The sequence below is a fragment of the Pagrus pagrus genome, assembly GCF_965226575.1.
Source record: "Pagrus pagrus genome assembly, contig: HAP1_SCAFFOLD_65, whole genome shotgun sequence".
Classification (NCBI taxonomy): domain Eukaryota; kingdom Metazoa; phylum Chordata; class Actinopteri; order Spariformes; family Sparidae; genus Pagrus; species Pagrus pagrus.
Window position 1 is genome coordinate 132,210 of NW_028175398.1, and position 144,179 is coordinate 276,388.

Below are 144,179 nucleotides of genomic sequence, written 5' to 3' on the forward strand. Positions count from 1 at the left end.
CAGGCCAGGAAACTTGCTTGAAAAACCTTTTTTTCAGTCAAATACAGCTTATGCTACTGTACAGTGCAAAAAGAGACTTCTCTTGCTCTGAAACGCTCAAAATTGACATAAGCCAGTTTTCACCCTTAATGAATTAAAGGACAGGTAAAACCTTGCTTGTTATGAAATTGATCCAAATTCAACATTCAGGCCAGGAAACTTGCTTGAAAAACCTTTTTTCAGTCAAATGCAGCTTATGCTACTGTACAGTGCAAAAAGAGACTTCTCTTGCTCTGAAACGCTCAAAATTGACATAAGCCAGTTTTCACCCTTAATGAATTAAAGGACAGGTAAAACCTTGCTTGTTATGAAATTGATCCAAATTCAACATTCAGGCCAGGAAACTTGCTTGAAAAACCTTTTTTCAGTCAAATGCAGCTTATGCTACTGTACAGTGCAAAAAGAGACTTCTCTTGCTCTGAAACGCTCAAAATTGACATAAGCCAGTTTTCACCCTTAATGAATTAAAGGACAGGTAAAATCTTGTTTGCAATGAAAGATCCAAATTCAACCAGTTCATGCCAGGAAACTTGCTTGAAAAACCTTTTTTCAGTCCAATGCAGCTTATGCTACTGAACAGTGGAAAAAGACTTCTCTCGCTCTGAAACACTCAAAATTGACATAAGCCAGTTTTCACCCTTAATGAATTAAAGGACAGGTAAAGCCTTGTTTGCAATGAAAGATCCAAATTCAACCAGTTCATGCCAGGAAACTTGCTTGAAAAACCTTTTTTCAGTCAAATACAGCTTATGCTACTGTACAGTGCAAAAAGAGACTTCTCACTCAAAATTGACATAAGCCAGTTTTCACCCTTAATGAATTAAAGGACAGGTAAAACCTTGTTTGTCATGAAATTGATCCAAATTCAACATTCAGGCCAGGAAACTTGCTTGAAAAACCTTTTTTTCAGTCAAATACAGCTTATGCTACTGTACAGTGCAAAAAGAGACTTCTCTTGCTCTGAAACGCTCAAAATTGACATAAGCCAGTTTTCACCCTTAATGAATTAAAGGACAGGTAAAACCTTGCTTGTTATGAAATTGATCCAAATTCAACATTCAGGCCAGGAAACTTGCTTGAAAAACCTTTTTTCAGTCAAATGCAGCTTATGCTACTGTACAGTGCAAAAAGAGACTTCTCTTGCTCTGAAACGCTCAAAATTGACATAAGCCAGTTTTCACCCTTAATGAATTAAAGGACAGGTAAAACCTTGCTTGTTATGAAATTGATCCAAATTCAACATTCAGGCCAGGAAACTTGCTTGAAAAACCTTTTTTCAGTCAAATGCAGCTTATGCTACTGTACAGTGCAAAAAGAGACTTCTCTTGCTCTGAAACGCTCAAAATTGACATAAGCCAGTTTTCACCCTTAATGAATTAAAGGACAGGTAAAATCTTGTTTGCAATGAAAGATCCAAATTCAACCAGTTCATGCCAGGAAACTTGCTTGAAAAACCTTTTTTCAGTCCAATGCAGCTTATGCTACTGAACAGTGGAAAAAGACTTCTCTCGCTCTGAAACACTCAAAATTGACATAAGCCAGTTTTCACCCTTAATGAATTAAAGGACAGGTAAAATCTTGTTTGCAATGAAAGATCCAAATTCAACCAGTTCATGCCAGGAAACTTGCTTGAAAAACCTTTTTTCAGTCCAATGCAGCTTATGCTACTGAACAGTGGAAAAAGACTTCTCTCGCTCTGAAACACTCAAAATTGACATAAGCCAGTTTTCACCCTTAATGAATTAAAGGACAGGTAAAACCTTGTTTGCAATGAAAGATCCAAATTCAACCAGTTCATGCCAGGAAACTTGCTTGAAAAACCTTTTTTCAGTCAAATACAGCTTATGCTACTGTACAGTGCAAAAAGAGACTTCTCACTCAAAATTGACATGAGCCAGTTTTCACCCTTAATGAATTAAAGGACAGGTAAAACCTTGTTTGTCATGAAATTGATCCAAATTCAACATTCAGGCCAGGAAACTTGCTTGAAAAACCTTTTTTTCAGTCAAATACAGCTTATGCTACTGTACAGTGCAAAAAGACTTCTCTTGCTCTGAAACGCTCAAAATTGACATAAGCCAGTTTTCACCCTTAATGAATTAAAGGACAGGTAAAACCTTGTTTGTCATGAAATGGATCCAAATTCAACCAGTTCAGGCCAGTTCAGGCCACTTGCTTGAAAAACCTTTTTTCAGTCAAATGCAGCTTATGCTACTGTACAGTGCAAAAAGAGGCTTCTCTTGCTCTGAAACGCTCAAAATAAGCCAGTTTTCACCCTGAAATGCCAGATTGTAGTGCAGCTGAGTTACTTACAACTGGTTTACGTCACAAACAAAACACTGGTCAAACCAGACACTGGTCCATGTTGGAAGTGGAAGATTGGTGGAAAGGGAGATTGCAGTAAGCCGGTGGTTTAAAAAGGGCTGCTCTCCTCCCTCTGACCAATCCAATGTCAGCAATCAAGCTGAGCAAGCCAATCAACAGGTCCAACCTGCTCTCAATCAGAAACACACACAATCACACAGAGACTGCTCACACACAACACTGAGGAGGAGATTAAGATCAGCAGCAAATGAAAAAAAAAAAAAACACAATCATGACTCAGGGTCACAACAGTAGGCCTAAACTATATTCACTATATATTTAATCACATAAATGTCTGAACTGATTACACTTAAATTGCAGACACGTGTTTGCTTTTATCACTATTGTCACTACTATTTGATCACAGGTAGGCCATATCCATGGACACCGCAGGAAATCGGTGTTGGGCTGTCGAGGTCATAAAACAGCCGTCATCAGAAACGGACATTGCTTCACGTGACGCTGCAGATGAAAGGACGTCTCACTTGTATTCAAACAGATTTCTTTGGTCCTCTCTCCTCCTGTGGTTTCCTCGGGTCTCTCCCTGAATCCTTGGGGGCTGGACTAAGACACAAGGAAAGGACGCAAGAAAGGACGCAAGTGAGTGAAACGTGGATGCAATTTACTGGCCAAATTGGGGCCCTAAGCAGAATTTTATTTTGAGGCCCCCCCTCCCCATTACAAAATGACTCTTTCAACAATGGAACAAGCCTTTTACAGATGCACACGTCTGCATTTTCTGGATGCAAAGTCATCAATGAGGTCATCATATGACAGCTGCTGTGCCACTTCTGAGTTGATGCTTATGATAGCCAGGCCACTCAAGCGTTCTTGCGCCATTGATGAGCTTCAGTTTTTGCTCAGCAAAGGCAACTGTAACAGGGAGAGTTACTGCAATGGTGCTAGCCAAATGCAATTAATGCAAATACGACTACAACTAATAATAATATGCATTATGATTTGATTTGATGATATTTCTATATTTAAATATTTTTATGTACTTATTTATACATTTAGTAATTAGGTTCTATATTCACACTGCTGTTTGCTGCTGTAACGCTTTAAATTTCTCCATTGTGGGTCAAATAAAGGATTATCTTAATTTATCTTATTTTATCTAATCTTATACTGTTATGAATTAAATTCACCAAGAGATGGCGACATTTTACCTCCATAAAAACAGCCCAAAACTTCTACTGATAGCATAGATTGATAGGCTATAAACCTGAGCCAACATATGACCACCAACTGGTCAATTAACCGCTCCTTTTTCAACAGAGGTGAATGTAGATGCAGTTAACAAGACATTCAATAAATGATAATCAGGGCCGCTGGAAAATTTAATCTCCAGTCCACATCTAGACAGAATTATCCTCTCTTCTGTCTCATGATTAGCATGCTAGCAGCTGGGGTGTTTATGCCACAAAGTTTTCTTTTTTATTTCAACAACATACCCACCTTCAAGTGAAGCACGAGCCTCCTCTTGTTTAGACTTTGTCTTTCTTTTGCTTGCTCCCGATTCATATTGCCATTTGGAGGCCATCTCTCCACCTGCATACAACTGCCTGTTGGCGCATCTGACCGCTGATTGGTAAGATGCTGCGTGCTGTCAATCGTTGCGGCAACGTGCGCCATGTCAGATTACTCGTCTCTTTTTTTTTCTCTCCTGCCTCGGGCTGACTCGGTGCTCTATGTGCCTCATGGCAGCGATGCGCATCCTTTGCACATTTGCAGAGAATGCGCCCCTTGTGCAAAATGGGGCCCCCCACGGATCATGGGGCCCTACGCACAGCGCGTGTTCTGCGTTTAGGGAGGGGCGGCGCTGGCAATTTAGGTGAAATGGGATGCACTTCTGCTGTGAACGGTTGTTAAGCTGTCTAGGGAGGGAACTCAGAACTGCATTGTAGGTGGGTGATAGGTAATGTCGTAGACCACCTCCTCTGTTCAAAGATGGTTGTTCCAGTTTGACATAGATGGACTCTTTTACTCCTCTTTCAAAACATCTGTCTTCTCTGGACAGGATGTTTACATTGTTGTCCTCAAAGGAATGATTTTTCTCCTTCAGATGTAAGTGGACAGCAGAGTCTGGACCTGAGGAGTTGGCCCTCCTGTGTTGTGCCATTCTTCTATGGAAAGGTTGTTTTGTTTCCCCAAACAGTATTATTTAGTTGTAAAGCCTGAAGCTGCTCCTCTGTCACTAACATAGTTTATAACTCCATGGTATCATAAACTGTTTGATATAAATAATCTAAATTCAAATATACTGTTATATCCCACATTGTTATTTATTCAACTGAACATCACCCTGAAAGTTTTAGTGTAGCACAGAGTGTAGAAGATCAATTGACTACTGTGTTGTTGTTTTTCTTTACTTTTTCTACAAGTGGAGTTTTGTAGTGTATTCCTGTTAGTCATTATATTTCATATGACTTTGTGCTCAGAATGCCGAAAGGCCTTGAAATTGTAATTTCCTAGAGAAAGATATCTGTATACAGTAATTGATAAAATAAAATAATAATAAGTATAACCAGTATAATAATACTGGACCAGTACTGAGTGATAAACCTACACTTGAACCACAGATAATGATGATGGAATTAGTAAAGCTCATACCAACAATTGGAAAGTGTGTATGTTGCAGCTGCAGGTGTGCCACTGGAAGCACAATGACATCATGACTTGTAACCAGGCCACTCTTGTCCAGGTTCCCAAGCCTCCTCTGTACACCTCACAGCTCAACCGAGAGAGGCGTCACCATCAGAAGCAACGCTTAGCACAAGAAGCTCAGGTGTGATCCACATTAAATATTGATCGTTTATATTTTTTGCCTTGATGACAGGATGAGATATACGGTGTTTTGTAGGCTAATGCTCACTGAAAATGGACCTTAAATCTAGGCAAGCAGAAGTTCAAGTTTGTTATTGCTCAACACCTGTCATTGTTCACAGAGGGGATTTTGTTTCTGAGTCACTTTCTCTGTCAGGATGTAATTGGAATTCCAACTGATGGCCCTCTAAATTGATTAATTTGACTAAAGTTTAACAAACTTTTCTCCCAGCACATTTGTTTCACATGTCAAACAAAGAAGAAAACAAATGAGTGACATGAGTTTGTTTGTCTTGCTGTTATTATTGTAAAGTCTGTCCACTTTGTCCATGCAGATGGTCCAGACTTAAATAGCCCAGTTTGAGATGAACAGGAAGAAACTGGTTACTTATGGCTTTGCTTCCTCATCAAGGCGAAGGAGAAAAAAAAAACATTTCCATGTTAACATTTAAGTAGAATTATGTATTTTTTTAATTTAGTTTAAGGAGTTTTATAGCAATATTTACAATCATACATTAGAAACATGACATTATGTTTGATTAGAATCTTTTTTATTCCAGTGGTCAGCCCTTGCCTGGAGACTTTGCTCTTCCTGGCAGCAGTCAGGGCTGTGACGCCTGTTCAGAAAGCAGCTGTACCAGGAGCGGAGAGAGAAGGATTTTCAGGAAGCTCTGGAGAGAGAGGTGGTGAGATAGGATGAATAAGGAGGAAAAGAAATCCTCTCTATTGTCACTTCGTATTAAGCATATTAAGCACAGGCTTGACTTTGTTAGTTTGTGCAGTATCATCAACAGGGTGTTAGGTATTATGAAGAGAGAGAGAGGGGCAGGAGGCGTAGTAAGACTATATGACCCATTACATGAACAATTATATGTTTATGCTATGTTTATGTTTAACAGCAATAACAAATTTAGTTAAGAATGCACAGATACTTGCATAAACACTGTTGGGACCCACAGATGAAGTCATTCATTGTGGATTTCAAAATGGACTCTGAACTGAACTCAGTGTCCCAGAATTCCCCATTCTTCACACCTAGGTGCAAAATTCAGCTTTGAGCTACTATTGGTCAGGGTGACAGACCCCCCTCTGATCAGAGAGTCAAAACTCCAGCGCCTTCCTTTGTTCTCTCTCTTCTCCACAAGCTCTCTTCTCCTCGCGCCTCTCTTCTCCTCCAACTTCTTATCCTCAAGGGCTCCTCTCCATCTCCCCCCCCCCCACGGGGCTGCCTGCCCTCAAGATCTCTTCTGGGCCTAACAGCTGCGGAGAGCTGCAAGCTTCATTTGCAGCAGGCCCAAAGAACTTCTCCTCACTGCAGCGACACGAGGTCCTGCCAGTATTCCTGATCAGTTAGCACCAGCAGCTGCGACGCAAAGCTTGCCAGCTAACTTCACAATCTGAGGAACATCAAGCAAGTTAGCACTGAGCCGCTATCCCTGCAAAGGAAAGGAGCGAACCGTTTCCTCCTCTGCCGACTTTCATCAGTCCTTGCACAGCAAGAACAACATTCAACAATGGAATCTCAACGTTCTCCTGCAACCACCAGCACCTTTTCTTCAAAGACTGGTAACGTTGAACTGGGCTTAGATAGCATAGCATAGCACGGCTAAGCACAGGACTTTAAACTCTGGTTGATGTAATGCAAATGTGTTCAATTTATGTGTGTCCACTGTTTGAGTGTTATTGTGATCTCAGGTCAGGTTATTGGTAGTTTGCTTTCCTAGACGGCTAATTTGACATTAGTCGAATGATGCTTCACACAGACTCAGGGTCTTTGCATGCAACAAACCATCTTCTATAACCTGGCATCACGTCACACACACACACACACACACACACACACACACACACACACACACACACACACACATTCCTTAAGCCTGGAGCATATCACACCCACATGTGATATCAGTGACCACCATTGTTTCTTTGTTCTGCCAGACACACACTCACACACACACATACACATACACACACACACACCTGTATATAGTACATGTTAGTTAGTGTGTTTTCATCTTTGTGTTGAATAAAAGACTTTTTAACCCACATGTTGTCTATTTAATATTGTACAAGAGTGAATGTTGCCAACCTCTACTCTGTCAAGAGCTCCAAAATCCTTCGAATATTACTAGCTGTTATGGTGATATTGGTTGTAGTTATTAAATTAATTATTAATCAGAGTTACAAACAGTTTAGTACCTTTCCTGAGACTGATTTGGTGAATTGGCTTTATTTTCCCTTCTTCAAGGGTGGTGCCCCAAGGTGATCTAATGTAAATTGGATCTTATTAGTAATCATAATTAATAATTGTCCCTGATAATCATTAATTATTATTGATAGCCAAATTTAACCCAAAACTCTTGCATGAAGCACTACATTATGGTGCCTCGTGTGATGTGAGCACAACAACACCAGGATGATGGCTACAGTTAAGCATGGTTTCAGTGTTAAATACACAGTATGCTTGTCTTCATTTGTCCAACAATCCTAGAGCAGATTGTCGAGCAATTAAGTGTCAGACTCTGCGGTTATTTAGATTTAGGGAGAAAATCACACAATCAAACGTACATCCATACTAGCAGTTTAATGAGTTATTAATTATGGTGTGTCCATTGACAAACTAGGGAGATGATAAAAATATTCCTTTCTTTTTACTGAAACCTTTAAAGGAAAAGTTCACTCTAAGTCCGGTGTAGTTTCTTATTCCTCAAAGTGCAGCTGGAGACCCGCGGGGGTACCCTCCGGCAGCAATAATCCATATAACGAGCGTTAATGGCGTCCGAAACGCCATTAACGCTCCTCCATACTGCTCTTCCGCTGCAATCCAAGTGTCCTGAAGTGGTGACATCCAGAGTTTACTCGAAACAACGTCATTTAGTAAATTTTTCTAGCCTAAAGAGTCACTATACTATATTTGTTTGGAGGCATGCTCCCGCGTTCACGCTAGTCTCCCTCACAGCGTTTGCACTACGGAAGCCGTGCCAAACAAAATCAACGAGACTCGCGATAGATACACACCTGTAGTTACATCCTCCATTAAACCTCAACTAGTGTTCACCCAAAGGCATGCGGGAGACTCCAAGGTCAACTGGAAGAAGTTTCTTTGGTCTGATGAGACCAAAATGAATCATACTAGATGCTATGTTTTGCAGACACCAAACACTGAACATCACCACAAACATACCATCCCCCCTGTGAAGCATGGTGGTGGCAGCATCATGCTGTGGGGAGAGGGTTTAATGAATGAAGCAAAATATAGGGAAATCCTGGAGGACATCCTGATGCAGTCTGCAACTACTACTTGGGAGAAGATTTATTTTCCAGAAGGACAATGACCTGAAGCAAACAGCTAATGCAACACAGAAATGGTTTAAAGACAACAAGGTGAATGTTCTGGAGTGGCCCAGTCAAAGCCTAGACCTCAGTCCAATAGAGAATTTGTGGCTGGACTTGAAAAGGGCTGTTCACACCCGACCCCCATTCAACCTCACAGAGCTTGAGCAGTTTTGCAAAGAAGAATGGAGTAAAATTGCAGTGTCCAGATGTGCAGGCCTGATTAAGATCTATCCACACACACACAGATTCAGTGATTGTATTGAGGGCAAAGGTGCATCTACTAAATACTGACTTTAAGGGGCAAATACTTATGCAGTCACTTATTTTACATTATATATATTCAGTTAATTTACATCAATTTGTAGAAATCTGTTTTCACTTTGACACTGAAGAGGTTTTTTTTGTTATATATTTTTGTTTTGTATATATTTTCTATATTGTCCATGATTCCATTTCTAAAAGCAATGAAAAGGGGAAAACAAATATATATTTATATATGTTAATGGGAGATATGAGATCTCAATATCTGCTCTTATGGCAAGCAAAATGATTTGTGACAAAGCCCCTGCAGACCAGACTAGGAAACCCGTTTAATTCGCTGAGTAGCACATTACCTTCCCTTCATTAAATCGCCATTACATTGTCACTTCCGCCGGTAGGCTTTTAATGTGAAATCTAACAGGAAGTGGACTATCATACAACCGCCGGCGTTACAGCGCCGTGCCACCGCTGAAGTCGATGAAACAGGGTATAACAAGCAGCGTGTTCAGTAAGTACTAAGTATTTCATTAAAATATACAGTAGCGTAACCATGACAAGCCATGACAGTTTGATGCGTTGTGTAGCCATTTTTTATTTACTAAAACTGTCGGCTTTCTTGTTTAAAGGTCGCTTGCCGAACACAGGTGTATCATAAATTAGCACTTGCTAACAGTCACAGTCAGCTTAAGACAGTTATCAGAGTTTTCGGTCACCAGGGTGGACTGACTCGTTAAAATTAAGGTCATTTGTATGTTCGGGTGTCAGTTATTTTATTTATTTTTTATATTTTATGTTTGCCACGGTAGGAATGTAGCGGCTATATTCACTGAGTCCATCACACCTGGTGTGGGGGGATGGGTGGTTGGTTTCGCAGCACAATGCACTTGACTTGATCACAATTTGACCGGAAGTCATGCTTATGTGGGCTACGATAATCCAACCATATTGAAGTGGGCAAAGTTTTTAGAGCCATGCTTTTCAGACGAGGCGCAGTTAATATCGAAGATTTAGTGTTGGTTGGTTATAGTCATTAAACAGTGTAGCAAGCCAGGTTTTGCTTAGAATATTAATTAAGAATGTAGTGGATGTGTAACCTAAATCATGCCAGTGGAAATCAAATTCAGAGAATATATGTGTATATATATATATCATAGAAGAAAATAATAAATGAACAATATGTTAAATGAAGGATTTGGGGGCCCCACTGTACTGATTGATTTCATTACACAATAAACTCAATATTTCACAACTAAATTCAAGCTGGATTTAACAGAAATTGAGCTGGAATAGCACAATAAAAAAAAAAAGAGATGGTAAAAATGGAATGTTTACGCTTGCTGTTTTTCAGTTTGCTAAGGGGAAGAGTCCATATGCTACTTGGGTAACATATTGTTTAAAACCCTGTAACCTTATTTTACTAGAACTGATGCCTAAGCTATCTCATTTTTTATTAATTTCTTTGCAGTTTGATCCCGATCTGAGTCATTTAATATTTAGTATCTGCCGATACCAAGTCCCGATCCGATACTTAGCCCAATATTTTCTTAGATAATACAGCTGCATTACGAAAAAAAACACCTGCATCCAAGCTGTTCTTAATAGCTTTTTTTTATTTTGTTGAAACAAAGTAAATACTTTCATATGGCTCTTTCTTATTCTGCATACCCTATTGCAACATTGGTTTTCATTAGTTTAACAAAAACAACAAGTAAACAAAGTCAGTAAGTAAACCCTGATCCTCTACCACAGAGGTGGGCTGGTTATCCGGAGCGATGAATTCAATGACCTCTGTAATATTTGTTGCCATGTCGCTGACTCGAGGATATTTCTTTTTCCTTTGGAAAGTATCCACGAGTGTTTGTTGCTTCGGTGCCTTTGCCTGTATTGCTTGAGTGAACTCATGTTTTTGTTTATGTGCTAAACAGATAATAAGAATTTTTTATCTATTATTATTTATTGTTTCTAGAGCAGCAACAGTAAAGCTAACAGCAGGAACATCACTATATAAACTAATATATCACTGGAAATGAGTCAAAATGTAGGTAAACATAAATACATATTCCTTAAAATCATAATATTGAGTGAAGTTTAGAAAGGATAAAGAATACAGACGTCAGTCAGTAACAGCCATTCACCCTGTCCTCCTCCCTCTGCTGAGGTGATGCACTGCCTGCATGTATCACCTCAGCAGCAGCTTCGTGGCTGAAAACATTTTTTTCTCATGTTGACCCTTTTCTTTAAGAGCCCCAGCATTTTCTTGAGTTTGACAGTATAAAGACAGGGCATGAGCACACCACTACCACTTTTTCATAAATTCAAATTAGTCATTATTCTCGCTCTTTATCTACAGTGTGTATTTTTTAATACATTAAGCAACAGATCAAAAAACAATTGTAGTGGACATAATTTTTTTTTTTGTCTTATTTTTTTCTTACAGGACGTGGTTTATTCACCCAAGGTTCATTCTGCAAAGGAGACTTTGTAGTTGAATACAGGGGAGATTTGATTGATGATGACAAAGCCCAGAGGAGAAGAAGCTCTTACCACTCCTCATGCTCTGCATTTTTGTTTGCATTCAAGTGGAGAGGGAAAACATGGTGGTAAGATTTTCAGTTACTATACTGCTTTATAGTTATATACATTGTTAAATTTGACATACAGGCTTGCACAATCAGTGATCGCCATTTTGCCATCTGCTAATATGATCCTGCAATGTAAATGAAATACATTTCGAAATGTATCAAAGTTAAAACAAATAATTGTATAGGACCTGTAGGAGACTATTTTCATTTCTGTAATATTTTCCCCCTCCCTTTACTTGTTTTTTTTATCCTTTTTAAGTATTGATGCCTCCAGAGAAGACGGTTTATTTGGGTGTTTAGTTAATGATGATGCTCTCATGGGTAACCACTTCTTCTTTTCTACTTTGTGTATGGACTTTTAACTTTGATGTGAAGCAAGACTTATTTTTTGTAAGATTTCTACATGTTTTATCCTGCCTTAGGACAACGGATAAAATTTAGCAACTGTGCTAACTCCGGCATATTTACATTGATGCTTTTCGCTGATATGTTGATTAATATGCATTGTCCTAATCAAATAGATAAATAAATAAATAAAAATGAACACAGACATCCAAATTGTAAGATGAAAAAAATTGATGTGGAAGGAAGACCACACTTATGTGACATAAAGGAAGGTGAGGAAATTACATATGACTATGGAGGAGATGACTGCCCATGGCGAATGCAAGTTTGTGTCACAACTGCACAGTGTTTAAGTGTGTAGGGTTTATTGTCTCAGAATAACATGGTGGTTGAATGTAGCGTCATTTGAAAAATAAATGAAATCTAATCAATCTGTGTATGAATACTTTCACGAATTTATGACATTTAGGACAGATCTGAACTTTAATAGACATGTTTTCCTTTGGCAGAAATATTACTCTAATCGGGGACATTCACAACGTCCCCACAGTGCACTTTTACTCTGGTGTACGAGTACAAACTTTTTTTGTTTCTGATGACCTGGAGACAACTGGTCCCCATAAATGATGACAACGTGGTGTGTGAAATGTCCCCACTAAGCTTCTTGTTTTCAAGATGTGTGACAGCACACAATAGCTGAAGTAATTGTAGGAAAAAATGCAGTAGAATTGGGTGTTTGTTTTCCTCTGAAGTCTGGTGTGTAGGCATGTCTTTATCTTTAGAGCTAAGTCCTTAAGGAAATGTATTACTCTAATTGAATATTATTAGTGTTAACATCAAATTGACCAATTGCTTAACATATTTTTTATTTTTTTTCTTCCATGAAATCATTGCAGACGACCACAACCACAAGGGATGTTCCTCCTGTCACAGGCTCCAACCATGCTGTCGTTACAGAGATGGAGATAACTGATGCTTCTTGTCCACAGGACACTTATCAACAGGTACGTTCATAGTTGATGTTAACTTCTGGAGTCTCTGAGTCTTCTTTTAGTGCTGTTATCTTTAAGCAAGTAAATGCAACAAGTAAGGTCAATATGAGGGAAATCTATTGTGAATCAGGTGAGCCATACAGTTTGATCTACTGCACCCATAAGGCAGATGATTTAAGGGACATTTAGGATAGATCTGAACTTTAGTAGACATTTTCCTTGGACAGAAATATTGCTCTAATCAGGGAAATTCATGACGTCCCCACAATGCACTTTTACTCTGGTGTACGAGTACAAACTTTGTGTGAGGTTTCTGATGACCTGGAGACAACTGGTCCCCATAAATGATGACAACGGGGTGTGTGAAATGTCCCCACTAAGCTTCTTGTTCTCAAGATGTGTGACAACTAGACTTTTAGTCAAGACTGCCTAAACCGAGACCAAGACACTACCAAGACCAGAGAGTATCGAGTACCAAGACCAAGGCAGACCAAGTCAAGACCAAGACTAGTTCAGCTCAAGACCGAGACCAAAAGAAAACTATTTTTTTTTGCCATTTTGCACGAGTTGTAGAACATAAGCACCATATTGGGTTCAGCTGCTTAGTATAAATATGAGATTGTATTATATCAACTACAGGCACAATAATACAGAGACAGTGCATGTATCATAATGCATCAAATATGTGTAGCAATTGCATGACCGCTATTTCTACACTATTTGAGGATTGACTTCTTGAGTGCTGTTAAGGACTGACATGACTATAGTCCCAAAGTCATCTAACAAAATAACAAGCCTCCAACACCACCCTGCACCTCAAAAAAAGTCTATGGGAAACATGTTATGATTTAAATTAAATATGATTTAAATTGTACTTAATTTGTAGATGAAACGTGAATTTTAAATATAAAAGATACACACAATTATCAACTTGAAATTGCATTATTTCCAATTATAGTAGCCAAATTACACCGTATAATATCAGCATCACTGAAATGGCATAGGCCTAATGCTTAATCAATCACAACGATATGCAAATATTATTCAAAGGCCAATGATGCCATATATTTATTCAAAGGCCATTATAAGCACAATGTTTCACAATGTTTCCATGGAGGGTTTCCACACTGTCCAGGCTGACAGGGACTGCACTATGAGCGGTAAGCGCAAAGGAGGGGGGCTTGCTGTTTATGTGAACAACAGGTGGTGCAATCCTGGTCACATTACTATCAAAGACCGCATCTGCAGCTCGGATATTGAACTGTTAGCTGTGGCTCTCCGTCCCTACTATGTACCCCATGAATTCTCACATGCTATTGTCGTGGCTGTGTATATTCCACCGTCCGCTAACCCGATGTCGGCATGTGACGTCATCCACTCGACAATAGCCGGACTACAGACTGCTCACCCGAGTGCTCTCATTATAATCTCGGGTGACTTCGACCATGTCTCCATTAAAAAAACACTCCCGAAATTCACCCAGTATGTGACCTGTAAAACCATAGAGGAGAAGACCCTGGACCTGCTGTATGCTAATGTAAAGGACGCATACACCTCCACGTCTCTCCCCCCACTGGGAAGATCAGATCACAACCTGGTGCTTCTCACCCCCTGCTATGTGCCTCTAGTGAAGAGGCTGCCTGTGACCACAAACACAGTGAGGACATGGTCAGAGGACTGCTATGAGGCACTGCAGGGCTGCTTTGAGGTGACTGACTGGAATGTACTCTGTGAGCCACACAGAGAGGACATTGATGGCCTTACTGAGTGCATTACGGACTACATTAATTTCTGTGTGGAGGGCATTGTCCCAGCAAGGACTGTGCGCTGTTACCCAAACAACAAGCCTTGACTTACAAAAGAGGAGGAGCTGAGGGACATTCAGAGGGACCTGAATGTCAAGATCAAAGAGGCTAAGGACGGCTACAGAAGGAAGCTGGAGTGGAAACTCCAGCAGAATAACATGAGGGAGGTCTGGAGTGGTATGAGGACCATTACCGGCTTCAGACCAACTAGCAGTGGAGCTGAGGGTAGTGTGGCTAGGGCCAATGAGTTAAATCTATTCTTCAATAGATTTGACACTGCAGCCCTGGCCCCTGCTGGCTCTCCTGTTGACTGTCTCCAGCCACCACAGCTTCAGACCCCCCCTCCTCCTCCTGCTAGCACCCCATCCAACTTCTTGAGCACCTCACACCCATCCCCCACTCCTCACACCTACTCTGGCTCCCATGCTACCTGGCCTCCTCTCATTGTGGACTCCAACTCTCCCCCTCCTCGACCTGCACTGTTTACACCGCTTCATGTCAGGAGACAGCTGAGCAAACTCCCCGCCGGTAAGGCTGCAGGCCCTGACGGTTTCAGCCCACGGTTTCTCAGAGCCTGCGCCGAACAGCTCTGTGGAGTGCTTCATCGTGTCTTCAACATGAGCCTTAGCCTCCAGAAGGTCCCTGTGATATGGAAGACGTCCTGCCTCGTTCCAGTGCCAAAGACGCCGCAGCCCAGTGGTTTCTCGGACCGGTGGCACTGACGTCACATATCATGAAGACCCTTGAGAGACTCGTCCTGGAGCAGCTCAGGCCTATGGTCAGGCCGCACCTGGATCCCCTCCAGTTCGCCTACCGGCCCCGGATTGGAGTCGGGGATGCCATTATCTTCCTGCTGAACCGTGTCCACGCCCACCTGGACATGCCGGGGAGCACTGTGAGGGTCACTTTCTTTGACTTCTCCAGTGCTTTCAATACCATCAGGCCTGCTCTACTGGGTGACAAGCTGACGGCGATGCTGGTGGATCCCCCCCTTGTGTCCTGGATTGTGGATTACCTCACTGGCCGACCACAGTACGTGCGCTTGCGGAACTGTGTGTCAGATGCTGTGGTCAGCAACACCGGGGCTCCACAAGGGACTGTCCTCTCTCCTTTCCTCGTCACACTTTATACCACGGACTTCAGCTACCAGACAGATGTCCCCATTATGGACATCTAAATCTACCCAGCTCAAACCAAACTGGGGACAAGTAGTGGCGGCTCCAGAGATTTATTACTGGGGGGTCCATGGGGGGGGGCCGGATTGTTTATAGGAGGTGCTAGTGAATTCTGACACAACAAACACCAAAAAAATAATCTTAATAATAAGATTTATTGATCCCAGATTAATATACTGTACATAAGGGTTTTGTGTTTTGCTTTACTTCAATTATCAAAACAATCATACAATCAACCCAGTATTTATGTCCCCTAACCAAATAACATGACGGCACAAAACAAAAACAGCAGCTGATCACCATCACTCCAAAACTAAATAGAAAGGGTTCCAGATCTTGTCCGACTTGTGTTTCAGGCTGTAACATGTAACATCATAAGCACTGTGAATTATTTTAACAAGCACCACAGAGAACATCTGTAGATTTACAAAATAGTGCAACTGTGAGCAGCAACAAATGTAGCACAGTATATAGTTAAATATACAAAGCCATCTAACAAAATAAACTGTTACAGGCTACATAACTTGTGTGTCACTCCTCTTGTGTGTCCTATAAACTCCTCTCCACTCCCATCCTCCTCTGTTCTCCCCTCCTTTTAGGGCTCCACTGAAACTAACAAACAATAAGTAGCATAATTCAGACCTGTCAAAAAAGAATTGTGTACTCACTAGTCATAAGAGAATGATCCGCCTGTTGTTGTGATTAGCTGCGAAGCGGTCAATGACTGCATCCACATCCAGTTCTTTGGTCCTTTTTGGAGCTGATTGCCAGCACACCCAGATTGCTGGTTCGGGCATATCCACTTCTGTTCCTGAGGTAGGTTTTTAAACGCCGTAAGCAGGAAAAACTCCTCTCACATGCAGCTGATGTGATGGGCAGTGTCATGGAGATGCACACAAGTTTGCACAGGTCGACAAAAGCATCCTTGTATGTCCTCAATAGCACCAGCACATCATGGGTGGTGCTGACAACGTCCCCACTTTGTTTTTTCCTCACAATAAGTCTTTTTACCTGGTGAAGTTCTGCTCCAAGGTTTTCCTCCAAGACTCTACAGTGTTTAGCCATGGGCAAAAGGGCATTTTTGTCCATGAATGTCTTGTGTTTGGGGTTAACAGCTGCTGCTCCTTTCAGAATGTGGCAGCTTTCAGAAGAAAATCGCCTGTTCAATTCACTGATTAATCTGTCGATTACTGGGGAAAAAGCAGTGCTTGCAATAGTCATCTGAAGTTTCCAGTGGCTCTTTTGATCCTGTTTGGCTGTTCACCACAAACTCCAGCAGGTGGCGGGGCTGTTTTTTTCTCCTCACTTGTGGGCGCTGCATGTCAATGCTAAGTGACTCACACATGTCACTGGCACAGTCCCAGATTTTTGTCCATGTTTCAGCATTGCGTTTGTCATTGAGGGCATCAACAACTGCAAAGACCAGGTCAATGGCAGATGCCAGCTCCAAATCTGTGGCCTGTAGATGATCAGATAAGGTTTTTGTGAGACTAAATATGCTCTCCAGCATATAGATGTGCAGAACAAACTGTGCATCAATAAGTCCAATCAGTGATTTCGCTTCAGTAGCTCTATGAGCATTCGTCTGGTTGCTCACATCCACAAGAGTTGCTAAGATATAAGGGATTGTTCTTTTTATTGCCCACAGTGTAGAATATTGGCAGGCCCATCTGGTATCTGATAGTCTTTTCAGTTCTGCTGTTCGTTTAGTGGGCTCGAGTTCTTGCTGTTTCTCCATGAACACCTTGTGTGTCACTGCCCCAGAAAAAAAGTTGTACAGCATCTGGACTGTTGCAAAGCATTCTGCAGCTGGTTTCACATTATGCACACAGTCAACTAAAACTAAGTTTAGTCTGTGCGCTTCGCAATGGATGTAAAGTGCATGTGGCACTTCTTGGCGAAATTTTTCCTGGACACCGTTGTTGCACCCGGACATGACAGATGCCCCGTCATAGCACTGTGCAATGCATGCATTTTTGTCTATGTTGCACTTAGCCAATGTCTGTTTAACTGACTTGAGTAAAGACTGTGCATCCAAGCCATCTGCAGGGATAAAGTCCAGAAACTCCTCATGAATGTTGTCATTATTTAGGCAACGCAGAACAACAGATATCTGCTCTTTCTTGCTCACATCTTTTGTTTCATCCACCATTAGAGCAAAGTGCTCTCCTAGCTTAACCTCGTTGCTTACTTGTTCTCTCACCATGCTGGACATAATATCAATCAGCTCATTTTGAATATCATGGTGCACATATTTAGCATTACCGGGTCCACTAGATAATTTCTTTGACACAGTACTGTCAAATTTCCCCAGCAGATTTAACAGTTCAAGGAAATTACCTCTGTTGGTGGACTGCTCATCCTCTCTGTGCCCCCTCTGTCCAATCGTTTGACAAGCTGTAAACTGCAGTGACTCCACCACTGCTTGCATGTACTGCCTGTTTTCTTGTACAATCTTGCTATGTCCAGTATCAAGGTGCGTCAAAATCCTCGACCCGCTTTTCTGTTTTTCCTTAAACTCACACCATCCTTCCATGGCTAGTCTGTGAGAAGCACTTGCATTGTGCTGAGCCAGTTTCTCTGCTCCTTTTCTCCAGTTTGTGAACCCGGCATGGGTGAAGCTCTTTTCTGTGTGACTCGGCCCATGGCCAAGGTGGTGGAAAAAATGCCTACAGGCATGGCAAATGGCCTCATCAATTGACAGCGAGTATTGCAGCCACGAATACTGTTTGAACCACAAGTAGTTAAAACTCCTTAAAGTTGGCTGGGAATAGGATCCAAATCTCTGACGCATGTATGACTGGAGTTGAGGCCGCCTCGGTCCCTCTGCTGGGTCTTGGCTCAAATCCACAGGGCCACCAAGATTCCTGCCGCCCGTGACCACAGTTTCACCGCTCGTTGAAGCACGCCCTTCCATCTCGGCACCGTTCTCATTTTCGTGTCTGTTAGCATTACCTCTGGTCTCAGAGTCAGAGTCTGTTGTTGTTGGAAATAAACCCTCTGCGGATGCAGCAGTCGCCGCTGATTCCGCTGACGCCGTTCCAGTTAATGCCTCTTCCTTGTCTTCATCCTCCCCTTCATTCTCATTCTCCACGTTTGGCACCATCACTCTATCCTCCATGCTGGCGCTGGAATGTGTGTGTGAATCGCCGCAACCGCCATCGTCCACTCTCACTCATTTTTTTGGGATAACGAAAGTAAATCGGTCCATGATGCTAACTCGCAAGCTAGCGGTTAATAGCCTACGCCAAGCAACGTCAAAAGGTCAAATGTAACGTGCCGTCTGCGTGCGAAACCAGCCAATCAAATCACGTGACACAATAGCAGCAAGGGTCATCATCATTTAAAAAAGTTATGCCGGTGGCGGCAAGGAAGTAGATCCGATGATTAAATGGCTCCTCGGGATCCCCCTGCTCCATGTTGATCCATCTGAAGATCCCTGAGAACCTCTTCTCTAAAGACTTTTTTAGTGCTCTAACTATTGTCACAATCTGCGGCAGCTGCACTTCCATCTTGTTGAGGTAAGTTCCAGGACGGTGGGGACCAACATGCTGATGGTAACCACAATATCTCCTTCTGTGAGGTCTGTTGCCTCAGAAAAAGGCTCAAGCACAGTACAAAGGTCTTTCAGCTTGGGCCCATTCTCGGACTGAAAACGCAATATTTTCTGTATCACATTCGCTGCACATTTCTGTGACAGCCCTGTGGTATTGCTAGCTGCCGGGATAGATTTATTAGCCCCAAAGTGGGTCTCAAACATGTCTCTGACCTTAGAACTGCTGTGAAGCAGGGTTGTGAACTTGGTGGCCTTAGCAATGGCTCTTGCAATTACCTTCACTTCTTTCATGCCATCACTGACGACCAGTTGGAGCGAGTGTGCGAAGCAAGACAAGCGTTCACCTGATGACCACGGCTGTTCAAAGTCTTCTACGTCCTCCCACATCATTTCATCATCAAGGTCATCACTGTCACTTTCAGGTTGCTCTGAGTCTGGCAATCTCACTTTAAGGGCCCGCTTCATGTTGGATATGTTATCCGTCAGAATGAAGCTTATTTTGTTGCTAATGCCATACTCCTCAACAATTTCATCAAATTCTGAGGTGATTCGTGTCTTGTACTTATTTGTACCTCGTAATACAACAAACGGACCAGAGACCAAGACGTGTAGTTGACTCTTTACTGAAGCATCACTTCCTATCTGAACACTTGCGCATGCGCGCTCATTACATATCCAAACCTGCTCACTACATCTCCCCCTTTAAACTGAGACTTTCCACTTCTTTATAGAAAACTGAAATCATATGCTATTAAAGCCTAATGCAGATTTTACCTTCTACGCAGGGGAACAGATGACATGTTAACCATCACTGTAAACATGAGCATATATGTAAACTGGTTAGATTAACTGGTTGATTTCAATGTTACATCACTTATCACATCTCATTTTCTCTCTTTTTTTTTTTTTTTTTTTTGAACATTAAGGTAAGTACATAACCTAACTGAGAGGTAGGGTAGACTGCCTGATCCTCTCTGTTGTGGTATGGAGTTTATTCTGCTCCATGTATACACACAACACTAAACTACAAATTCAGTCTTTTCACAGGCTTGACTTCCCTGCCAGCCCTGGTGTGTTGTGCAGAGTCTGGCTGGTCCTTAGACGATGAAGGCACCACTCTCAGGTGAGAACGGTTTCTCCGGAGACTGCCGGTGGAGGTTTGAACCACATAAGAGCGTGGTGTCCCTGCTGAGCCAGAGACGACTCCTGTGTGTGTTGTGTTCCGTATCCAAACCTTCTGACCTGGCTTGAGAGGTGGTGTCTCCCGTGCTCTGTGTCGTCTGTTGTATCCCTCAGCCTGTTGTCTTTTCAGCTCCTGGTCTTTCAACTCAAAAGCCCTTAAGTCCGGCCAGGCTGGTGTGAGGGTGTTTGGACTCACCGGAAGGGGTGTTTGAATGTTTCGCCCCATCAGGAGCTGTGCAGGTGATACTCCATGAGCAAGAGGAGTTGCTCTGTACGTCATGAGTGCTTTGTGAGGGTCCTCACTCTTCTGCAGCAAGGCTTTGACAGTTTTTACTGCCCGTTCAGCTTCCCCGTTGCTTTGTGGGTAACGGGGGCTACTGGTTACGTGTTGAAAGTTGTAATCCTTAGCAAAATCTGCAAACTCAGTGGCAGCAAACTGTGGTCCGTTGTCTGTGACGAGTGTATCCGGCACTCCGTGGCGGCTAAAGATGGCTTTCATCTTCTCGATCACAGCTGTTGCTGAAGTGCGTGTAAGATTGACAACTTCAATGTAACGTGAATAATAATCAATGACAACTAAGTACTGACCCTTCTTCCACTCAAATAAGTCAGCTGCTAGCCGCTCCCAAGGGCGTGAAGGCAAGGGTGTGGTTATCAGAGGTTCTGTGGCATTTTGACACTCTTTAGCGCAAATTTCACACTGACGTACTTTCTCTCTGATTTGTGTGGTCAGCCCTGGCCACCACACTGATTCATGCGCCCTGGCCATGCATTTCACCATGCCTTGATGACCCTGGTGTAGTTTGTCCAAGATGTCGTTTTGCATGCTTAATGGGATCAGTATCCTGTTTCCTTTCATTAGCAGGCCATCTACCATCAGCAGGTCATTTCTGTATTGCCAGAAGGGCTTTAACTGTGGTGCCGAACTGTTTCTTTCCCACCCTGTGTGGATCAGGGAGGACAGCTGCTTACACACGGGGTCTTCCTCCTGAGCTCTCCTTATTTGTAGCAACTTCTCAGGTGAGGCTGGGAGCTGCTGAATGACCTCCTGGATATGAGCGTTCACGTCATTCTGAAGCACAAGGTCATCCTCTGTTGCTGTCGACTGTAGTGGCGCTCTTGATAAAGCGTCGGCTGCCACTAGGTTTTTTCCTGGTACGTGTAGGAAAAACGCATAAGTCGTAACCTAAATCGCATGATGCGAGGTGGGACGTCATCAAGCGGCCTTGAGCTGAGGAGACTGATCAACGGTTTGTGATCTGTTCGCATCACAAAGTGCAGACCCAGGAGGTAAGTCTGAAATCTTTCGCAAGCCCAGGTGACTGCAAGGGCCTCCTTCTCAATTTGGGCATATCTGCGCTCTGTCTCAGTCATACTGCGGGATATGAAAGCCACTGACCTCCAATCTCCTGAGTCTTGAAGCTGAGACAGCACCCCTCCTAACCCATACGAAGAGGCGTCTGCTGACACTCTTGTCGGTTTGTCTGGGCTGTACTGGGCAAGGACAGCAGATGAACTGAGCTCGTCTTTCACTCTATCAAATGCACTCTGCTGCGCTGCTCCCCACATCCACATGTTTTCTTTTCACATGCTTTTTTGAGTACAAGCGTGCTGGGATAGCTGTCACTGCGGCGCCCGTGTCCAACTTGAACACCATCTGCTGGCCATTCACTGCAACTGACTTCTGCCAACATGTGTCGGATTTTGTACAATTCACTGTGCCCAGGAACAATGACTCAACTCTCTCATCCAAGTCACTTTCTTTAATTTCCTCCATTCTCATTTTAGTTTTACAGACAGCGGCGAAATGTCCCTTTTTCTTACATTTCTTGCACTCAGCAGTGCGGGCGGAACATGCATTGAATGAGTTTTCATGTATCCTTCCACATCTGCCACATTTATCATTTGCATAATTTTGCACTGTTCTTTCCTTCGGCTTAAAGCCACTCTTCCCATGTGGGGAGAATTTCTGTTTGAACTTGAATCCAACTGCATCCATGTTTGCCTCAGTGGCATCAGTGCTACTTCTTAATACAGGCTGTTGCTTTTTAATTTCCTCACTTTGTCGGATTTTCGTCGTAGCTTTCACAAGAGTTAGCTCAGAATCTAGCTGTAATTTCTCTGAAAGTGCGTGGTCTTTGATACCTACGACAAGGCGGTCTCTGATCATCTCATCTTTGAGAACTCCATACTGGCAATGCTCAGCCATTTTATGCACAGCTGTAGTAAACGCTTCTGCCGTTTCTCCGGGCTCCTGGCGACGTTTGTTGAATTTAGCTCTCTCGTAGATAACGTTATGCTTGCAAATGAAATGCTTGTCAAACGCTTCTTTTACTTTGTCATAGTTTTTCTTGTCCCCATCCGACAGTGCTAACGTGTTCAGAACATCATCCGCCATATCTCCCATAGTGTACACTAGGGAGTTCCCTTGATACTCTTGACTTTTTTGATTAAGTCCTGCTGCTATGCGGAATCTTTCAAAGCGTCGGCTCCAATGTGGCCAACTACCAAAGTCTCCGAAGTCAAATGCTTCTGGTGGACTAATCGAAAATAGAGAATCCATTCTGTTTTACTTTCCGAAGGCTCCCCTCTGTATCATTGACCGATGTTGTGTCAACGTAGCTTCACGTTAGCTCTGCTAGTTCACTCACTTCACTGGAGTTGGCGAAAAGTTCTCTTCCCGTCGGTAAACTGCAACGAACCTTCCGTTTACTTGCGTCGGGTAGTTGCTTTCTTATCAGAGGCGAGGACGGTCACTTCTGACACCATGTCTTGTACTTATTTGTACCTCGTAATACAACAAACGGACCAGAGACCAAGACGTGTAGTTGACTCTTTACTGAAGCATCACTTCCTATCTGAACACTCGCGCATGCGCGCTCATTACATATCCAAACCTGCTCACTACAATTCGTTCACCACAGTGCTTCCCTGTGAAATGCCGACAATCCAGCAGAAAGGATTTTTAACTGTAGGAGTCCTTGTCTTCGCAGGCAATATGCGCAGTAACCCCAAGGAAGGAGCGAAGCCTCCTGTCAGACCAGAGGTCGGTTGTAAGCGCAACACTTGCCTGAGCTTCCACCGCTTTGATGATGTCATCCTTAACCTTACTGACTAGATAAGGTATCTGCTTCTCTGTCAAGCTGGTCCTAGACACAGGAGTGTATTTGCAGTCTATGACAGAAAGAAAGTGTCTAAAATTTGGATTTTCTACTAGAGACAGGGGCAGAGAGCATCCAATGACATGGTCCTGGAGGATGGCTTGTGTAATGGCCTGTTGCCTGGATGAATGGGCATATAAGTGGATTCTTTGTGCAAAGGAAGGTATTGTCTGCTGTGTGGTGTCTGCCATTGCCAGTGATGCAGGTCCTGCTTTGTACTCCAAGTACCTGCAAAATAGGGAAAGAGACATCTGTAAGACATCTGTTCATATTCAACCACAACCAACTGTCTTGCAAGTGATATGAAAATTAAGTGTACAGTCTGTAAGGGAAATTCTCCGTGAGGTTGAGAGTTGCTAAATCTCAGAAGAATTGTAGACTCAGCGTGATGAATCGGATCTCTTTAATACATGCAGCATGGAGCGAAGACCTGAAGTGTTCTCTCCCGTCTTCCAAATGTTTCTGACTTAAACACAAAACAGAGTGGGGGGTTACAACATTTCTTCCCAGAACAATGACCCCTTGATGTTTGGTGGATCGTCTCTTTCCCAGGACAGTGACCCTTTTGATACTTCATTAGAATGTAAATTTCATCTACCATCTATCTTCCTGTAACACCCCAGACGAGAGGCAATTGTCTCTCGTCTGACTCTGACACTTACGGCAAAAGGGGTTTCTCCCCTTTTGCTCTCACATCCTGATATGGTGTTTACAGTATATTTCTTACTCAATGGAAAACTATTTAATTTCTCACAAGTCTAAACATCAGGTCTTTGCATTATGAAACCTAAATCCAATCCAGTATGACACATTAACAGATCATCTCTGTATTTGACTTCATCTTTTTGCATAACTGCAGCACTATGCCTGCTCCTCCTGTCAGCCAACTAACTCATGTGTATTGCTGCTGATAAGAAATGAAACCAATCTTAACAGAAAATACACTTCTGCTCTATAAGGTCTGATGTTGTTCTCTACAGAATCTGTAGCTTAAACCATTCTGCAGCTGTAGTGGCATGATAGGCTCATAGGGCCACACAGAAGTGGACTTAACCGTGTTAACCACATCACACATTATACATACATGTACCATAAGGCTGTGTGTGTGCGCGCGCTCTCACGGATTGACAGACTGTGTGCAGCGACACTGTGCCGTACCGTATCCACCCCCCCCCTTAAGACAGTGATGAAAGCCATGATCCCAAACAAAGAAAATACTTTCTTTATGTTTTACTGGATGACTGCGGTATGGAGAGTCCCACCATATGTGACGGCACAACACCTGACTTGGACATCAACTACATCGCATCTGTCACCACTATTGAAGAAGAACCCTGCTCAAGTCAGGACCCCAATGGCAGCGTAGTTGTTGGTGCTTTCCAAAAAAAAATGGCAAAAGAGTCTACAATAAGAGACACTTCTGTGTCTATTGCAGTAAGCCATATGCCAAAATTGCAAGGCATCTTGAAAGTGCACACCAAGATAAAATGGATGTGTCAAGAGCTCTTAGCTTTCCAAAGGGATCCAAAGAGAGAAAACAACAGCTAGAATATATTCATCACAGAGGCAACTATGTTCATAATGCTGCTGTCATGGAGTCAGGGAAGGGGCAACTTGTCCCATTGAAACAGCCACCAAAAGAAGTGCAGGCAACTGATATCATGAGCTGTGCGTACTGCCAAGGACTCTTTACAAGAGAGGTTCTGTGGCGACATGTGCAAATTTGTAAACTCAAGCCTGGGTCAATCAAACCAAAGCCCGGAAAGAACCGTGTTCAGGCTCTGTGTACATACACAGGTCTTGTGCTTTTGCATATGAACAGGCACTTGTGGGAAGTTTTCAGTGCTATGAATCCCAGTCCTTTCAAAGAAATTACAAAAAAATGGCCGCGTGAGTTTGGAGAGCACATGCTCAATAAAGGTGGGATGACAGCAAAAAATCAACAGTGCACTTGAGAAAAAATGTGTGAACTGGGACGACTGCTGGCTAATGCCAGGAAATTTACATATTTACATTACACAATTTACAATAACAAAGATGGAGGATTTTATTAATTATACCTAGAGTTGGTCAGAGCTGTCAAAGTGACATGCGGCTATGAGAGCAGCACAAACACTTTTGCCATTCCGTTACTTGCAACTAAACTTGGAAACTCTCTGGTAAAAGTCAGTAAGCTCATCAAAGCTCAGGCGCTAATATCCAATGATCAGGAACTTGTGAAGCATGCCACAGAATTCCAGCAAGTGCACAGTGAAAAGTGGAATGCAATGGTTTCTGCAACAGCACTGAGGAACATTGTTGAAGCCAAGTGGAATGCACCAACTGTAATTCCCTTTACTGAAGAAATTCAAAAAACGCATCGGTTTCTAAATGACTTCCAAGGTGAATGCAGTGGTGCGCTGTCCGAACGTCCTTCTACAAAGGCCTGGATAGATCTGGCAAAGGTCTGTTTAAAACAAACCCTGCTATTCAACAGATGCAGGGAAGGATGCATTTTTGTCAAGGGACACATCTGAGCCCCATGAGGATTTGAACTGGGCACTGTCTGCAGAGCTTTTTTCCACCTCAGACATTTCTCAACGATTATCATCAGAGGAAAGCGAGGCAGACCAGTTCCAATTCTTCTGACTTAAAAAATGCTCTGTGCATTAGACATCCTTGAGAGGCTTGAGGGGTTCTTAAAGACAATTGTTACATGTTTGCGAGACCTGCAGCTATGTCACACTTCCATGGTTCAGACTGCATTCGTGGCTTTGCAAATGCGTGTGGTGCAAAGTGTCCCAAGGCATTGACATCAACCAAACTGTGAAAGCATTCTGCGACCCTTTCAACAGTCCTGAACAAGACAGACACGGAGATGGACCAACTGGCCAACTTTCCACGACATCAGACTACATCGTGAGTTCTATCGACTCGCTGAGAAGACGCTGCAACTCGCGAAGATCAGCAAAGTTTTTATGGCACTTGAGCAGGAAAGATTGGTCGAGTTCCATGACAAGAATTTGAATGAAATCACAATTGATCCAAATAGTATGTTTGATTTCCATTCTCCTTTGTCTACCATTCTTTTTGTTTGACCAGATTTATAAGCTTGGTATGTCTCCTGCAGACAAAGTTCTGGGTAGTGTTGATAAAGATGGGTGCAGAGAGGAAGGAAACCATTCACCTTCTATTGATGGTATTTTTTATTTAGTTTTTAAGTAGGTTGTTGTACCATTTATTTTTGTCTCATATTCAAGATGACGTCTTTTATGGTACATTTCCTCACAACGTTCAAATACATTTGCAAATTAACACAAATATAGAATTTTAAAACTTTAATCTTTTATGGCACTGAAGTGTTTTGACACTTTATGGTCAGCATTGTTACAGCACAACTGAAGAACATATCTGACTAAATTATGTATTTCAGCAGAAAATAATGTTGCAGGTAATGAGGGGGATAACATCCCACTAACACGCAAGAGACGCAAACAACCATCAGCAGAGGATGGCGCATATTCTGGAGATGGTGCTGTAAGACCTTCTTGCAAAGGTGAATTTTTACACAAGATCAGTAGATGAAAAGCGTTTGAAAATAAACAAAAGATTCCTTCCATCTTTTCAACCCTGAGTTTGGGGGTGCAGAGGCATTGTTGCTGATCAGGTAGAATAAAACAGTCACAACCTGGTATAGTTTACTGCAACCATTACTTTTACTGAAAATATTTGAATTACATTATCCCAATTCTGCTTAAATTCTTCAGTAACATTTGCAGTGAAAGATATTTCCTTGTAAGTGTGATATTATTTATTTTACTTTAAGTATAGATAAAGTAAAAGATCAGAATACTACGCCCACCACTTCAACCAAAAATATAGAAATATAGACACTGCATTGGCTGCTGGATTGTACCTCAACGTCGCCGCCATATTTGACCTGGCAAAGACTCGCCTGTGCACGAATACAAATAAACAAGGGAACTGTGGTTTTTCTGGGTGAAAAGTGCTATAGCATTGTAATTTCTCAACTGGTTTTGAGAGTAGTAAAAAAATAGTAATAAACCATTGAATATAAAAATGGCTCATTGAAATTAGTTGAGAAATTCAAATGTTATAGTGCTTTTTAATCATAAAAAGCTCTGTAAGCTTTACTTATATACATTTACAGGCCAGTCTTGCCCAGTCTGATATGGTGGCGAAATTGATGTATTGCGGTAATAAACCAAAGTCAGTGCAGCATGTACATGTACATGCCTTTTGTAAGCAACATTAACACGTCAGACTAAATAAGAGCTTGAGTCCCTGTGAGCTTCAATAGATTAAACAGTGTTTAAAAGATTGGTTAATTGAGCCTTTTTTCAGGTAAATACTGGATGTAATTCAGTGACAGTGAAGAAGTTGATTGTAAATCAGTTCTACAACATTCAAATGCATTTGCAAATGATGAATGCAAATACAGAATTTTAAAACTTGAATCTTTCATAGCACTGAAATGTTTTGACACAATTTTTTTTTTATGGTCCGCATTGTTACAGCACAATTGAAGTATTGTCTTGTGACGAAGAGGACATCGTCACCTTGCTTTGCACACATGGCACCACGCACTTTGGACTGAGTGTGACTACAGTTTAATAATTGCACAGACACTTTAAGAGGAGCACCAGCACTTTATTGGAGATTTGCACAATACATTTTAACACTATTTTTTGCACATTTGTATGGATATGTTTATCGTATTTATTGAACGTTTATTGTCCTTGGTCGGGTCTTGGTATTGCAGGTGGGTGCTGTGTGTGCCACGCAGCTCCACCTAGAGCAGAGGGACAGAGGGTTAACAGTGCATAATAATTGTTAATTGCTTCAACAAGGAGCTAAGCTAAGAATTTGTATTGTGTTGCTCAATAAGTGCATGCAGTGAAGAAGTCAAGTGTGTTGTGTACTCACCAGTCTTGTCTTCAGGGTGTGCAGTCAAAAGGCTTCCCCCAGTAAAAAGGTAACCAAGCGTAAATTGGTGTGGGGGTGGTGGATGTGTGTATTGTATTTTAGTAAATGTAATATGAAGTGGGATGTGTATTTTTTTTGTTAGGGGAGGCAAATGAGGGTGTGTATATAGGTTACTGATTAGGTAGTGTAAATATAGGAATAAAAATGGTGGATTAAACATGTTGATAGGCAGTGGATCCCTGTGGATGGAATCTTCCAGGGTCATTAGCTGTCACACCAGCTGTCGTACTGATGTGTTTATGCTGTTTGCTGAGATGGAGGAATAAAGAACCACCTCTGTGACCCACCTTAAACCTGCCTGTAGATCATTTTTTGCTGCACCATCCAGCCGTAATTGTGGTCATTCTCACAAGTGGTGTCAGAAGCTGGGGCCCACGTTACAGCAAAGGATGCCAAGGCAGGGGAAGAAAAATGTCCAAGAAGAACCAGATGAGGGGCCCTGCGGAGCAGGTGCTCCAGACACCATGACGGATGCTAAAACAGAAGACAAGCTGGATGAATTAGCAGGTATGGTGAAATCACTCATGCGAGCACAAACGGAGAGAGACCAGCAAAGAGAGAAAGAGTCCTCACTTCAAGAACAGCGATGGAGACGCATGCAGTATCAAGTCTCCCAAATGCAGCAACAAGTTAACATGAGGAGAGAAGAACAAAGAACAGAGCCGGACACTATGGATGAGAGTCAGCGCCCACAAATAAATGATGAAAATTATGGTGATTTTGATGACCCAGATGAAATGATGAGCCAGGCAAGTTGGGTTGTCAGACAGAGGGAACTCAAGCTACTGCCATTATGTCCAGATGATGACATTGAGCATTTCTTAACAACATTTGAGAGAATGGCCCAGGTTTGTCACTGGCCTAAAGATGGATGGGCTGTGCGTCTGGTCCCTCTGCTCACCGGCAAAGCCCGCAGTGCTTGTGTTCTGATGGACATGAAAGAATCTGAAAGATATGAAAAAGCTCCCCAGACGAGAGGACATCTTCCAGACCCGCTGCATCCGGAAGGCTAAGAGAATTACCAGAGACAGCACACACCCTGGTCACTGCTTCTTTGCCCCGCTGCCCTCAGGAAGGCGCTACAGAACACTGAGCGCCCCCACAACAAGACTAAAAAACGCCTTTACCACAGAGCTGTTACACTACTGAACTCCACCCCCCTCCCACACTGAAACCCCCCCCCATCAACACACACTTACACACACACATTGCACTACTGGTCCCTTTAAGGCTTGGACTTCTTTGCACACATTTTAATTATTGTTATATTGTTGATTGTTTTCTTTATATTTTTATATTTATTTATATGTACAAGGCAGCTGGAAGGCTACTCCAACAAAATGTCATTGCCTCGACAATGACAATAAAGACTATTCTATTCTATTCAAAGTTAAAGCAGCAATTCTGGCAAAATATTAAATTACACCTGATACTTACTGCAGAAGATTCCGGTCCCTCAAGTTTGAGCCTGGTGAAACTCCAAGAGAGCTGTATGTGCATCTAAAAGACCTTTTTTGCAAATGGGTTAAGCCAGAGAAATCAACAGTTAAAGAACTAGTTGACACTATTATTCTTGAACAGTTCCTGAGGATGGTCCATGCAGAGCTGGAGATCTGGATCAGAGAGCATGACCCCAAGACAGCAGAGGAAGCTGCACGCCTGGCCGGCATCGTCACATCAGCCAGAAAAGGAAGCTGAGCTGCCACCTTTGGCTGGGAGAACCACCAGGTCCATTCAAGTAAGTCCTCTGGGGGTAAACAGGGGCTTGGTCAAGTCACGAGGTAGATGGTTTTCAAGTGATGGGCAGTTTACTCCCCAGGCCACAAGCTATGCTAAAAGTCGATGTCAGGTGTTACCACTGTAATGGTTTAGGGCATAGAAAACCATTTTGCCCAGCTTTGAGCCACACTAAACCATCTTTCCTTTATTCTGCTCCAAGGCCAGCTACAGTGGGTACAGTGAGGGACGCAGGCCATGCAGCCCCAGTTCTGATCAATTGAAAGCGTGAAATAGCATTACTTGACTCTGCAGGTTTTCAGACTGTAGTTTTGTCCGGTTTGGTCCCCAGAGATAAATGGAGTAAAGACAGATCACGGATAAGCTGTATTCATGGAGATGAGCATGTTTATCCTACAGCTGAAGTTTATCTGACTGTGGGGGGGGGCAGACTTTAATGTTGCCTGTGGCATTAGCTCCAACATTGCCATACACTCCAGGCCAGTGGTTCTCAACCTTTTTAAGTCGCGACCCCCAATTCAATATGCACTGCTGTCCGCAGTTGAATACATTGTGATCTCGTTGATCTGCTCTGTACATGCGACATCTATTGCACGTCTGTCCGTCCTGGGAGAGGGATCCCTCCTCTGTGGCTCTCCCTGAGGTTTCTTCCGCATTTTTTTTTCCCTGTTAAAAGGGCCTTTTTTTGGGGGCAAGTTTTTCCCCACTCGAATCGAGGGTCGAAGGACAGAGGGTGTCGTCTCTGTACAGATTGTAAAGCCCTCTGAGGCAAACTGTGATTTGTGAATTTGGGCTATACAAATAAAATTTGAATTGATTTGACCCCCCCCCACCCCACCCACACACAATCAATACACCGTAGGCTACGTCGAATTTACAAATCAGACAAGCACTTATGATCACACTTCAGCTATTAGTTTCTTTATCATTTTATTTTGAAACACTTTTGAATATTTTCAAACAAGAGTCTGACTTTTCACGTGAGTTACAGACCGACGATGGTCGCTACATCCCATCATATTGCTGGTAGTTGAGCCGGTTAAAATGTAAACAATTAACGCAAACTTTTTTTCTTTTTAATGAAATAAAATGATAACCAGCACATGCTAATTAGGAAGCCTTAACAAAACACACTGGGGAGAAAAACTGCCCATGTTTCATTTTAAACATCTATGTTGCTGAGAGCTTAAACATGAAAAAGAACGTCATAACATTGTGTCATAACAACAACTTAACAAGTTTTGTTAAAACAAACTCCTAACTCTATAAACGTTGTCTTCTTTTTTTTTTCTTCACAAAGCCAAATAGCTGCAACCACTATGTAATGTGATGGCTGGGCCTTTTGTTTGCCTCTTGTTTGAACAGAGCAGCTGCATTCTTGGCTTTATGTTAGACACGGCCACGCGAAGATCACTCTCAACTCTGAGGAGTCGTGATCTGTATTTGTTTTTCAGTATTCATCTGTATTTTGTTGTCATTCATCTGTATTTTGTTGTCAGTGCAGAAAAGGTCTTTTCACACAGATATGTGGATGCAAATGGAAATAGTACATCGGTTGCAGCTTTTGACAGTGCTGCGTACTTTGTTGCTACTGACAACCAGGACTCTTCCAGTGCGCATGCCGAGATAGCAGTCTGTAACGTGCGGTCAGAGGAGAGATCTAGCAGGGCGTCCTGCAGCTCTGATGGCAGGTGATGTGCGGTGGAGGTGGTGAAAGGCTGGCATATCCAGTCGTACTTTTCCGGCGTGTCATCATTTGGGAAGTACTTATTGAAACTTTCAAGCAGGCTTCTGAGGTGAGAGGCAATAATTCCTTTCATAGTTTGAATGGTTATGTCGTAACTCTCCATAAAGTCATCAAGCTCAGGGAACATTTCAACACTTCCCCCTTGCACTCGCACAGCCCACCACTTCAGCTTTCTCTTAAATGCCATGACCTTATCAGAGAGAATAAGGACATTTGTGTTTGGGCCTTGTAGGGACAAGTTTAAGCTGTTTAGTTTGTCAAAAATGCTGGCTAAATATGCGAGGCTCGTGACCCACTTTGGGTCAGTCAGATAGTCAGCAAGGGGAGAACTACAGTCTGATAAAAATATGCGGACCTCCTCACGCAGTTCAAAGAGCCTCGTTAAAACTTTGCTGTGAGAAAGCCACCTGACCTCTGTGTGAAAGAGAAGTCCTTCGTGGTCTGATCCCATTTCATGACAGAGTGTGGCAAAGAGTCTGCTTTGCAGTGGCCGTGATTTAATGAAATTGACAATCTTAACTGATGTTTGGAGGACACCTGCCAGCAAGTGCTTCCCTGTGGATCATACAGTGCAGAAATTTCACATGGGGGCTACCTCTAACACGCAGGCCCTCAAACCTTTTCTTGCCCCCTGCATAGCTCCAGCTCCATCTGTGCACACAGAGACACAGCTCTCCCATCTCAGTCTCTCTTTTTGTATGTTACTGTTGAGCTTGTTGAAAATGTCCCGTCCAGTGCATGTTCCCTCCATTGATGAGCAAAACAACATGTCCTCGTAGCTGTACCTCACAAAGGCCAGCAGCTGCGCATCTCCTGACACATCTGTGCATTCATCAATTTGCTCTTCCTCACTCTGTCAATGAGTTGCTCTTTAATGTCATTTGCTATGTCCTGAATGCGGCGCCCCACGGTGTCATTTGACAGGGGAATGGTTAAAGAGTGTTAGATATTTTCTCCCCATGCATTGCTCTTGTGATTGCTACAGCTGCGGGACGGATGAGACTCTCCGCAATCGTGTGAGCCTTTTTCGATTGAGCCACCAGATATGCGACCTCATATGAAGCTGCCAGGGCCTTAGCAGGGACTGTAGAATATTCACTCACCACTGTTTTTTGCCTTTTTAGTTCTTGCTCCCTGCGCTGAAAAAAATCAATTGGCTTATAAGTTAAGCTGCTGTGTTTTGTCTCTAAATGTCTTTTTAGTTTTGCTGGCTTCAAGCTCTCAGTGCCATATGTTTCTCAGGTGGTGGTTCTGGTGGCTGATCTTGGGACCCCTGCTGCTGCTGCTGACTGTCTTGTGCTGGAACACTTTTTCTTTTAAGCCATCGCTCCATTTTTCCAGCTAGCAAACTTGCTGCAGCTGTGGCTAAAACAACAACGCGCCTTTTTTCTCTCTTTTTCTTTTTTTATTTCCCCCCACGGTGAGAGGCGGGGTAGAGAGAGAGCCGTGTCTGTATGTGTGAATGAGAAGGGCAGACATGCAACTGGTTTTGAGTAATAAAATGCCTGTTTGAGACCAACCGCTCGTCGTCCTTGTAACATCCGGTTGGACGCTCATTATTTTGCGCATTTATATTTTTCCAAAATGATTTGGCGACCCCCAGAAATCATCTCGCGACCCCAATTGGGGTCAGGAATGGCTGCTCTAGGCGATGATGTACCCACACTCTATGACCTTATGACCCCGCCAATATGCAAACCTGACGGGAGCAGTGAGGAGGATCAGAGTTCAGTAGCCGATTTCAGTGAGCCATTGAGTGATTCAGTCACATTGCCTGTGTCACCACCAGAGTGCAGAGGGAGTCCTCAGAGAGCTGCCTTTCTTTGAGGTAGACTGGGAAGCAGGGCCAGTTAAACCTCACAAGTCACAAGCACAGTGAAGACGGGAGAAGCTAAAGGGTTCACTTAGACAAGGAGCACAAAGCTCTCCTTAACCACCAGAACTGCTTGATTTTGAGTTTCCCCCAGATTTGAGCTCACTGCAAAAACAAGATGTGACACTGAAGCAGTAGTTTGAAAAGGTGACAGATGTGGAGGGTGTTCAACAAAATAACCCAAGCTGTTTAGATGATGACACCTACATGGTGAAGGAGGGTCTTCTCTATCAGAAAAGGGGAAAAAAATGAGACTTTAGCACTGCCACAACAGTTCAGACAGAGAGTTATGGAGATGGGGCATTCAATTCTATGGGCAGGTCACCTGGCTTTCCAGAAAACTCTGAACAGGATTGGAAGCTGCTTTGTTTGGCCAGGGATGTACACTCAAGTCTCTCAGTGCTGTGCTTCCTGTGAAACCTGCCAACTAACCTCTGCTAGAGGAGTTACACGTACCCAATTACAGTCTTTGCCCATCATTGATACACCTTTTGAGAGGATAGGCATGGACATTGTAGGCCCATTTGAGAAAAGTTCCTCAGGCCACCTTTACATTTTGGTCATGTGCGACTATGCCACACGGCACCCTGAAGCCTTCCCTCTCAGGTCTTTCAAAGCTAGACAAGTAGCAGATTGCCTTTTACAACTTTTTTCTAGAGTAGGCATACCCAAGGAGATTTTAACAGACTGTGGGACGGATGGGCTGATGGAGCGCTATAACCAGACACTGAAAAACATGCTGCGCAAGTTTGTGTCTCACACAGGTTCGGATTGGGACTGCTGGCTGCCATACCTGCTGTTTGCGTACAGAGAGGTCCCATAAGCATCTACGGGCTTCTCTCCGTTTGAACTGTTGTATGGGCACCAGGTGAGAGGACCGCTGGACCTGCTGAAAGATTACTGGGAGAGTTCGAAGCCAGAAGGAGAAAATGTGGTAGCATATGTGGTAAAAATGAGGGAGAGACTGGAGAAGATGATGGCGCTTGTACATGAACACATGGAGTCGGCTCAACAAAACCAGAAGGTGTGGTATGATCAAAAGGCCAGAGAGCGGGTCTTTCATCCAGGCCAAAAAGTACTGTTGTTGTTGTTGCCAACCAGTGAAAGCAAGTTGCTGACTAAGTGGCATGGACCATATGAAATCAGCAAACGTGCGGGTAAGGTCACACATGAACTTTTTATGCCGGACAGGTTTAAAAGATACCAGACTTTTCATGTTAACCTGCTTGAGGAGGTCCAGGTGCGTTCAGAGCCTGTGCACCAGCAGCTTTTGGTCCGTGAGGTGCAGGAGGAGGATACTGTTGACAAGTTCTTCCCAGCTACCACCACAACAGCAGAGGGCCCAGAAGTGGACCTGTCACATCTGTCTCTCACCCAGCAGGCAGAGGCGAAGCCCCTGCTTGACCCAGAACTCTTCAGGGAGACACCAGCTTTCACCTGACTGGTGCAGCACAGGATTCGGCTGAAGGGAGATGCCCCAGTGCAGTAGAAAAGCTACAGGATTCCTGAGCGGTTGATTCCTCTGCTGCAAAAGGAAATTAGGCTGATGTTGGAGCTGGGAATAACAGTGAGTGGCAGGCCCATTGTATTGGTCCCAAAGAAAGATGGTACTCTCAGATTTTGTATTGATTTCAGATACCTGAATACAGTGTGCAGCTTTCGGTACATCACCACACTGGACCTCAGCAAGGGCTACTGGCAGGTTGCCTTAGCACCAGATGCCAAGGAGATGACAGCTTTCAGAACACCATTTGGTATGTATCTGTTTAAGGTCATGCCATTTGGTCTCCAGGGGGCGCCAGCCACGTTTTAAAGACTAATGGACCATGTTTTGAGGGATTTATCTGACTGTGTGGCTGCATATTTGGATGATGTAGTTATTTTCAGCCAATCATGGGAGGAGCATATGGTGCACCTGCAACAGGTGCTGCAGAAAATAGAGGCACCCCCATCTACCCCTCAGACACTGTCATTAAGTTTGCCGATGACACGACTGTAGTTGGCTTGATCTCAGAGGAGGATGAGACAGCTTACAGGCATGAGGTGGATCATCTCATACAGTGGTGCGGAGCAAACGACCTCATCCTCAACACCTCTAAAACCAAGGAGATGATCGCTGACTTCTGTAGGACTAAGGTGGAACCGTACGCACCCCTCCACATAAATGGGGAGACGGTGAAGGATGTAGAAAAGCTGAAGTTTCTGGGAGTCACACTGTCGAACCAGCTGGCATGGACGAACAACACCATGCAGCTGGTCAATAAAGCTCAACAGAGACTTTTTCCTGAGGAAACTGAAGCGGGCCAAACTACTCCTCAACTTCTACAGAAGCACCATCGAGTCCATCCTGACCACCAGCGCCACAGTGTGGTACGCCAGCTGTACAGCCGCGGAACGCTACAGTCTCTATCGTGTGGTGAAGGTGGCTCAGCGCGTCATCAGGTTGAAGCTCCCCGAACTGGACACCATTTACACAAAAAGGCTCAACAAGAAAGCCCTCAGCATCCTTAGAGACACCCCACACCCGGTCACTCCATGTTTGAGCTGTTACCATCTGGCAGAAGGTTCAGGACAATCAGAACCAAAACAAACAGACTAAGAAACAGCTTCTACCCCAGAGCTGTTGCCTACATCATCCCACTTCTATCATAACAGTCACTGTTATACACACGCATGTTATACATGCTGCTGCTATCACTTATTATTATTATTATTATTATTATTATCATTATTTGAAGCTGCACTGATACCTTTCTGCTGCACAGACATTGTATTTTATATATACTGCTGCTCTTGTCTTGTTCTGTTGATCTCCATGTGTGCCTTTTATGTTTTTTAATTTTTTTTAATATATGTTTTATATTGTCTAACTAATTGTCTTTTACCGAGAATAGTCTAACAAAGTTTCATTGTACACCCAGTATAATGACAATAAAAGATTCATTCATTCATTCATTCATTCATTCATTCATTCAGACGGACACTTTTGGAGTGGGCCTGGGAGCAGTGTTTCTGCAGGAGGTGGAAGGAGAGGAGGTGGTGGTGGAAGGAGAGTCGGAAGCTGCTGGACAGAGAGACAAAGGTACTCTACAGTGGAAAAGGAGTGCTTGGCGATGAAGTGGGCCATCGACACCCTCAGATATTATCTGCTGGGGCGGCACTTCTTCCTGGAAACTGATCATCGGTCTTTGCAGTGGCTTTATCGCATGAGGGATGCCAACATGCACATCGCTAGGTGGTACCTGGCCCTGCAGCCCTATGACTTCACGGTGCACTACAGGTCAGGGAAGTCAAATGTGGTGGCGGACTGTCTGTCCAGAATGTCAGAGGAATGAGGTACTGTTCTCTTTGGGGAGAGGGAGGAGGAAATCTGACGAAGAGCACATCGTCACCAGGCTTTGCACACATGGCACCACGCACTATGGACTGAGTGTGACTACATATGCAGAGGAGCAACAGCACTTTATTGGAGATTTGCACAATACATTTTAACACTGTTTTTTGCACATTTGTATGGATATGTTTATCGTATTTATTGAACGTTTATTGTCCTTGGTCGGGTCTTGGTTTTACAGGTGGGTGATGTGTGGGCCACGCAGCTCCACCTAGAGCAGCGGGACAGAGGGTTAAAGGTGCATATTAAATGTGTTAATTCCTTCAACAAGGAGCTAAGCTAAGAATGTGTATTGTGTTGCTCAATAAGTGCATGCAGTGAAGAAGTCAAGTGTATTGTTTACTCACCAGTGTTTGTCTTCAGGGTGTGCAGGCAAAAGGCTTCCCCCAGGAAAAAAGACAAAGTGGGATGTGTATTTTTGTTGTTAGGGGAGGCAAATGAGGGTGTGTATTTGTTACTGATAAGGTGGTGTAAATATAGGAATAAAAATGGTGGGTTAAACATGTTGATAGGCAGTGGATCCCTGTGGATGGAATCTTCCAGGGTCATTAGCTGTGACACCCTATAAATGGGGGCCATTTTAACAACCTGGGGGAGGTGGTACTGATGTGTTATGCTGTTTGCTGAGGTGGAGGAATAAAGAACCACCTCTGTGACCCACCTTAAACCTGCCTGTGGATAATTTTTTGCTGTACCATCCAGCCGTAATTGTGGTCATTCTCACATGTCTGACTGAATATTTTGTATTTCATAGAACCATCAGCAGAGTAAACTATTGCAGCTGATGAGGGGGATAACATCCCACCAACACACAAGAGACGCAAACAACCATCAGCAGAGGATGGAGCATCTGGAGTCGGTGCCAGGAAACCTTCTTCCAAAAGTGAATTTTGAAACATTTTCATTTATTTGGAGTAACATAAGTAGATCTGGGTGTGTAAAATAAATTTAAAAAACGCACGCCTCAGTCTGGTGGCACCCTAGTACATTTAGTCAAGTAATGTATTTAATTACAAATTTGAGATACTTGTACTTAAATTTAGCCTTTTCTTTTCATATTACTTTTAAAGTTCCACTTTACTACATCTTAGAAGCAAATATTGCACTTTTTACTCCACTACATTTATCTGACAGCTATAGTTATTACCAGTTACACTGGAAATTATTATTTTTTTGCACAAAAATGAAGGGCTTATACAATATGGTTTGTTATAAATTCAAGTATTCATCAGTTTTTACATATATTGCTTATATTTGATTAATCAGTTGATTGACAGAAAATTAATTGATAACAATTTTGATAGTGGTTTCAGTTATTTTTCCAGTAAAATCATGTGGTTGCCGCTTTACAGCTGGTATGACATTTGCTGCGTTTCCTTTAAATCATTTCATTGTATTTATAATGTTCAGGTTTGGACTGGACATTGTGAAGGTGTCACTTGGGCCTCTGGCTTACTGTGACCACAGTTCTCAATATTTTTACCGATCAAAGGATTAATGGAGAAAACAACCAGCATGAAAATAACCATCGGTTGCTGTCCTAAACAAAATATTACAAAATCCTACCTTTACGTTATTGTAATCATTCTTAATGCCGGTCATCGGGTCAGAATTTCTGTTATCTGGTTAGATTAGTCATAAAATGGAAACTATTTTTCATGGTGGAGTGCTGAGGATGAATCGAGTCTCACAGCCTGTGGAAAGAAGCTTCTTGTTAGTCTAGTGATGCAGCACTAAAACAAACAAGCTGGTCAGGCCTGGTATTATTTGTTGTGAGCGCCTGTTCATAAGTGGACAGCTCCAAGTACAGGTGTGAATGCCTTAGGATTTTATGACTCAGACCGCAGTCAGTGGTGGTCTTGGCCACACGTGACCACATTCTTTTAGCACTGTGTAAGCACATGTGTCCTGGACCAGATTGAAGCACCGCCTGTTCAACTGATATTTTCTGTAGAGTGCTGATCACACTAAGACTCATTATGGGCATAGCCCCTTCAGAAACGTCCATAATGCAAAATAATTAATAGAATAAATGTCTGAGGTAAAACACAGCCCTCTATGCACTCTCCCCTCTCCTCCTCTCCTCTCCTTAGCAGCGGCGGTTAAATTTCAACAGTGGGGGGGACCCCTGGTGGAACGAGGAAGATGTAAGACACGTTTCACAGAGGCTCTGCTGGAATGATATTTTTTTTTTTTTTTTTTACACTTTTATATTACACTTTTGTATTTTTTCTGCCAGCTTTAAGCCTTAATACTGCAGCCTTTTACTATAGGTAAACTTATTTTTTTACTTGCGGACACTCTATGATGGCAGGCCGAGGGAGAAATGATGCTTCTAAAACAGGCTGCGACAGGCCCCAGCCATCACCTGAGCAGCTAGATGCTAATGCTAATGCCACTGTGGCGAGAGCGGGTCTGAGTGTGTGTTTGTGTGAGCGTGTGTATGTGTAGTGTGTGTCGTCAACAACGCCACCTGGGATTTTAACCCAGGAAATAGCCATACAAGGCCAACACTAGGGCTGCAACTAACGATTATTTTGGTTGTCGACTAATCTAACGATTATTTTTTCGATTAGTCACAATTATTTTCGACTTTACCTCATATTCTCAGAGCAAATTAAAAACCCATGAAACATGTATTTGAAAACATAATATTTTGAAACAACTGCATTTTTAAATTGTTATTTTAATGAAACATAAATTGACAAAATAATACATTAAAGTGCAAGTTGTGATAACAAAAACATAATGTACAAATAACTTTACTATACTATAACTATACCTTTTTGAAATAGTGCTGCCAAGTCCAAAATTTCAAATAAAACTAGTAAATGTAAATAAAATTTAAAAAAATCCAGTACAAATGACTGTATAATTCACAAATTCTTCAAATTGCAATGCAGGAATGTGAGCATATCAACATACTCAGGTGTGAGGCTGGCTCTCTTCTTGGAGGTTATGTTCCCAGCAGCTGAGAACAGTCGCTCAGAAGGAGTAGAAGTGGCAGGAATGCACAAGAATGACCAGGCTAATGATGCAAGACTTGGATATTTTGCTTCATTTGACTTCCACCAAGATAGGGGATTAAAGTACATCAGTACCTGCAATGGGACAACAGATGAAAATTAGGCTTGTGAAAAAGTATGGCATGTTACAGTTGATGTTAAATGTTAATTAATAAGAACTGTTCTTATTTAAACACATAAATCTTGCCTCGTTGGTGATAGCTTGGTTGTGAGCATCCTGTTCAGCAGTCTCACTGTGTCAGTATCTGTTGAGGAGTCACATCCAAACAGTGAATCAAGAGACCCATTTGAAGTTCTCTTAGCACATGTAATGGCTTCCTCATTCTCACTGGCACACTGCCTCTTGGCAGTTTCTTCTTGCATGGACTGTAAGGCAAGAGATTGGACTTTACTTTGAAATTTCTGACACCAGGTTCAGTGTTCAGTTTCTGAAAACGCGGGTCCAGTGCAGCTGCAATGATCTGTGTGTTTGTGTTGTCATCTTTGACAGTGACTTCTCTGGACCAGCGTGCAGTTGTCTCCTGTGAAGCAGCTGCCTGGAATGCCAGAAACAGAAGCTGTATCATAGGTGGTCTGAGTGGACTTCTGAAGCCCTCTGACCAGAGGAGGCAGGGCAGAGGCGGTAGCATAGGTTTCACCACTCAGGTAGACAGTGGCACTTTCAAAGGCCTGAAGAGCTTTTGCCAGTTCCTCAAGCAAGGCCGACTGGTCTGGTTTCAGGTCGAGATGCTGTTTCCCTTTCTGTGTTACTGTTTGGGTTAGACAATGTTGCAGTCAGCGGCCATCTCTGTTCTAGCAGACGAGTCACCATGTAAAAGGTGCTATTCCACCTAGTAGAGACATCTTGGATAAATTTCTTCTCTGGGATTCCCATTTGTTTCTATTTGGTCTTCAGCTTGCTTGAGGCTAGTTCACTTCTTTTGAAGTGCTCTACAAGACACCTCGCTGCTCCTAGTGTTTTAGTGATCTGAGGATGTTTCAGAGCATGACCGATCACCTATTGTGGCCAAGTGTGGCCTGCACAGCGGACTGAATTCCACCCATGCTTTTCTTTCAAAATGTTTGCAGCCAGCACTGTGTCAACATTGGAGCCATTGTCATGGACAACAGCCACAATCTTGCTAGCAGGGACCTCAAACCTTGCCATGGCATACTCAATCCATGCAGCAATGTTAACTCCAGTGTGTCGTTCTTCCAGTGGCATGGTGGTGAGGCAGAAGCTAGTGAGTTCCCAGTCATCACTTAAAGTGACAAGTGATGCCAAAATATGCCTCTGTGGCAATACTGGTCCAGGCATCAGCTGTCAGGGCAATCTTGCTCTTAGTTGATTTAAGGACGTCTATAAGATAGATTAATGTTGAGTCGGTGTGTAGCTATGCCAAAACAATGTCGGACTCCGTAGTTTTCTCCGGGCCCCTGCCAAACCTAACCAGTGATGACATGTTCAGCCGCATGTCATCATTCAACCGCTGGCTGTCAAGGTGGTGTCCAGCAAACGATGTGGGCTTTGTTGATAATTGGCGGACTTTCTGGGGAAAACCTGGTCTCATTAGGAGTTTAACCCATTTCATTAGCCAACAACCAGCCTGACAACCCAGAGTTGAGACCAGGAGGCAGAGCTGCAGTCTTACACGCTTCTCTGAGCTTCCATTAGATCAGTTGCTCCATTGAGACTGTGTCTGCCCCCCGACCACCTAAATTAATTAAATTAATCAAATCAAAAGTCCACAGAAGAGGAGTTGTGCATGAAAATCTAATAAAAATTAACAGCAACTCTGCAATCTCAAAACAAGACAAGAGAATTAAATGCGGACTCCTAAATATCAGATCCCTGTCATCGAAAGCTGTACTAGTAAATGACTTAATTTCAGACTGTAATATTGATTTATTCTGTCTTACTGAAACTTGGCTGCATCCTGAAGAATATGTCAGCCTGAATGAATCCACTCCACCCAGTCACATTAATACTCACATTCCTCGAGGCTCCGGCCGAGGAGGTGGTGTTGCAGCTATTTATGACTTAAGTCTGTCAATCATTCCTAAACCTAAATTAAATTATAACTCATTTGAAAGCCTTGTTCTGAGTCTTTCACATCCAACGTGGAAAACTTTACAGCCAGTTCTATTTGTTGTAGTGTATCGAGCACCTGGTCCTTACTCAGAGTTTTTATCTGAATTCTCTGAGTTTTTATCAAGTATAGTCCTCAAATCAGATAAAGTAATTATTGTAGGTGATTTTAATATTCATGTGGATGCCGTTAATGATAGCCTTAGTACTGCATTTATCTCATTATTAGACTCCATTGGCTTCTCTCAGTGTGTACATAAACCAACTCACTGTTTTGACCACACCCTTGACCTTGTTCTAGCTTATGGTATCGAGATTGAAAATCTAACAGTTTCTCCACAGAATCCTCTTTTATCAGACCATCACTTAATAACTTTTGAAGTTCTATTACTGGACTACACACCATTAGGCAAAAACTCCTTCACTAGATGTCTATCTGATAGTGCTGTAGCTAAATTTAAGGAAATTATACCGCTGGCACTAAATTCAATGCCATGTCTTAATATAATAGAGGACTCCTCCGCTAACCTCAGTTCCTCACAAATCGATCATCTTGTTGATAGCACTGCAGGCTCATTGCGAATAACACTGGACTCTATTGCCCCCCTGAAAAGGAAACCTATAAAGCACAGGAGGTTAGCACCCTGGTATAACTCGGATACCCGCAAATTGAAGCAAACATCACGGAAATTTGAAAGGAAATGGCGTTCCACCAACTTGGAAGAATCCCGCTTAGCCTGGAAAGATAGCCTTAAAACATATAGGAAGGCCCTCCGCAATGCCAGAGCAAGCTATTACTCGTCATTAATAGAGGAAAACAAAAACAACACCAGGTTTCTTTTCAGCACTGTAGCCAGGCTGACAGAAAGTCACAGCTCTACTGAACCATGTATTCCTACAACGCTCAGTAGTAATGACTTCATGAGCTTCTTCAATGATAAAATTTTAACTATTAGAGACAAAATCCATCATCGCTTGCCCTCAACTGGCACTATTGTATCTTTAAACACAGGAACCTCAGAAACAGTTCTAAATTCTGACTTATATTTAGACTGCTTCTCTCCCATTGACCTCCACCAACTAACTTCGATGGTTTCTTCATCTAGACCAACAACTTGTCTCCTAGACCCCATCCCAACCAGGTTGCTGAAAGAAACTTTACCTTTAATTAGCACATCTTTACTAGAAATGATCAACCTGTCTCTATTAACAGGATACGTACCACAATCCTTTAAACTAGCTGTAATTAGACCGCTCCTTAAAAAGCCTAATCTTGATCCAGAAACTTTAGCCAACTATAGACCTATATCCAACCTCCCTTTCCTCTCCAAGATCCTTGAGAAAGCAGTCGCCAACCAGCTATGTGACTTTCTTCATAAAAATAGTTTATATGAGGATTTTCAATCAGGTTTTAGAGCACATCATAGCACAGAGACGGCACTGGTGAAAGTTACAAATGACCTCCTAATCGCTTCTGACAAAGGACTTGTCTCTGTCCTGGTCTTACTAGATCTTAGTGCTGCATTTGATACCATTGATCATCACATTCTACTACAGAGACTGGAACACTTAATTGGCATTAAAGGACCCGCATTAAACTGGTTTAAGTCCTATTTATCGGATCGATTTCAGTTTGTACATGTTAATGATGAGTCATCCCTGTATACCAAGGTTAGTCATGGTGTTCCTCAAGGCTCCGTGCTTGGACCCATACTATTCACCTTATATATGCTCCCTCTAGGAAATATAATTCGGAAACACTCCATAAACTTTCATTGTTATGCAGATGATACACAGTTATACCTATCAATAAAGCCAAATGAAACTAATCAGCTTATTAAACTCCATGCATGTCTCAAGGACATTAAGACCTGGATGACCTGCAATTTTCTGCTGTTAAACTCAGATAAAACCGAAGTTATAGTACTTGGTCCTAAACACCTTAGAGATGCATTATCTAATGATATAGCGAGTTTGGATGGCATTAACTTGGCCTCCAGCACCACCGTCAGGAATCTGGGAGTTATCTTTGATCAAGATATGTCCTTCAACTCCCACATAAAACAAATTTCAAGGTCTGCATTTTTTCATCTACGTAACATTGCAAAAATCAGGCCCATCCTGTCTCAAAAAGACGCAGAAAAGCTAGTCCATGCATTTGTTACTTCCAGACTGGACTATTGTAATTCTCTATTATCAGGCTGCCCTAACAAGTCTCTAAAGAGTCTCCAGCTGGTCCAGAATGCTGCAGCACGTGTACTGACAGGAACTAAGAAAAGAGATCATATTACTCCTGTACTGGCCTCTCTGCACTGGCTCCCTGTAAAATCAAGAATAGAGTTTAAAATCCTTCTCCTCACTTACAAAGCTGTTAATGGTCAGGCACCATCATATCTCCAGGAGCTCATATTACCCTATCACCCAACTAGAGCATTACGCTCCCAGAACGCAGGATTACTTGTAGTTCCTAAAGTCTCCAAAAGTAGAATGGGAGCCAGAGCCTTCAGTTATCAAGCTCCTCTTCTGTGGAACCATCTTCCTGTTTTGGTCCGGGAGGCGGACACCCTCTCTACCTTTAAGAGTAGACTTAAGACCTTCCTCTTCGATAGAGCTTATAGTTAGGGCTGGTCCAGGACAGGCCCAGGCCTGTCCTGGACGAGCTCTTAGTTATGCTGCTATAGGCCTAGTCCGGGGGACAATGACACACTGAGCTTCTCTCTCCTCCCCTGTCCTCTCCTCTCCATCTGTATACATTATGCCTGTATACATGCCCCATCTCTGCATGTCACTGACTTGCTTCTTCCCCGGAGTCCTTGTGCTTTCTAGTCCTACAGGCTCCCTTGGATCCTGGCCGTGCCCGGGTCGTGGATCGTGGATGCGCCCACTGCTATGGCCCTGCCTGATCGTGGATGCGCCCACTGCTATGGCCCTGCCTGATCGTGGATGCGCCTACTGCTATGGCCCTGCCTGATCGTGGATGCACCTACTGCCATGACCCTGCCTGACACCCACCACTACTGTCGCTAATATTAGTCACATCTCTGTTACATACGTTCCACTACTATTATCGTACTGCATTGCTACATACCATCCTTGCCATTGATCATTACTACTGTTATCACTAGTAATCACATTTCCATGTGCATTTCATCATTATTGCTGTAATACATCTTTGTGTACTTTCACTCCTGTCAACCATCGCTTATAATTGAATACATTGTGATCTCGTTGATCTGCTCTGTACATGCGACATCTATTGCACGTCTGTCCGTCCTGGGAGAGGGATCCCTCCTCTGTGGCTCTCCCTGAGGTTTCTTCCGCATTTTTTCCCTGTTAAAAGGGCCTTTTTTGGGGCAAGTTTTTCCTCACTCGAATCGAGGGTCGAAGGACAGAGGGTGTCGTCTCTGTACAGATTGTAAAGCCCTCTGAGGCAAACTGTGATTTGTGAATTTGGGCTATACAAATAAAATTTGATTTGATTTGATTTGCTTGAAGATGTAGGCACTGAGGAGGAGCTGGAAGGTGAGGGTTTTGAAGAAAGTGGGTTACACCCCACTGTAGAGCTGCTGGACGTGTCTGATCCAGCCCCTGTCACCACCAGCTCAGCTCACACTCCAACTCCCACCTAGGGGTGGGCGATATGACGATATTAGATTGTGAAGGATTAGAATGTGAAGACGATCTGCCAAAGTGCAGAGATCGTAGGGATCGTCTAGGGCACATTCTATAAATTGTAGTTCTATGCTGATGCACCGACGCACCAAACGTATAACGTCGTCAACCTGACCGACCAATCATAGCAAATTACGGGCAGTGACGCGCTTTCTTACCCGTGTCCTTGTTTATGTGTGTAGCGGTAGCCACATGGAGAGTCATGTCTGAAAGCCAGACGGAGGAGTTGGTCGCTTTTTAAAAAACAAAACAAAACAGCGTTTCACCATCTCTCATCTCTGCCGCCTCTCTTGGGTGCGGACACACGGACACACACTAACGGACACACACAGGTCGAAGAATAGAAGTTTTGGGCTATTTTTATGGGGGTAAAATGTCGCCATCTTTTGGTGAATTTAATTCATAACAGTATAAGATTAGATAAAATAAGATAAATTAAGATAATCCTTCATTTGACCCACAATGGAGAAATTCAAAGTGTTGCAGCAGCAAAGAGCAGTGTAGGAATATAGAACCTAAGTACTAAATGTAAAAATAAGTATCTAAAAATATTTAAATATAGAAATATCATCGAACCAAATCATAATGATTATAATTAGTTGTAGTCGTATTTGCATTAATTGCATTTTAATCTTTGTGAGGAGGCTAGTCCCATTACAGTTGCCTTTGCTGAGCAAGAACTGAAGCTCATCAATGGCGCAAGAAAGCTTGAGTGGCCTGGCTATCATAAGCATCAACTCAGAAGTGGCACAGCAGCTGTCATATGATGACCTCATTAATGACTTTGCATCCAGAAAATGCATACGTGTGCATCTGTAAAAGGCTTGTTCCATTGTTGAAAGAGTCATTTTGTAATGGGGAGGGGGGGCCTCAAAATAAAATTCTGCTAAGGGCCCCAATTTGGCCAGGGGCAGCCCTGAGGAGCATTCACAAAGCAACACACAGGTCTGTTACAAAGTGAAGACTCTATGTCTGAGAAGAAATGCATGGTATTTATCTGTCTCTGTGGGTGTGTTCTCACCCTGCCCTTCTGTACTTAAATTAATCACTCACACAGAAGGAAGTGATAATATTGAGTATACATTCAGTACCTTGAGTGATAGGTGGGGAGGGGAGGGGCCTAGTGAACCTGAGTGAGCGGTGTGAGAGAGGTGGAGAGGAGTGCTGCGCATAAGGACTGAGAGAGATGCTGCGCTCACACAAACTCTGTGAAGAAATACGAGTGATTTGCTGAACTCATAGAAGAGAAACTACAACAAAAATATCGATCTCATCACGCTAGTATCGATCCGATACCAATACTCACCTTGGTATCGATACTATCGATATTTGGAACGATCCTCCCACCCCTAGTGCGCACACTATTGCCTGGCGTTCATCGGGAGAGGGCTCTTTCTGGCGTGCTCCAGTTGTTTGCACCGAGCAGGGTATTTGTATGGTAGGTATGACTCCTGTTTTAGCTGTACAATCCGTCTGCCTGAGTGTCCCACCATAAGCTGTATTATAATTTTGATTCTTTCTTTTCCAGGACAAGAGCGGGTGTAGTGTGCGGCAGACTTCCCCCGGTGGTGGTTCCCCTCTCACTCCCCTGAATTTGGTGTGGCACGTGGTGGTTTGTAGTAGTTTTCTTTGGTTTGAGTTGTGTCCCCTCTGTTGTATTTGGAAGTCTGTCTCTCGTCCTCTTTAAATCTATTAGTGTAACGAATCTCTGTGATCTTCTATAGTAAGAGTGGCTATTGTATTTCCTGGGGTGCAATTCCCCAGGTGGCATTGTCTGGCAATTCTCGACTCTCCCCTCCATTTTTGGCCACGCTTATTTTTGACCTTTAAAGGAAATAGTTCACTCTAAAACAAAATTCAGTCATTATCGACTCACCCTCATGCTGATGATAAGTCTGATGTAGTTTCTTATTCCTCAAAGTTCAGCTGGAGACCCACGGAGGTACTATGCCGTTATATTTGAGTCAAAAGCAGTGAATTATTTCGTGTCACGCTCGCAGATTTCACCTGCCGCGCGCACTTGTTTGATCGTCGCGAACATATTCAGCAACAGAATGAAGCAGAGGCAGGTGCGAGCGAGTAAAAAACAACAGCGACACACACAGCAACACTGTGCAGCTGCTTTGCGCGTGCTGGCTCGTTCCCGTTTTCGCTCTCTCTCTCCCCTGTGCTCGCTCGCGGTGGAGCTCTGCTCGCTCGAAGCAAGACTTTTGACACTTTGGTGGCGGAGACCAAGGCTGACCCCGGCCCTCCTATGATTGGTCATTTTCTGGCCTTAAAACGGAGAGAAGACGAAGAGTAATAATAAGAAGAAGAAGATGACGATGACGAAGAGAAGACGAAGAACATTGAACAGTAACAATCCAGAAAAACTAATAGGATAAAGGGTTCAAATTGTGCGTGTCCAGTTATATAAACAACTATGAAGGTAAGTTAACACTTCACCAAACCGACTCTGATACATGCTAGCCCTTAACTAGCCAAAGTTAGCTCAGTAACAAAGCAACGTTTATTTACTATGTATAGCTAATGTTAGCATAGTGGTAGGTTAGCGTCATTAACTGTTTTTTTTTTTGTTTGTTTGTGCAATGTATTATCCTAACCCTAATGTTAATCTCAGTTTTAAACAAGGAGGCAGGAGAGGTCACAGTTAGGGCTGAGTGCTACAGGTCCATGAGGAAAAGCCAGAAGCCTCACTGTCTGAGTGTAAGGGTAAGTCATCCTGCAGGTTCAGTTCAAGCTAAGAAACAGGTTTCTGTTTGTCAAATCAAGTTTCTGTGAGTCATGTCATTGCTGCGAATAGCGTATAAAGACTATCATTGAACTATGTCATATGGTACCCGAGGTGTCATATTCAGAAAGAATGTAAAATTAATGGCTCTCACAGAAACAAGATTGTGCTCTGAGTTCTTATAATTTCCTATAACTTCAATTAAAGATTTATCTTGTATTTTTCTTTGAAATAAGTAAAGTGAGATTACACATATCTATTTTATATGGTAAACTACAAATAAATTGTGTTTTTATGACACTTTTTCCTGTTTCACTTTTAACAATTTTTAAGTTTACTAACAGAAGTTCACTAATTTAATGTTGTCTTTCTATTATTACACTTGCAGCCAGTACATTTTGTTCTCTAACTAACATTTGCTATTGTAAACAGATTGTGCTAAGGGAATCAAAACCAGTCGAGTTGCAGAGATGCCAGTGCACCTGTGTGGCAGGTACAGCCTTGTGCAGCCACGTGGCAGCTCTGCTGTACCAGACGGCCCGCTACTCCCAGCTGAGGCTTACATCTGTTCCCCCAGTGTTCAGCTGTACAGAGACTGAACAGAAGTGGCACAAACCAAGGACCATAGTAACCAACCTATTAATGACTTTTATCTTATGTATGGATATCGGTTCAATGTTTATTGAAATGTGTTTTTGTTTGGATGCAGGGCATTAAACCTGGTCCAGTTAATGACATGGTCATCCTGTCAGCCAGACCAAGGGAGAGGAAGCTTGTAGAAGGAATCAAATCAAATCAAATCAAATCAAATGTTATTTGTATAGCCCAAATTCACAAATCACAGTTTGCCTCAGAGGGCTTTACAATCTGTACAGAGACGACACCTTCTGTCCTTTGACCCTTGATTCGAGTGAGAAAAAATACCCTTTTAACAGGGAAAAAAAATGCGGAAGAAACCTCAGGAAGAGCCACAGAGGAGGGATCCCTCTCCCAAGACGGACAGACGTGCAATAGATGTCGCATGTACAGAGCAGATCAACGAGATCACAATGTATACAATTATAATAGATGGTTGACAGGAATGAGAAAAGAGGTATTACAGCAATAATAATGAAATGCACATGGATATGTGACTACTAGTAATAACAGTAGTAGTGTTTAATGGTAAGGATAGTATGTAGTAATGCATTACAATAATAGTAGTGAAACGTATGTAACAGAGATATGACTAATATTAGCAACAGTAGTGGTGGATGTCAGGCAGGGCCATGGCAGTAGGCGCATCCACGATTTACGACCCGGGCGCGGCCAGGATCCATGACAGCCTGTAGGACTAGAAAGCACAAGGACTCCGGGGAAGAAGTGAAGTCAGTGACATGCAGAGATGGGGCATGTATACAGGCATAATGTATACAGATGGAGAGGAGAGGAGAAGAGAGAAGCTCAGTGTGTCATTTGTCCCCCGGACTGGGCCTATAGCAGCATAACTAAGAGCTGGTCCAAGACAGGCCTGGGCCAGCCCTAACTATAACCTATATCAAAAAGGAAGGTCTTAAGTCTACTCTTAAAGGTAGAGAGGGTGTCCGCCTCCCGGACCAAAACAGGAAGATGGTTCCACAGAAGAGGAGCTTGATAACTGAAGGCTCTGGCTCCCATTCTGCTTTTGGAGACTTTAGGAACTACAAGTAATCCTGCCTTCTGGGAGCGTAATGCTCTAGTTGGGTAATAGGGTAGTATGAGCTCCTGGAGATATGATGGTGCCTGACTATTAACAGCTTTGTAGGTGAGGAGAAGGATTTTAAACTTTATTCTTGATTTTACAGGGAGCCAGTGCAGAGAGGCCAATACAGGAGTAATATGATCTCTTTACTTAGTTCCTGTCAGTACACGTGCTGCAGCATTCTGGACCAGCTGGAGACTCTTTAGAGACTTGTTAGGGCAGCCTGATAATAGAGAATTACAATAGTCCAGCCTGGAAGTAACAAATGCATGGACTAGCTTTTCTGCGTCTTTTTGGGACAGGATGGGCCTGATTTTTGCAATGTTACGTAGATGAAAAAATGCAGACCTTGAAATTTGTTTTATGTGGGAGTTGAAGGACATATCTTGATCAAAGGTAACTCCCAGATTCCTGACGGTGGTGCTGGAGGCCAAGTTCATGCCATCCAAACTAGCTATATGATTAGACCTTATCTCTAAGGTGTTTAGGACCAAGTACTATAACTTCGGTTTTATCTGAATTTAACAGCAGAAAGATCAGGTATTTGTTACTATTGATACTACACACACACACACACTCACACACACACACACACACACACACACACACACACACACACACACAGAACACATCCACTTACATGCACACATTTACACACACAGAGAAGCACTTACCTTGCTTAAATGCACACGTAGCTACAAATAATATGTATGTACCACCACCCCCACCTTTGCACACATTTACTTACTTCCATGGACATGGACACACACACACACACACACACCCTCCTTCATGCAAGCAACTCACAAGCACACACACACTGTCACATGCACAAAGTAGTTTAGTTACATATGCCTACACACATACTTTTGCACATGTATTTCTTATTTATGACATGACTTGTTTGTGTTGTTTTTTTTCACAGAAGCAACTTGTATAAAGGCGTCAACTGCACTCTGCCAGACATCTCCACCGCTGAAAGTTAAGGACGTGTATCATGGACTCACTGCTGATGAAGCTCCCATGATAATAACGATGTCTCCAGTGATGTATCTCTGGTTGAATCCAAGTTTGGTCAGGTGCAAGAGGGAAGTGTGCTGTCCTACCAGCTACCAACAAGGACAGTCCCCAGGACCCGTCCACATACAGTTGCCCCTTCTCCCCCACAGCTGCCACTCTCTGATTACAGGCTGGGACCCTCTACCTGTGCATTTGTCTGCTCGGAACATCAACACCATCATATGGCATCCCTTGAAACATCTTTGGTGACAGCACGCAAAATCTAGAACAGCACAGGAGAGCAGAGTTCCTGTGCTGAGTGGCACCAAATTCAGAGAGGTCTGTCACACATTGGGGAAACCTCTGCTGAAAACCTCGCCAAAAGGCTTCTGAGACCATCCAGTCAGACTGCTGACATGCAGCGGGGGCTTGACCCATATTTTGTGAGGAGACGGGCCACAGTGTAGAGTTGGTTGAAAAAGCCGAAGGGGAATTTCAGAGTCAAAGAATTTGTGCTCCTTGACCCGGCGAATGAGGCACTCCACATGCACCCTGAGACGTGCTATGGCCTGGGTCTCCCTAACTTCACCTGCAGACGTTTGAGACCTGTAGATCTTGCAGGGTACAATGTCATCAATAAGAAAGCCTCTGTCTACCATGACAGCCATCCCAGGTTTTAGGAGGGTGAGGAGACCAGATTCTCGTGTGATCTGCTTGTCGCTGATAGACCCGGCGTACAGTGCTGTGATAAATGTCACTGCCCCATGTGGTGCAATTCCAATGAGCCCTTTCAGAGTGCAGTGGGATTTGTAGGATGAAAACACCTCACTCTGGAAAAGAGGGGAAGACGGGCACTGGCATCTCAGCTCAGTGCAGTCAAGGATGACCATAGTGTCAGGGTAGTCCTTGAAGTCTGCAGGCAGAGATTCGCGAATCTGCTCCTCAGGCATCCAGATCCTTATCGAGCCGAGTAATGTATACAGGAAGTTGCTCCATGATGTTATGATTCGGCTGACTGTGGACTGATGGACACTGTACCGGTCAGCTGCTTGGATCCAAGGGCCAGGTAGTTTAGGAACAGTAACAACTCATCAATGGGCTGCAGGGAATGAGTTGCGGCATTTGAATCAGTGAGAGTTCCTCTCTGTGCTTGTCGAACACTGACCATAGATGGCAGAGAGGGCTCAATCAAGGCCCAAAACCACATGAAGAGGTCATATTATGCAAACCTTAAAACAAAATGAAAACAGATAACAATAATAACTGTTCATAATTAACTACACACTGTAAAAAAAAAAACTGTAAAAAAAACAGTCAATGACTGGCAGCTACGGCTGCCAAACAAAAAACGTAATATTAAAGTAAAATATCCTAATTCAAATAAAGTCCAGAAACATTACTTTTACAGAAATTTTCATTAAATGCTCTGCAGAAAAATACTGTTATTTTACAGATTTTTCCTAAATTATTACAATCAAACACTTTTAATAAAGTGACAATGCTAAGAGTTCTGCAGAAAAATACCGTTATTTTATAGATTTTTCCTAAATTATTACAATCAAACACCTTTAATAAAGTGACAATGTTAAAAGTTCTGCAGAAAAATACCGTTATTTTATAGATTTTTCCTAAATTATTACGATCAAACACTTTTAATAAAGTGACAATGCTAAGAGTTCTGCAGAAAAATACCGTTATTTTATAGATTTTTCCTAAATTATTACAATCAAACACCTTTAATAAAGTGACAATGTTAAAAGTTCTGCAGAAAAATACCATTATTCTACTGATTTTTCCTAAATTATGATCAAACACCTTTAATAATCCTTAAAAGCCACCTTAGAAAAACAGTCAAATGACTGGCAGCTACGACTGCCAAACAAAAACCCTAAATATTTTCACTGTGTCAATTAAAGTAGGGTGGGGAACTTAATTACAATGAAATACACACCACTGTTGATTCTAAAACCCTTTATTTAATGTATTGAGTTGTTAATTTACAATATCAACCAATTATTCACCAACAGTTCTTCAGAGCCCCCCAGGAGGAACTGAAAAACTAAAAATTCTATTTCTCCATATGTGTATCTTGTCTGTTAACAGTACTATCATGATGAGGTCATGATTTCACCTTTGAAACAGGTGGAGAGCTTTTGGGCTGAGGGGGCTGTGGTCTGTTGTTTTTTAGCTTGTATTTTCCAATTCAGTTTTGTTGTCTACAATATTCTCCTGACCCTTGGGGGCTCTGTATACTGTAGTTCTGAAAATATTTGTAGTATTTGTGGACAAGCATTACATTCTTGATTTAGAATTTAGAATTTAGAAGTCTAGTGTGTCATATTTAGTGGTATCACTATACAAGACAACAACTAGAAATACCCATGGATTAAAGCAAAAAAAAATCTTTTGACTGAAATGTTTTTTCAAGCTGTAGCCAAGTCATATTCCCAATTTGTAATTTGTGAAACATGTTACAGGGCATTTTACTTGACACGTACTAAAAAAATAAGATAAGATTTACAGCCTCACCCCACACCATGTTCTCTAATGCAGACATCAAGTTTAAATATTTGACCAACAGTGTTTTACAGGATGATCTGAACAGCTGGTCTATTCACACTTAAAATGTTTTTTGTCTTTTCAATGTAATTTTCAATCTATGAAATCAATCTGTGCCCTTTTTTTGCCAAGCTTCTCTCAAGTTTTACTCTTTCAAATAATCAACCATCTACAGAACTTTTCAGTGCGCTATTTTTCTACTTCTTCTTCTCATCATCATTATCATTAATTATTATTATTAATAATATTGTTTAAAGTGAGCCTCTTATCGTTTAACAGAAAAATACATCATACGAACAGCAACTTTTGCAGCCTTGTCAGTCTGATGGCGAGTTATCACCTTTCTGTCATCACTAACATACTGTTAGTAATCAAAGAAGCTCTGAGGCTTTGTTCTATATGTTATAATACAAGATTTCAGCATTGAGCTACAATCAGGCAACATTCATGATTCTGTTCAGTCAAACTAACCAAAAACTTCTTATTGATCATCATTATAAAGTTTCAGGCGTTCCTGTAACCATGGTAACTCACGGTGCCAGAGGGGAGGGAGAGACGCTGAAGGAAGCCGTTTACACAGATACACTGCAGACAAAGTCCAGACTATAGTTGTTATTTCACACATGTAGCACACAACAGGAGACTCTCCGTGTCAGACGAGTTCTCACTTGCTGACTAAACTCAAAAACTAATTGATAACGTAGCAGCGCGACGAGTCCTTGCTAGCTAAAGCAGCTAAACTTTAGCGCCGCTCTGTGTTGAGATCCCGCCCTGTGTTGGTCACTACACTGTCATTGGTCAGGCGCACACATGCTGTTAACGATACAATTGGCTGTAGAGTGTGACAATCTGTCAATAAAAATCAGCCAACAGTTCTACTCCGATCTACATTGATCTCATAAGTCGCCTATGTGAAGTTTGAATGACGGAAATCCGTTGTAGCGACAGAGAACTTTAATCCATGAATACCTCAAGGCGGTTGTATGCCTCCGTGCAGATGTTATTTTGAAGTTGACATTCATGTGTGTTCAGATGCATGTAACGTGTAGTGAAGAATTGATTTTTTAAATAATGTAGTGTATATTTTCTACAAAATTGAGAATATTACTTCATATATTTTAGTTTGTTATAAACATCCAGATTATGTGCTCATTGTCTCCATTATCGCCAGCGCGGAGGCACAAGACTTTGGATGTAAAAATGATCATTCCAACGATCATAATATCTGTCCAAAAAAATTGCTATGTGATATATTTTTTTTTTTTACCATATTGTGCAGCCCTATTTGTGTATAATACAGGCACTTACTTTAGGAATTGCATGTTTAATCGCATGTTGTTATCTGCCATCTACCCTACACACACCAAACTTAAGATCAAATCGAAAATATTTCGCACCACTGAGTAAATGAATCATATCGTGTGTCAATATGTGTTTGGATGTGTGTGAGAAGAGGAAAGGGTATTACCTGCAGGTTGAGTGAAGGCCTGCAGTGAAGCCTTGTTGAAACTAACAACCCCACAATACATAACAGCAACTCCCCGGGCACTTCTGGAGCTCATGCTGCATTTTCCCTTTTGCAAAGAAAGAGAGGACAAAGACAGGATAGGTCATGTTTATCTTTCTTCTACTAATTTCTACTACTACTAATACTTCTAAACTACTTGAACAACACCAAATGAGAGATGAGGATGGTAGTTAAGCTAAGCAGGCACAGTCATTCAATCTCTTAGACTGATCTGGATTTTTTAATGGGGCAAATAGTATGATTTCTGTAAATAACTTGAAAACATTTACATCTTTTATTGTCTTAGAATGACCTGTAGTATAGGCTGTATATATAAATGACTTACCTTTCCCTCTGACAATCATCACCTTGCCTTGATGAGCGTCTCTGGAATTAGAATAAGAAGTATCAGTGAATTTATATAGTATGTATATAAGTACATGGAACTTAATATAAATTTTAATTAATTCTAACTTGGTTGTATTGCTAGGTATTCATTAAGTGAATAAAATATCCATTAATCAAGCAGTTGCATTTTGGCTGGTAAAACGAGGTGTGAAATAGGTCCATCTAAAGCTGATAAGGGTGGGATAGGCAGGGAACATACACACAAAAGTTTCCAGTGTTGTTTTAATGTACAGTAAAATGTACATTTCATTAATTTACATTTAATTTAATTTAATGTACATTTACAGTCAGCATATAGAGAAAAACTCCCCCACGAATTAATGTTAACTTACTGCTACTAAAGTAATGTAAGACAGACATTGGGTCAAGGCAGACACTTGAGGACGTCACCTTGGTCTTTGGGAAACAATGATCAACATTCTTCACTATTTTCTGACAGATATGACAGATATACGATGTAACGTAACGTGTACTCTGCTGCTCACATCATGTTCACTTATTAGACATTTACACCTTGTTTTCCTGGCTGAGTTGTCCCACTGCTTTACTTCTTCTGGATCATCACTGACCTTTTCATATAATTGTTTTAAGTAATCATACAAAGATGCCGTATTAATGGTGGAGGCAGAGTCTGAGGTAGTGCTGCTGCCTTCATTTGTTTTTGCCTCGCCTGGGAGGCTCTATGGAAATCTGGCACTCTCTTGAACGAAGTTAAACTGTGATGGAGTGCCGCTAACAAACGCCAGAATGAACGCGTTCACAATAACTTTCATCAGGCAGAAATACAGTACGTTCAGTTCACATTCGCCCAAAATATGAACGAGTTCATGAAAGAGAGAGAACCAACTGTAAGGTTACTAACATAACGTTAATGACATGACAAAGACTCGCTGCCTGCAAACAGAACAGACGAAACCTCTCATTTAAACCACATTCAATATTAAAATCATGAATCAGGCCAACAAGCTAACTAACGTTGTCACCTGTCATTTTTGTTAATTGAACGCTACTTAAAGGTTAGCTAATCTGTTTGAAAACACCATCACTGTAAGTTAGAGACTGAACACAAACATTGCGTTAGGTTATGAATTTACAGAAAATAACAGGGAAATGTTTTCTTACCTGATATAGCAGGAGAGCAGTTATAACCGTGAAGTTCACTTAATGTTAGCTGACCAAATAGATCGGTCTGACCCTTCAACTGCGTCCATACTCCACTTTTTTGTTCTCCGTTGAAATACCACAACTCGGATTCGCTCCAAAAAAACATGGCAAGCAGATGTAAAATAATCCAGGTAATAATACAGGTTATCCATTAGTGGTCAGATAGCCCGACTGACGCGAGCGCCGTACCGTACCCATCCAAACTGACGTATTTTCAAAAGAAGGCGCGCACAGTTGTCATTTGCCAGTTGTCTTGTTGACAGCCACATCAACCAATCATGTTCAAAGCAACATGGCGAGACAGCCAATAGCAATTGTATCAGCGTGGTATCGTTTTTTTTTTTTTATCAAGAAAAGATTATAAAGAAAAGAAAAGAAATATTTATTTATTTTTATTTGTAGGTTGATATATTCAATTACATAAGCATCTCTTTCTCTCTCTGTCACACACGATCTACTGTATTATGTGTAAAGCACTATATAAACAAAGGTGAGTTGACTTCTCTTGCACCCTTGTGTTGTGTCAGGTTTGACCGATTTAAAAGTTTTATCTCTGAAAAATGTAGCTGATTTGATCAGACTGACTAAGATTCCATGACTTTGTCCACAAAGAGGGTTCCAACACACAATTTTTTTTTATTAACCCTTGTATTATGTTCGTTTCTTCCCCCTTACTTTGGTGTTCCCGGTCAAATTTGACCAGTCTGGTTTAACTGCACTGTAAAAAAAAAATCCGTAAAAAAACGAATAAAGTCCTGGCAGAAAATTACCAGGAATTTATCCGTTAATGTCACGGACACTTCTGTTAATTCTAAAACGGATAATTCCGTAGATTTACAGTATATCCTCTGTTTATTCACAGACACTTCTGTTAATCCTAAAACGGATAATTCCGTAGATTTATAGTATATTCTCTGTTTATTCACAGACACTTCTGTTAATCCTACAACGGATAATTCTGTAGATTTGCGATATTCTCTGTTTATTCACAGACACTTCTGTTAATCCTACAACGGATAATTCCGTAGATTTGCAGTATATCCTCAGTAGCATTTGCTATCAAGAAATGTCTTCACCACTGAAAAATCTGTACCATTTCTATGGACAATTTCTTTAAATCTGAAACATAAAATTCTGAATAGTCAGTAGCAGCCTATATTTTCTGGTAAATAAACATGTATTTTCTTCCATTCTAATGCTAAAATTCAATGACAAATGGTATCCATCATCAGACCACTGTAATGTAATGTAATTAAATGAGTTAAAATAACTAAACATCTAATACAGCAACATGATCAAATACAGTCACCACAACATATATAAATTGAACATGTTTATTTTTTATGCCATGAAGGATATGCATAAAAGTGCATTCAACGGCTACATTTTTAAATGACAAGTTTTTTTACGAATTATTTTAACAATATGCAAAGCACCATGTTGTGGATGAGATCTGAGAATTCCAATATTTGTTGGAGCGGAAGATTATGAAGTGAATGGGGCATCCCTAGTTCATTCAATGTTTTGTGTTAGCTTTAAACACATAACAGACAAAAACAATACATTGAACGACAACTCATTGAACTATGTGCAAAGCACCATGTTTTGGATCAGACTTTTTGCTTTAAAACAGCAACAAACAGAATAAAACAAATTAAAAACATTAAAATTAAGATTCATAAAGTGCATTCTAGGGATGGCCCAAAAGATCATCATATGAGATCTGAGAATTCCAATATTTGTTGGAGCGGAAGATTATGAAGTGATCGGGGCATCCCTAGTTCATTCAATGTTTTGTGTTAGCTTTAAACACATAACAGACAAAAACAATACATTGAACGACAATTCATTGAACTATGTGCAGCAAACAGAGTAAACAACTATACATTCATTAATAACATGACAATAATGGTGTTGCACCAAAAGGTGGTCACAAACAAGTAAAACAGCTTTTAAACTTTTTTTTAAACATTTCCAAATACATGGCAAAAATCATCATCAACAGTTAAACAGCTCAAACTCCATTTGCATCTCAGTCATGTGAGTTTGTCAGCTGAAATACGTCTTACACTATACACTCACCAGCCACTTCATTAAGTACACCTGTGCAATCTAATGCAATCCAACACAACAGCTCTGTCAGAGGTGATAAGTGAAGGTGATAATTATACTTTATGTTTATTATTGAGGTTGTAGTGGGTGGTGCTGGTGTACTGGAGTGCAAGAAAAGTGTTCCTAATATTTTGTCCTCCTCAATGTATGGTTAAACTCCAGGGTCCAGAAGAAATCAGGAAAAGCTTGCACACTGATCAGACAAAAGGAATGTCCACTCCAAAGGTTGATGGATGTCACAGTTCCATTTTAAATGGTCCATCAAAAATATATAAACAGGTATTATACAGCTGATATATATTTTAGTATATATTTTTGACCGACCATTAAACATTTATAAAGTATAAGGACAGCATTCAATATAATGCACTCAAGTACACCACCAACATTCACTATGACCTCAATAATAAACAAAGTATAATCATCACCTTTCTGACAATGTCAACAAAAACTGAAAACGTAAAAGCTTCGTAAAAGAAGAATGTATATTATATTGCACAGATGTGCCTAATGAAGTGTCTGGTGAGTGTATTTACAATGTCCAACTTAATAAACAGCAACACAATATGCTCTATACATAACATTTCAAAACATAAACAAAGAGTTGCTTACCTTTGTATGAATTCCAGGGTGACTGACATCTCCTTTGGGTATTTTATGTTTAAAACATAAAACAAAGAGAAAGTGTAGCTCAGGGCCACAATGAGGGAGTTGATATGGTCATTGACAACTTCCTGATCGACAGCAATCTTGAATCGTTGATCACCTTAAACACAGAATAACTTAGATATTAGAAGATAGAAAATATTAACAAAAAAAAGAAAAACAAAGCACATCCACTTCAGAAAACCACTGCAAACATAATTATTTAAATCTGGCTACCTTATATTACAAGTGGTGTGGCCTTTGTTCAACAAAGTGCTGCATTTTAATTTATTTTTTAACTTTGACTGCAAAAAAACAAAGAAAAAGTGTTCCAATTGTCTTAGCTAAGTACAAGTACTTAGTTACTGTACTTAAGTAGTTTTTTGGAGGTTTTTATATTTATCAGGACTTTTACGCCACTACATTTACATTGGATGAAGTAGAAGTATTTTTAAGCATGCAGCTTAACTTAATTTGACTGGCACTTTGCACAGAGAGTAAAGAGTAAAAAGTAGGAGTAAAGAGTAAGAGTTAACAGTAAAGAGTAGTCGATAAGAGTAAGTGAAATCCATAACATGCATGCCTAAATATTATACAGACTACATACCCATGATAAGGATGCAAGGGGTGCTTGGGATGCTCAGTCCAGCAGCAGTTGACTCCTGTTGTTGGAAAATAAAATATCAAAGAAACACGAATGTCATGAACTTTGTTTCCAATGTACTGTATACAGTACAGTCATACTTACATCATAAATTACTAGGTAGTAGTAACTACAATAAGCCTAAACCTCGAAAGCTCATTTTTTGCCCAGTTTTTGTTAAGAGCTTTGAAGTACATCTAAAACTCATTTTTAGCTCTTATACAAACTGATAATCCTTGTATCAAGAGCTCTGTCAGAGCGAAAAGATACTTTTAGATGTAAAAAAGAAAAAAGTTTGTTTTTTGGCTCATTAAAAAAGTTACTGTGTACCTTTAACATTAGAACCCTTTGGTTTTCATTTCATGAATATTGAAACATATTTCACCAAGAGATATCGTTGTTAGGTTGAGGAGCAGGGAGGCACGTAAATAAAAAGGCAGCAGCTAAGGAATTCCATTTGTCAGGAAACAAACCAAATACGTGGGATATTAATGATTTCTTTATAAATTTGTTTTAAACAAGGTGAGAGAGATAGGTGAAAGAGCCATAGCCCATACATAAAGGGGCTTTTTTATTTTTTTTGTGAAGGGAAACTAAAATCACATTTTCCTTTTTTTGTGGGTGTGTCCAAAGTCTGTGAAAATACTGATGCATCTTGTGTTCATTTTCTGGGGTTTAAATCCATACAAGCCATTACAAAAAATAGGTCTAATGAATATCTGCAAAACAAAAACAACATAATAAAAAGTATAAACCTACCTCACTTTGGCAGAAAAGGAGATCAGGCTTTTCCTTGAAGAATTTCGCAATGCCTGAGATCAGCTGTACTGGATCTTCACCTGGTGGCATCTTCATCCCATTTAAGTCGAGGAAGTCTTTGATGCTCTTTCCCTTTCTGGACATTTCTTCTGCCAGCTTTGTTTGCACTGGTAAGCCAAGGAGGTTACATGTGTGGTCAAACAGGTGAACAGCTTCAAAAAGGAAGGGCCACTCTTCCAGTACTGTTTTTACAGTGCTTCCTTTGTTGATAGTTGCACGCTGGATGGAATATGTTTCAGTCATCAATTTGCGAACACATGACTCCTGAAGACGACGGGTTTTGAAGGCACTTTTCAAGTCATCTTGTTTAGACTCTAGTTCTGCTATATCCTCAATAGCAGGCTGCCACTCCACACACCCATAACGATCTGAGAGTGTGGACTTTTTCCTCACTGGGTCTTCACCCTCTGCTGGCCTCTTTGTTGAGCTGAACGTAAATGGCCTTCTAATATTTTCAAGTCTGTTTTCTAGCTGTATGAAGAGAGCATCATATCCTGTTCCAATGACTTTAGTTCCATTGAGCTCTCTGTCTTGAAAAGAGCAGGGATATTGTTGTACAATCTTCTTGGCAATCTCCCGCAGCTTTGCTCTTCCAGGCCTTCCACGCTCTTTACTGAGTAAATGGTCAATGACTACACAAACCAGCTCTCTTCTCTCTTTAGGCTTTGGTCTCTTCTTTTCACTTAAGGCAAGCATGAGGTTCGGGGGCATTTTGTGCCATGGTACATCATATGTCTCCGGGGATGGAGAATCCTCCAGGGGACCAGGTGTCGGAGGTGGAGTTTGGGGCAGATGGGCATCGTGTTGCAGAGATGTCGAAGCAGAGCCAAGTACAGCTTGTGACTCTATGGATAACATACATCACCAAAAATTAATGAAATGACCGATGTTACATTTATATATAAGATTTAAGCTATAACAATCCAGGTATGGTATGAATAAATGCATGTCACCGGCAGTATGTTTTACAAAACCACATTGCACTGGTTTAGCTAATAAAGTGTTATGAACAAGCTGAAACAAAAGTTGTCTAAATGTAGTCAAACTGTTTATCTTAAAAATCAGCCAGCAGCTAGGTTTAGAATTTGCCAATTTTAAAGATTCGTGTCAATGCTTTCTAAACTTGACAATATTTTGATGTTTTGATGTCATGTATTATTTATTTATTGACATTTTACATTTGTTTCCAGTGAGATATAACCGAGAATAGTGAATTATATATTGAGTATAGAGAATAGTGAATTATATAATTATTCCAAGTCTGTAACAATGGTAACCTGTGGATTATAGGACATACAGATGGTACAGTGCAGAAAGATTTGGTTTATAAATGTAAAAACTTACCTGCACTGAAAGCTTGAATTAGTCTTCTCCGCTGAATGGGTGGCAGAATTCCATCGACATCCTCAGTCTTGACATAGTTAAGGTCATCTACATTGTTTACTCCAATCTCCTCCAGTCTTGCCATGAGTGAGTCCATTACATGATTACTGAGCAATGGCATAGCTTTCTGAACTAATTCTTTCACAAGCTCCATAGTGGCATATGCTTGAGTGGGATGAGTAACCTTGCACCTCTGTGGTAAAAAGAAAGTGGAGCATAATCATTAAGCTTGTCAAGACTTTCACAAATAAGCTTATCAGAACTATTTTTGTCGATTTCATAGACGCCAAGCTCAGGTACCCAGCTGGCAGTTTTCCCCCGCAGCAAAAGCAGGACAGTTGTTTCACTTTTGATAACAATGCTTGCTATTTCCCCCAACTGTAGTTGTCTTTTGGTATATCTATGTACAACAAGCATACCATTTGCATATGAAGTGCCTTTAACTTGCACTTTATCTGTAACAACTGAGTTAGATGAGTTAAATCCAAAGTCTGCAACTGCTGCCCTTATGCCACCATCATAGAGCTCTGGATAAAAGCTAGTGGAGTCTGACACCTGAACCTGGCGCCTGAAAAAACTGCCCCGACTCTGATAAGCCTGAAACAGCTGATGTCTCTCAGCGAGTGACTTAGTGACATTTCTGAAGTTTTGACTTGACCTGATACATCTTTTAAAATAGCTATGCTTACTTTCAAAGCGCATGGTCCAAGTTTGTATGAGTGGACCAAACTGTGGACTCAAGTCTGCATAGTGAAGAAGATAGTGGTGTTTTGGTCTCAGATTTGAATGTGGGAATAACTCTTGCCTCATTTCCACATACTCTTCAGTCAGTACCTTCATGTAAGCAATCTGAGACTCTGAGAGGCTAGGTGCACAGACAAATTCAACTAACTCCCTCAGAAGAAGTACCAGCTGCCAGACAGCATTGTCAGCATCTTTAATTCTGTCATGTACCAAAATAGGCAGGAACCGCAATAGCCACCTGTTTTGGGCTGCATGGCCTCCAAGCTTTTTTCCTTTGTGTGGAATAGCATTTGGCTTGTTGCTGCTTTCATCTGGAAATCATTTGAGTCTGTCATTTAGTGACTAGTAACTGAACCACTTCTCTTCTTTAATTAAGCACTGCAAACGCATTGCCAGGTCATAGTCCACAACACCCTCGAACAAGTCATGTGCTAAACAGGGCGGCAGTCCAGGCTGGCACACGTGGAAATGTGAGAGTTTGTTGAAAACACTGTTGCCTTTAATGCCCCGATGCATGGTCACTTCAGGGTGACTCTCCAAAAACTGCACAGACTCATTATAATCAGCAGGATCTCTATGAGTGAAAACTGTGAGAGGGTTAGACAGAAACACATCTTTTGTGACTAGACAGTATCTACAGAAATACTGAGCAAAACTGAAATTTTCTGTAAACCCACCAATCATGTGGGAGCCCAGATTATCTCCCATTATGCATGCAACAGTACCTCTGTATATCTTATCCTCAAAAGATATGCCCTTTTCCTCCAGCTCACACAAGTCTGACACAAGCTCACTGAAAACTTTATCCACTCCAAAATATTTACAGTCTTTCTCTGTACAGAGCAGTACCAACTGGATTTGATCAACAGTTGATCTGATGTGAGGATAGAAATTTCCAAGAGTGGAGTACACAGCTAAAACTTTGTGCTTTGCTTGGCAGATCCAAGAGGATTAGCCACCCCGAAAGCGTCTTGAAAAATCATCACCTTTAAAGAATCTGGGTCTGTGGCAAACATTGCATTAGATCTAATGGCATGCCCATCAGTGAAGTCACAAAGTGTACTATCTTCAACATGAATAGGGTTAAAACTCTGCTGAGTTTCTCTTCCCTTTTTCAGCATTGCTCTGAGGCTATCCAGTAATGGAATGTAATGATAGTGTCTCCTCTGCCCTCTATCATCGTAGCCAAGTGTGACTTCAACAGGCTGAACATAGTTAAAGTGCGACTTGTAATACTGCAGCCTTCGACGGTGTGTAGTTAAAGGACCACTTGCATGTAAGGCCTCATGCATAGGGCTCCGCTCATATACACTCTTCCCCAGACATGTTAATGTTTCTGTTGGAACACCATACTGTTCAAGTTCTTGAGCTAGCACATCCATTGTATACTCCTGTTGAATATCCTGAAGAGTTTTCATCTCATCCCTTACTTTGGTCTACATTACTCACATCACTTCCCTCATTCTCTGCAACATGTGCCCTCTCACCTGGAAAATGCTGTTCTGCAGCTTCACACAGATGAACAGGTGCTATCTGGGTGACACTCCACCCTCTGTGATATCTGGACAGATGAGATGAAAAGGATGTCTTTACATTAAATGTCTTAGAACATCCATCAAAGGGACAAGTTACAGTCAGACCCTCTTGTATGTGGTCACTCAAGTGAGACACCAGCCGTTAAACATCTGCATATTCTCTGCTGCAAAAATTTAACAAACACTTCAACTGCACAGACACACTCCGGTTCCAAGTTTGTCTGATCCCTGTGTCTGGGTGTGTTCGTGACATGTGAACAGCAAGGCAGTTGAATGAGGAAAACCTTCTTCCACAATCTTTATGGCCACATGATAAAAGTACGTTATTAAGATGTCTGTGTGATCTGCAGTGCTTCAGGTATTCTGTCAATGAGACGCATTTAAATTCACAGACATTACAAGCCAACATGATGGCACTCGTTAACTGGCGTCAGCCAGTTAACTATCTTTAGCAGGCCCAACTTTAGCAAGCCAAAACAGACGGCTAATGGCTAACGTTAAGTTATCATTTCTGTATCATGACCGAATAGGTGGATCGACTGAGGCTGGGGCTATGGTAACTTTAGCCCGTTCTCTCGCTTACTGGTGTTAGCTGGTTAGCTACTGTGGCAGACCCAACTCTTAACGTTACAGGCTAATGTCTAAGTTAGCATTGTGTGGCTTATACGTCAATGTTAACGGTAACGTTAAAGACAGGTTCAGACAGACTGGACAACTCTTTCTGATTAAAACTATACAGACATATATATACTATATGATTTTAGTTAAAGAAAATATAATTTGTACCACAGAAGTGCAATAAAGGTTTCCCCAACTCCGCAGATGAAACTTGAAACTTGATGCCCTCCGCTGACCACTTCTTCTTTCAGACGTTAGCACGTAACGGTGCTTCATGCTCCCACAATGCAATGCGTCCTTAAAAAATACGGTTAAAACGCCTGTAAAAAAATATTAAGGAAAATTCCTTCACATTAACACGGTACATTGTGCCGTATATTTACGGACTTTTCTTACAGTGTGCTCTTACATTAACACAAAAAACATCATTCAAACATAATCTGTCATGATCCTCATGGCAGCCCTATCTTCTCCCTTCATGTGTGTGTTGTCATTCCCTGTCCCCCTGTCTGTTCTGTGTGTGTGTGCTTGTGGGCGTGGTCTCCCTCCACAGGCAGCGCCAGGTGCAGCCACTCCAGCAATCAGCCCTGCTATAAAGACTCTGGATTCACTCCTGCTCGTCGCCAGATTGTTTCATCTGTACTCCTGGTTGTGTGCTTCCTGACTCCACCGTGTTTTTTGCCCTTTGTCCTGTGATTAGCCAGTGTAGCTAATTCTGCTGTGTTTTTCCTTCTTGCCTTAGACTGTTCCACCGTTTGCTCCTGCCTACCTGCCTGCCTGTGGACCTGCCTGCCTGCAGCCTGCTCACCTGTTCCCTCCTCAGTGTGAGACGCCACGTTGAGACTTTCACTCACCTTCACTGGAGATTTTCACGAACCACTATTGGATCCTGGGACTACACTCACCACTCCTCCCCCTTGCACTCGTGTTTCACGTGAGATCATTAAAAGACTTGTTATTTTCTGCTGAAACCCCACCTGTGCCTAATCTCCCCCCAGCAGTACCAGTGAGCGCCTTCCATCCCCGTAAGCCGTTCGTTCCAGCCCCTGAACGTTACGACGGTAACTTAGGTGACTGTAAGTCTTTCCTTTTCCAGTGCTCTCTAGTTTTTGAATTACAACCACTGACCTATAGTACTGACCGAGCTAAGATAGCTTATGTGTTGGGTTTGCTCACGGGGAGGGCTAGGGCCTGGGGGACGGCTTTTTGGCATAATCCACTCACTGCCAGTGCCACTTTTGAGCTATTTTCCAATGAAATGACTTCTGTTTTTGACCATCCCAATACCAGCCATGACGCTAGCAACCAACTGCTGAGCTTGCGCCAGGGTTCCTTAAGTGCAGCTAATTACTCAGTAGAGTTCTGTACCCTAGCAGTTGAACTGGGTTGGGACGACAGAGCACTTCAGAGTATTTTTCTGAAAGGTCTGAACGAAGCTGTGAAAGACTGTTTAGTGGGTAGGGCAGAGACTGACACATTGCAGGAGCTAATTGCATTAGCCATAAAAGTAGAGATAGACAAGTAGTATATTCCCCTGGTACTGCTGCTTCACCTACTGCTCCTCATGGGCCATCTGATACCCAGACGGCGAACAATAACCAGCCTGTTGCTTCCCCAAGACAAGAGGAACCCATGCAGTTGGGTCGGAACCGGTTAACACCAGCAGAGCGCAGTCGGCACTTCAAGGAAGGACTGTGTATCTACTGCGGAGAACCTGGACATCAACTCGCCACCTGCCCACAACGGTTAAACCCAAGGCCTCACCAGTCGCAGTCGGGGTTCTGGTGAGTAGCACTGTGGTTCCCATGTTACCCCGTAAACGCATCAACATAGATGCTGTTATTTTGCTAAATGGTAAAAGTTTAAGAATAGAGGCCCTAGATGATTCGGGCTCTGACTCCAACCTGCTAGATTCCCAGTTTGTTGAACAATCCCAGATTAAATCCTTCACCATTGATACACCCCTTGTGGTCAATGCGTTAAATGGTCATTTATTGGCTCACATCACACATCAAACTGAGACACTATCACTGTTACTAGCTGGTAATCACCGTGAACAGCTAGCCTTTCATGTCATGTCATCATCTCACGCCCCTCTAGTACTCGGGTTACCCTGGCTCCAGAAACATAATCGACTGGGCAGCCGGCAGAATCACTAGTTGGAGTTCTTTCTGTCATTCCTCTTGTCTCAAGTCTGCTCTTTCCCCATGTTCAAATAGACCCAGTGTTGCCTCACCAGAGCCTCCTGATATCTCCTCTGTACCACCTGTGTATCACGACCTAGCTGAGGTGTTCAGCAAGCAGAGGGCCCAATCTTTACCACCTCACAGACCTTACGACTGCGCCATTGAACTACTGCCTGGAGCCCCGCTTCCCACCAGCAGGCTCTACAACCTCTCCGCTCCAGAGCGAAAAAGCATGGAAACCTACATAACGGACTCCCTGAACTCAGGTATCATACGCCCCTCCTCTTCTCCTCTTGGTGCCGGGTTCTTTTTTGTGGGCAAGAAAGATGGGACCCTGAGACCCTGCATTGACTTTCGGGGTTTGAACAATATCACAGTTAAAAATAAATATCCATTACCCCTCATTAACTCTGCTTTTGAACCCCTCCATGGCGCTACAATTTTCACCAAGCTGGACCTGCGTAGTGCCTACTACCTGGTGCGTATAAGGGAAGGAGATGAGTGGAAAACAGCATTCAACATACCCCTGGGACACTTTGAGTACCTTGTTATGCCGTTTGGATTAACAAATGCACCGGCCATCTTCCAGGCTATGGTTAACGATGTACTAAGAGACTTCCTAAACCATTCAGTGTTCGTATATCTTGACGACATTTTGATTTTCTCCCACAACCTCGAGGAGCACATTGTGCATGTGCGACAGGTTCTGCAGAGGTTGTGGGAGAATAAATTGTTAAAGGAGAGAAATGTGAGTTTCATGTCACTTCTGTTTCCTTCCTGGGATACATTCTGGAGAGCGGGAGGGTGAGGACCGATCCTGCTAAGGTCCAAGCGGTGGCAAGCTGGCCTCAACCCGAGTCACGCAGACAGCTCTAGCGGTTCCTGGGCTTCGCAAATTTCTACAGGCGTTTCATCAGAAACTACAGTCAGGTAGTGGCCCTGTTAACCCAACTCGCATCTCCCTCAGTGTCATTTGTCTGGTCTCCTGCGGCTGAGGAGGCTTTCAGGGACCTGAAGAAACGCTTCTCCTCGGCCGCCGTCCTGGTTCAAACAGACCCTGCCCGCCAGTTCGTGGTCGAGGTCGACGCATCTGACGTGGGTGTTGGCGCAGTGCTGTCTCAAAGAGCTGCAGGTGACAACAAGCTACATCCCTGTGCATTCTTTTCCAAGAAACTGTCACCTGCAGAGAGAAACTACAACGTGGGTAACCGGGAACTGCTTGCTGTGAAGTTGCCGCTCGAGGAGTGGAGACACTGGCTGGAGGGGGCGGACTCACCTTTCACGGTATGGACAGATCATAAGAATTTGGCTTACATTGAAAGTGCTAAACGGTTAAATTCTCGCCAAGCCCGGTGGGCTTTGTTCTTTGGCCGATTCAAGTTTAACCTTACTTACCGGCCAGGGAGCAAGAATGTTAAACCTGATGCGTCATCCAGACAGTTTCACGATGACAGGGACAGGCCACCTGAGCCAGACACTATCCTCCCTTCATCCTGTCTTATCGGCTCCCTGACTTGGGAGATTGCGTCCTTGGTAAGGACAGCACTTCGCTCTAACCCAGATCCTGGTGGTGGTCCCCAGGGTCGTATGTTTGTGCCTGTCTCTGTCCGCCCTCAGGTCCTCCAGTGGGGTCACACATCCCGGTTCGCCTGCCATCCCAGTACTTTCCGCACCTTGACTCTGCTACAACGCCACTTCTGGTGGCCAACTATATCATCGGACACCCGTGAGTATGTCAAGGCCTGTACTGTGTGTGCCCGAGGGAAGGCGACCCATCGGCCACCTGCTGGTCTCAACCTTCGCAGGATCCGCAGAATCTGGAGGGAGTCCAGAGCAGCTCTCCTCCGCACCCAGGACCAGAACCGAAGGTTGGCTGACCGGTGGCGTACTCCTGCCCCAGAGTACAAACCGGGACAAAATGTTTGGTTAAATGCTAAGGACATTCCCCTTAGTGTGGCTTCAAAGAAACTCTCTCCCAGATTCATTGGTCCATTTGAAGTGGAGACCATTGTTAATCCCTCTGCTGTTCGCCTCAGGCTCCCTGCGTCTTTGAAGATTCACCCTACCTTCCATGTTTCCCAGTTAAAACCTGTCTCCACCAGTACTCTGTGCCCTCCTGCCGTCGCCCCACCACCCTGACTTTCACTCACCTTCACTGGAGATTTCACGAACCACTATTGGATCCTGGGACTACACTCACCACTCCTCCCCCTTGCACTCGTGTTTCACGTGAGATCATTAAAAGACTTGTTATTTTCTGCTGAAACCTGTAGTTTGAGTCGTGCTTTTGGGTCCAGATTCGGTACAAACCATAACATCATCATCAAATTGTATTTAACACCTTTTACTGCTGTAAATAATGTATCCAACTAGTGGTGAACATGAATAACTGCAGTGAATATCCAAAGAATAGACACTGAAAATTATAATAACAATCAAACCAGAGACCAAATTCACAGAACATCAGAAAATCAACATGAATAGTCATCTCTCTCACACTCACACTCACACACACACACACACACACACACACACACACACACACACACAGAGTGTGTGTGTGTGTGCATGGGGATGTTTTCCATCTATTGGATGAACATAATCTAGTATTTACCCTTTCATTTCCTGTGCCAGTCATTTTTGACCGGGAACACCACAGGTGTTATAAAATTGTTGATCACCATTTTTATTGAATTTTGAGTGGTCTAATCAACTTTGTATGTCCAAATGCCTAGTGTGGAGGATATCATAAGGCCTTGAGGCAATCAGAGGAAAAATAAAATTTTTATGATATTATGAAGTTGTAAATCGGTCAGATTTGACCCGAACACCACAGGAGGGTTAATTTGCTTACAATTTTGTGTGTTTTATTCAACTTTTGTACACTCTTGTCGTACACGTTGTCATTAGAAATGAATGGGGGAGACTACAATAAGTGTAAAATGATGAGCTCAGGTACATCCTCTTTTGTCAGATGGACACACGCACACACACACACACCTTGGGTTCCCTGACAACCACTACGGGAACCTTTGCCCAGTAGAGTCTCTCTCCCACGGGAACAACACCTGTTGGCAGTTCTCACAGACAGTTGCAACATAGTTTCAATAATATTGAACTTCTCTAGTAGCTTTGGTATATAACGCTTTTTTGAGGCCTTGCTCGCAGTTCATTGTGTGGCAGCACCATGGCAGATCGATATACCATAAGTGAGGCTCTTGATTATATATTTGATCACCACACTGGTGAGGAGGAGAGAGGCCAGGAAACTGGCAGTGAGGATGGATTAGAGGAGGAAGTGTCAGAAGCTGAAGATGACACGGAATATAATCCAGACCAAGAAATAACTGATGGGGAGGAATCCGGTGATGAAGAGGATGGCCATGCTGAGGCTGCTGTCACATTCAAGTCAAAGAATGGGAACTTATCCTGGTCTTCATCCCCACCTGAGAATCAAGGTAGGCTTTCAGCTGAAAATGTCATCAGGATGACACCAGGACCTACAAAATATGCTGTATCCCGGATTGATGATATCAAATCCTGCTTTGAACTATTCCTGACTGAGTCCATCAAAACCATAGTGCCAAACATGACCAACTTGGAGGGGAAACAGATTCAGAAAAGACAATTGGAAGGAGGTAACCCAGACAGACATCAAAGCATACATGGGTCTTTTGATTTTGACTGGTGTGTACAGATCCAGAAATGAATCTACCAGCAGTTTATGGGATGCAGAAAAGGAAGGGGTGCAGCCTGTGTGCGCCAAGGGATGTGAAAACAAGCATAACGTGCCATAAATGCAATGCAAAAACACCACTGAAGTTTGAGTTAACCCACTCCATCAAGTTTAGAAGCCTGATTTTGTTCTCAGTTTTCAGTTTTTTTCTGTTATCAGGTAAACACATCTGATCCGGTCACTTTTGACCAGAACACAACAGGTGTTACTTAATGTGACTGTATAACAATTTTAAATGGTTTCAAAACAAATGTCCTTGGTAACTTTGACCCAGAGTTGTCTGTGATAAACAGTATACTATGTTTCATCTGATTTTTTCTTTGTCAAAATAATCCAGAAATTATGTTTTTTAGAACTCGAATTCAAGATGTTCAAGCTCAGATCAATGAGGCATACAGGCCATAAATAACAAACAGAAGTTCAAAACTTGTAATGTTCACAAGAACTTAAGTTGATAAAAAAATCTAGCACAACAAGAAGTAATAATATATGTATTATTACAGTTTTTATGATGAGTCTTAATGGACGGTCATTTTTGACCAGGAACACTAAATTGTTTAACATGAAATGAACACAACATGAGGGTTAAGCAAAATATCAAAAGCATCGATATTTTTACTTGCATTCCAGAATCTGGTCATCATTTAGGTTTTCATGGTACTGTCATTTTCAAGTTGCTGAATAGCAGATAAAGGCCTATTCCATTTTATTGTAACACAATAGATTATACATTATTTTAATCTACCTTGGAATTTACAAATGCTAACCCACTCATAACTTTTTTTGTAATAATCTTTGTTATTTAAGCATCATCCGAATTCAAGCTTTACCCATCAACAAGTTTACCGATTGCACATGAACGTGCCACTGCCCTGTGTTTGACCTCCCCTTCCCCCACACGTTACACTGCCTACAGCCACTGAAAGACTCGACATATCTGTCTCCATAGAGAGTTTGACCTACACGAAGAAGGTAAGAAACAAAGCCAAATGTATAGTTTATATGACAGTACTGTGTCAACTCGATGCCGTTGTGAACTTTTCTAACTACACCGCATATTAGAATATAAATGTTTATTGAAGGTGGCTTATAAAGCTAGCTCGCTAGCAGTTTTAACTAGCTTAGCGATCAGTGCATGTGTAACCGTGTAGATTATTATGTGTTTATTATTTTAATTATAAACTTTAGGTTGTTACCCTTAGAATTATTGTTATTATATAACAGGATGTCATTGGTTTTATTTTGGGTTAAATTATGAAGTATTATTAATTTAATTAATTATTTAAGTTGGTCTATAATATTTTATTATCACTCTGTGTTTCCCTTTAGAGATGTTTTCAAGAGAGAGAAAGTATGTGTTGTATGATGTTGGTTCCGTGTGACCTTGTTTTGGTGGGGACAGATTATACAGATGCACAAGAGAGAGCTAGCTCGCCCGAGTGTACGTTGCCTTGTCGTTGAACCTGACCTGTAAGTGAAGAGAAGAATAAAGTCTTCCTGTTCTGCCGTAACGGTGCCCTTTTCATTTGAGAAGTATTTAGCCCCTTGTACCAGCAATACCCACGGCCCTGGCACGCTACCCATCCAGAAACCAGGGTTACAAACTGGTAGCAGCGGTGGGTTTTTTTTCTCTTCCGTGAATTAGCCGAGGCAGTCAACTAGCTAACGCCGTGTGGGATCTACCGGACTACAGGCCGCCAGCGCAGCACTCTGCAAGTGTGTTTTTTCACATTCATCTCGACGAGACGGTTTTGTGGACAGTGCTACAGTGCTAATGCGGGCTGGAGTTTTTTTTCACCTGGTTGTTTTAAGTTGGACAGTTTGGGAATCATGTCGCTGCAGTCGGTTGCGGATGGCGCTGAGGACATCGTTGAGGACAACGACTCTCACTCCGACAATGACGGTGCAAGCTGCACAACCCAGAGAGACACGACAAAGACGGTTCTTCACTACAGAGTGGAGTTGCCGCCATATTTTCACGGCGATGGTAAGGACAAAGAAAGTTTTTCTCTGTGGAAAACGAGACTGGAACTAGCAGTTAAAGCATGTGCAGAGGGACAGCAGCTAGATATCGCTACGATACTTCCCACTCACCTAAGCGGAGATGCACTGGCATACTGGCTGTCTTTATCACCAGATGTGCAACAGGACTATGAGAAATGTGCAGCTAAGCTGAATGAAGTTTTTGGAAGAAAACAATTCTTGCTGCATTTTCAGACATTTGTAAATGCCAGAAAACGCCTGCCTAAAGAACCCTTAGAAGTTTATGCTGCAGAAATTACTAGACTAGTAATTGAAGCTTTCCCAGAATATGGCAAACCAGCTATTGCCATGAAGCGCTTCAGAAGATTCATTTCTGGCCTGGACCCCATTCTTCAGCCCAAATGTCACGAGCATGGTGCAGCTACTCTTGAGGATGCTTTAGCTGTTGCATGTAAATGGGAACGTGCACAAGAGGCATTGAAACTTCTTCCTCCACCTGTCATTGCACCTGCACTCACGCCTTCTGCTATTCCTGCTCCACAAGAGGAACTGTTTGCAGCTATGGTGTCAACCAGACAAAAGAAATCTCAATCAGACCCATCTTCTGGACTTTTTGAGGCAGTTAAACAGCTTTCTAATGATCTTCATGCTCTCCGGCTGGAAGTTTCTCAGCTGGGACGTAATCCTGACCTCGCAGCGCAACACTGCACTCCACATGTTGCAGCTTCCACCCAAAAATATGACCAACACGATGAACAGAGGTATCGGCGTGGCAGAGAAAGATATCGTCGCTCCCCATCTGCGTCACCTGACCGTGGCGGATATTCTCCTGCACGACATCACAGATCCAGCTGGTCCCACAGTGATCATGACCATCACAGGCTCAGCCGGTCCAGCAGTGATCATCGCCCCAGATATCCCTCTACTCACCGTGACAGACGATACTCACCTACTCCTCCATTTTCTTCACCTCACCGATATGATCACCATTCTGCTTACCAGCAGGATCGCTTCAGGTGGGGCAGCCCAGACAGGCGCTACTCATCGTCCCAGTCCATGAGACCCACATCATGGTGACGCTCACAGATACACCTCCAATGACTCTGACAGATCCAGGTATGATTCACACTCTCCTCTCTCTGCCAGGCAGAGGCATCAGCAGCAAGGAGAAAGGGACTATCATGTCAGCTTCACTGAAGAAGACCCCCATCAGGGAAAAGAATGGTAGCAGGTGCTGAGGGCCAAGTGTCTGCTGCTACCAAACGTGAGGCCCAACAACCAAAGTCACCTCTCCCTTGTAAAGCCCGCACACGCTATGTGATTTCTATTATAGAGAACATTGCCACTAAAGTTTTCTCAGACTCAGGGTCGGACATTTCACTGATTAGTGAGGCCTTTAGGATGTCAGTCCCCTCTTTGAGAACTAAACCCATGCAACGCTCTGAGCTTTTACCTAGGGCAGTGACTGGTGACTATTTAGATAACTTAGGCACACTTCCTATAACCATCAGGCTAGGTAATGAGATGTTCACCCACATAGTCCAAGTGGTCAGGAACATAACACAGCCAGTAATCCTAGGTTGGGACTTTTTGCTTTCACACCATGCAGTATTGAACGTGGGGGAAGGTAATTTGAAAGTGGGCAGCAATACCACTGTTCCTCTCCTGCGTGCTACTGATGTGGCTCCTTTGAGCTGCCATGCTGTCACTCTATCACCCGTAGTTGTTCCTGCTATGTCACAGATGACTGTTTTAGCTAAGGTTCAGCCCACTATTGGTGTAACTGATCTTGACACAGACTACACAGGTATCCTAGACCCAGGTCCACCAAGCTACCAGGGCCTGTTAGCAGCAAGGACGCTAGCTCATGTACAGGCAGGGTTGATTTATGTTAGAGTAATGAACCCCACTAATACTGAGCTCCACATTCCATCTGACACCAGATTAGGTGATTTCCATGCACTTGATGAAGACAACGAGGTTGACATCCATGTTGAGGAACCTAGTGTATCCACAGTTACAGCTAGGACAGAACCATCTTTTCAACAGTTGTTACCGGATGTTGATCTCGGTCAGGCAGAAATTACTGATGAACAACGACACAAGCTTCAGTCTTTATTGTTGTCATACAGTGATGTTTTCAGTGCTCATGATCATGACTATGGACACACAAAGATAGTTAGACACAGTATCAGGACAGGAGATGCTCCACCCATTAAACAGAGAGCATACAGAACCTCACCCAACATAAGAGCAGAGATAGACAGGCAAGTTCAGCAGCTCCTTTCACAGAACATCATTGAAGAAAGTTGTAGCCCCTGGTCTTCCCCTGTTGTGCTCGTCAGAAAGAAAGATGGTAGTTACAGGTTCTGTATTGATTATAGAAAGGTAAATGCAGTCACCATTAAGGACTCATATCCCCTACCACGACCTGCAGATGCTCTTGACAGCCTTTCCGGTGCTTGCTGGTTCAGCACCATGGACTTATGTAGTGGATATTGGCAGGTAGAGCTTGAAGCACAAGACAAGGAGAAAACAGCTTTCAACACTGGCAGTGGACTGTACCAGTTCAAGGTTATGCCTATGGGCCTAACCAATGCTCCACCAACATTTCAGAGACTAATGGAGCTGGTGCTTCACGGCCTGCACTGGAAAGAGTGTTTGATTTATCTGGATGATGTCCTTGTTTTCAGTCGCTCTTTTGCAGATCACCTACAGAGTCTCACAGAGGTTTTCAGCCGTTTTCGCTCAGCTGGTCTCAAGTTAAAGGCAAGAAGTGCCAGTTTGCACAAACACAAGTCACCTTTCTCGGACATGTTGTCTCCAATCAGGGACTGCAACCATATGCAAGGAACCTTGAGAAGGTTCGGAGATGGCCTACGCCCAGGACAGCTACAGAGGTGAGAGCATTCATTGGACTGTGCTCTTACTACCGTAGGTTCATCAAACACTTTTCTATCATTGCAGCTCCATTGCACACTCTCACACACAAAGGAGCAATCTTCAAATGGACTGTTGAATGTGAGGATGCTTTTCAATCCCTGAAACATGCTCTCACTCATCCACCTATCGTGGCACATCCCATTTTCACACAACCTTTTCTCCTGTACACTGACGCTTCACAGGGCAGCATTGGCTCTGTGTTGTCTCAACGTCAAGATGATAAAGAACGTGTTATTGCCTATGCAAGCCACACACTCAGTCCCTCTGAAAGGAAATGGTCTACATTTGACCTTGAGTTCTGGGCAGTTGTTTGGTCTGTGAGACATTTTAAACACTTTCTCTCTGGCAGCACATTCACTGTGATTACAGATCATAAGCCCCTCCTGAGTCTGAAGAAGACCCCAGTGGACAGTGACCCTACTGGGAGACGCAGTCGATGGATCTTTGAGCTGGATGTGTACAGCACGCTAACGCAGACGCCATGTCCAGGCGTCCGACCACTGAGGTTCACAACAAAGCTGTCCAGTGTGTTACCTCTTCCATCACCACCACAGAAACCACAGCATTGCTTAGCAGAGACACAAATGACAGAACTGTCACAATTTTGCCAGAACTTAGCCACACACTTTTCGGTTGACCTAGATAAACTGCAGCAACAGCAAAATGAAGATGAATGTCTCAGGGAGGTCATTGCATGGCTACATGATAAAAAGCACAGACCCCCTATTTGGCCGTTTAAAACACTCCTCCCCCACACTGAGAAAACTTTGGCATGAATTTCCCAAGTTGCTAATTCGACAGGGAATCTTGTGTAGAAAGGTCAAAGCAAACCCAAACACACCTGTTAACTTCCAGGTTGTTTTACCCACAGTTCTCATCTCCACAGCATTGACATGTTTACATGGTAATCACTTCAGTGGTCATCTGAGTGCAGAGCGCACACTTCAAAGAGCTAGACGTATCTGTTATTGGCCATATATGACCCGTGATATCCATAAGTTTTGTGCTGAGTGTTTGCCATGTCAGACACGGACCTGCCCCACTCCACATGAAAGAGCTCCCCTGCAGCCTATCCAAGCTGAGAGGCCATTTCAGAAAGTGGCCGTAGACATCACTGAACTTCCTGTTACATCAGCTGGCAACAGATATGTTCTTGTAGTTATGGACTATTTTACCAGGTATGTCAACCTCTTCCCATTGAAGGATCAACGTGCTACTACAGTGGCAAAGTGTATTTCTGAGGAGTACATCAGACATCATGGGGTGCCAGAGTCAATTCACACTGACCAAGGGAGACAGTTTGAGTCAGACCTCGTCAAGCATCTCTGTGGTTTCCTTGGCATTAACAAGACCCGCACATCACCATACCACGACCCAGTCAGATGGCATGGTTGAGAGACTGAACCGGACACTGAAAGATCAGCTTGATCAGTACATTGTTGAAAGTAGTGGTGAATGGGACCAGTATTTGCCACAGGCTGAGCTCGCCTACAATTCAAGTGTTCATTCAAGCACTGGGTTTTCTCCTTTCTTCTTGGTTAATGGTAGAGAACCTAACTTGCCACTTGATGTTATGCTGAACTGTTGTCCCACTGTAACCTCTTCTACCCCTGGTACACCAGCAGCTTATGCAACACACCTTGCTACATGCTTGTCATGTGCTTTCAGAGAAGCAGCTCACAACTCTGCTACAAACAAGCAGCGTCAAAAGACCCAGTATGACAAATAGGTTGTGTTCCACCCTCATCATCCAGGTGATTTAGTTCTCCTGGATGATCCTGCAAGAAAGATGAATAAGCAGGCTCCCAGATGGAAGGGCCCCTATGTGGTCCTGCAGCGCATGAACAATGGTGGTTACCCAGGTGTTACATATGAGATCAAGGATCCAAGGAGCATAGGCTCACGAGAATGGATTGTTCATCATAACAGACTGAAAACCTACAAAGGGACTTTTCCAGCTACCTCTCCTGTCAGACAGGCACCTACTGTACCTGCTGAGGTGGGCACAGCACCAGCCCCTCGCCTCACGGCCTTGTCAGGGGCCTTGCCTTTTCGCCCTCCCACTGCCCTTTTCATTTGAGAAGTATTTAGCCCCTTGTAACCTGCAATACCCACGGCCCTGGCACGCTACCCATCCAGAAACCAGGGTTACACATGCATCAAGTGTTAAAAGCAGTAGAAAGTAAACGTCTTAGTTTATGGTTTATCAACGATTTTTTTGTGATAATTCACGGAAATTAAGCATTTCTAGTGATGTTGATAGGTAAAATATGAAAAAATTTAACTCACTATCGCTGCGTCGTGCGCACCCTATTTTTTCCCTGATAATTGTACATTGTGAACAAAAATACATGTTAAATTAGTCTAATAAGAATCAATCAAACAAATGTCACTGTCCATAAATTCCAGCACAAATAGTGTCTATAATAAAGTAGATAAACAGTGTCTTAAAGCTGTATGTAGGAACACATGTCCATCGCCTCTACATTCCATTGAGGTTCTGCTCTTGCATTAATTACTCCTCTCATCTGCAAGTTGACTGTTTTCAGGAAAGAGATGCCATGAAGTCTCTCACCTCTTCACCTGACTTGTTTTGCTTCCAATGAAACCGTCAGATTGACGCATCACAGGAAAAAACCCTCTTCTTTATTTACAGCTTGAATAACCCTTTTTGCCCTCTTCCCCCACTCAAGATGAACACTCCTTTCTCTCTCAGGTCGGTCGAGTTCATCATCAAATGAATCTCTCTTCAGGGATGAAGAGGAACAGAAGAACTGTCATAACCATATGTTATAACTTATTTCTTTGCAATTGGAAATTAGGTAACGACTCTGATGTTCGGTGTCTTCTTGTCTTCTTGTGACAAGGATTATCAAGTACACCCTCCAGAGTAAAAGCACTCTGGGCCTCTCCTCTGTTTTCCTAGCCCTCCTGCCCAAATGGTTTACGACTATCTCTTATCATACATTCCAACCTCTAATGGTTTCTGCACTCATCCAGATTTTAAGCAAGTTCTAAATTATCATTAAACCAGGAACTTATGCTCTTAATTTTAACAGATTAAGAAACAGCTAAAGAAGTTGATAACACTGAACTTTTCCCCGTGTCACTGTGATGAAATTTGACTGAAATCAAGATTTAATGTTTAATGTGTCCTGTGTGAAAACCACAGCACCTCCTGATGATAAGCCCTGGTACGATTGGAACAGACCTTCAGGAGATCTTTTGTGTAATAAGTTCCTTGATAACCAGTAAATGTTTCTGATATGTTTTGTTTAAACAAGTATTAAGCTAGAACCAGGAGGAATAAGTATAAGTGATTCTACTAGTTCTACGGTATATTCCAGTGTGTTTTTATTTTGATCCAGTTTTAATTTCCTTTAATTGTTCAGTGATCTTTAATCATGACATAATCCTTTTTCATGATAGACAAGGTCCATCTATTGAGCCATGGTGAGATTCTGTGAAAGGTGAAGCACGGTTTTGAAACGTTTAAAACTATAGTTTAGTTTTAGTGAGTTCCTATGAATCTTCACACTCACCACTATCTACTTGGAGACAAAAAGCTGGCAGTCCTGCCCCCAGGCCCGCCCGCCTTTTGGAGACAACAAAACAGAGAGACCTCACTTCTCTCCTCAGAGTTTTCGAGTTGTTTTCAGTTGTTTTTCATTCTTTTAAGTCCTTAGTTATTCTTAGTCTCACTCTTAATTTTGAAACTCTCATCTTTGATTTTTCTTTACTTTTACTTTGAAACACGCTTCAAGACAGCGATATCAGCAGAAGTGCTCACGCATTGATTTTTCTCATTTTTATATTTTTCGCAGTATTGATTAGCTTCTTTTTATTAAGTTTGTACCAGAACGAAGTTCTGTTTTAATTTTATTATACAGTTAAGTATCGTAACCTGATTTAGAGGAAGTGAACTTAATTTAGATTATCTTGTATTAAGTAACAACGGAAGATCTGCCTGATCAACGTATCATCCTCCGTTATTTTATCCAAGAAGTTAAATTTAGTTTATAAAATCAGAGCCTGAGAACCACCACTCGAAGCAACGAAGAAGAACATCTTTATTAAAATCATCATCACAACACTACAGCAACTTGCTGTGTCTGAAACCGTGCAAGTGGTTTCCAACGAAAGACAGACTTTGACAAGCCAGAACGGCTCTGACCCACCACGCTCTCAAGCGGTAACTCCCCGCTGGGCATTGAACCAGGATCGTCACCGGCCCGGTACTGGACCGGCCACACTCTTCCTAAGACATCGGACTGAGGTCCCCAACCAGCTGATACCGGACGAGCTGACACCCGGCCATTGGACCAGGACTTCCGGCTATAGTCGCAAACCACCGGAGAGAAACCCTCCGCCGCTGACTCTGCCACTCTGCTAAGAAAGTAGGCTCTCCATCACCCATAACAGCTGGATTCACACATGATGAGTTGGTGTCTTATGGTTCTGATCTTTTAGTTTAAGAGAAATTCAGTTAGGATTTGTTAGTATTAAAATGACTCTCGTAATATTTAGGCTAAATGCTTCAACCTAACTCGTGATCTCACCATCAGCCCATATTCCACTAATAACCCATTACTTAGTTATTCACATGTCCTGTTACCTGTTATTCATTTAAATTGCCATTTCATTTATTTACTCTGAATTATTTGGTCAATAAACATCAGCTCCATTATCAGATGCACACCGTGAAACAGCTCATTCACGTATGATTATGTGGATATTTAATAATAATAATACACTAATAACAATCCCTCCACCGCCCCTATTGACCTGTAGGAGTCAGGACAGAGGAGCAGAGAGAGTGAGAGGGGAGAAACCTCTACTGGAAAGGTGAGTCTAAAGGATTTCACAGGATAGAGTCATTTGTGATGCAGACAGTTTTGGAATTTTATGGGGTGACTTCCTTCTGGATTATCAGCTGTGTTTCTCACTTTACGCATGGATGCACACAGTGAAACAAGAGCTGAGCACATTCACGTATGATTTTCATCAGTGGAAAATAATAATAATGATAATAATAATAATAATAAATAATACATTAATAATAATTACTTCACCACCCCTATTGACCTGTAGGAGTCAGGACAGAGGAGCAGAGAGAGTGAGAGGGGAGAAACCTCTACTGGAAAGGTGAGTCTAAAGGATTTCACAGGATAGAGTCATTTGTGATGCAGACAGTCTTGGAATTGTAAGGAACTTGATATGAATATGAAATATGAAACATTTCAGTCAAAGTGCACCATATAAGACTTATTTAACTTGAGCTTTTATTTAGGAGAGTAATGATTGGAAAGTGGAGATAGCCAAGAGAGAGATGTATAAGCCAAATTAGCCTGGCCCAAATATTTTCAAGAGTACCTTAATATAACTGTAATTTATGTAATTAAGTAATATTTTTTCAGGGCTTGAAATTACAACCATTTTAGTCACATATGTGCCCAAAATGTATTCTGTGCGACTTCAAAATATTTGGGGGTAAACAATTATTGTGTTGTGAGTGAAAGTCATGGCATTACCCTCTTTGTTGATCAGTTATTAATTCAAATCATCAGAATCAGAATCAGAATCAGAATTCCTTTATTTGTCCCGCAAATGGGGAAATTTCTTTGTCACAACAGCCAAAGGACAGTATCACACTTAAACAGTAATAAAAGTAAAAAATAAACAATATAATAAGACATAAGAAATAGAATTTAACTGGTATATACATAATATCTACAATATGAAATTGGTATTTACAATATGACATAGTATTTATTATTTATAATATGGACAGTGTAAGTTTAAACAGTTGGTATTTTTATTTACAAACAATAAATAATAAATATGGATATTAAAAATTGTCCAATTTGTGCAAACCAGAAAGTGTGTGGATATGTGCAGAGTTTTTTTATTGCACAGTGCACAGTGAGGTCTACTGGGAGCAGTGCTGGTTGTAGATTCTGACAGCAGCAGGAAGGAAGGACCTGCGATACCTCTCCTTCACACACTTGGGGTGTATCAGCCTGTCACTGAAGGAGCTGACCAGTGCTGTGATAGTGGCCTGTAGGGGGTGGGACTCCTTCACCAGCAGCGATGATAGCTTGGCCATCATCCTGCTGTCTCCCACCACCTGCACTGGGTCAAGAGGGCATCCCAGGATGGAGCTGGCCTTCTTGATAAGTTTATCAAGTCTCTTCCTATCTGCTGCCGAAATGCTGCTGCTCCAGCAGACTATACCATAGAAAATGGCTGATGCCACCACAGAGTCATAGAAAGAAGTCAGGAGTGCCCCCTGCACTCCAAAGGACCTGAGCTTCCTCAGCAGATGGAGTCTGCTCTGACCTTTCTTGTATATTGCTGCAGTGTGATGAGTCCAGTCCAGTTTGTTGTTCAGGTGAACTCCCAGGTACTTGTAAGACGTCACCATCTCAATGTCCGTTCCCAGGATGTTCACCTGAATGCAGGGTTGTTTGCGCCTGCGGAAATCCACCACCAGCTCTTTGGTCTTCCCGGCGTTGAGCTGGAGGTGGTTCCGCTGGCACCAGTCCACAAAGTCCTGAATAAGTTCTCTGTAGGCTCCGTCATCCCCGTCCCTGATGAGGCCGACGATAGCAGAGTCGTCAGAGAACTTTTGTAGATGGCTGTGGGGTGTTTGGTGGGAGAAATCAGCAGTGTACAGGGTGAACAGGAAAGGGGCCAGGACTGTTCCCTGTGGGGCCCCTGTACTGCAGACAACCGTGTCCGACACGCAGTCCCGAGTCCTCACATACTGTGGCCGGTTGGTGAGGTAATCGAGGATCCAGGACGTGAGGTGTTGGTCCACCCCCGTGAGCTCCAGCTTGTCCCCCAACAGTGCAGGCTGTATGGTGTTGAAAGCACTGGAGAAATCAAAGAACATGATCCTCACAGTGCTTCCAGGCTGCTCCAGGTGGGACAGTGATCTGTCCAGGAGGAAGATGATGGCATTCATTGTGTTTAATGTAACATGAAGGGTCAGGCAGAAGGAGATGTGGAGGGAGAGAAAGATCAACAGGCAAGGTCAAGGCAGAGAGAGCAAGGGGATCCAGAGATGGATCAAGAGGCAGAGGAAGATCAAGATATTACAGAGAGAGAAGGAGAGCAAACAGACCAAGAGAGGGAAATTGATGAAGCAGCTGCAGCATCTCACTCCACTACAGGGTTTGATTTAGGTGACAAAGACACAGGGCCCAGACAGGTAAAGCTGAAGAGCTACCCACAAGATAGCTTTGGTACGCAGAAGCGAGCATTTCACCACAGCTGGTTTGAAAAGCACAACTGGTTAGAATATTCAGTCAATCAGAATACAACTTTCTGCTTCCCATGTAGAGTGTTCGGCAAAAACATCAAACATGATAGTTTGGTCAGTAGTGGTTGCAAGAACTGGAAGAAAGCTTTAGTCATCTTTGGCAAACATGAGATTGCACAAACACATAAGGACAGTGTTGTTGCATGGAAAAGCTACCAGGCAACTAGAAAACAGGGAGACGTTGCACAGATGATAGCTTCTGCAAATGTGAGTGAGATAGTAGAGAGAAGAGAATATCTCAGGCGAATTGTTGCAGTCACTTCTATGTTAGGGAGACAGGGACTCCCTTTTCGTGGCCATGATGAAGGAAAAGACAGCACAAACAGAGGGAATTTTCTTGCGTGCATGGAGCTTTTGAAGGAATTTGATCCTTTTCTTCAAAAACATAACCCCCCATCAAATGCTCATTATACCTCAGCAACCTCCCAGAATGAGATGATTGACTGTTGTGCCCAGGAAGTGACAAGTGTCATTGTAACTGAAATGACAAAGTCCAAAATCTATGCCATCATGGCAGATGAGGCAAGAGATGTCAAATCAGAGCAGTTAGCTGTTTGTGTCAGGTATGTGTCAGGTGGGGCAGTGAAGGAACGTTTCCTAGCACTTGCAGAGATGAGATCATTTGATGCCCAGTCCATTGCAAATGAGCTGCAGCAGCAGATTCAAAACAACGGTCTTGCAGAGCTTAAGTGTTGTAGCACAAACATATGATGGCGCAGCTGTCATGAGTGGGACCGCTGGAGGTGTACAAGCACACTTTAGAAGGCTCCATCCTGAAGCTATCTATGTGCATTGTTATGCTCATGAACTCAACCTGGTGTTATGCCATACTTGCAAGGCCATCCCAGAGGCTGTGGAGCTTTTCAGCTTGTTGGAGTGTGTTTACTCTTTCTTCAGCACCTCCCTAGTGAATCATCACAAGTTCATGGAGGCTCAGACAAGGCTTGGATTGACAACAGTTGAGCTTGTGCAACTTTCAAACACTCGCTGGGCATGTCAGCTGCGGTCAATCAGTGCAGTTCTTGACACATTGTCTGCCATTTTGGAGTGCCTTTCTGCTATTAGATCCCCTATAGCTGTTGGTCTCAGAGCAAAGCTCTATAAGTTCTCAGCAGTCTATGCACTACTGATGTTTCAGTCACTTCTGTCTGTAACCGAAGGACTCCACAAGCTCCTTCAGAAAGAGACTTTAGACCTGGCAGAAGCTTTGATCTGCAAACAAGCAGTGTGTGACACACTTAAGGGCAAACGCACAGATGCATTTGCCACAGAGCTTTATGAGAGAACCAAAACCCTGTGCCACACCCACAATATCCCTTATCAAGGTGCCAGGACAAGGCATAAACAGAGGAAAATGGAAGATTTTGTGCTGGAGACAACTGCAGGTGCACGCACTGAATTGAACAACTCAGACACATTGAAAAGAGAGTTCCTTTTCCCTTGTGTGGATAGGATGGTTGGTGAGCTTGAGCAAAGATTTTGCAGTGTAGATGCAGGGCTACTAAGAGGCATACAGGCATGCAGTCCTAAGTCTGAGAACTTCTTGAGTGAATCACACTTGAATGAACTTGCAAAACACTACAGCATTGACCTGAAAACAGAGGAGGTTCTGGTGGCCAGAAACTTTCTTGCCCGGAAAACAGAGGCTGGATGTTCACCCAAAGATATGTTGACTGTGCACAACCTCCTTGATTCAGACATGTTTCCCTCTCTGAAGGCAACCATCCAAGTTGCCCTAACAGTGCCTGTAAGCAGCTGCTCGTGTGAAAGGTCCTTTAGTGCACTGCGTCGGCTGCACTCCTGGCTACGTCAAACAATGGGTCAGAAAAGACTTCACAGTCTTGCAGTCATGTCAATTGAAAAAGAGGAGCTTCAGCACCTAAATCACAATAGAGTGATAGACGCCTTTGCCACCCTTAAAAACAGACGACATTCTTTGATGCTTCCACCCACCAAGTAACTGCCAATTGTAGCCATGTTATTTTAAAATGGTGTACTTTGTGAGAACACAGTGCTCTTTTTTTTGCACACAGTTTTGGCTAATACATGTGGGCTCTTAATGAATAAGAAGCATTGGTTAAATACGGCACTGTAACTATGTGGATTTTTTTTCTTTTTTTGTTGTTGTTAATGCTGTAAACATACAGTAGTTCCTGTGTTTGTTGTTGTACTGTGTTAAAAATGTAATGGTGGCCTAAAACATTTACACAGTAAAGTATCTCTGTTAAATCTGTCCAGAACGTGCAATTTCTCAGTTTTTGTTAGCTGTTTGTGAAATTAAACGTTCGCTCACATTCTGTGCATCTCCTTGGGGCTAAGCCCCCCCTGTCCTTAAAACCTAGTGACGCCCCTGCTCCAGAGAGTGTATTATGATTTATTTATCGTCTCGTCTAAACAAACAACTGAACTAACTAAAACCGCGACCGGGAGTCAACGGACGGAGGTAGACGGAACCAGGACGCTGGAGCAGCTGGCCGGGCCCGACGCCTCCGAAGTGGGACGCCGACGTCCCTGGAAGACCTCTCGGACCGAGCTACGGGTGGTGAGCGTCGGTGAAAGCAACCAGTAACTCGAGCATTGTGCAGTATGGCAGCAGACTCCCACCAAGCTCCAGTTTCCATTTTAAAAAAAATATGCGCCGCCGTGTCATCCCTGTAGCCTAGACTCACGGGAGCCCTATCATTAAATCTGTGATTTCCAGGGTGGCGTGTGGTCGCGACACTTTGCATAATAAATCTGCCCCACCCCCACCCTTACAGTAACACAGTTCACTCACTCTTTGCTCTGCCTTTGTTGCTAATTGGCAAGTGCACCTCTAGCTAACTGTGATTTTATGAATGTGTGAGTGACCTCTGCATGAAGGCTGTCTGGCCAACTAATATCTGTGTCAGGGATCACTTTCTGGAATTCTTCCATCTTCTAAATGTCAATGACTTGTTTATACAGTATATTTCCTGTTGTGTTTTGCAGAACGACTCCATCGCAACAAGGAGAGCTTGCAGTCTCCAAGCACTAGCTTTGTATCTCAATGAAGACCCTGAAAAGCTAGTGAAGGAGTACGGAGTAACTGTCATCAGTTGTTTTAAAGTGATATTTTCACTCAACATTGAATAGAGCTAAATATGCTCTCATCAATGTGTCAAATTTTGACTCACCAAGATTCAATGCCTCTGTGAAGGAGAGGTGTTGAGTTTTACCTCCACATTCACTTTCATTGTGCCTACAAATATCGCAGAATATATGATTTGTACACTTTGACGAACCTTTCCAATACCAGTTGTTTGTTAGAGGATTTTTTTTCCCTTGATAGTCTTTACATTTTCTCCCAAAAAGTTTTTATTTATTTTTATTTTACTGACTTCACTTACTGGTGAAGTCAGTTATCAAGATGAATATTAAAATGGTGCAAGTTTCATGTGAGTTATGTGCTTTCAGTGGGAGAGTTTTTATTAAATTATGTTGTCCCCTTTTGTCTGTTTTTAGAGTGAGAACCCTCATGTAACCCAGACAGATTTGGATCAGACGGTCATCGGCATCTATGTGATGAAACATCCAGGTGCAGGTGTTGATCAACTTCCAGAAGATGTTGGCATGATAGTTGAAGGTGTGCAGGTGCTTCTCAGAGATGTCGCCACTGCTTGTGCCTTACTGTTTGGGATCATCTACGACCTGAACCTGAGCTATCCAACTTACCTCAGGTACACTTTTGAATTCATTTAAAAGATCCTGATGGAACTTGATAGACACAGACTTTCGACCAAAATCCAGGTAATCAAAAACAAACTGCTGGAATGAATGCATGAAGCTGTTACAGTGTTGTGACCTGGAGGCTATTCAGTGTGCTGAAATGTTTTTGTTATCGTGTTGACTTGAGCTTTAGTTTTGACTGTCCATTAACCTTTTTTGTAACTTCTTACTGTTAATGCTTTATGGGGTTATTTTTGTCTCATATATATTTGTAAACGCACAGAGGGTGATCTACAAATATTCCTTGGTTTACACACGTGTTTTGATATCCACAAATACAAATTTCTAATTTGTAACTTGTATTTTGGTTTTTACAAATACATGTGTAAATATATAATTTTCCATTTGTGAAATGGAAAATTCTGCCTGTGAAGTGCCTGTGAAGTGTGATATTCCTTCCACAAACACAAAGTTAGGATGTGTAACTTTTGTGTTGGTTTTTACAAATAAATGTGTATTTGTAAATATAATTTTTTTCATTCGTAGAAAAAAAGACATTTGCGAAAACGGAAAATTCTGCTTGTGAAGTATGATTCAGCATTTGTGGATCACCAATCACACACACGCATCTTGTAGTGGAGACCCTAGGTGTATGCAGCTGATTCAGGGGGTATCACTGAGTTCACTTCGGTGTGTCGGCCAGGACACCACTTTCAGCCTAATCTTCAGAGACTGAATGTGTTTGACTGTGTCCTGTTTATTTTCCTCTTACAGGCGATTGTTCTGTGGTTCTAAACATAAAATGACAAATACATAAATGAGTAAATAATCATCAATAAATCAAATCACTTAGCTCAGATTCAGTAAGCTAACATAAAGACTGACACAATTATAGCTCTGTAATTAGCTTAGCTAACTAGCACTATCAGAGAAACATAATATGAACACAGTCATAAATCCCTCTTATAACTACCATAAGACACTACGCAACAGCGCGCTGATTAACCAGATGATAACGATCAATATAAACACGGGCATATCACGTGACACTTAATACACTCGCTCGTAAAATAAGCTAGCGGACGTAACGATCATAAAAAGCTACAGCATGGCGAGTGCTAAAGTCACACATCATACGGCCCAAACGTTCACCAATGCACCAGCATACATACAACACTCTCACAACCCCGACAGACGTACTTACATGCTTCATTCACGCACAGACAGTCGCCATAACACGAACAGATGACCCGACAGTTACTCCTCACGTCCGTCACTCACTGTGGCCAAAACACCGCTGCGCGACCGAGTGCGGTCAATTACGCTATAAGCCCAGCAGGGGGCGCTGCTCACACATCAATCCTCTAATGATAACTAGATAACACATCTAACAGCACCAAATACACAGTAACTTTGGGGCCTTTTCTACACATCTCTTTCCTCGATGACGTATTTCTAAGACGTTCTTGACGTTCTCGTGATTCACAAATGGCCCGTCCTCCCCACCACTAGGTGGCAGTGTTTTCAAGTAGCTGAATGGTTTAACGCCCCACTTGGAGGGCAAGTCTATGGGCAAAACAATACAGCCTGCTGCCTGCCCGCTAGCTTATGACAAGCTAAGGAGCCTGCTGGTGCTGGTGTCGTGCCAATGTAGGTATCCCCGACAGAAACTGTTTACCTGACCGCGGGAGCACGCATTCATTCAGCGAAGGCAGAAACAGCGCTGCGCTTGCTTTCACCCAAGTAAATTAAAACTAACAACAATTGCATTGTTTAATTCAATGTTCTGGTGTTGTTATTATCTACAAGATTTTGCAACATGGCCCACACATCAAAATAAATGCTTTTATTCTTTTGTACGTCGTAACGTCGTACTTCCTACTGAACGGAAAAACCAAGGCAATAATTTCCTCATGTGATTGACATATAACACGCTGTAATTCAATTCCTGGTTTGGAATTTGTCGAACTAAATAAACGTCGATATCCAAAATCAAGATCACTGTGATTGTTTTCTGGCTTCAATTACGTCTATTAAATCTACTTCACTTGAAATGTACTATAATGGACAGATGAAGCCTGACCTTTGAACGATTTATTCTATGTGTACTTCAGATAGCCTACTACTCTATAACCTCTGTGATTATGAACAAGTTTCCTCACTTGTAGTAATGATCCACAAATGCTGAATCATACTTAAAAAGCAGAATTTTCCATTTTTGCAAATGTCCTTTTTTTACGAATGAAAAAATTATATTTACAAATACACATTTATTTGTAAAAACCAACACACAAGTTACACATCCTAACTTTGTGTTTGTGGAAGGAATATTTACATGTATAGAACAACACTGCCACCCAGTGGTGAGGAGGGCTGGCCATTTGTGAATCACGACCTATATGTTTGTGGATCTGTGTGAATCTCGACAAGAACGTCTCAGAAATACGTCATTGAGGAAAGAGATGCGTGTGTGCGATTGGTGATCCACAAATGATGAATCACACTTCACAAGCAGAATTTTCCGTTTCACAAATGGAAAATTATATATTTACAAATACACATTTTATTTACAAATACACATGTATATGTGGATAGCAAAACATGTGTGCAAACCAAGGAATAGTTGTAGATCACCCAATACAACTCTCAATACAATCAGATAAATGTTTATATTTTCTTGAAATCAGAAGATTAAATCGCAACGACCATATAGCCCCATATATGTATTTTTTAACCCCAAATCCAACGCCACCACCTGTGAGTCTACAGTTGTGGAGATAAATTAGACCTGCATGTGGAACTACAAGTGAGACAGTGAGCAGTAACCAAGTAACTGTCATGTTGTTCTTTTCAAAAATATGGGACTGATGGTCAAAAGTATCATTAAAATGCATAGTTTTACATAAAACAGCATGAGATTTTTTTTGCCGGCCTATACAAGGGCCCAATTAGATTTCTTTTCATGGGGCCCAAAATCCCTGGCGGCGCCCCTAGTTGCCATTTAGGCTATAGACTGATTGTCTTGGCTTGCATCCATGCATATTGTAATATTATAGGCCTACTGCATATTGAGAAAATGTATTTCTGTATTGCGCAACAATCGGGAGATGGGGACCCCTGAATATTGACGGGTATTTTGCACACTGCTTTCAGTCACCACTTAATGAGAGATGAGATGAGGATGAGTAACCTGCTGCTGCTGAAACTGAGCTAGATACAACAAGCCAAACATCACCTCGGCGGGTGCTCTCTTCAAGACCACAACCAACCACAAGACCTACATAACTTGCGGTCTTTCCATTCACCCACCTGCTTCGTTGTCCAACCAGCCGGAAAGTCACTTGTACTAGCAGCAGTAGCAGCTAACGTTACCTCAGCACCTGCTGCGTCTTTGGAGCACTCGGCCTCAACTTCACGGGCTTCTTCACTAGCCATTTTTTGTATGACTTCTCAACATTATGTCTTTCTTCTGTTAGGCACACATGGCTTATTTGCATACGTGCACAGGACCGGCTGGCTCCGCTTGGCAAAAATTAAATCATATTTGTGAATAAATGTTTTGGATTCTGAATACTGGACATGGTGAGCTTAAACACATTTTAGTGACCATTAATGACAATAAAATATTTTATTTTTTATTTTTTTAACAAAACTTGAGACCCCTTTTAAATGTTGCTTTCAAGGCTTTCAGGGGGTCTCATGGGTTAATCGGGGGGTCGAGCCCCTCGGACCACCCCTGTATTTCGCACTATCACAGTGATGATAGTTTTGTTATCATCCTCCTCTCTACCACCACCTGCACTGAGTCAAGGGGGCAACCCAGGACAGAGCTGGCCTTCCTGATCAGTTTGTCGAGTCTTTTCCTGTCAGCGGTTGAGATGTCGTCAGAGAAGATCATGGTCAGGTGGTGAAGAAAAATAGGTAATAATTGAACCTATACAACAAGTAGTTCTGACCAAGCAATCTGATTGGTCAGCTAGACATTTAGAAAATGCTTAAATACAGCACACCTTACCATTGTCAATTGAAAAAAATGCCTCATCACTATCATATATCGCTGCCTATAACTTATTTACTGAGACTGTGTGGTTATCTATTGTAACCCGCTTCAAAAACCAGTGTTGTCACAGAACAAAAAAAACAAGTGATACGTGAGAACTTTATATTATATTATTTGTTCATTTTAATAGCCTATTGCATAGGTTTTTGATTGAACTAATCTGTTTTTTTGTTGCTCTGAAAACTTTTCCTACATAGGCTGAATATCCATTTGTAGGCCTACACTGGAATCAGCTTTTAATCAACAAATCTGTGATAACCCTGATCTTAAATCAAAAAAACTGAATGGTCTATTAGCAAGAGCCCCTAAAAATGTATTGAAATGATATTCCTGTTCAGCTTTGACCTCACTGGATGCGTCTCTCCTCTCTCAGCTGGCGCTCTGAGTCTGTGACAGCGTGTACACAGTAACATCTAGGTTGCTACGGACGTTACTAAGGAGGATCTACTTGCTTTTGGACATGAAAAGTAGCACAAAGTGATGCCAACTGACCACGGCGCAAGCGCGTTGGTCCTGACTGCATCACTGTCATGCCCAAGCATAAAAATATAAAAATCAAGAACCATGATGAACCATGTGCTTCTCACAGAAACGTTGAGCTCTGTGAATAAAGGCAAAGTAGCTGTAAATGCATCTCAAGGTACAAGCGTGTGGCGTAGCGCGCAGGCCACCATCACATCCAAGCCACATTAATGTGTTTGTCTTTTCCTGGAGGCTTTTCATCAAGTGTCAAAGTGACTAATTCTGGCTTACTGTGCAGTCTCTTGCGGCCATCTAGTGGCCCTGGCATGAAAACACATTTCAACTTCCTCTCACAAATGACTGTTCTGAAGACATCAGCAAGATATGACTGCCAGTGTCAGGCATCAGTCATGTAAACAAGATGTTTTATTTATCATATATGCAGAGTATTATTATTGCACTTGAATATTTAAACAATGTTGAATGACAGTAGCCACAGTTATAATTGTGATTACTGTAATAATAAAAAACACAATCCAAACTATATGTTTTTAAGGCCAGTTTTTACTTTTTAAATTCTCTTTCCACTGTCCTCATTCCTGCCCCCCTTTTCCCCCCTCATTCATGCCATCAGCATCCATTAGTTTTAAAGACAAAGATAATAATAATTGTGTGACCATGTGAGCTGACATCAATGTCCTGTTTAGCTTCAGCACCCTCATCCATAGCATCAAGCACTCCCTTCAGCAGCTCCAACCTAAACCTCTCCTTCACAGGGAGTCTGAAGACCTCCATGCTGGGGCCCGGACCCCCTACATTGGTCTTCTCCTGGCCACGGGCTTGCTATTCTGTGTTTAAAAACAAAGGATAACAGAAGTTTGTTTGAATTTTGTTGTAAGCAGATGCACATCTCTACATGACATACATGACCATGTAATCATCCATCCATTATTGGGTGACTTGATGCGGGGTTGGATGTGAACTGACTCCAATAGTCATAGCTCTGCCCATCATGACTTCATGGGGGCTAAATCCCGTTGTGGAGTTTGACGTGCTGCGAATAGCATACAGCACTAGTAGAAGGGCACCAGGCCATTTTAGCCCTTTTGTCATCATAGTCTTTGTTAACTTTCCTTTGATGGTGGAGTTCATTCTCTCCACTTGACCTGAGCTTTGTGGGTGATAGGGAACATGCAATCACCACTGGATCCCCAGTATTGATGCAAGACTGAGTAATTTTTGCAACAAAAACAGGGCCCCTATCACTATTCACATAGTTACCCCTAAATACGGGATAAGCTCTTTTATCAAACATTCTACAGCTGTTCGTGCATCTTCTTTTCTTGATGGATACGCTTCCACCCATTTGGAAAACATATTAGTGATTACAAGCAAGTATTTTTATCAAAATCAATCTGCATATTTACAAAAGTACCTGATGGCGGCGGCAAATGGTTATGGCTGATGGTATTACCTGCTCATCTTGTCTGTTGACATATCATGCAATTATTCACCAGTGTTTGTGCAACATTTGTAATGCCTGGTGCAAAACCACTGCGATCAGATTATGTCATTTACCCCCCCTTTTCCTACATGTGTAGGCCCGTGTGCAACGCAGGCTAAAACATGAAGGAGAGTGCGGGGGCAGACCGGCCAACCATCAGGGTGGAGCCACAAGCCAGACTCCTGTTGAGAACAACCTTTCCTGATCCATGTCTTTTTCTCCTCACCATCAGGGTGGTTTTGTGACACAGTGACATCATCAAAAGAAGGGAGAACAGGAAGTTCAGGAGGTTGAAGTACATTGATGTACCACTGAAGATGAGGAAACGGCTGCCTGTTTGGCTGCTGCATCTGAAAAACAAATACAAATGAGAAAATATCAAAAATATATTCTAGTTCATGTAGCTCTAGCTGTAATGTTCACATTTGATAAACTGGAGTGCCCTTACACCAGGAGCGACTTTCCCAGCAATCTTGGGAAAAAAACTGCTTAAGCATTCTATAGATCTCTTGCTTCAACAGAATATCAATTTTTAATTACCATTTTATGGGATGCACATAAACCACTTTTATCACTTACACAACTATCTTAAACCACCTGTGAGGTAAAACTGTTTATTTGGTTTTTAACTATTGGGTCACTAAGAAAAACTAACAGGACAGTTTAATACTGACTGACACTCTCCACCTGTTCTGAAATTAATTGGTTAGTCTCTTGTAAAAAAGACTGTAAAATAACTTAACTAACTACCTTCTTCATCATTTATATTCTATGTTTATAGTCTATGATCCTTATTTGTCAGGCACTTCAGAGCAAGCCAACTAACTAAATATGAATGTGTTCAAGTTTCTATTTCAATAATAAAATCCCCTTTGGGTTAATTTTCTGTGAACTGTTTCATCTCTGTGTGATGTAAAATAATGAGCAGATCAGAGGAAACTGTCAGTTTATTGTTTTGTTTATTGACCTGATGATTTTATAACAGATCAGTAACACATGTTTGTGAATCGGTTTAAACTTGAGTTTAGGAGTTTAAGATCCAGAGGGTTCAGTTTCATGTTTTTATTTTTGAAATGTATACAAAACAGAAAAATGTTCTCTGGGTACGCCATTGGTTTAGTATAGGCGATGTCAGGGACAGTCATCAGGGCTGGTGTGGCCAGGGCTGTTTGGCATACTGGATGGTGTCGCATGCAGCTCCGATGTCAGAGTTTTTGGCCAGAAGGTGTCGTGTCAGCATAGCATGTGGGCCAAGGACTCCACGAGATGGGGGTCCATCCCTGGGGAGGGAGTGGGGTTCATAGGTAAGAAGGGACACCATAAAGCAGTGATCATCAACTGGCAGCCGCCAAACCTTCCAATCCGGCCTGCGACTGGATTCCAAAATTGTGAGGATCAAAGAGAAAATATTGTGTGGTCCCCGCTATAAAAGCAACAGAAAAAACAACTGAGACTGAAATAACTATCAGATGTCATGTTTCAGTGTCTGTTTGTTTCTGTTTCCTGTTTTACTTTGAAGTTTTGCCCTTGTGTGTCGTGTCCCGCTTGACAGTTCCTCCTGTGTTTTTCCGTTGATTCCCTCACCTGTCCGTGTCCCTCCTCACTCCACCTGTTTCTCATCCCCTCATTAGTGTTGTTGGTATTTACTCTTTGTCCTCCCTCTTGTCTTCGTTAGTCCGTTTCATGTCTCCCTCCGTGATGTTTTGTGATTTCCCGTTCCCGACTTTTCTCCGTGTTAGCGTCTGTTAGACTGTGTCCGTCTCTGTCCGTCTTGGTCTTGCCTTCCTCTGTTCGTCCGTGTTCCCCCTTGTTGTCAGCCTTTGATCTCCACAAGCTTCTAAAAAATGTGATTTTTATATCATTTCATTTGAATGTCCAGCCCCCAAGGTGTCTGTCCGTAAAAATTCTGGCCAATTCTGCTGCAAGATGTGGTCTTACCTTGAGGCAGGTGTGGGTACAAAGCTGCCTCCCTCAAACCTGTTGGACCCTGCTGATACCCCAGAGCCCCCTCTGTCTGTCTGTGGGAGGGATTGTAGTTCTCCAATAGAGGGGTCGACCCCTCTGGAGCTTGGGTGAGTCCACTCCTCATCAGAGTCTCTACTCACCTGAAGATCACACAGTCCCAGTCTGGTTACCTACTGGTTTATACTGGCTCATACTAAGTAACAGATGGTTATTCTAGTCTCACGTAGACCTAAGTCAGTATCAGACCAGTCTAATGTGAGTCTGATTCAACATCTGTGATTACACGATAACGTATTGGTATTCTACTGACACTTTTTTCTATATGATATTTTAAGTCACTATACTTTGATGTTTCTATCGTTCGATTTAGATTTAGACTCAAAGAAATTAATGTTTTTTAACCGAATATACTAAACTACGACATTTTTTATGACTTCTTATGTCATTTACCATACAACTATACAAAGTGGTTTCAGTCCTACCTCTCAGACCGGAGCTTCTCTGTCCAGCTTGGCCAGCATTTTTCGGCAACTTCCCCTCTAAGTTGTGGAGTGCCCCAAGGTTCTGTTTTGGGCCCCCTCCTTTTCTCGATATATATGTTGCCTCTGGGATCCATATTTAGAAAGTACAACATCTCTTTTCATTGTTTTGCCGATGATGTACAAATCTATTTACCCCTAAAGATTCATGGGCGAGCCTCTGTTCAGACTCTACTAGACTGCCTTAAAGATATCCAAACTTGGATGGAAGTTAATTTTCTGTCTTTAAACAAAAACAAAACTGAAATCATGATGGATGTGACAGCGCCATTGGCTCCCTTAAGTCTTACTGTCATCCTTTTGCAAGGAACCTTGGTGTTATCTTAGAGAGTGACTTTAGGTGTGACAAGCAGATATCCTCCATTGTCAAAACAAGCTTCTTCCAACTAAGGCTGTTGGCAAAAGCAAAGGTTTATCTCCCAAGACATGTATTTGAGAGATTAATTCATACCTTTATTACATCTCGTTTAGATTATTGTAATTCCTTGTTTGTTGGCCTTGACCAGAAAGCACTGCGCCGCTTGCAGGTTGTTCAAAATGCGGCTGCCCGCCTGCTGACTGGAAAGAAAAAACGTGAGCACATAACTCCTGTCCTTGCATCTTTGCACTGGCTGCCTATTAATTTTAGGATTCAGTTTAAAATTGTATTAATTGCTTTTAAATGTATGAATGTTTGGCACCACCTTATTCATCTGAGCTTTTACAGTTGCACACCACTGCTAGGGCACTCAGGTCATCTAACCAGCTGCTCCTGGCAGTACCCAGGTCCAGACTCTCCACTCGTGGAGACAGAGCCTTCTCAGTCGCGGCTCCTAAGCTGTGGAACAGCCTACCTCTCCATGTTAGAGCTGCACAGTCCGTTGAACATTTTAAAACACTCCTAAAAACGTATCTTTTTTCCTTGGCGTTCACTCCCAGCTAAGCAAACAATCTTGGCTCTCTCTTTTTCTTTTCCCTCTCTCTCTCTTTTTACTCTCTTTTTATTCTCTTTTTAATCTAAATTTGTTTTAAATTGACTACTATCCCTTGTGTTGTTTTTAATTGTTTATTGTATTATTGCTGTTTATTGTTTTTGTGATTAACTTTGTTGTGCTTTTGCAATTGTACAGCACTTTGGTCAACTGAGGTTGTTTTAAATGTGCTTTATAAATAAATTGTGACTTGACTTGACTTGACAACTGACCTTTGACCCCTCTATGGCGCCACCCTCACTGTTGCCTCTGTCCATCTCCACATTATTCTCCTCCGGTGCAAAAAGGGGTGTGACACACTGCCTGACCACCTCAAAAGATCCTGCATGAAGGACAACACTCAAGAGGAATGGGAAGCTGAAGTCAAAAGGGCAAAAGAGTCGCAGAGAGAGTGGACCAGGGTTGGCAGATGCTGGGAATACAAGACTTTGTCCTCCTTGGTTCCAGATAAGGCTTGCCAATCACTGGTCGAACACAAGAAGATACATTTTGTCCAGGTGAAGGAAGCTGAACTGCTGCTGGTGAGTGAAAAGAAATTGTAGACTTGGTGTTTAGGCATTCTGTGAAGAAGGTTAGTTGAAATATTTAATCTTGTCTAGATACTTTTTGTGTCAGTTGTTGTGAGACCATTGAAGTTAAGTAGCTATCAAGTGAGTTTCTACCAAGCCAGGTGTGTTGAATAGGCTTGATTGCAACGAATGAGGAGCAAAGGACTCTTTGTGCTCAGTGAAGGAGAGGAGACACCGCAGGGTGCAGAGGGGAGGTTGGTTATGCTTATGATTTATTTGACATTTAAGCTGACTCTTTTTTCGATGTGTCAAATCTACACAGTTGTGGATTTCAAGGTAAGCATCGAAAGTTGTTTGTGTCCTTGCCTACAAAAATAATCCCCCATCACAGGCGACTGACTGGAAATACAGGCAGGTTGGTGTCGGTGCCGGTGCCGGGGTGTCGCCAGTTCAAAGAAAGACCGGCGGACACAGTGGTAATCAAAAGTCAGTCAAAAAAACATTTTTTTAATTTTATTTAATGTTTATTTAACAGGGACGATACGTACAACATTACCACAGAAAATCGGAAAATTTGATGCATATAAGACGTTTAGCTTCAGCTAATTTGCAGTCTTTGTCCCTGGTCAGGCTTTAGAATAGAATAAAATATACTGAATACAAAAATATGCAGTGATACAAATACAGTGGATAATACAGTGAGTAGGTACCATGAATAAATAAACACAGCTGCAGTTATAAATTTCAGATTTAAACAAAAGAGTTAAATTTAGCATTCAACATTAGTGAAGTGCTGTATTGACAATGACTTGAGAGAAGTTAATGTTCACATTTCTGCTGCTCCTTAAGCCAATGTTTAACTTTCACACTAAACCTCTTGTGTTCTGTTTGGGATTTAATTTCTGATGGTAAAGAATTCCATAAGTGTGTACCTTGCACTGAGAGAGATGATTGGCCAAATGTTGCCCTGCATCATCATTTCCATAAGATGGCAGACTTGAAAAACCAGCTTGGCATTTCCTTTCCCACCGACAGTGGTTTGATGCATACTTCACGGGCATGAGGCCACTCTGCCTGAAGAGGCAAGCTCAAGCACAGGGTGACATGGGCTGCTTCTTCGTTTGGAAGAAGGGAGGTCCCATGGCCAATGCCAGGTCCGACTTGGACCGCCTCTGGAATCTCTGGGTGTACTTTACATTTCTTAAACCAGGTCGAGGCAGTTTCACTCATTAAGTGACTGGAACTAGCAGGTTGCTTATGTAACTTGTAACTGGTAATTATTGGTCCTAGTATTGTTAGTTAACTTGTTCTTACACGACAGACAAGGCATATTGCAACCATTGAACATCAACAGCTCTGACTTAAAACTTCCTTTTCTCTCCTTCTCTCTCTGTTTTCTTTTCCCCCCTCTCTCTTATGACACAGCCTTTAGAAAATCAGGGAGGAAGCGGGGCAAAATCCGCGGTCTGGTACGTGCCAGGCCCTGGGGACGTTCTCCAGAGACCAAAGGTAAACATTGCCAGTTTCGGCGCTGTATCAACTAATAATGTACAGGGTATCTGCGGTGTCTTTAAAAAGTATTAAAAGGTGATAAATCAATTTTGGGAAAATTAAGACCCTTAAAGAGTATTTAAAAAACTTTTCACAACTTAAATTTTGAAGGTATTTTTTCTGAATTTGGGTCAGAAGAGTTTGGGTCCTAAAAACATCGTAACCGTGTGAGAATTTATTCATTTCATTAAAAAACAAAGATGAACCCGTACATAAAAAACTACGCTATTGTGGGTGCGTTCGTAAATTGTCTCCGAGAGCGCCAGAGTGCACTCTGAAATTCACAAAGTACGCTCTGGCGCTCCCAGTGCATATTAAAAACGCACCTTATGTCACATGACGCCCTCAGCGCGAAAAAACGGAAGAGAAGGCATGGTGAACGGTCATGGGGAAGTGCAAGTTTGCGGAGTCCTGGCTTGACATGCAGGACTTTAAACAATGGCTGCAGCCAGTGGAGGGGAATACCAAGGAGGCATATTGTAGAATGTGCAAGAAGAGGATTAACATCGTGTCTATGGGAATTAAGGCATTAAGGTCCAACATGTGTTGCACTAGCCACAAAGCCGCTGCTAGTAGCCGAGAGCGGCAGCTCTCCATTGCTACTTTCTGTGCACCACCACAACCTAGTGCCATCACACTACCACTGGCAGCCGAACCTGAACCTAACATTACAGCTACGATCTGCCTCCTCATTTTCTGCCGACATCAGGGTGGCGCTGGGCGGCACAGCAACGCTGCGTGCGTAGGTGTTATGGTGTCTCCACACAGCGGAGAAACGCCACTCGCTGAACAGTAACAAAAACTTGGCTGACGTTTTCAGGGACTTGTTTCCCGATTCAGACATAGCCAAGTCTTTTGCTTGTGGTAAGGACAAATCTGGTTACATTATACTATTCGGCTTAGCACTATACTTAAAGCAGGAGCTCATCGACACAATCAACAAGGCTGGCTAGTTCGTCTAAATGTTTGATGAGTCGCTCAACAAATCAACAAAAAAGGAACAGCTTGACGTCCACATTCGATTCAGGGAGGGGGGAAGATGGCCGTGTCCAATCTAGGCAACCCCTGTTTAATACTATACTATATAATCTAGGGCTGTAATCTCCTAGTCGACTGGTCGATTTATTGGTCGATACGTTCTGGCTCGACCAAAATTCTGATTGGTCGATTTTTGACGTGTTAATTACTTTAATTAATTTACGCAAACACGTAGCGAGTCCTCTCCATCCCAATGGTGTGTGTCCTGCGTATGATATATTTGACTTCATCAGGAGGAAAGTACCAAGTGCTAATGGGTAGTGGTGTCAACAATAATCGATTCGGTGATGCATTGCAATGCGGGGCATGCACAATTCAGCATCGATGCTGCAACGTGCACTAAAAACTAAAAAACAACTGCCTGGTGTCTCCAGAGATTTTTATTTTTTTCCTCAGAGATTTTTACAATCTGGAGTCACATGAACATGACCACGTGTCTGTTTCCGGTCAGTCGTCATGGAAACGTGACAATCACAGATCTACCAAAGATACTCTGTAATCTACTGTTTGGGCCACAGAAAACAAACGTGTGTAAACGCGAACCGTACGAGCTGAAAAATGAAACACTCGGTCATTTTCACATCTGGTGAAAGCAGCTCGGCTCAAAGCAGCTCTGACGCTGCAGGGGACGACGTGCTAACAGCTTACAGCTACTAGCTGCTGCAGCAGCTGGCTGAGCCTCTAGAGCCGCGGCTCGGCTCACGCTAACGGCTACGAGGTCGGTCAGCTGGTAAAGCAGCGGTCTGATGAGCATGATGTCCGTGACATGTCGCGTTATGTGCGACGAAGTTGTGACATTGTCAGGTGATGAAAAAGACACCTGATCACGTGTTGATGGAGCACAAAAACTGATTTCAAGAAAATAAATAAACAATGCTTAGCCTGGCGGGGGGGCAAGTAAGACCTGGCGGCCCGCAAGGCTTATAGCATCGATGCTGAATTGTGCATGCCCCGCATTGCAATGCATCGCCGCATAGATTATTGTTGACACCACTAATGAATACTATTATTTTTATTTGAAGCCGGGTCAGTCTTGACTGTGGGTGTTGGGGACCTCTGTGTCTGCTAGTGTCTATAATACAGTAATATTTTTGTCGACATTATCAAACGGAAGAACTTTTATTTTGAAGAGCACAGGGCATAGAGTGATAATGTCAAGCACTTTCAAGCACTTAAACTAAAATCCAAGCACTTTTCAGACCTTGAAAACACAACATTGAAATTCAAGCACTTTCAAGGATTTCAAGCAGCCGTACAAACCCTGCATGTTGCTGCCGGAGAAGCAGGTCCATGGAGCTGTGTGCAGTGGACTTGCACTGGTTGTCCGCAGTCATGAACTGTTTTTATACCGGGCAATAAGCCGCCAATTGGCCATCCTTTTTGCGACCAGGACCGCAGATTTAGACAATAGGCGGCAAATTGGTGGTCTGTTTTGGTCCGCCAATTTGACCCCTTTGTACCCAATTTGTACACTTTTTTCCGCCTCCATTGCTATCTAAATCTGAGACGTCAATAGGCTCGTTCGAGATGAGCCAGGCCTGGGCAGAATCAATCACTGGCGACCACCGCACAATACATGCCGGTTAGATTTGTGTCCGACTTGCTCTGACGTCATGCACGCGCCAGCAACGATAACCTCACGAGATCAAGGCAGCCGCAGTTTTTAGAGCCAGGCGCCGCAGTTGCTCTCCACCTGAGGGGCGTCAAGATGGCGGAGTGAGCGGCTGAATTTTCAGCAGGGGCAGAAAGAGTTTACTTTTAAAGTCCTAATACTGGCATTTAAAAGCACCAACAAATTAAGAAACCACGGAAAACCAACCCGACACCAGGAAACAAGTTTTGGATCAGCAAAGGCACACCAGAAAAGTTCGAACTTTGCATTGACTGAAAAATGCTAATGGCTAAAGCTAAAAACAGTAGCATGCTGGACCACAACTATGGCATGCTAGCTCTGCGAGAGGCATGCGATGAAGACATGCTAGAAGAGATGGAGAGACAAAAAGAGACTACTAAAGATCACACGCCACTGCCAACTCCAAACCCAAAGAAAATCAAGAACGACACGAAAGAAAAAGAAACGGAGGTGAGCAATAAAAGTATCTTCGAAGCTGTTCAAGCAGTTCTCATGAAATTTGACGAGCAGGACAAGCGGCTCAAAATCTTTCAATCCCGCATAGAGGCCAATTCAAAAGCAGTCGAAGAGAACAAGGAGAATATTGGAAAAGTACAGAAATAAATTGAGGCTCTGACAAATAAAAACCGCTCCCTCAAGGAAATATGCCTTGAAAATGCGAGATATAAAAGACGGTGGAATCTCAGACTAATGGGATTGAAAGAAAGAGAAAATGAGGACTCAAAAGACGTGGTGGTCGGCATTCTCACAAGGGTGATCCCAGTGGCGGTTGACAAACTCAAAGAAATGGTCGACATGGTCCATCACCTGGGGGAAAAAAATGATGCAGCACAGAACAAGATGCAGAGGCCCATCATCATACAGTTTGCAACGCGGACGGCCCGAAACGAAGTCTGGAGGAAATCCAAAGAGGCAAGAGTCTGCAAAGAGATGAACATCCACTTCAAAGAGGACTTTTCGAAGGAGGACAGAGAGGCTCGGGCAAAGCTGTGGCCAAAAGTGGAGGAAGCTCGACGAAACGGCAGAAGGGCCTTCCTAAAAGAGGGATATGCGGTAATCGATGGACGGAGAATTGAACCTTAATAAGTGGACATGATAAAAGTCAAATTGTCTTTTATTTTGTGGCAACACAGAACTCAGGTTAAACTGGTAGACCTTAGAAATGGAAGAAGAAAATAATTTTGAGTCAGTTATTGTGTTGGATAAAGAGGTGAAATATGTTTTTGTATACCTTAAGAGAGAACCTAATTAGAGGTAGAAGAGAGAAAAAAAAAGTTAAGTGGGTTGTTAAGAGAGAGTTAAGAGAGTTAACCAAAACTAATAAGTTGATGCATTGGAACTAATATCTTAGGACAACATGTTCATTCCTGCGCTCAGTTAATACATAAAGCGCATTCAAGGACTTTTGAAAGTACAATGTCTGTTTTATGTGTTTCTGTTAATGTTAGAGGGTTGAAAAATATTGTTAAACGCAAGGCTATTTTTTTATTTTGTAAAGAACAAAAGGCAAATTGCATTTTCCTTCAAGAGACTCATTCGGGAACAACAGATGAAAAACTATGGAAACAACAGTGGGGAGATAAAATACTGTTTTGACATGGAACTTCTCACTCTGCAGGGGTTATGATATTGTTCAACAGATCACCTGGAAAGATAATTGAGCACAAAAGTGATACGGGTGGACACTGGCTTATGGTAGTGGTAGAAATTCATGACCAAAGATTAATTTTAGCATGTGTATATGGTTACAATAATCGAACTAACAACAGAGCCATGATAGAAAGTTTGGGAATACTCATAAATGAATGGAAAACGAAATTTGTGAAAGGCGATATTAGGAGGAGATTTTAATATAGCACCAAACTCCTGGATGGATCGAATACCTCATAGAGATCCACAACCAGAATATGATGACACCTTGTCCAATTTATGTGTAACAACTAACACAGTTGATTACTGGAGAATCAAATCCTACCTCCTTAAAGTACACATGGACCAGCTCTTCAAACAACACACACTATTCAAGATTAGACTACTGGCTTATTTCTCAAATGTTATGTAAAGATATCTTGAAGTGTGAAATATCAGCATCCCCGCTCACAGATCACTGTATGATTAACATACAAGTTGTGACTATTCAACAAAATAGGAAATCAGACAATATATGGAAATTTAACAACAGTTAAGCTACATAATAGGGGTTTCTGTAGTCAGGTTAAAGCCTTATATCAAAGTGTTCTCATGCTTGAAATGTCAGACCTAAATAAATGGGAATGGTTTAAATTCAAACTCAAACAGATAGCAATAGAAACTGGAAAAGAATTATCACAAAAAAGAAAATGTAAACAGAAACAGTTAATTGAAAACATAAATAAAATATGTAATAAATCGGAACCTTCAGTGGAGGAAAAGGCTAAACTACATGCCCTTCAACTTCAGTTAGATGAACTCTACTTAGAAAAGGCAAACAGGGATTATGTAAGATCAAGAGCCAGGTGGCTCGAACATGGAGAAAAAAATTCAGTTTACTTCTTCGGATTAGAAAAGCACAAACAAAGTAAAAAGAAGATTTGTAAACTGACAAACTGAATTCTACAAACATTTTTGGAATTACATCAAAGACTTGTTATATAATGCCTTCATTGAATGGATAGAAAAAAGGATGCTTATCCTCAACAATGAGGGGATTGATAATAGGGTTGATAACTCTACTACCTAAATCAAATAAGGATCTACTGAAGCTTGACAATTGGAGACCAATAACCCTGCTTTGCAATGATTATAAGATACTAGGTCTTGTGTACGCTAATCGACTCAAACAGGTTTTGGCTGAATTAGTGGATGAATACCAGTCTGCTTTTATTAAAGGTAGGAATATTCATAACAATGTCAGATTAATATTAGTTATATGCTAGACTATATCAATCCCTCCTTGAAACAGAAGGCTTTATTCTGTTCATTGATTTTTTTCAAAGCATTTGACTCCATAGAACATACATTTCTGATCAAAACACTTGAAAAATTTGGGTTTGGGGTTAAATTCTGTGCGATCATTAAAATGTTCTACAATGACATAAGTAGCTACATCTCTCTTAATCCAGGGATGACCCCTAAAATAAAAATTAATCGAGGAATTAGACAAGGGTGTCCCATATCACCCAAACTTTTCATTTTGTGTACTCAAATACTGGCATATTTGATTGTTAATCATTAGGAAATGAAAGGGATTACCTTTTTTGACTATGAATTTTTGTATCAGTCAGTTTGCTGATGATACAGTATTCTTTCTACGAGATAAATCTATAATTGAAAAAGCTTTAAACGTAATCTCCATATTCTCCAGAGCATCTGGTTTGAGTTTGAATTTAAACAAATGTGAGCTTCTCTCACTGTCCCACTGCAACGAAGACCATATAATGTCCATTCCTGTGAAAAAAGAAGTAAAATACTTGGGTTTAAATATAATCAAAGATAACACATTAAGGGAAAGTAATAATTTTCATGAAAAACTAGAGATTATGAAGAAAACTCTAAATCATTGGCTAACTAGAGATCTTTCCATTTTTGGAAGAAACATATTGTCCAAAGCTGAAGGCATTTCAAAACTGGTTTACCCATGCCAGTCTTTATTTGTTGCTCCTCAAAACATCACGAAAGCCAATTCAATTATATATAATTTTATATGGAGAAATAAAACACGTTATATAAAAAAGTCACATTTAGTCAAAAATGTGAGCAAGGATTAAATACATTAGACTTTGAATCAATGATAGGAATGTTCAGAATAAATTGGATAAAAGCCTTTCTGTCACAAACTGAATCCATATGGTTTCATATCCCCAAAAATATATTCAAAAAAGTGGGAGGTTTGGATTTTTTGTTAAAATGTGATTATGAAATTACAAAATTGCCTGTGAAACTATCTGAATTTCATAAGCAAGTATTACACTACTGGAAAATGATATTTACACATAATTTTAGCCCGCATGGCTCCACCTTATGGAATAACAGAACAGTCAAAATAAATAGAAAAACTCTATTTACACAAACTTGGTATGACAAGAAAATTATATTTATAGCTGATCTGATGGATAATCAAGGGTCAATCATGAAACTTGACTCCTTCAAAGAAAAATTTGATATACAGCTCTTATAGAGAATACAGTAAAATATGTCAAGCAATACCAGCTCCCTTAATCCAGCAAATTCAAAACACACTTGCACATTCAGAAGTAAGGATAATCTTACCAGATATTCGAATTGGACAAATCCAAATTGGAGATAAAAAATGCAGCAATAAAGTCATACGGAATAAGTGTAAAGAAATTCTTTTTCATGATCTTATAAAGCAATAAATATTAAAACAAGCGAGAGCAACTCAAAAATCTCAAACAAACATGTTAAATATATGAAATTGCCAATCTCCCCAAAAGCAAAAGAATTACAATTTAAAATTATCAATGGTTATTATCCAGCTGCAGACACATTAAAAAGAAGATTTGGTTTCGAGGTGGAGCCATGTGGCTTCTGTCAATTAGATAGTGAAACTATCGAGCACCTTTTGTATTCATGTCCGGTAGTGACCCAGTTTTGGCAATCCATGTATAACTGGTTAAAAAGTAAAACAGATAACATCACACCCTTTAATAAGGTTCAAGTTTTGGTATACAATGAAAATGTCCCCCCAAAAATGTCTGATCTAATCAATATAATTATAGTTTTAGGCAAATATCACATACACACTTGTTAGTGGAAAGGTAGATCACCCTCTATCTACCCTCTATCGTCTGTTGTCAACATCCGGGGTCTGTAGGTTGCCCTACTACCTCTGACCTGGAAGATGTCGTCTCTGAGCTGCGCGCGCACCCACGACAGCCCAGCTTGTTTACCTGTAGCTGCTGCTGCTAGTTTGACCCCGGATGTTGATAACGGATGAGCCCGGACTCAGAGGGGAATAGCACTAGCATATCGTAACAAAATATTGGTGAAATGAACTAGTTTCGTGGCAGATAATGCGTTATAGAGGCTGTGTGTCGCTGCCCCGTCACTCGCATTATATGGATATATCGGCGCTACGCTGGATCTAATTTCGTCCGAACGACGCCGAATGACACCAAAGTTATCTGGGTGAGTAAATGACCATATATTTTGCTGGAAATAAGGTCCAGGTTGTAAAAAACGGTAGTTATCCTTTAATGTGTTTTAAAAATTAGTTGAACAAGTACTTTGAAGCCTTGGGTCTGCTGGCAGATGAATTAGAGGTGGGTGCAATTCATCGATGTGGCGATGCATCGCGATGCTTCACGTGACGATTCGGCATCGATTAATTAACGTCAATGCTTTGCTAGGTCCGCGCATTTAGACAGAAGGCGGCAAATTGGCGGTCTGTTTTGGTCCGCCAATTTGACGCCTCTGAGGGTACACTTACTGCCGCCTCCATGGCTATCTAAATCCGAGGCGTCAATGTGCTGGCAATTGCGGGACATGGGTGGAGGTGTCGATAACGTGCACTTGTTGTGCGACCCGCAGCCGGGAGTTTTAAAACCAGGAAACAGCTGATCACAGCAGTCAGTTTATCACTTCATCCGCGGATGTCAAGATGAGCAACTGGAAAGCCGCTGAGATCCGGGAGATGCTACCGTCTCCTGCTATGCTATAGTCACAATAATCGAAGAATCGTGGCCAATAATCGAATCGAAGCTCCCATAATCGAAATCGAATCGAATCGTGAGGTACCCTTGTTGGAACACCCCTAAGATGAATATGAAGGAATTTGTGGGCTGATAGAGGCTGCTGTGCGATGCAGAGTGTCGGGCGCAGAAGAGTCTCAATTAGAGAGTATGCCTTGATGTGTAATCTTGCATTTTTTTAATTTATTAATTTTTCCCTTGTTTTAATCTTATTATTTTTGACAAGCCTTGTAGATTTTATTTATGTAATAGAGAGACGATAAATGCAATTTATGTTCCCTTTGAGAGAATTTGTAAGTATTTTTGAGAAGTTAAATAAAGTTTAAAAAAAAAAAAAGTTGCTCTCCACCGACTGCAAGACCTCAGACAAATTGTGAATTGAAATAAAGCTTTGAAAAAAAAAAAAGAAAAGACTGCAAGAGTATGGGTATGATGGGAAACACCTGGCTGTCGCCTGATCAAAGAGCTGATTGGCTCTTAGTTAGACTACAGACACTACGTTTTGTCGAAAATCCTAATTTTCTGTATAACTGTTATATTTGATGCTAGATTATATGACTGTCATGTTGTGCAATGAAGGTTCAATCTGTTCACACACATATTTTGTGTGGTTGATAATAATATTAATAATAATAATAATAATAAAGGTTATTTATATAACACTTATCAAAATGAGCAATCAGTGCTTTCAAGGCAGACAAAAAACAAAGGGTAGAATACAATATATTCCCACATATATACTGTATATAATTACAAATATAAATACATCAATAAATAAAGATTATAAGAAACCTTTGCTGCTTGTCCTCCCCATGTGTAGCCTATATATGTAGCTGTGAGAACGTTTGGACTGTTAATTCAGTGGTTCAACTTCTTAAATTTAGGGATTGTATGATTAATAAATGACAGTGCCTTTACATAAAACTACTTTGTAGGCAATTCTTATTCAATAAATATGACTTCCGAGGGCCAACATATGCCCAATCGTTCTGATTCTCATCAGAGAAAAGTAGTAGTCATTTTAGAAAAATCTATTTTGTATGACCTCAAAACCGTGAACCTAAAAAGTATGATCAATTCATTGGTACAAAGTTTGTATTTCTATTTGTTACATTTCTGAGAATAAATAGTAAAAATTACACTACATCCCATCTGCCCATTAAGAGGATTAACACAGTGGAATTTATGTGCAAAGTGGAAAAGTAGGGGGATCTCTTCTGCTTCAATTTCATCAGCGATCAAGAACGCATTCGCAATTTCTTCAGCCATAGCTATCCGAACGTGTTCTGCAAACTACATGTAGCCTACAGGTGGATCTAACAGGATGTAAATATTTCTGTGACCTCCTGTATATTCTTTGACGGCGGCTGGAAACTGTTCAACTTGACTGCAGCTTTTTGTCACCGCCCCCTGCTGCTGCCGCCTGGTCTTGTCCACCTTCCAGGCAAGGCGCAGTTCATCAACGTGCCGGCAATTGCGTGAGATGGGCGGAGGTGTCGATGACCTGCACTGTTGTGCGACCCACAGCCAGAGAATTTTAAAACCAGGAAACAGCTGATCACAGCAGTCAGTCCATCACTTCATCCGCGGACGTCAAGATGAGCAACTGGAAAGCCGCTGACATCCGGGAGGTGCTAGCGTCCCCTCGGTCTCTGTAGCTGACAGCTAGCGGACACAACCAAACAGCTAGTAGCTGCTGTCAACCTGTTGTGTAGCGGCAAGCTACGAACGGTCGCTACTTTCAAATTAAAAGCCCTCAGCTACAAACACAGTTCTAAAATCCAATGGGGTGCAATGTAAAGCTCTCATTTTTTCGTTTTCACTGTTCACTGCCCAACTTCGTGCTTTATGTCACGTCACATGTTTACGACTACCCCAGTGGCAGCCAAGTGGCAGTTTTTGGAAAAGGAGGAATATTACGCCTCCCTTTTCAGAAAGACAAGGCGGTAGATTGCCGCCCTTACCTTGGAGCAAATGTGCCCCCTTTTCTATCTAAAAATGGCTATTCATTACTCTCCCTTTCCTTTCTCATGCTGCTGTAATAGATTAGCATGAGGCAAACATGCACAACCACTATCAGCAACTACCCCCCACCCCCAAAACAAAATATCGGCGAGTCGGTTTTCCTCCATTTTGTTACCGCAGCCACGTTTCGCCAAAGCCAATGTCAGAGTTACCCATCCCCCACACTTATTAACCTCCGAGTGCCAATTTGAAAAGAGAGTAGACCTATATTCTATAAATTTTCCCATACAAACTAGTTGGCGTGCACACATTACCTTACCAGAAATAAAGACTAATAAAAAGATATTTAAGGACGGCACCCATGACCGCTGCCATCAGCAGAACAGTGAATGACCGAAAAGTTAGCACTAGGGCTGCCCCCAAATAGTCGACCAAGCACTGGTCGACCAAAAAATCATTAGCAGACCAAAATTTCATTGGTCGATTGGTCGCAGAAAAAAAAGCCAAAAACATTTGGAGCCGTGTCTTGTCAAATTTAAGTCAAAATCTATGTGAATGGCGGCTGGTCTGTGTATAAAAGGCTGGAGGGCTTTTAATTTGAAGGGCCAGACACAGGAGGTCGTGACACTCACTCACTGTCAGTGTTTTTTTTTCACACGGCAGGTCCCTTCGACATCGCGGTTAGACAGTTAACAATTAATAGCCAACCATGTCGGGAAAGACGTCTAAAATATGGGATCATTTTGAAAAGAAGAAGGATGACCTCCCCGAGTGCGGCATAACATGAAGGAGAAAGCTCCATGTTACGCCGCACTCGGGGATCGACGCAGGACTGGCAGGACTGCTACTGCTAGGCTACTGCTAACGTGAGTTGTGAAAAACCTTTTTAGCAAACTTTGTGTACACAAATGATGTTCTCAATGTTCGTGTTCATGTGTAGAGACCCTGGTGATGCTACGAGCAAAGTTTCATGTTGTGTCGAGTCTTCTTAGTGTTTTAAAAATAGCGATTTTGATGCTACAGAAAAGTTGCACCGCGCACCTCCATTGTGAGTGTAAGTAGCCTAGCTACCTGCCCATGGCGGCCCGAACGTTTGAAAGCAGAGATAAATACATATTATTATTGTTATATGGGCTAATATTAGACTATTCGTGTGTACTGGGGAAGCTAAATTATCCAGCTCACTGTGTTTTACTTATTGTGTAAATCTCTCTACAGGCGCATCCACTTTACTGCGGAGATATATTTATTTATTTATTTTAATATATATACAGTACAGACCAAAAGTTTGGACACACCTTCTCATTCAATGAGTTTCCTTTCTTTTCATGACTATTGACATTGTAGATTCACACTGAAGGCATCAAAACTATGAATTAACACATGTGGAAATATGTACTTAACAAAAAAGTGTAAAACAACTGAAAATACGCCTTATATTCTAGTTTCTTAGTAGCCACCTTTTGCTCTGATTACTGCTTTGCACACACTCTGCATTCTCTTGATGAGCTTCAAGAGGTAGTCACCTGAAATGGTTTTCACTTCACAGGTGTGCCCTGTCAGGTTTAATAAGTGGGATTTCTTGCCTTATAAATGGGGTTGGGACCATCAGTTGTGTTGTGCAGAAGTCAGGTGGATACACAGCTGATAGTCCTACTGAATAGACTGTTAGAATTTGTATTATGGCAAGAAAAAAGCAGCTAAGTAAAGAAAAACGAGTGGCCATCATTACTTTAAGAAATGAAGGTCAGTCAGTCCGAAAAATTGGGAAAACTTTGAAAGTGTCCCCAAGTGCAGTCGCAAAAACCATCAAGCGCTACAAAGAAACTGGCTCACATGAGGACCGCCCCAGGAAAGGAAGACCAAGAGTCACCTCTGCTGCGGAGGATAAGTTTATCCGAGTCACCAGCCTCAGAAATCGCAGGTTAACAGCAGCTCAGATTAGAGACCAGGTCAATGCCACACAGAGTTCTAGCAGCAGACACATCTCTAGAACAACTGTTAAGAGGAGACTGTGTGAATCAGGCCTTCATGGTAGAATAGCTGCTAGGAAACCACTGCTAAGGACAGGCAACAAGCAGAAGAGACTTGTTTGGGCTAAAGAACATAAGGAATGGACATTAGACCAGTGGAAATCTGTGCTTTGGTCTGATGAGTCCAAATTTGAGATCTTTGGTTCCAACCACCGTGTCTTTGTGCGACGCAGAAAAGGTGAACGGATGGACTCTACATGCCTGGTTCCCACCGTGAAGCATGGAGGAGGAGGTGTGATGGTGTGGGGGTGCTTTGCTGGTGACACTGTTGGGGATTTATTCAAAATTGAAGGCATACTGAACCAGCATGGCTACCACAGCATCTTGCAGTGGCATGCTATTCCATCCGGTTTGCGTTTAGTTGGACCATCATTTATTTTTCAACAGGACAATGACCCCAAACACACCTCCAGGCTGTGTAAGGGCTATTTGACCAAGAAGGAGAGTGATGGGGTGCTGCGCCAGATGACCTGGCCTCCACAGTCACCGGACCTGAACCCAATCGAGATGGTTTGGGGTGAGCTGGACCGCAGAGTGAAGGCAAAAGGGCCAACAAGTGCTAAGCATCTCTGGGAACTCCTTCAAGACTGTTGGAAGACCATTTCAGGTGACTACCTCTTGAAGCTCATCAAGAGAATGCCAAGAGTGTGCGAAGCAGTAATCAAAGCAAAAGGTGGCTACTTTGAAGAACCTAGAATATAAGACATATTTTCAGTTGTTTCACACTTTTTTGTTAAGTATATAATTCCACATGTGTTAATTCATAGTTTTGATGCCTTCAGTGTGAATCTACAATTTTCATAGTCATGAAAATAAAGAAAACTCTTTGAATGAGAAGGTGTGGCCAAACTTTTGGTCTGTACTGTAGATCTCAAGCTGCTTCTGCTCCCTCCACATGCGGTTGCGGATCACAGAGCGTCCTGAGTTGCTGTCTGGGAGAAATCAGAGAAGACACATTCCGATACATGAAAAAACTCTAATAATCAAATGTGAAAAACATTCTTAAAACATCTGATGTCTTTCACAAACTTTGTAGCTGTTTGGCTATAAAGCCGTGCCCTGCGCTGCCTTAGGCCCAGATAAGTCTCCTCAATCCTTGATCTCACTTGTAGCAGAGAATCATTACTGGCTGCAGGCGGTTCTTTAACACAAAGCAATGTTGAGTTATGCAAGAACATTGTACTGACTGATTTATTTAATCAGAGAAGGCCCTTAAGAGACTGCTCTCTTTTACATGGACACCCTGATTAAAGTATATATAAAAACAATAGAAGAACACTGAAGTTACAGTGTACTGCAAATCAACAAATTATACAAGGAAATCAACATAACAGACAACACCAACTCAAAGAAAGAACATGCTCATAATTGACATTGCCATGGTCCATAACAGATAAAAACATTGACCAAACATTTTGCTTTCTGCAGAAACAGCAAAAATGCTTGTTTCAATTGTAATGCGGAAATGTTACATATTATACAAGTTGATTAAAGATACCTACCATGTTCAGCCCAGTCCCGGACATCTCTGACCCACTGTTCCACAGTCCCATCATTTGCAGACATCTCTCCCTTGAGGGTCTCTAGGCTCTGCCTCTCCCTCTCAAGATTCTGCTGTGTCTGTAGGAAAAGGAGGGATGGGGGGAATTAAACTTTAAGAGTGACATTTGTCACTCATATTGCAATGTGGCCGCTTTTCTGAAAGAAGACGGTTACCTTACGAAATCTTGTGCACAAGGTTTTACACATGTTCTCCATCTTTCTCTTATTCCAGTCCATAATCTGGACAGTTAGCATGTCTGTGCGTGCTGTTACAGACGAAAAAAGAAGACAAAAATTATGTTTGCCTAGCAGCTCCAGTTAACAACAATGCTGTTAAAAGGCTCCACTAGTGTAACTCTATGCTGTCAAGTCATGCTATCTATATGACTATTCTGGACATAAAATATCAAATATGAAAAAGATTTGATATTTCATAAAATATCAAAGCCTATAACCAACCTCCTTTGCCCATGAACTTTGTGATTATGGCGGTCCTGGACAGGAAGGAGTTAACCATTTCCACCTCCTCTCCCAGGGTAGAACCCGCTCCATCCTGATTGCCTCCTCCCCATTTTATCTGACATTTTAGGAATATACAGTGCAGTCTATTAATCTGAGTTCAGGGAAACATGCATTGTTGTTTTGGCTCTGTAATCAAGCAGATTGGATTTGACATGGAAAAATTACTGGCATCGAAACACAAGAGATGAGTAAAAAATACCTCACACTTGATGCCATGTGCTTTCGCATGGAGCACAGACAACAGAGGCTTCATGGTGGTGAGGTGACTGTACTCTGGGCAGGCTTCAGCAATTCTCTGGATGTAAGGCCAGTACTTGCATATTACGTCCATGCAGAAGAAGGCTGGTGGACTGGCTGTGATTTCCTTCTGCAGGAACATCGGATATGCAAAGATCTCACCCCTGTGGGATTGTATAACAGCATTGCATTAATTAAGTGTCACTTCATGAGCATTTGAAATAAATGGAAGTGTAGTGAAAATACAAAGAATGTTTTTATACTTGCCTGTACATATTCAGGGCCCGAATGATAATGCCATGACGGCACACTGCTACTTCTAGACCCTGGGGAAGAATTAAAAATTCAATTCAATTTAATTTATTTTAATTTAACAATAATTCGGCCTTTGCTTCAATTCTGTATGCGTATTTAAATGTTATTACTGCTACTTTTCTCCATATGAAAAAGCAAATCATTTTGCTATGCATGCTCGTTAACTGTTGCAACTGCCATTTCCCTTGATGAGGACACAGGCATTTGGTCCCTGGACCATGGCTGCCCACTGCCTCTAAATAGTAAGGATAGGTTAATGTGCATTTCCCCCATTGTGGGACAATAAAGGAAATATTATCTTATCTTATCTTAAAATGTTGTATTTGGCAAATAAAGAATTTCCCATTAACTAGTTTCCTATCATTATAGATAAGATAAGATATTCCTTTATTAGTCCCACAATGGGGAAATTCACAGGGGTGGTGTAAGCAAAGGGTGGAATACAATGCACTACCACAAAATGTAATATTGTGAAAAGGGAAAGCTCTAGACAACATACTTGCTCATCAAGGCTGGAACAAGCCCTCTTGCTTGTTGTCTCCTTTGCTGCGTTCAGCTGAGACCTGCCACAAACCCCTTTGCCTGGTAACTACAAAAAGGACAAAGTGAGAATAGTCACATAATGTTTAATTTATTTAACAGTTTGGGCTGTAATTCTGCAGCATCAAACTGCAGAATACATGCAATTGTAAATAATAGCCAATAGTAGTTCTTACCTAAAATAAAATTTGACTTAAGGTATACAAAGTATAATGAGAATATATTTCATTAAAAATAAATAAAAAATGTTCTTACATGCTTGGCCCTCTTTTGGAGGTCGTCCACAAATGCTGCAACCTCGTCATCCTTGCAGATGAGCACACCATCAAAATAACCCCCTTCCTCAGACCTAAAGATCAGACATGGAAATATAAATTGCAAGGATGATTGCAATCATTTCATGTTAGCATTAGAATTAACATGTGCTCACTGGTGTAACAAATGAGAGCTGATACATGGACATGCCTAGACCATGAAACATATAAAATATAAACTGACTGTCCATCCTTTTTGAAGCGGTAGTGCTTCCTGTTTCCATCCACAGACACAGCCAGCATTTGGGGAGAACAGGCTGTGCAGGCGAATGGTTGCTCTGAGCACAACTTGTCCACTTCATAGGAGCTGATGACCCACTCCATGAAGCTCTTGAAAAATGTGTCAGAGCAAACTTTACCAGTCTGTTGAAAGAATCATCAAAGACAAATTTATACTAACATGCATAATTTAAAGGGGGTTATGGTAAATATTGTGTAGCCAGCCCACCCTGCCATATGCTGCTGTTTGCGCTTCCAGCATTCTCATAAAGGTCAGGCGGGAAATCCATGGAGCAGCCAACTTCATCTCCCGAAAACCTTGAAAAATAGCTACATCGTAGACTGTATGGAAGTGGAGGGTTGCAGGCCAGTAGCCACTGACTTGGACATCATACAGCCCTGGGGTCCAGCTGGCACAGCAGCCACCACATCGCAGCTCTGGGAGGGTCAGATCATATTGTCCTGGGGAAAAAAAGCATAAATTCATGTTATATTGGAGAGGGGGGGGTAGAACCATAGGGAAATGGAGGTTATGGTATGGAGTTACCTTTCATGTTGATGAACACCACAGGCCTCCCAGGAATGACAGAAATGTTCTCTGGGGGGCAGTCACAAATCTGGTGTGGCAATTCCATTGGCAATATTCTAGCTACAAAAGGAAAAGAGAGGTTTAAAAATTCCAAAATTAGAGAGGGGTCTTTTTTCAAGATGCCAAAAATAAATTGAGTTTTGCAAAGAAAAGAAAAAGATTTTATATATATAGTACCGCATGTGTGATGGGAATAGCCCCCTTCTGGAGCTTCCTTGACCACAACTGTTGGTGGCAGAGGCATGTGGAAGCCATGAATCATTGATTGCCGATTGTGCAGTGCGTGGGACTCATGGTGTATGTCACACTCAAAACAGTTATACTGCATAGGCATGCATTCTTGACATCTTATGATGGCTTCCTTGCTGAGGCATCTTTGGCAGAGCCTTGGTTTAATGCTGTTAGCTTTCAGCATGTTGTCTAACAGCATCTGTCTGGCTTCCTTCCATCTCTCTGAGGAGAAAGCGTTCCTGGTTTTCCAGTCCATGGCTGCTGTTGGTGGGCTGGTGTCCACATCGTCAATACCGACATCACAGTGTGATGCACTGAGATGTCTCTCCAGTTCTTTTAAAGCAGCATCTGTTTCAGGAGGGGGGTAAAATGTTGATAAAGCAAAATTGGGGCTTAGCAATGAATCGTAATTTTACAAGCTACAAATATTTTCTAGAGGAAAATGTGTATCAAGATAGTTAGAAGCAGAGAGGATCCTGTATTTTATCTCTGTAATAGTCCACTTATGGTGTCTAAAGAAGTACAGTATCTTGGTCACATATTCTCAGATGATCTCAGTGATGACAAAGATACATACCGTCAACGGCGCAAACTATATGCTCAAGCGAACATGTTACTTCGCAAGTTTAGTATGTGCTCTTTCAATGTGAAATGTTCTCTGTTTAAAGCCTTTTGTACACCTATGTATACTGCTCATTTGTGGTGTGGGTACAAGAAAAGCAGTCTACAAGAGCTTACAGTTGCGTATAATGACACTATGAGGATGTTATTGAAGTTACCCAGATGGTTCAGTGCCAGCTACTTGTTTGCGGTCTCCAGTGTGCCATCATGTGAGGCAGTCCTGAGCAATTTAATGTACAAATTTATGTGTCGCCTGGATAGCTCAGGTAATGGTATTATTGATAACCTAGTTAATCCAGCAAGGAGTTCCTTGAGGTACTACTCTAAGTTAAGAAAACATTGGAGAGAATGCCTCTATGTCTGATTGTTCTGCTTTTGTTTGTTAGTTTTGTTTGTTTTGTGCTTTTATGTCATTTTATTATGCTATGGACCCTGTATTGGAGTCTGAAATAAAGGATTGAATGAAAATGCCATTCCACATTAAGCATTATGGCGATGCTGAGATGTGCAGGCCTATAAATCGTATTCTACAGACTTGGATTGGTAGATCCCCACAGAAATCACACCACGATGCTTGATTGTTTGACCTGTCACGCCAAAACTCATGGGAATCTATAAGACAAAAAGATTATGATTACTTACTAAGTCCTGCCTCTTCCTCATCAGGCATCTCCACTGATGTCTCCTCAGGAACACTGCGATGAAGTGATCTGGCCCTTCCACCTGAAAAGATAAAGTTAAATGTGTAGGATGCCAACAGAATATCAGTGTTGTGTCAATGTGAATGGAATGTTTATTCATAATGTGAGTTCGCTACTGGTTACAGTAGCTCAGGAAATGAACAATTTACAGAGGAAAGATTTGCCAAACATGTATGCTCTTTTCCAGAAAAGCCTTGCTGATCATTCAGAAAGTTAAATACATCCACAACTGAGAGCTACCCAGTATAATTACAATCTTCTTCTGTGGGTAGTATTCATTGACCTTATTACAACAAAATGCTTAGTACGCTATGAAAAGTTGGATATAATAAACTAACCACGGGATTTGGACGAAGAGGACTTGATGGTCTGGGCAATAATGTTGCCATCTTTATCCCGCTGTCTCCACCGGATCTGGACTGGTGGTTTTGATCTTCTTCTTTTTTTCACCTAAAAAGCACAAGATAATCAAAGAAACGCAGGTAAACCATATAGACTTCCTGCACAAATAACTTCTTGAATGTTGCTATGCATCATAATATCTGATCCCCATGCATGGAACAGGATACTGAAGATGTTACATTACCTGTGCAGGCTCAACTAGTGAGTTGAGATGCTCTGCCAGGCTCTGTGCCTTTCTGATCACATCCTTAAGGGTATCCTCATCTGATGCCATAGTGCCTAAACAGCAAAAATAAAAGATGTTAAATCCTCCATCTCTGATCTGTGGGGAAAGTGCACCCTATATGATATATATTTCTGTCCCAGCTTGCCTTTGATATTGTTTACATCGAGGGCTATAAGGGCTACTACCACTTACCAGAGAATTGAAGACACTTCTGGACAGACTTCTGGTTGGCTCTTAAAAGAGCCGTTGGTTATATAAAAGAAGGTACAGGGACTGAGAGATGTGGGAAATTGGTTATCTGTAAAACAGCAATAACAGTACAGTGAGAGCATAGTCTAGAAAGCCTTCTCAATCTCAAATTGTGCATACTACTTACCAGAGAAATGAACACACACACACACACACACACACACACACACACAGACAAATAGGTTGGCTCTTAAAAGAGCCGTTGGTTTTTTATAAAGGAAGGAACAGGGACAGAGGATTGAGGGAAACTGGTTATCTGTAAAACAGTAATAAAAGTAGAATGAGAGCACAATCAAGAAAGCCTTCTCTAGTCACGATCAATAAAGTATATCTATCTATCTATCTATCTATCTAAATTTGTCAAACTTTGTTTGTTATTGACAAAACTGACTGGTTTCAATCAATCAATCAATCAAGTTTATTTCTTAAGCACATTTTAAAACAACCCAGGTTGACCAAAGTTCTGTACAGTTAAAATGCAGGCATAGTACAATAAAAGGCATGCAGGCATAGTACAATGAAAGATAGAACAGAATAATAGAATATATTCAAGGCAATAAAGCTCATTGCATTTCTGATTTACTAACAAAGTTGCGTTCTTACCTGAAGCGGGAGAAGGTTGGCGGTAAAAAAAGAAGAAAAAAACTGGCGGAAGTATGTCAGCGACAGCGAAGGAATGTTATCAAAACGCACTTTAATGCCGAAACGGTCTTAAAATGCTGCAATGGAAGCCATTTTTTCCACTGCATGGGAATTGCGCATGCTACTGGTGTCATTGGATATCGAAAGATTTGTACATATGTGCGCATGCGCACTGGTGTCATTGCACTGGTGTCATGTGCGCATGCGCACTGGTGTCATTGCACTGGTGTCATTTTGATATTCGTAGGATAATGCACGAAAAATGTGTGCATAACTTTTCGTACGTTTCCATACGAACCCTTCATGAGAATACGTTGCTGCATTTGACTGAAAAAAGGTCTTTCAGACAGGTTTTCTAGCCTGAATTGGTTGAATGGATCTTCTTCATGGCAAAGGAGTTTTTACCTGGAATTTAATTCATTAAGGGTGAAAACTGGCTTATGTCAAAAATGAGCCTTTCAGAGCGAGAGGAGCCTGTTTCTGCACTGTACAGTCGACTAAGCTGCATTTCACTGAAAAAAGGTCTTTCGAACAGGGTTTCTAGCCTGAACTGGTTGAATTTGGATCTTCTTCATGGCAAAGGAGTTTTTACCTGTAATTTAATTCATTAAGGGTGAAAAGTGGCTTATGTCAAAAATGAGCGTTTCAGAGCGAGAGGAGCCTGTTTTTGCACTAAGCTGCAGTTCACTGAAAAAAAGTCTTTCAAACAGGTTTTCTAGCCTGAACTGGTTGAATTTGGATCTTCTTCATGGCAAAGGAGTTTTTACCTGGAATTTAATTCATTAAGGGTGAAAAGTGGCTTTTGTCAAAAATGAGTGTTTCAGAGCGAGAGGAGCCTGTTTCTGCACTGTACAGTCGCCTAAGCTGCATTTCACTGAAAAAAGGTCTTTCAAACAGGTTTTCTAGCCTGAACCGGTTGAATTTGGATCTTCTTCATGGCAAAGAAGTTTTTACCAGGAATTTAATTCATTAAGGCTGAAAAGTGGCTTATGTCAAAAATGAGCGTTTCAGAGCGAGAGGAGCCTGTTTTTGCACTGTACAGTCGCCTAAGGCTGAAAAGTGGCTTATGTGAAAAATGAGCGTTTCAGAGCAAGAGCAGCCTGTTTTTGCACTAAGCTGCATTTCACTGAAAAAGGGTCTTTCAAACAGGTTTTCTAGCCTGACCTGGTTGAATTTGGATCTTCTTCATGGCAAGGGAGTTTTTACCTGGAATTTAATTCATTAAGGGAGAAAAGGAGCTTATGTCAAAAATCAGCGTGTCAGAGCGAGAGGAGCCTGTTTCTGCACTGTACAGTCTCCTAAGCTGCATTTCACTGAAAAAAGGTCTTTCAAACAGGTTTTCTAGCCTGAACTGGTTGAATTTGGATCTTCTTCATGGCAAAGCAGTTTTTACCTGGAAGTTAATTTATTAAGGGTGAAAACTGGCTCATGTCAATTTTCAGCGTGTCAGACCGAGAAAGTCCCTTTTATTGCACTTACAGTAGCATAAGCTGTATTTGACTGAAAAAAGGTCTTTCACTTAAGTTTTCTAGCCTGAAGTGGTTGAATTTGGATCCTCTTTATGGCAAACGAGGCTTTACCTGGAATTTAATCCATTAAGGGTGAAAACTTGCTCATGTCAATTTTCAGCGTGTCAGACCGAGAAAGGCCCTTTTTTTGCACTTACAGTAGCATAAGCTGTATTTGACTGAAAAAAGGTCTTTCACTTAAGTTTTCTAGCCTGAAGTGGTTGAATTTGGATCTTCTTTATGGCACACGAGGCTTTACCTGGAATTTAATTCATTAAGGGTGAAAACTGGCACATGTCAATTTTCAGCGTGTCAGACCGAGAAGAGCCCTTTTTTTGCACTTACAGTAGCACATGTTAGGCTCTAAAGTTACAGTAGCCAAATGTGCCAGGTACCCCAGAGACAAAGACACAGAACCGTGCTTCAAGTTTAACAACTTTATTAAACAACTTTACGTGGGAGTGGAGCTGGGCCGAGGAGGGAGAGACTGGGTATCCAGGGAGAGGAGAGAGGGTGGAGGGTCCACGTGGTGGTTAGGTGAGGGGCCTGGAAGGCGTGGATGGAGCGAGGAGACACTGGTTTTAACGGAGGGAGCCTGGAACAAACAAAGAGGAGAACAGGATTAGCAAAGATATACAATACAGTCTATTCGAAGATTTACGAGTGCTGCTAGTACACAGCCAGCTAACCTGACCACAATAGTCGACGTTCAAGCAACGGGCGCCCCCTCTCAGCCTCCTCTAATACTCAGGCAGAGTAGATGACGATGTGGAGCAGCTGGGCTGCTCGTCGTCATCATTGCCAGCACCTGAGCTGGGCTGACTGGCTGCTGGCTGCTGGGCAGCCCCAACAGTACCCCCCCCCCTGAGGGGAGGCACCGGATGACCGCTCAGGGGCACCTGGGTTGTCCCTGTAGAAAGCATCCAACAAGGAGGGGTCAGCGAGGTAAGACGAGTGCACCCAGCATCGTTCTTTGGGACCATAGCCTTCCCAGTCCACTAAGTACTGGAATCCCCGACCACGGCGACCGACGGCGAGCAGCTTGTGAACTGTCCACACAGGGTCACCATCAGCCAGGACTCGGGAGGCGGAGGAGCTGAAACAGGAGACAAGGCGCTTGTGGCCACAGGTTTAAGCTGAGAGACGTGGAAAACTGGGTGAACCTTGAGAGCAGGAGGGAGAATCAGACGTACTGCCAAAGGGCTAATGACGCGTTCCACAGAGTAGGGGCCAACATACCGGGGATTCAGCTTGCGGGTTGAGGTCTGAGAGGTCTGGAGGCGCAGGTCCCGGGCCAACAGCCAAACCTTCTGGCCAGGTTGGTAGACAGGAGCGCATACCCTCCACTGGTTGGCCCCACGCTGGGCTTGTGCGGTGGTACGAAGAAGCGCAGCCCGGGCCGCCTTCCAGACCCGTCTACACCGGCGGAGGTGGACCCTGGTGGATGGGACTGCCACCTCCAGCTCCTGTTGGGGAAACAGAGGGGGTTGGTAACCCAGTGAGCATTGGAAAGGGGACATACCAGTTGCTGCGCTCTCCATGGCGTTGAGAGAGTACTCCACCCAGGGCAGGTATCTGGACCAGGTCAAAGGGTTGCTGGTGGTGACACAGCGAAGGGCCGTCTCAAGTGTCTGGTTGGCACGCTCTGTTTGCCCATTGGTCTGTGGATGGTGGCCAGAGGAGAGGCTGACTGTGGCCCCGATTCCCTTACAGAAGGCTTGCCACACCTTTGAGACGAATTGGGGACCACGGTCAGACACAATGTCTGAGGGAATTCCATGCAGGCGAACAACATGGAGGGTGAGGAGGTCTGCAGTCTCTACAGCGGAAGGAAGCTTGGGGAGTGGAATAAAGTGGACAGCCTTAGAGAACCGGTCAACCACAGTCAGGATGGTATTATTGCCCTGGGATACCGAGAGCCCTGTAACAAAGTCCATACCTATGTGGGACCATGGCCGAGTGGGGACGGGGAGTGGTTAAAGCAGGCCCGCTGGAGGACGATGGGAAGCCTTGCTCCGGGCGCAGACGGTGCAGGCAGCTACAAACTCCTTAACATCCTTGTTGAGGGAGGGCCACCAGAATCTGCGGCTGATGAATTCTGCTGTTCGGCGTTCCCCTGGGTGGCAGGCAATGTGACTGGAGTGACCCCACTCCAACACTTGTGGGCAGACAGAGGTGGGAACGAACAGTCTGTTTCGGGGTCCATTGCCCGGATCAGGCTGGGTTCGCTGGGCCCGCCTTACCATGGAGTCGATAGGCCAGGTGACTACACCCACGACTCGGGTGGGGGAAAGGATGGTGTTCGGCACCTCTTGGACCTCAGGTAGTTCCCCAGTGACCTGACGAGAGAGAGCATCAGCCCTGATGTTCTTGGAACCCGGGCGGTAACTAAGGGCAAAATCAAACCGGCTGAAAAATAGGGCCCAGCGGGCCTATCTGGAGTTAAGCCTCTTTGCTGTCCTTAAGTAGGTCAGATTCTTGTGGTCTGACCACACTATGAATGGCAGCTTCGCTCCCTCCAACCAGTGTCTCCACTCTTTCAGTGCATCATGGACCGCCAGTAGCTCCTTATTACCCACGTCGTAGTTCCACTCAGCGGGGTTGTAGGCACAAGGATGCACTCTCTGGTCCCCCTCAGACCGTTGAGAGAGAACTGCCCCGATGCCCGTATCCGAGGCATCTACTTCGACGACAAACTGCCTTGTTGGGTTGGGGTAGACCAGCACAGGAGCTGAAACGAACAGGCTCTTAAGCTTACAGAAAGCTGCCTCCGCCTCCGCTGTCCAGGAGAAAGGAGTGAAAGGGGAAGTGAGGGAATTGAGAGGGGCTGCTAGTTGACTGAAACCCTTGATGAACCTGCAGACGAAGCCAGCAAACCCCAGGAAACGCCTTAGCTGAGTTCGGTCGTTGGGACGTGGCCATTCCTCTACTGCCTTGACCTTGGCAGGATCCACCCGGGTCTGTCCATTCTCCAGTACATTGCCCAGGTACGTAACAGAGTCAGAGTGGAACACACATTTTTCAGCCTTGACGTACAGGCAATTCTCCAACAGCCGCTGAAGAACCAGGCGGATATGCTGGTGGTGTTCCTCCAAAGACTTGGAGAAGACGAGGATGTCGTCCAGGTACACCACCGCAAAGATGTTAAGCATGTCTCTCAGCACGTCGTTCACAAGGGCTTGGAAAACGGCCGGGGCATTGGACAGGCCAAACGGCATACTCGAAGTGGCCAAGATGGGTGTTGAAGGCCGTTTTCCATTCGTCGCCCTCCCTGATCCGGACTAAGTGGTAGGCGTTTCGGAGGTCAAGCTTCTTGAAAACTTTGGCATGAGTAAGTGGCTCGAGGGTGGAGCTGATAAGGGGAAGAGGATATTTATTCTTCAAAGTGAGTTTGTTTAGCCCACGGTAATCAATACATGGTCTCAGGCCGCCATCCTTTTTAGCCACAAAGAAAAAGCCTGCTGCAAGGGGGGAAGACGAGGGTCTGATGATGCCTGAATGCAGGGATTCCGCAATGTAGTTGCGCATTGCTTCCTTCTCTGGAAGAGAGATGTTGTAAAGCCGTCCCTTCAGGAAGGGGGTCCCAGGTAGGAGATTGATGGCACAATCATACGGCCGGTGAGGGGGAAGCGACATAGCCCTGTCCTAACTAAACACTGGGGCAAGATCATGATACTCGGGGGGAACACCTGTGAGGTCTGGGGGAGAGGGCACCGCTTGGGAACCACAGGGCGGGGACAGTGCGGAACGCAGGCAGGTTGCATGGCAGGTAGTGCTCTATCCCAGGATCCGGCCGGAGGCCCAGGAGATATGGGGCTCATGCTTCTCCAACCAAGGTCGACCCAACACCAAGGCATGTAGAACAAAGAAACAGATTGACTCGGTGTGATTACCTGAAAGGGTGAGCATGAGGGGCCTGGTAGAATAGGAGATAGCGCCTAATGGACGTCCGTCTATGGCCTGGGGGAGCAACGAGTGGTCCAAGGGAACCAAGGGGACACCTGCTTGGCGGGCAAAGGAAACGTCCATGAGGCACTCATCCGCACCAGAATCAATGAGGGCGCTGACAGAAAGTGTCTCTGTGCCCCAGGCCAGCGTAGCAGGGAAGAGGCGGTTGGGATTCTTCTTGGGCTGGTGGAAAATAGTCTTGCTCACCAGTATAGCCCCTACCAGCGAGCAGGATCTTTTGGGCGAGTGGGGCAAGAGCGAATGAAATGACCTGACTCACCACAGTAGAGACACAGCCTGTTGTTCAGTCTCTGTTCTCTCTCCTCTGGTGTGAGTCGTGATCAGCCAAAGGAGCTGGGGAACGCAGAGGTGAAGGAGGGGGCTCAGCTCGGCTAGCAGAGAACAGAGTTGGAACCTCCGTAGCTGGGTGGTGGGAGGGTTGGCGAGGAGAGCCTCAATGGGCTCTGTCTGCGCGACGTTCCTGAAGCCGGGAGTCCATTAGGAGGGCCAGGGATATTAAGTCGTTGAGGGTTTCAGGGCAGTCACGGACAACGAGATCCTTGATGGCATCACTCAGCCCCTTGCGATAAACACTGAGAAGGGCATTGGTGTCCCATCGGCTCTCCGCTGCCAGGATTCGGAACTCCAGGGTATACTGAGCCACAGAGCGAGACCCCTGACGGATTACCAGCAAACGACTGGCGGCGTCCTTCCCGTCTACAGGGTGATCGAACACTGCCTGAAACTCCCTCTTAAACTGTGCGTAGTCAGTAGCAAGAGAAAGGTTGCCTTCAACTGCAGCTATAGCCCAACTGAGAGCCTCATCAATCAGAAGAGACATGACCAAGGCAATCCTAGACCCATCGGAAGAATATCTAGACGGCTGATGAGTGAAAAGTAACTCACATTGAGCGAGGAAACCCCGACAGTGGATGAAGTCTCCGTCGAACGGCCTAGGGCTGACCAAGTTGGGCTCAGTTTGGGGGTGCGACTGGGCTGGGGAGGCCGCTGAACCCGCCGCTGCAATGGGAGGGCTGGGACTGGTGTTGGCGATGGGAGCTGGAAGTCCGCTGACCGGTGTTCGGGCTGTAAGGGTATCCAGGGATTTCTGAATGTCGGCCAACGCTCCGGAGATGGCGCTCACTTGGGTGGAAAGGGACGCCACAGTTCCTACTGTGGAACGGGAGGCACTTTCAAGCACTGCTATCTGACTTTGCACAGTGAGAAAGGCCTTCTTCAACTCCTGCTGCAGCTCGGCAAGGTCACGGGCCTGTTTGGCAATCAAACCTCCTAAATCTGCAGGAGTCTGGTTCCCTGCCCCTGGGGACCCGGCTTGGCTCATGGTGACTTGAACGTTCTGTTAGGCTCTAAAGTTACAGTAGCCAAATGTGCCAGGTACCCCAGAGACAAAGACACAGAACCGTGCTTCAAGTTTAACAACTTTATTAAACAACTTTACGTGGGAGTGGAGCAGAGGAGGGAGAGATTGGGTATCCAGGGAGAGGAGAGAGGGTGGAGGGTCCACGTGGTGGTTAGGTGAGGGTGAAGGTGAGGGGCCTGGAAGGCATGGACGGAGCGAGGAGACACTGGTTTTAACGGAGGGAGCCTGGAACAAACAAAGAGGAGAACAGGATTAGCAAAGATATACAATACAGTCTATTCGAAGATTTACGAGTGCTGCTAGTACACAGCCGGCTAACCTGACCACAATAGTCGACGTTCAAGCAACGGGCGCCCCCTCTCAGCCTCCTCTAATACTCAGGCAGAGTAGATGATGATGTGGAACAGCTGGGCTGCTCGTCGTCATCATTGCCAGCACCTGTGCTGGGCTGACTGGCTGCTGGCTGCTGGGCAACAGCATAAGCTGTATTTGACTGAAAAAAGGTCTTTCACTTCTTTTCTAGCCTGAAGTGGTTGAATTTGGATCTTCTTTATGGCAAACGAGGCTTTACCTGGAATTTAATTCATTAAGGGTGAAAACTGGCTCATGTCAATTTTCAGCGTGTCAGACCGAGAAAGTCGCTTTTTTTGCACTTACAGTAGCATAGATGCGCCCACTGGATGCGCCCACTGCTATGGCCCTGCCTGATCGTGGATGCGCCTACTGCTATGGCCCTGCCTGATCGTGGATGCGCCTACTGCCATGACCCTGCCTGACACCCACCACTACTGTCGCTAATATTAGTCATGTAGGAGATACACTGTATTAAAGGCAATGTATTAATCACTGAAGATTAATAAAACACTCGTTAATGGGGCACCACCTCCGATGTTTTGTCTATTTGAATAATCCGGAGGTAATTAATCAAATCCGACTAAACAAGGTTAACTTGTATCAATTTAAATCAATTTAGTTAGTCTCATAGCTGAATTAGTGACTTCTTTATACAGTTTCCTCGATTCTCCACATCAAAGCAAGTAAGCACAGACAACGACGTACGGTTAAATATGTTTATTTACTAAATAAATCAAGGTGAATAAATGAAATGATGATTCAGACAACAATAAAACAAACAGAAATGTGAAGACTATATGGTTAAAGTGACAGGATTATTTAAGGTGGATGAGCGATGGTAAAGTCGTGAGTCTGGGCAGCATTCAAATGTTACGAGAGTAATTTTGATACTAACGAGACCCTAACCGGACTTGTCTTGTGAAAAGATTATTATGAATTAGGAATTAAAAGAACACCAACTCATGAACGTTTAGTGAAACGTGTGCAAGATGCTTAGCCTACTTCGTCTGAAGAGTGGAGAAGCCTTTCGCTTCGATCTTTCTGCCGGATTTCGTCTGAGGGATTGCTGGCTCGCGGTAGCTGCGGGTCCCGAAGAATGAGGGAAGATGCGGTCGATCCGACTTCACAGCAGGCGGCTCTCTCTCGTCCAGGTGTCGGAGAGAGATCAGCTGATCCAGCGCTCAGCAGAGGATGGTCCGGTTCGACCTCACAGCAGGCGGCTCTCTCTCGTCCAGGTGTCGGAGAGAGATCAGCTGGTCCAGCGCTCAGCCGAGGATGGTCCGGTTCGCTGCCCAGCGGGATGGTACCGCTCGTGAGCGTAGAGGGCAGCTTAACTTCAGCTTGGCACAAAGTCCTTGAAACAGGCAGTGACACTGCGCGTTTTGCTTGGCGTTTTAGTCTTAAAAAAAGACTGTTGTTTATCTTCACACTCTGAGTGGCGACTTTTAACTCTAATTCAACTGATATTTAACTTTCCTGACGAGGATAACGAAAGGATGACGCTGAATTCTGTTCCACTGAATAAAATAGTGATACTTAACAAAAATAATAAGGACGGAACTTACTTCTATTAACGTCTAACAAAAATAAAAGCTCTTAAAGATTATCGCACGTGGTCGATTGTACGGAGATTTTTATACCTAGGAGCTTGTTACAAAAAGAAGCAAAGTAAAGTGTTGAAAAATTTAGCAAAGAAGAGAAAGAGAGAAGGAGAGGAGAGAGCGAGGGAGTTCTGTCCCTTGGCTTTAGTAGTCCCGGCTTGCAGGCGGACCAAAAGGGGCGTACCGACCACACTCCTAGTGTGGATGTTTTAATTCCACACCTTTAAACTTGATTAATTCCAACTATCAAGTTAACGCTTCGAAATCGCGCTTAGCCTTTCTCAGAACTTTACCATGGCAAAAGTAGATGGACTTTTGTGAAACAATAAGACAATATGATCTGATTAAAATCATTGAACACTTAAATGAAATCAACACTGGATCAGAACATAAGAATACACTTGAAAACAACGTAGGACTGATGAAACTGGTCGCTTATACATGTTCCTTCTAGTGCTAGCTTAAGGCTTGTGAAGAAAAACATTTTACAGACTTTTAAATTGTAGTTTATAAACACGTTAGAAAACTAAAAAGATCTCCGACAGTCTAATCCAGTTAACCATAACTTACCACTAGATGGCATTGTGACTCCACCAAACACCAGACACCAGTGAGCATTAAGCAGGATCTCAGTCCATGTTCATCACAGAAACTTAGGAATTGGTTCAGTTTGATGAGCTTATTTTACTGGATTTCAAATTGTAAGAATTAAACAGGTGAGACTCTGATTTAATTGTTAATTGGAAATGCTTCTGAAGTCTAGAGGAAACTCTGACCATTTGTTTGGAATGTACCAGATAACACTGAACCAGATGTGTCGTTAATCTCTTCAAAGAGAGGAGGTAGAGAAAGGGGGGGTTTTCCACCGTCCTTTTCTCTAGTGTGTGTATTGGAAAGTAGGGAGAAGAAGAACACGTTTGAGGGACAGATAGCACGATCGGTCCATCAGACGTGTTACCTAATTACAATTATAAAGACATTATATCACAAACAATTTTATCACAAACAATCCCGGTTCCTTTGGTTGAGATTTTAAAGGAGAAGTACTTCATATGTTTCCTTCGTTTGACCTGTGTGAAAGGAATGTTCCTGTTTGTTAGGTCAAAAATAGTTCGTACAGAGGTTACCATCGTAAATTAATTCAAACTGATTCCCTCTGGTGGTTTTATGACGAGAGAGTGTTGTTCTCCCTCTTAGAGATAACACGGGGAGACATCCCGGCGTCTCCATCTTGATAACGTCCTCACACAGATGGAAAGTGTTAATAATGAAAAAACAGGGCCTCAGCAGGTCAAAGGTCCACATGAGAGCATTAGGCATGTTTCCCTACAGTCACATCTCTGTTACATACGTTCCACTACTATTATTGTAATGCATTACTACATACCATCCTTACCATTAATCACTACTACTGTTATCACTAGTAATCACATTTCCATGTGCATTTCATTATTATTGCTGTAATACATCTTTATGTACTTTCACTCCTGTCAACCATCGCTTATAATTGAATACATTGTGATCTCGTTGATCTGCTCTGTACATGCGACATCTATTGCACGTCTGTCCGTCCTGGGAGAGGGATCCCTCCTCTGTGGCTCTCCCTGAGGTTTCTTCCGCATTTTTTTTGCCTGTTAAAAGGTCCTTTTTTGGGGGGGCAAGTTTTTCCTCACTCGAATCGAGGGTCGAAGGACAGAGGGTGTCGTCTCTGTACAGATTGTAAAGCCCTCTGAGGCAAACTGTGATTTGTGAATTTGGGCTATACAAATAAAATTTTATTTGATTTGATTTTTGATTTGCATAAGCTGTATTTGACTGAAAAAAGGTCTTTCACTTAAGTTTTCTAGCCTGAAGTGGTTGAATTTGGATCTTCTTTATGGCAAACGAGGCTTTGTATTTCTACTGTGTATTTCTATTGTCTGCTCTATATTTCTGAAGTGTATTTCTACTGTGATGTGTATTTCTACTGTGTATTTCTATTGTCTGCTCTGTATTTCTAAAGTGTATTTTGACTCTGCGCTGTGTATTTCTACTGTGTGCTGTGTACTTCTACTGTGTAATTCTATTGTGATGTGTATTTCTACTGTGTATTTAGACTGTGTGCTATGTATTTCTAGTGTATTTGTACTGTGTGTTGTGTATTTGTACCGTGTATTTCTATTGTGATGTGTATTTCTACTGTGATGTGTATTTCTACTGTGTATTTCTATTGTGATGTGTACTTCTACTGTGGTGTGTATTTCTACTGTGTATTTCAACTGTGTGCTATGTATTTCTAGTGTATTTGCACTGTGTGCTGTGTATTTCTACTGTGTATTTGCATTGTGTACTGTGTATTTCTACTGTGTATTTCTACTGTGATGTGTATTTCTACTGTGATGTGTATTTCTACTGTGTGTTTCTCTTGTCTGCTCTGTATTTCTACTGTGTATTTAGACTGTGTGCTATGTATTTCTAGTGTATTTGTACTGTGTGTTGTGTATTTCTACTGTGTATTTCTATTGTGATGTGTATTTCTACTGTGATGTGTATTTCTACTGTGTATTTCAACTGTGTGCTATGTATTTCTAGTGTATTTGCACTGTGTGCTGTGTATTTCTAGTGTGTATTTGCACTGTGTGCTGTGTATTTCTACTGTGTATTTCTATTGTCTGATCTGTATTTGTACTGTGTGCTGTGTATTTCTACTGTGTATTTCTATTGTGATGTGTATTTCTACTGTAATGTGTATTTCTACTGTGTATTTCTATTGTGATGTGTATTTGTACTGTGATGTCTATTTCTACTGTGTATTTCTATTGTCTGCTCTGTATTTCTTAAGTGTATTTGGACTCTGTGCTGTGTATTTCTACTGTGTACTTCAACTGTGTGCTATGTATTTCTAGTCTATGTGCACTGTGTGCTGTGTATTTCTAAAGTGTATTTCGACTGTGATGTGTATTTCCATTGTGATGTGTATTTCTACTGTGTATTTCTACTGTCTGCTCTGTATATATACTGTGATGTGTATTTCTACTGTGTATTTCTATTGTCTGCTCTGTATTTCTAAAGTGTATTTCAACTCTGTGCTGTGTATTTCTACTGTTTATTTCTATTGTTGGCTCTGTATTTCTACTGTGTATTTTGACTGTGTGCTATGTATTTCTATAGTATTTGTACTGTGTGCTGTGTATTTCTACTGTGATGTGTATTTCTACTGTGATCTATATTTCTACTGTGATGTGTATTTCTACTGTGTATTTCTACAGTATATTTGGACATTGTGATGTGTATTTCTACAATGTATTTCTACTGTCTGCTATGTATTTCTAGTGTATTTCTACTGTGTGCTGTGTATTTCTACTGTGTATTTCTACTGTGTGCTGTGTATTTCTACTGTGTATTTCTCTTGTCTGCTCTGTATTTCTAATGTGTATTTCGACTTTGTGCTATGTATTTCTAGTGTATTTGCACTGTGTGCTGTGTATTTCTACTGTGTATTTCTACTGTGATGTGTATTTCTACTGTGTATTTTGACTGTGTGCTGTGTATTTCTACTGTGCATTTCTTTTTTCTTGTGATGAAATTTTTTTTTTATTTTCCAAACTTTGAAAAAGGCAGTGCATTTTAATAACAAATACAAAACATGATGACAGACATAAGAATGAGAAAACCACAATAGTAAAAAAAAAAAAAAAAAACAACATATAAAATAACCACCCCACCCGCCCACCACCACCACCACCCCTGGGCCCCCCAGAACCAAAAGCTACTAGCAAATTAGGTGGCTAGATCCGCTCCTTTAGTTTCCCTGCCACTGAGACCCACAGCTCAATCTCGGATTCCTTGACTCCAATCACACGAGCAGTGGACAACTCCAGGTAAATAATATCAAGAAATGTGAGGATCCAATTGTTCACTGACAGCTTATCGGGGTGTTTCTACCTCATAGCTACTAATTTCTTAGCTGCAGTAAGGCCAGCAAAAATAAGTCTTTTCTGCTGTCCAGATGTTGAAAACTGAGATAAATCATTCAGGAGTAAAGTAGTTATTGACACCGGAATTGTCAAAGAAAAAATATTTGATAAGTGAGAAGATACACGGCTCCAAAAACTAGCGACAGGAGGGCATTGCCAGAACATGTGAAGAAATGTACCAGGAGCCCCGAGGGAACACAGGGTGCACCGGGAGTCAGCCACCAGACCCATTAAGTGCAATCTTCGTGGGGTTAGGTAAGTTCTATGAGCATAATTCAGGTGGATTTGTTGGTGATTTGGATTGGACGAAGGAAGCATAATACCAAACCAAAGCCCACGTTACACCACCAGCCGCTTCACGTTTCAAACAAATTTTCCCCACTCAGCGACACACCCGCTGAGAAACAAACTCTGGTTATTGGCAGCTCCATAGTACGAAACGTGAAGTTAGCGGCACCAGCGACCATAGTGAAATGCATCCCAGGGGCCAGAGCGGGCGACATCGAATCAAATTTGAAACTGCTGGCTAAAGCTAAACGTAAATATAGTAAGATCATAATACATGTCGGCGGTAATGACTGCCGGCGACGCCAGTCGGAAGTCACTAAGATTAATGTTGAGTCGGTGTGTAACTACGCCAAAACAATGTCGGACTCCGTAGTTTTCTCTGGGCCCCTGCCAAACCTAACCAGTGATGACATGTTCAGCCGCATGTCATCATTCAACCGCTGGCTGTCGAGGTGGTGTCCAGCAAACGATGTGGGCTTTGTTGATAATTGGCGGACTTTCTGGGGAAAACCTGGTCTCATTAGGAGAGACGGCATCCATCCCACTTTGGACGGAGCGGCTCTCATCTCTAGAAATTTAACCCATTTCATTAGCCAACAACCAGCCTGACAACCCAGAGTTGAGACCAGGAGGCAGAGCTGCAGTCTTACACGCTTCTCTGAGCTTCCATTAGATCAGTTGCACACCCAAAACTTCATTGAGACTGTGTCTGCCCCCCGACCACCTAAATTAATTAAATTAATCAAATCAAAAGTCCACAGAAGAGGAGTTGTGCATGAAAATCTAATAAAAATTAACAGCAACTCTGCAATCTCAAAACAAGACAAGAGAATTAAATGCGGACTCCTAAATATCAGATCCCTGTCATCGAAAGCTGTACTAGTAAATGACTTAATTTCAGATTGTAATATTGATTTATTCTGTCTTACTGAAACTTGGCTGCATCCTGAAGAATATGTCAGCCTGAATGAATCCACTCCACCCAGTCACATTAATACTCACATTCCTCGAGGCTCCGGCCGAGGAGGTGGTGTTGCAGCTATTTATGACTTAAGTCTGTCAATCATTCCTAAACCTAAATTAAATTATAACTCATTTGAAAGCCTTGTTCTGAGTCTTTCACATCCAACGTGGAAAACTTTACAGCCAGTTCTATTTGTTGTAGTGTATCGAGCACCTGGTCCTTACTCAGAATTTTTATCTGAATTCTCTGAGTTTTTATCAAGTCTAGTCCTCAAATCAGATAAAGTAATTATTGTAGGTGATTTTAATATTCATGTGGATGTCGTTAATGATAGCCTTAGTACTGCATTTATCTCATTATTAGAATCTATTGGCTTCTCTCAGTGTGTACATAAACCAACTCACTGTTTTGACCACACCCTTGACCTTGTTCTAGCTTATGGTATCGAGATTGAAAATCTAACAGTTTCTCCACAGAATCCTCTTTTATCAGACCATCACTTAATAACTTTTGAAGTTCTATTACTGGACTACACACCATTAGGCAAAAACTCCTTCACTAGATGTCTATCTGATAGTGCTGTAGCTAAATTTAAGGAAATTATACCGCTGGCACTAAACTCAATGCCATGTCTCAATATAATAGAGGACTCCTCCACTAACCTCAGTTCCTCACAAATCGATCATCTTGTTGATAGCACTGCAGGCTCATTGCGAACAACACTGGACTCTATTGCCCCCCTGAAAAGGAAACCTATAAAGCACAGGAGGTTAGCACCCTGGTATAACTCGGATACCCGCAAATTGAAGCAAACATCACGGAAATTTGAAAGGAAATGGCGTTCCACCAACTTGGAAGAATCCCGCTTAGCCTGGAAAGATAGCCTTAAAACATATAGGAAGGCCCTCCGCAATGCCAGAGCAAGCTATTACTCGTCATTAATAGAGGAAAACAAAAACAACACCAGGTTTCTTTTCAGCACTGTAGCCAGGCTGACAGAAAGTCACAGCTCTACTGAACCATGTATTCCTACAACGCTCAGTGGTAATGACTTCATGAGCTTCTTCAATGATAAAATTTTAACTATTAGAGACAAAATCCATCATCGCTTGCCCTCAACTGGCACTATTGTATCTTTAAACACAGGAACCTCAGAAACAGTTCTAAATTCTGACTTATATTTAGACTGCTTCTCTCCCATTGACCTCCACCAACTAACTTCGATGGTTTCTTCATCTAGACCAACAACTTGTCTCCTAGACCCCATCCCAACTAGGCTGCTGAAAGAAACTTTACCTTTAATTAGCACATCTTTACTAGAAATGATCAACCTGTCTCTATTAACAGGATACGTACCACAATCCTTTAAACTAGCTGTAATTAGACCGCTCCTTAAAAAGCCTAATCTTGATCCAGAAACTTTAGCCAACTATAGACCTATATCCAACCTCCCTTTCCTCTCCAAGATCCTTGAGAAAGCAGTCGCCAACCAGCTATGTGACTTTCTTCATAAAAATAGTTTATATGAGGATTTTCAATCAGGTTTTAGAGCACATCATAGCACAGAGACGGCGCTGGTGAAAGTTACAAATGACCTCCTAATCGCTTCTGACAAAGGACTTGTCTCTGTCCTGGTCTTACTAGATCTTAGTGCTGCATTTGATACCATTGATCATCACATTCTACTACAGAGACTGGAACACTTAATTGGCATTAAAGGACCCGCATTAAACTGGTTTAAGTCCTATTTATCGGATCGATTTCAGTTTGTACATGTTAATGATGAGTCATCCCTGTATACCAAGGTTAGTCATGGTGTTCCTCAAGGCTCCGTGCTTGGACCCATACTATTCACCTTATATATGCTCCCTCTAGGAAATATAATTCGGAAACACTCCATAAACTTTCATTGTTATGCAGATGATACACAGTTATACCTATCAATAAAGCCAAATGAAACTAATCAGCTTACTAAACTCCATGCATGTCTCAAGGACATCAAGACCTGGATGACCTGCAATTTTCTGCTGTTAAACTCAGATAAAACCGAAGTTATAGTACTTGGTCCTAAACACCTTAGAGATGCATTATCTAATGATATAGCGAGTTTGGATGGCACTAACTTGGCCTCCAGCACCACCGTCAGGAATCTGGGAGTTATCTTTGATCAAGATATGTCCTTCAACTCCCACATAAAACAAATTTCAAGGTCTGCATTTTTTCATCTACGTAACATTGCAAAAATCAGGCCCATCCTGTCTCAAAAAGACGCAGAAAAGCTAGTCCATGCATTTGTTACTTCCAGACTGGACTATTGTAATTCTCTATTATCAGGCTGCCCTAACAAGTCTCTAAAGAGTCTCCAGCTGGTCCAGAATGCTGCAGCACGTGTACTGACAGGAACTAAGAAAAGAGATCATATTACTCCTGTACTGGCCTCTCTGCACTGGCTCCCTGTAAAATCAAGAATAGAGTTTAAAATCCTTCTCCTCACTTACAAAGCTGTTAATGGTCAGGCACCATCATATCTCCAGGAGCTCATATTACCCTATCACCCAACTAGAGCATTACGCTCCCAGAACGCAGGATTACTTGTAGTTCCTAAAGTCTCCAAAAGTAGAATGGGAGCCAGAGCCTTCAGTTATCAAGCTCCTCTTCTGTGGAACCATCTTCCTGTTTTGGTCCGGGAGGCGGACACCCTCTCTACCTTTAAGAGTAGACTTAAGACCTTCCTCTTCGATAGAGCTTATAGTTAGGGCTGGTCCAGGACAGGCCCAGGCCTGTCCTGGACCAGCTCTTAGTTATGCTGCTATAGGCCTAGTCCGGGGGACAATGACACACTGAGCTTCTCTCTCCTCCCCTCTCCTCTCCTCTCCATCTGTATACATTATGCCTGTATACATGCCCCATCTCTGCATGTCACTGACTTGCTTCTTCCCCGGAGTCCTTGTGCTTTCTAGTCCTACAGGCTCCCTTGGATCCTGGCCGCGCCCGGGTCGTGGATCGTGGATGCGCCCACTGCTATGGCCCTGCCTGATCGTGGATGCGCCCACTGCTATGGCCCTGCCTGATCGTGGATGCGCCTACTGCTATGGCCCTGCCTGATCGTGGATGCACCTACTGCCATGACCCTGCCTGACACCCACCACTACTGTCGCTAATATTAGTCACATCTCTGTTACATACGTTCCACTACTATTATCGTACTGCATTGCTACATACCATCCTTGCCATTGATCATTACTACTGTTATCACTAGTAATCACATTTCCATGTGCATTTCATCATTATTGCTGTAATACATCTTTGTGTACTTTCACTCCTGTCAACCATCGCTTATAATTGAATACATTGTGATCTCGTTGATCTGCTCTGTACATGCGACATCTATTGCACGTCTGTCCGTCCTGGGAGAGGGATCCCTCCTCTGTGGCTCTCCCTGAGGTTTCTTCCACATTTTTTCCCTGTTAAAAGGGCCTTTTTTGGGGCAAGTTTTTCCTCACTCGAATCGAGGGTCGAAGGACAGAGGGTGTCGTCTCTGTACAGATTGTAAAGCCCTCTGAGGCAAACTGTGATTTGTGAATTTGGGCTATACAAATAAAATTTGATTTGATTTGATTTGATTTGATTACGTGAAGTCAACAAAATGTCAGACCAAACCGTGTCCCAATCAAAATCACTTCTCCACTGTTTGTCTAAGAGCAGGTCCTTGTAAGAGGACTTCAGTAGAAAAGTATAAAAAGTAGAGACAAAGCCCCGGGAGGTTCCTCTGCCCGTAACAAGTTTGTGAAAGGGGTGTTGTTTCAGTGGCTAACCCCACGGGACTCCATAGGCCTTAAGTGCCGCCCTAAGCTGAAGATAAAAAAAGAAAGATGAGCCTGGCAGGTCATAACAGTCTTTCAGATCCTGAAATGAGCGAAGACCAGTATCATTATAAACATCCCCTAAGGTGTGAATGCCTTTCTTCTCCCACTGAGAAAAAGTAATGGGCCTCTGTCTTATCACAATTTGGTTGTTATTAAATACTGTGTATTTCTACTGTGCATTTCAACTGTGTGCCATGTATTTCTAGCGTATTTGCACTGTGTGCTGTGTATTTCTACTGTGTATTTCTACTGTGATGTGTATTTCCATTGTGATATGTAATTCTACTGTGTATTTTGACTGTGCTATGTATTTCTAGTGTATTTGTACTGTGTGCGGTGTATATCTACCCTGTATTTCTATTGTGATGTGTATTTCTCTTGTCTGCTCTGTATTTCTACTGTGTATTTCGACTGTGCTGTGTATTTCTAGTGCATTTGTACTGTGTGCTGTGTATTTCTACTGTGTATTTCTACTGTGATGCGTATTTCTACTGTGTATTTCGACTGTGTGCTATGTATTTCTAGTGTATTTCTACTGTTTGCTATGTATTTCTACTGTGTATTTCTATTGTGATGTGTATTTCTACTGTGTATTTCTACTGTGAGTTGTATTTCTCTGTGTATGTCTATTGTCTCCTCCTTTTTTCTACTGTGTATTTTGACTGTGTGCTATGTATTTCTTGTGTATTTGCACTGTGTGCTGTGTATTTCTTCTGTGTGTTTCTACAGTGATGTGTATTTCTACTGTGTATTTCTATTGTGATGTGTATTTCTACTGTGTATTTCTATTGTGATGTGTATTTCTACTGTGATGTGTATTTCTACTTTGTATTTCTATTGTGATGTGTATTTCTACTGTGATGTGTATTTCCACTGTGTATTTCTATTGTCTGCTGTGTATTTCTACTGTCTGCTGTGTATTTCTACTGTGTATTTCTATTGTAATGTGTATTTCTACTGTATATTTCGACTGTGTCCTATGTATTTCTAGTGTATTTCTACTGTGTGCTGTGTATTTCTACTGTGTATTTCTATTGTGATGTGCATTTCTACTGTGTATTTCTATTGTGATGTGTATTTCTACTGTGACATGTATTTCCACTGTGTATTTCTATTGTCTGCTCTGTATTACTACTGTGATGTGTATTTCTACTGTGTATTTCTATTATCTGCTCTGTATTTCTAAAGTGTATTTCAACTCTGTGCTGTGTATTTCTACTGTTTATTTCTATTGTTGGCTCTGTATTTCTACTGTGTATTTCTCTTGTCTGCTCTGTATTTCTACTGTGTATTTCGACTGTGCTGTGTATTTCTAGTGCATTTGTACTGTGTGCTGTGTATTTCTACTGTGTATTTCTACTGTGATGCGTATTTCTACTGTGTATTTCGACTGTGTGATATGTATTTCTAGTGTATTTCTACTGTTTGCTGTGTATTTCTACTGTGTATTTCTATTGTGATGTGTATTTCTACTATGTATTTCTACTGTGATTTGTATTTCTCTGTGTATGTCTATTGTCTCCTCCTTTTTTCTACTGTGTATTTCTATTGTGATGTGTATTTCTACTGTATATTTCGACTGTGTCCTATGTATTTCTAGTGTATTTGTACTGTGTGCTGTGTATTTCTACTGTGTATTTCTATTGTGATGTGTATTTCTACTGTGACGTGTATTTCCACTGTGTATTTCTATTGTCTGCTCTGTATTACTACTGTGATGTGTATTTCTACTGTGTATTTCTATTATCTGCTCTGTATTTCTAAAGTGTATTTCAACTCTGTGCTGTGTATTTCTACTGTGTATTTCTACTGTTTATTTCTATTGTTGGCTCTGTATTTCTACTGTGTATTTCTCTTGTCTGCTCTGTGTATTTCGACTGTGCTGTGTATTTCTAGTGCATTTGTACTGTGTGCTGTGTATTTCTACTGTGTATTTCTACTGTGATGCGTATTTCTACTGTGTATTTCGACTGTGTGCTATGTATTTCTAGTGTATTTCTACTGTTTGCTGTGTATTTCTACTGTGTATTTCTATTGTGATGTGTATTTCTACTGTGTATTTCTACTGTGATTTGTATTTCTCTGTGTATATCTATTGTCTCCTCCTTTTTTCTACTGTGTATTTTGACTGTGTGCTATGTATTTCTTGTGTATTTGCACTGTGTGCTGTGTATTTCTTCTGTGTTTCTACAGTGATGTGTATTTCTACTGTGTATTTCTATTGTGATGTGTATTTCTACTGTGATGTGTATTTCTACTGTGTATTTCTATTGTGTATTTCTATTGTGATGTGTATTTCTACTGTGATGTGTATTTCCACTGTGTATTTCTATTGTCTGCTGTGTATTTCTACTGTCTGCTGTGTATTTCTACTGTGTATGTCTATTGTGATGTGTATTTCTACTGTATATTTCGACTGTGTCCTATGTATTTCTAGTGTATTTGTACTGTGTGCTGTGTGTTTCTACTGTGTATTTCTATTGTGATGTGTATTTCTACTGTCTATTTCTACTGTGATTTGTATTTCTCTGTGTATATCTATTGTGTCCTCCTTTTTTCTACTGTGTATTTTGACTGTGTGCTATGTATTTCTTGTGTATTTGCGCTGCGTGCTGTGTATTTCTTCTGTGTGTTTCTACAGTGATGTGTATTTCTACTGTGTATTTCTATTGTGATGTGTATTTCTACTGTGATGTGTATTTCTACTGTGTATTTCTATTGTGTATTTCTATTGTGATGTGTACTTCTACTGTGATGTGTATTTCCACTGTGTATTTCTATTGTCTGCTCTGTATTTCTACTGTCTGCTGTGTATTTCTACTGTGTATTTCTATTGTGATGTGTATTTCTACTGTATATTTCGACTGTGTCCTATGTATTTCTAGTGTATTTGTACTGTGTGCTGTGTGTTTCTACTGTGTATTTCTATTGTGATGTGCATTTCTACTGTGTATTTCTATTGTGATGTGTATTTCCACTGTGACGTGTATTTCCACTGTGTATTTCTATTGTCTGCTCTGTATTACTACTGTGATGTGTATTTCTACTGTGTATTTCTATTGTGATGTGCATTTCTACTGTGTATTTCTATTGTGATGTGTATTTCTACTGTGACGTGTATTTCCACTGTGTATTTCTATTGTCTGCTCTGTATTACTACTGTGTGCTGTGTGTTTCTACTGTGTATTTCTATTGTGATGTGCATTTCTACTGTGTATTTCTATTGTGATGTGTATTTCTACTGTGACGTGTATTTCCACTGTGTATTTCTATTGTCTGCTCTGTATTACTACTGTGATGTGTATTTCTACTGTGTATTTCTATTGTGATGTGCATTTCTACTGTGTATTTCTATTGTGATGTGTATTTCTACTGTGACGTGTATTTCCACTGTGTATTTCTATTGTCTGCTCTGTATTACTACTGTGTGCTGTGTATTTCTACTGTGTATTTCTACTGTGTGCTGTGTATTTCTACTGTGTATTTCTCTTGTCTGCTCTGTATTTCTACTGTGTATTTTGACTGTGTGCTATGTATTTCTAGTGTATTTGCACTGTGTGCTGTGTATTTCTACTGTGTATTTCTATTGTGATGTGTATTTCTACTGTGATTTCTATTTCTCTGTGTATGTCTATTGTCTCCTCCTTTTTTCTACTGTGTATTTTGACTGTGTGCTATGTATTTCTTGTGTATTTGCAGTGTGTGCTGTGTATTTCTTCTGTGTGTTTCTACAGTGATGTGTATTTCTACTGTGTATTTCTATTGTGATGTGTATTTCTACTGTGTATTTCTATTGTGATGTGTATTTCTACTGTGATGTGTATTTCCACTGTGTATTTCTATTGTCTGCTGTGTATTTCTACTGTGTATTTCTATTGTGATGTGTATTTCCACTGTATATTTCGACTGTGTCTTATGTATTTCTAGTGTATTTGTACTGTGTGCTGTGTATTTCTACTGTGCATTTCTACTGTGTATTTCTATTGTGATGTGTATTTCTACTGTGACGTGTATTTCCACTGTGACGTGTATTTCCACTGTGTATTTCTATTGTCTGCTCTGTATTACTACTGTGATGTGTATTTCTACTGTGTATTTCTATTGTCTGCTCTGTATTTCTAAAGTGTATTTCAACTCTGTGCTGTGTATTTCTACTGTGTATTTCTATTGTGATATGTATTTCTACTGTTTATTTCTATTGTTGGCTCTGTATTTCTACTGTGTATTTCTCTTGTCTGCTCTGTATTTCTACTGTGTATATTGACTGTGTGCTACAGTAGGTACTACTTCGTTGTGGCCGAGTTCACGCGTGATTCTCGCGTGAATCACGCGAGAATCACACACCTTTTTAGTGGCGGATAAATTGTGTTTTCATGAGAAGCGGCAATGTGCCCAAACAACCACCAGGTGGCATCTGTGAGCAGGAGGACGACAACATGCAGCAGCAGGGAGCAGTGACCATGAACGGGAATGGACAGAGTTGCCTGATTTATGTTTCTGTTCATTGTTGCTTAAATACAAGAATGTAGCTAATAATACCTCACCCACTCCACACCTCATTCCAACTCCTTCCTTCAGCCTGTCGCTACAGGGTCCCTCTAGCAAGGACAAACTTAGTGAGTTGTTGATGATGTTGATGGCGGATGAGATGAATGATTTTTTTTCACTGTGAAGCCTTTTAAATTACGCACAGCCTACAGAAGTTTCAACGTCCATATAAGCATTTAAGAAATGATTCTTATCAGTTCCATAATTCAGAGAGGATTTTTACTCAACGAAAAAGTGTATAAAGATCAGCTTTTAGGTTGAAGACACGACAGCAGCACGTATGTCCAGACGCTGGTGTGTCAGCTGGGGCAGCGGGTCGGTGAAAGATAAGGCACATGAAAACATTGTGACTGACGTATAGCTCCCCTGGTAGAGCAGCTCCCTCAGTAAGCAGAATCACCCGCTGATACGAGTTCGAATCTCTGTGTAGGCTGTAACTTAAGTTAATGTGTTTTCTTTTCTCATCATCATTATGATCACATATGGCTCCAAGTTTGCGCAAATAAATGAGCAAATGAGCATTAATTCTCCACCGGCCGCGGCACCAGCTTTCCTGCTTGTGTACATAGATTCTGACACCACAACTGTAGCGTACCGAATATCAATAGATGATAACCAGAAAAAAAACGTTCTATTGATCTGATTCACCGGCTTCATGGACGTCGGAACTATTTTCTGAGAGGGGGGGCGGGGGAAGCACGCACTTTTATCAATGATTAAGGATTTGATTTGAAGTTATTTTATAATGGCGTGCAGTTATAAGAGAACTAGATGGATGAACACGGCATCTTTATTGTTAAGAAAATGAAACTTTGATCACTAAATCAAGCCATTTAAGGAACATAACGGCATTATTTGTACCCTTGAATGAAAAAAAGAAAAGTCTGCGCTCCTGACTCAGGGCTTTCATGCATATCCAAAAGTGGACCTTCTCTCAGTTGACCCACTGATGAAGATTTTAAGCAGGGTCGAGACATCGCTTTCATCCATAAGGTCACTGTGAACGTTCATAACGGTCAAATGTGTTGGTCTCTCCTGCGTCATGGTGTGCAGCCAGGTTTTCAGCCTGCGCAAGGCTGAGAAAGAGTGCTCGGATGCCGCGACAGATATTGGCAGGGCCAGGCACAGCTTAATGAGCTTCTCCACCTCTCTCGTGGAAAGGGGGTCAGTTCCGAGGAACCCACATCCACTCGTTTCCCCTGAGCCGCCTCAAGAACTGCCTGCTCTCGCCCTGCAGCTATGCGGAGTCCTTCCTGATCAAAACGCCGCTCCGCCTCGGAGCGCACCAGGTCCATATGCACATCCTGGATGGTGCTTACTTCTCGTATCTTCCCGTGGGTAGGGTGGCTGATGGGGTGCGTGAGTTCCGACGTCTATGACCGGCTTTCTTTATTTCAGTTGTGGTGTCAGAATTTAACACAAATATTTGTGCTTTCTATTCCTTATATTTTCTACAACAGGCTTATAGAAAGAAGAACGACGCCACGTCATGTCAGACAGTTTTCTCTAGCTTTATTAAAATACATAATCAGCAGCTTCACAGTAGTCGGATATACAGAAGGTTATTTAAAGCGGACTGAGTCCCTGAAGCCGTCTCCCTGCAGGAGGAGATCCCTTGGCCAAGTGATCAATGTATTTGTTGCAGACCTCTTTGCTGTCCTCAGCGCGCGAGGTGGGGGTGGGGGCGCTGGCGTAGCAAGCTTTTCAAAAGTGTGGGGGATGGATGTGGTCTTTCCAGTTAAGCAACTTGTTCCAGATGCCTTAACATTTGCATTCCCCCATACTGAGGAATGTGTGTAGGGGACGAGAAGTAAGCACCATCCAGGATGTGTCCATCCTGCATTCGGAGGTGGAGAAGCTCATTAAGCTGTGTCTGGCCCTGCCAATGGCCGCGTTTCTCAGATTCGTTAAGGAGCTCTTAAGTGCTAAGATCTTCTTAGGAGCGCTCTTAAGAACGCTGTGAAAGAAGGATGTGTTTTCCAGAGTCGCTCTTAGCTTAAGAAGATCTTTCACTAAGAAGGAAATGTAAGATCGAGCTGACCCACTCTTAACAGCCTTCTTACAGCCAAATGCTCAGTGATCAAGCCGCGTCAGGGAAATTTACATCCTCCACTTTTCGAAATAATAAAACAATGCTCAATGTTGAAATGCGCTCATAGCTGCGGACCACTGGCGCAAGAAACATAGGCTAATAGAAGAAGAAGAAAAAACCTTGTTATTGAATTACACGTTTAAGTTTTCCACACATATCTGCATATGAGTTTATAGTAGGCTGCTACACATAAAAATACAACAACCCTGTGGCATTTCACAGATATCAAGGAAACAGATGTAATTAAACTCAACTGAACCTCATCCAGAGAGGCTTCACCTGCTACTCTACAGTATATAAATGCGTTGCCAAAGTCCGCGCGTGTGAGAAACGATGGCTACAATACAGCACATTCTCGCTGCGAACCAACAGCGTCGCCGTGCGCGAAGCCAGACGGTTTACATAAATGCATACGTGCGTCAGCACTTCTCCCCACTGGACGTGCTGTCAGACCGGGCTGTCCAGGCAAAGTACCGGCTGCCCCGTGCGGAGATCCAACGGCTGATCACTCTGTCTCCACACATCCAGAGAGCAACCCGCTGCAATTTTGCCCTCAGCCCGGAGGTGCAGCTCCTGGCTGCGCTGCGTTTTTACGCAGTGGGGAGCTTCCTGGAGTTTCATTTTCTTAACAATAAAGATGCCGTGTTCATCCATCTAGTTCTCTTATAACTGCACGCCATTATAAAATAACTTAAAATCAAATCCTTAATCATTGATAAAAGTGCGTGCTTCCCCCGCCCCCCCTCTCAGAAAATAGTTCCGACGTCCATGAAGCCGGTGAATCAGATCAATAGAACGTTTTTTTTCTGGTTATCATCTATTGATAT

At 42.4% G+C, this 144,179-nt stretch overlaps 2 protein-coding genes across 9 annotated transcripts; both read left to right on the top strand.

Annotated features, from left to right (window-relative positions):
• The first annotated feature begins 9,243 nt into the window (after positions 1-9,243).
• On the top strand, positions 9,244-41,937 carry LOC311253904 (uncharacterized protein). Of its 8 annotated transcripts, none has more exons than XR_014622033.1 (8): positions 9,244-9,337; positions 11,267-11,429; positions 12,653-12,760; positions 27,040-27,162; positions 30,195-30,351; positions 36,947-37,602; positions 38,119-38,247; positions 40,881-41,937. XR_014622033.1 is itself a non-coding variant. In XM_084384365.1 (8 exons), the coding sequence occupies exons 3-6, from the start codon at positions 12,729-12,731 to the stop codon at positions 37,577-37,579; spliced, it is 489 nt and encodes a 162-aa protein (XP_084240491.1). In that variant the 5' UTR covers positions 9,244-9,337; positions 11,267-11,429; positions 12,653-12,728; the 3' UTR covers positions 37,580-37,602; positions 38,119-38,247; positions 40,881-41,937. The 8 variants fall into 8 exon arrangements, 3 of the variants coding, with proteins under 3 accessions (XP_084240491.1, XP_084240490.1, XP_084240492.1); XR_014622035.1 differs by having other exon boundaries at positions 27,043-27,162; XM_084384365.1 differs by lacking the exons at positions 27,040-27,162; positions 30,195-30,351 and adding an exon at positions 35,606-35,724 and having other exon boundaries at positions 36,947-37,250; positions 37,546-37,602.
• A 26,855-nt stretch (positions 41,938-68,792) lies between these two features.
• Positions 68,793-70,163, top strand: LOC311253908 (uncharacterized protein). Its single transcript, XM_084384370.1, has 2 exons — positions 68,793-69,187; positions 69,485-70,163. The coding sequence occupies exon 2, from the start codon at positions 69,491-69,493 to the stop codon at positions 70,040-70,042; it is 552 nt and encodes a 183-aa protein (XP_084240496.1). The 5' UTR covers positions 68,793-69,187; positions 69,485-69,490; the 3' UTR covers positions 70,043-70,163.
• Positions 70,164-144,179: the final 74,016 nt, after the last annotated feature.

Bases quoted from the DNA above. Each gene is read 5' to 3' on its own strand.
- LOC311253904 (XM_084384364.1), top strand. From the start codon at position 12,729: ATGCTTCTTGTCCACAGGACACTTATCAACAG. The intron at 12,761-35,605 runs GTACGTTCATAG...TATTGATTTCAG, and splicing joins CACAGGACACTTATCAACAG to ATACCTGAATACAGTGTGCA. The intron at 35,725-36,946 runs GTATGTATCTGT...TCATTCATTCAG, and splicing joins AGCTTTCAGAACACCATTTG to ACGGACACTTTTGGAGTGGG.
- LOC311253908 (XM_084384370.1), top strand. From the start codon at position 69,491: ATGTTTGTGCCTGTCTCTGTCCGCCCTCAGGTCCTCCAGTGGGGTCAC.